Source organism: Salmo salar, chromosome ssa20, assembly GCF_905237065.1.
Source record: "Salmo salar chromosome ssa20, Ssal_v3.1, whole genome shotgun sequence".
Classification (NCBI taxonomy): Eukaryota; Metazoa; Chordata; class Actinopteri; order Salmoniformes; family Salmonidae; genus Salmo; species Salmo salar.
The window spans coordinates 68,159,674-68,296,702 of NC_059461.1; the positions used below are offsets into that span (position 1 = coordinate 68,159,674).

Genomic DNA, 137,029 nt, shown 5'->3' on the forward strand with positions numbered 1-137,029 from the left:
CACACCGGACATGCACACACATACACACTGTGACTGCAAGGCACATCTCCAGACCCATCATGACATATGGCGGCCTCGGGACAAGAATGTTGCTAAACTCCAGCCATGCGATCCAATTACCAACACAGTGAATATTGCCTTCCTTCCGTGCTGCAGTTTGTCAACTGGGCTGAGCTCAGCGACAGCATTCTCAGTAACACCAGGATGCTGTACATATCAGAGGGATTAGGGCTTTTGTGATAAGGACGATTTGGATCTAATTACCTAGACAGGACAGCTTAACAGCAGCCTATGGGCCTGATTGCTCTGCTGCTGAAGAACACATAGGATAGAAATATCACACCGTTTAAAGATGCACTATGCAGAAATTGCTCTGCAATTTCCTGTTTGATAAAATTCTAATAGTTCGCATAATTTCAGTTCATGTGACAAAACAAGCATGTATAAAGAGAATCTTTGTACCATCTAAAACGCTGTAAAATATATTTTCCATAACCAAAAATATTGTATTTTCAACTGTTTGAAGCTGGTGTACAAAACCGAAAGTAAAATATGCAAAAACTAAACTTAAGCACGCGAAGAATAGAAATAGTGCACATAGAACATATCTACCGATTCTTAGACTTGCTTTCAAAGGGAATGACAGATCTGTAACTCACATTTCTATGTGAATTTGGTCAGGTTGCCCAAAATGTTATATATTGCAGCTTTAAGACTCAATAGAACATCAGACTAGCTAAGCAGATCCATTATCATCAATATCATATTAGATTTTCTGGTGATTACATCAAATCAACTAGTTATACAGTATAGGCTTAGCTACAACTGAATAAGTGTATCCATTGTGGGCAGACTGAAAATGCCTTAGGTGGCAACGCTGTAAAAAACTGAATCTACTGATTTGGAAGAGTGTAGGGCTATCACAGTAAGCCTCAGGCCAGTAAGAAAGCACCATATCTAAACACATTACAGCTGAATGCACTTCACTGGTGCTGTACAAGTGGGAGTTACATCCCCAAAGAGCAAGACGAGAGCTGTACGTGTGTCTATCTGTTGGTCTGTGGACCTGTATGGAGTAATGGAAGAGACTATCCAGAGAGACTATCCTGTTACTGTGTATTGGCCCTTTGGGAGGATTCAGGGCCTGAGGGCCTGGGGAAAAAACAGTAGGAGTGTGGCAGCCCTAGCCCCGAACAATGTCTGATAAGGAGCACATCACTACACCCTGCCTGGCCTGGTCTGCCCTGCCTGGCTGTGAAACCTTAACCGCAGTGTTCCAGGCAGGTGCTGTGGTTAAGGTTTCACAGGCAGGGTGTAGTGATGTGATGTGTTCCAAGCACCTGCCTGGAACACTGCTCATGACCCAGACATGGGAAACTCAACGTGATGTTTAACCCAGTTGTGAAGACAAGGATGCACACAGGACACCCAAGTACGGGGTTGGGAGCTTGGTGATTTGTAATCTGCGGACAGCAAGATGTGCCAGATCTTTGACTGAAATTACAGTGAGCACAGCACATGAGCAATACTCTATATCTAAGTATAAGACTCAACCTTTTCCATTTGGTTGTCACGTCCTGACCAGTGAAAGAGGTCATTTGCCATAGTAGAGTGGTCAGGGCGTGGCAGGGGGGTTTGTTTTGTAGGTATTTTGGGTTTTCTGTTTCTATGTGGGTTTGTTCTAGTTATCATTTTCTATGTGTTGGTTTTCATGTTCGGCCGGGTATGGTTTCCAATCAGAGGCAGGTGTCTTTCGTTGTCTCTGATTGGAAGCCATACTTAGGCAGCCTGTTTTTCCTTTGGGGTTGTGGGTAGTTGTTTTCCGTTTTGTCTGAGTACCTTACGGAACTGTTGGCTGTCGTTCTGTTATTTTGTTTAAGTGTTCTCGTGAAATAAAGTAAGAATGAGCACTCAACACACTGCGCCTTGGTCCCCTTTCATCGACCGCTGTGACATTGGTACAAAAAATTAAATGAAAAAGCATCCAAAAAGCCAGCTCCGTCTCATCTCACTTCACTCTCACAAAGAAACATTTCCATGAAAATATAGGCTAGGTCATTTTTCCCAGTAAGCAAAAATCCCCGTGCTCACTTGCCATGAGGGACTATGTGTCCGCTTGCTTTTGAAAATAGATGTAAAATGTGCCAGGCTGCTTTGATCTAGGCGGTGGCTTGAGATAATCAGAGAGAACTGGTGCACTAGATCTCACAGGGATTTCATTTTTTAAAATCATTTTACCAAGGCTCCAATTTGCCTCATCTACTAGCACAGTTTTGATTGTCCTCATTAGGAGGCATGTCAACAGAGAGAGACTAGAGGTGGGAACTGTTCCTTGGGAGAAAGAAAGGCCATTGGCCTACTCCTTAGCCAACTAAAGAAGACGTTGGGAAAACTTGCACTTTGCTGACCTTTTCATTGACGTACCACATTACGGCTGTTTGATAAGCCTGTGGTGTTTAAATCAAAAGCACCATACAGCTAAAATACAATGGGTGTCATCGCTGCCGGCTCACCTGACAGGTACACGCCACCCTGTGCCTTCTGTGAGCCGGATGGCACTGCAATCGCTACTCCTTCCTCCTTCAAGGCATTCAGAATCACCTTTATTCACCAAATACATTTGCATGTACAGGAATTTGACACTGTAAAATGGTGCTGCCACAATAAACAGAATATACAGACATCCAATAAACAAGCAGAATATATAGACACAGAGTACACGATCCACATGCAGCATGTACAAAATGAACACCAGGCTAACAAACTACAGACTACGATATAAACACCAGGCTAACAGACTACAGACTACGATATAAACACCAGGCTAACAAACTACAGACTACGATATAAACACCAGGCTAACAAACTACAGACTACGATATAAACACCAGGCTAACAGACTACGATATAAACACCAGGCTAACAAACTACGATATAAACACCAGGCTAACAAACTACGATATAAACACCAGGCTAACAAACTACGATATAAACACCAGGCTAACAAACTACGATATAAACACCAGGCTAACAAACTACGATATAAACACCAGGCTAACAAACTACGATATAAACACCAGGCTAACAAACTACGATATAAACACCAGGCTAACAAACTGCAGACTATGATATAAACACCAGGCTAACAAACTACAGACTACTATATAAACATCAGGCTAACAAACTAGAGACTACACTAGGGGAGATGGTGGATATGTGTGAGAGATTATCATTCCTATCATTTCCGTTATTGTGTGCGCTTTGGGAACAAGATTTCATCTTTCCAATCAGCCTCCTGCTGTTTCAGAGGGAACTGAGCTGTCTGGAAAGATATCAAAGTGCCATGAATATAAATTGCTCTAGTCTAAATATAGTCATACCTTACACATCAGTCCACATATCAGCAAGCATGCTGGAAAATGTAAATAATGCACACAGTATACTATCATTATATCTTCCATGACTACCTACAATAAGACACAGGAGTAACTAGTAGAGGAAAAGAGGAGAATAATATTAGCACACTATACAACTTATGAAGGCCTAAAACTTAATGGATTACAGCTCCAAAAAGCTTTTAATTATACTGCACATCTTCAGCATCCACACCAGTCATTACATCACCCTTGGCTGCAGTAACTCTTGATTCCACCCATTCTAAATGAGTAGCTGGAATAAAGAAGTCATACATATTCATCCATCTGGATGGGAGCCAGGAGTAGAGTAGTGTTAGATGGCAGAGCCAGATGACTTCTTTATTACTGCTTCTCTATAGCATATAAATCAGCTAGCTGGAAAAGGCCTGTGAAAATGAAACTGCACGACCAAGCAGAGCAGTGGAGAGATAATAGACACACCCACTGGATGGCCACAGTAATGGTGTATCAATGAGTGTATCAATCACACGGTTACATAATAGATTAATATATTAGTTTGATTAAATCTATTACATGCTTTGCAAGAAGAACGATTTCCCTAACACATCTGTATTCAGGCTACCTGATGGGACTTTGATAAATGCAGAAAATCACAAATCAAAATAAACTTTCTTCCACAGCGACAATGTTATTTTCGGGAAGCCTATTTGATTCTGAGTTCAGACATATAATGTTTGTATATGAAAACTATTTCTAAGATGCATACTTTCAGTTGTTCTGAACTAACTTCACTCACGCTAAAGAGGGAGGCTCTCGGCTGGTGCTAGCACATGTGCAAATCAAATACTCCGCTGGAACGCCGATTAAGGTGTTTACATGTCCTAATAATTTGAAGTATTGCTCAGAAAACCTGGTGTTTTAATCGGCGAATGCTTACTTCGATTATGACCTTATGCTGATTAAGATAAGCAGAGTAATGTGTTTATATGACTAATGCCATACTCGGCCTACTGCCATAATTAGTTTAATATAAAATTATTAGTGTGCATATAAACATAGTCAATGTATGGGAAAGGATGATCCATTCTCTCACTGTTGTTATCGCGTACTCCTTCTACCCCAACCTGCCTTATCGCATTTAACTAATCTCATCCAGTTATTTACATTTATTTGACACTCTGTCTTATGGTCAATAGGTCTGTTAAACCAATCAAACAGAATAAAAAAAACGTCAAAGCTTGGAATGCCACAAAAGCAGGCAGAAATCCGCTAGAACTGTAAGCCAAAAGGAGGTCAAGAGGACGACACTCTTTTCATTTAATTTTATAGCCAGAATAACTGCAGAAAGGCTTGCCATTTTTTGTCTGTGGCTACAGTTTAAATTGACATGAAACTCAAATCTTTCCTGTTAATACAGAGAAGAGTACAGAAGCCTGACAACTGACAAGCACTTTCCTACGGTAGCTCTAGCAGTTGTGATGTCCGTCACTGTGCCATGACATGCACAGTCTTCTGTAGTAAAACAATGCCACCATCTCGTCCTGGCAAGGGCAGGTTCAACCTGGTGTTACGGGGACAATTAAACATCCATCTAGTAAATGGGTTATAGTGACAACAGAACTATAGCTCAAGAAGGTCCCCCATGAAACATCACACATCTGGTTACTCATTCATTCTGTATCTGTGCAACACAAATGTCTACGCATGTCTGAGTGAGTATGAATGACAACTGGATGGCCACAGAGAGACCCTATTTTTCAGCAGAAGCTTTTTCTTTAGTATTCCTATTAGGCTGATGCCTTTTAGCACAGTAACACAGGGCTGTGCAATTAGGCTGTGACACAGTTGTCATACATCATTTTTGCTCTGAGAGTCAGCAGACAGACAGACAGACTGGTTGCAGTAGACCTAGAGGTGTGATACGTGGCCACAGAGAGGGAGGGATTCTTAATAGCCAGGTTACCCAGAGACCACCACCCCTGCTAACCACCACTGTCACTCATACTAAACACCATTTAGCAAGCACCCCGACTGCAATTCCAGAGACATACTGTATTACTTCTGATAAAGAAATCTTGCTATACCATGGTGTTATATTATTTTAAAGTTAATTGTTCATCAAGTGCTAAATACGCTATAGTCTGGTACTTAGTACAACTGGATAAGGAGAGGGACCTGAGCGAGTATGGAAATCCCATCCATCTCTGGCCTATCAGTGACTCAACTGCACCTTGGCTTTAGCATGATTAATGTTTTAAAACATCTCCATCGTCTTTGCAACCCCTGTTTATGGCCAGCGTTTACTTTGCAGTGTTATCAAACGTGTATCTAAAGCAGCAGCTACATCATAGGTTCTGTGGTGTTTTATCCATATGAAAACATTTGCAAATAAATCCAGACTTAAAACCCCTCTCCCCACATAAAGTTTACTACGATAACATCCTACATTACAGACAGTGAGGAAGTAATCACAATCTGTATGAAGTAACTAGGGTTGCAAAGCTACTGGTAATTTACCAAAGTTACTGGAATCTTCAGTCATTTTGGTAATTAACAGAAAATCTATGGCAATCTATCGTAACTTTGGTTATTTATACTTGAATATTTTTTATTTTTTTTATTCATATACAGTATTAATTTGTTATAATCTGTGTCCATATTGTCCATGAGTTTCTAATAGATAGACCATATGGTTCAAGAAAATAGCCTAAATAAATGAAGGAAAAAAAATAAAATCTAATCAACAATGGCATTATTTTCAATTATCTTTACAACTTGTCCAACTATTGCCACCAGTTTGACAGCAAAATCCTGACAGCAAATAATATATTGACATAGAAAAATAAATAAAAGTCTGTAAAAAATACATAAAGGCTATTTTCTTCTGAAACCCTCAGATTAAGTTCATCCTTAAAATTTGCCAAGGAGTTCAAATACAATATAGGCCTGGTTACAAGAGATACAAGTGCCATGATGCAGCACACAAGAAGCACACTTGATATGGTTATCATATCCTTAGTGTGAAGGTTAAACTAACCTTTACCTGTCCATCAGTGGAGGCTGCTGAGGGGAGGACGGCTCCTAATAATGGCTGAAACGGAGCGAATGGAAAGGCATCAAACCATGTGTTCCAGTCATTACTACGAGCCCGTCCTCCCCAATTAAGGTGCCACCAACCTCCTGTGCTGTCCATTATTATTATTATTCTTGTAATAATGCATTCTGTAGGCCTACATACTCATACATTTCAATTGACCCAATATAATTAAAACCTTTTCCTGTAGTCAAATGACCTAGTGGCCTCATGGGTGGAATGCTATTACTATTTTTCATAATTTCATAGTCAACAAAAATTATTAAAAACTGCTAAAAATCTGGTGTTTCTAGGTGAAACTGCTTTGTTATATTTCAGTCTTCATGGTCCAAACACACCCAGACAGTCGTGAAGAGTGCACGCCAACACCTTTTCTCACTCAGGAGACTGAAAAGATTTGGCATGGGTCCCCAGAGCCTCAAAAAAGTTCTACACCATCGAGAGCATCCTGACCAGTTGCATCACCGCCTGGTATGGCAACTGCTCGGCATCTGACCATAAGGCCCTACAGAGGATTGTACGTACGGCCCAGTACATCACTGGGGCCAAGCTTCCTGACATCCAGGATCTATATAATAGGCGGTGTCAGAGGAAGGCCCAAAAAAATTGTCAAAGACTCCAGTCACCCAAGTCATAGACTGTTCTCTCAGCGACCGCACGGCAAGCGGTACCGGAACGCCAAGTCTAGGACCAAAAGGCTCCTTAACAGCTTCTACCCCCAAGCCATAAGATGACTTTAGAAGCTTCTGATCATTTCAGTCAATTGGAAGTGTACCTGTGGATGTATTTCAAGGCCTACCTTCAAACTCAGTGCCTCTTTGCTTGACATCATGGGAAAATCAAAAGAAATCAGCCAAGACCTCAGAAAACAAACTGGAGACCTCACAAGTCTGATTCATCCTTGGGAGCAATTTCCAAACCCCTGAAGGTACCACGTTCATCTGTACTAACAATAGTACGCAAGTATAAACACCATGGGACCACTCAGCCGTCATACCGCTCAGGAAGGAGACGCGCTCTGTCTCCTAGAGATGAACGTACTTTGGTGCGAAAAGTGCAAAATCAATCCCAGAACAACAGCAAAGGACCTTGTGAAGATGCTGGAGGAAACAAGTACAAAAGTATCTATATCCACAGTAAAATGAGTCCTATATCGATATAACCTGAAAGGCCGCTCAGCAAGGAAGAAGCCACTGCTCCAAAACCGCCATAAAAAAGCCAGACTATGGTTTGCAACTGCACATGGGGACAAAGATCGTACTTTTTGGAGAAATGTCCTCTGGTCTGATGAAACAAAAATAGAACTGTTTGGCCATAATGACCATAGTTATCTTTGGAGGAAAAAGGGAGAGGCTTGCAAGCCGAATAACACCATCCCAACCGTGAAGCACGGGGGTGGCAGCATCATGTTGTGGGGGTGCTTTGCTGCAGGAGGGACTGGTGCACTTCACAAAATAGATGGCGTCATGAGGAAGGAAAATTATGTGGATATATTGAAGCAACATCTGAAGACATCAGTCAGGAAGTTAAAGCTTGGTCGCAAACGGGTCTTCCAAATGGACAATGACCCCAAGCATACTTCCAAAGTTGTGGCAAAATGGCTTAAGGACAACAGAGTCAAGGTATTGAAGTGGCCATCACAAAGCCCTGACCTCAATCCTATAGAAAATTTGTGGGCAGAACTGAAAAAGCGTGTGTGAGCAATGAGGCCTACAAATCTGACTCATTTACACCAGCTCTGTCAGGAGGCATGGGCCAAAATTACCCCCAACTTATTGTGGGAAGCTTGTGGAAGGCTACCCGAGACATTTGACCCAAGTTAAACAATTTAAAGGCAATGGTACCAAATACTAATTGAGTGTATGTAAACTTCTGACCCACTGGGAATGTGATAAAAGAAATAAAAGCTGAAATAAATCATTCTCTAGTATTATTCTGACATTTCACATTCTTAAAATAAAGTGGTAATCCTAACTGACCTAAGACAGGGCATTTTTACTATGATTAAATGTCAGGAATTGTGAAAAACTGAGTTTAAATGTTTTGGGCTAAGGTGTATGTAAACTTCCGACTTCAACTGTACATGTAAAAATTACCTCGGCTAACCTGTACTCCCGCACATTGACTCGTTACCAGTACCCCCTGTATATAGCCTCGTTAGTGTTATTTTATTGTGTTACTTATTCTTTTTTATAACTTTAGTTTATTCAGTAAATATTTTCTTCATCCTTTCTTGAACTGCATTGCTGGTTAAGGGCTTGTAAGTAAGCATTTCACTGTAAGGTCTACACCTGTGGATTTGGCACATGTGACAAATACAGTTTGATTCGATTTGATGTACATATATAAATTGCAATATTGGGATGCAAACTCAAAAATGTAATACATTTCAATTCTATATCTGACATGGTACAGGTGTCATCTTTTTTTTAAGCCCAAAGTAGATTTGTTTAAAACTACTGAGAAATGCTCTGTGTGACCCTGATTTAGCCCACTGCAGTAAAAGGTTAAGAATAATTTATTGATATTTCTGATTGAAGGAACATATAGTGGAGAGTGGAGTATGTTGAGCCATTGATTACATTCAGTATCACTACGTCAAGGGAAATAGTCTTTCTAACAAAGATACCTACATATTTCAGGATGTTGTGTATCTCTGGAAATAATCATAATTCATAAACATATAACAGTTTTGAAAACATAGCTTGTCCAAAAAAGTGGTATCTTTGCACAGCATACCCCGGTTATGGGGTAAGTTGAGCATTGGCACAGGGTAAGTTGAGCCGCCTTGGGTAAGTGGGTGATGGTGTCCTGTGACAGTGGGAGATGGTGCTGGTAAGTCAAAGTTAAATTCATGGTCTGGGACAGGGATTTTGTTTCGATGTACCAATTCGTAGGCTAGTTCTCTGCATTTGAGGCTACTAAGCCCATGAAACTGGAAGGTGATATTCTTGATATAACGTGATATATGTTTAGCAAGCTCAGACTCCATGTCATCAGATAAGACCTTGTGTGCCTCTGCTACTCTATCATAGGCTCTCTTTCACACAGGTACATTCATTTTCTTTTTTGCCAATTTACCTCTTCAGTGTCATTCAGTAAATGCCTCATCCCTTGCTGCTGTTCGAATGGACTTTTCTTTCTCTCACTTCCTTGGTTGCCCTTTCAACAACCTCAAGGGGGGCTGGATCCCTGCTTGTCTTACATTTTTATACACAAGGCACGATGATATCTGCTCTGTAATAATACAAATGCTCTTATAAATGACACATTGCACAAATACTATGCATATTTTATGCATAAAACAGACTAAATGTAATCATAATTTGTATGGGGTATGGTGGCCATTGGCTCGACTTACCCTAAGGCAAACATTTTGACTATATTAGCCCACACAGATGCAAGGATGAACTTTCATGTTAAGTTTAGGACCTCATAATTATTGTAGCTTATAGAGACCCAAACGGATGTATAAAACAATCTTAAAAGAATCTACAGTACATTGGTTTAGATTCAAACATCCTTCACATGACCCATCAATTTAGACAAGTGTGTCAGGTAAGAATTATCTAATAATTATGAAATATTTATAACCTATTTTTATCTGGACACTATTTTTGATATTGCTACTATGCAAGTAACCACTTCACTGTACTGTTTACACCTTCTGTATCCTGTGCATGTGACAAATAAACAGATTTTATTTGATATAGCTTGTGTTTACCACATTGCCTCACATTGGATAAAAGTAGAGACTCAGCGCAACAAAAAAAAATGGTGTATCATACACTGCAGTTGACGAACAATGGGAAAGTAATTCTGCTTTGAATGTTGATAAACTTGTAACCCCACTTTTGAGAAAATGGCCCTTGAATATTTTGGTACACCTACTGGAGAGCTCTTCTTTGTCTACACCCATTCAACATCGTGCACACTATCTTTAAGCCTTAGCTCCACTCATATTTTTAAGGATTCACATGTGAGGCAATGTGGTAAACACAAGCTATATCAAATAAAATGGATGTTTATTTGACACATGCACATCATACAGAAGGTGTAAACGGTACAGTGAAATGGTTACTTGCATAGTAGCAATATCAAAAACAGTGTCTAGATAAAAATATTTTATAAATATTTCATCATTATTAGATGATTCTTACCTGACACACTTGTCTACATTGATGGGTCATGTGTCGGAAATCCTATAACCACTCCCCCAGCCACATATAGCTAAGTGGATGGGCCACTATTGTGTAGGCATGTACACATGTTCATGAAATACAATAGACGGCCGTAATCACACCCAGACACATCTGGCTAATTTGATGGGTCACGTAATAATCCGTCCGAAGTGGAGTCTTTTGTTTAGACATGTAGCTAGCTAGGTAGATAGCTAGCTAAACAATGAACCGGCATAATCCCAACTCATACTACTACCAATACAAACATTTTCATAGCTGTAGAATGAATCTGCAGGTAGCTAAAGCAAACAAATTCGGTTCAATGTTAGCTAGCTAATATTAGGCAATAACTAGCAATGCAAATGGATTTCTGATTAAAATAATATTACTACACAGATCAATCACGTAACGTTAGCTAGCGAAACAGCAAGCTAATGTTTGGTAACTAACTAACAGTACACTTTAACTTGCAATAAAAACAACTTTCTGACAAAATGTGAAACTTATCAGAAAATGTAGCTAGACTCTTACCCATATACATGGATGAACCCTTAACGGCAGACTGGAAACATTTTATTCTGTTTTGTTTGTAGCTACCGCTTGATTGGCTAGCGTTGTGTCAAGTCACTCCGGTTCACACTGACCGTGGCATGTGCAGAAAGTAGCCCATCACTTTTTCCAACTGATCTGTTGATAGCACCTGCTAAATTTAGGGCATCAATGTTGTTGAGAAAAGTAGCAAATCTTTTGTAGTTCTCGATGGCTAACGTTATATCTTTCAAAAATGGTGCGGTAGTAAGCACTGTCAACACATACTGAACAGCTCACGTTATAGACAGAAGCATTCTACATGGCAGAGCAATCCAAACTCATCTCCCTGCAAGTCCAGCCCATCGATTATCTTAGCAAATCATGACTAGTGGGAAGGTTCCTTACTTTTTCCGTGGCTAAACCAACTAGGCTCATAACTTAACAATTTTACTCATATTTATGTATGGAATAGAAGTTTGTTATCAAGGCATATGAAAGTTAACATGTTCCAGAAGGCATTTCTGCCAAAAAACTCACATAGTGCAATGTAGGCCAAATGCAGCACAACTATGCAACTCTTTCCAATAACTTAAAACACAAAGCCAACCTCAATCTAATATTTAGTTGGAATTTATCACATGTTCGGCTCTTCACTTACAATACCATGCATGTTTGGAAACATCAGGTTTTCAGTGTTCTACAGAATCAAAACTAGACTACCTGTGTTGTTTTCTGTCACTAGAAGGGGAGGTTGTTTTCCCACGTTGATTTTGTCCCTGCTGAAAGAGAGGGAAGGAGATGCTCTTGAACAAACCCTCCCCAGCCGACTCCTCCAGCCTCAGTTGCGGGATGAGGTGTCCTAAGGCCATGATGTTTATCGCAACACATGCGCACTGTGTTTACAAACAGCCTACTGATGACGAGGGCGCACTTCGAGAGACAAGACTACCGCACTATAAGGGACTAATAAAAACGAGTGTTGGTACTCCTGTCGCTTTTATATTGTGGTCTCCCTCCATCCAAGCTCCTTGTCACAGCATCCTATACGCTCTACTCCCCGCTGAAAAGTATAATTGGGACGCTGAGGCGCAGTTGGTGCCACGCGACACACAAAACGCTTCACTGGAGTTGCGCAAGCACGTATTCCAAATGATGAGACAGAATCATTATAGATGACCGCGCGCCACTGTAGAGTGAGAATTCTTTGTTAATGGATCTGATGAGTCCCTGTTTACAAGTCAGTGAACAGTTTCAAATATGTTGATTTTGTTGGAACTTTGAAAATGTAAATGAATGTTTACTTAAACAATTCTTATTTGCTTGACCTGATGCTGTCTGTCACCCCAAACTTGACATAAGGTAGGCTACCACAGACTTTCCTTTATGTTTCGACCTGAGGTTCAGCCAATGACTCTAAATGCTTCTCACCCATTATGTTTGCACCATGTTAATGAACGCGGGATTTGGCTAGAAAACGTACCTCAATCCAGGGATGGAAGATGTCCCTTTACTCCTAATTATCCCATTATCTGAAATGCAAAATCGAGAAGATTGAAACACTGCTAGTTTTTAATTAAACTTGCGTTTTCGTCCTCATGTTAGGCTAGCTAATTCTAAAGCAACGTATTGGATTTCACAACACTTCTGGTACTCATCCCAATCCTACTGTAGGTGTTGAATTTTCATGTAATCCAATTGGCTCCTTTAGGACATTTTTCCAGTGTGTGGGTTGATTGTTTGTCTAGCTCTCAACCATCCTCACCCCTTCTCCCCCCCAAGTAAGAGATTGGCTAAGGCCAGGAGCTGGAGGTGATAGCAATCTGACAGTCCCCATTCACCTCTCCCCTGTATATGAGCTAGCCATGCTGTCTCTTCAGGCCCTGATTGGCTAGCCAGCATGACCCACACTCTCCAAGGGTTAGCTTTGTCCAGTTTGTGAGCATGGGTGGACCAACAGATGTAGGATTTTAATTTGAGTCAGTTTGCAACAGCAGGAAAATAATCCTGCAACAACAGGAAATGTGAATTATTTTGTGGATTATAATAAATGGACTGAAATTTCAAAGTGGAAATTACAAACTTCAGAGGCCATTTTAAACTTCAAATATACTACAAGTTTGCAGGAAAGCTCTCCTGCAACAGCGTGATTAAATGAAGATCCTACATCTGTACATACACCCAGAATCAACCCATGCGTACCCCACATGACATACTGTATGTTGTCTGTCCATATGTCATAGCCTATGGTTAGAAAATAGAAGACTTCTCATACAGAATTCTGTAGACTGTCACTAATAGCGTAATCCTCACAGCTCTGCTGATTTTTGTAGTTTTCCTGAGGAGTCTCAGATCAATTACTTTACTGTGGGCGGATAGCCTGGTCATCACTTGTATTCAATTAGCTCTCCTCCATTGAACTGCATGGAGTCAGCACAGCATCTGCCAAAAACATTTCTTAAGGGCCCAGAATAATTTGATTATGAATCCGCATGGCATGCCAATTTGGCCTAGGCCTACTCTTACTTTTCTGCACTCTGCCACATTAGGATATTTTATTAATTGCTTTAATGTATAATTAGGCCACACAAACAATGTTTTTTTTTACTTTATAGATCTTAATGTAACAAGCGCTCTACTTTTTGTTTAGCATCAATAAGGTTTTGTGAATTAATTAGAATCTCACAGATGAAGCCTAATGCCAATGGCTTAATTAAAGCACATTTATGTTTGACCAATGGCTCCTAAAAGTCCCATGGGCAATCCTTTTGCCCAAAAGAACATCTTGGGAAACAAAACTTTTGTAGCTGGTAAAGATTCCCCAATATTGTGCCGTTCACACACAGGTCAAAAGGAATGTTGGCCACCCAAAGCCAAGGAGAAGGACGAATGAGGAAGAGATAAGGCAGGAACCACCTGGCATAAGGTTATGAAAACTATCCAGAACAAAGTTAGCTGGAGATGCACCATTGATGCCCATTGCTCCACTAAGTAATGATCTTCCTTTTAGCACTATGAGCAGGGCACAATCAAGAAGAATAGTATCAAGGAGTAAATTGTGAGCAATTGAGTGTCTTCAGACTGGAATGTTGTCTGCACAGTTCATTTGGATGAAGGGGGAGCCGGGGACTCTTGATTTAAAAAGGGAATTATAATGCCAAGTGGATGTTAAAAATAGCATCCTATTAACCTCTCTATTTGACTTTATGGCAGCACTGTAATTAGTGTAGTCGTCAGACAGTGAAATGTGCTTGAGATGCGGGTCACAGTGCAATACCCATTATCCACTGAGAATCACTGAGAGAACTGAGAGGCAGACAGACATCGTTAAAAGTCTACGATGTGTGTGTTAAGTTTGACACAACCTTCAGACAAATGTATCAATTGCTCAATAGTCTTCTTTCACCACCTTTTTGGCTTTTATACAGAGCTATAACCCTGGTGAGCGAGGCTTTGTTTCCTATACAGCAGCAGTTACCATTTTAGATGGGAATCAATGGGCAGATGGTTACCAATTGTCCTTTAGGCAGAAAATATTCTGGTCCAGATAGATAAATGACCATGATAGTTGCATGTGGGTTGTCAAAGTATATGTGTGTGCCCAGTGGGTACATACTACATTACTGTAGGCCTATATCATCATGCTCTTATCAATGCCATTCTATTATAAAATTGTACAGGCATTTCATGTTTCGATAAGCCCGGTCATGACTTTTTTCATGTGGCAGGTAATTCATCTGCATGAAATGGTTGGATGGAAACGTGGTTTGTGATAACCATGATACCTCTGGAGGTGGCCATATTATGAACCACCAGAGGGAGTCTCAACCAAAGCTATTCATGCCTTCACTCTTTCCATCCCAATTCCCACCACCACCATACTGTAGTCTAGATAGTAACATGTGGTCATTAATCACCTTGAGGATTTGTGATACTGATCAAGTGGCTCATTTACTTTATTGGCTGATTTCTTGGTTTAAAATGCGCATGGCTGTTATCACTTTAGGGTCCAGCAGCATCATCACAGATGGAGCAGTTTTCACTGAGATCTTCAATCAACACCAGGGGGCACAATTCTATAACTGATGAACAGAAACATTGTCAGTGCTCCAATTATGTACTATGGCAATCTACACTGCTCCAAAAAATAAAGGGAACACTTAAACAACACAATGTAACTCCAAGTCAATCACACTTCTGTGAAATCAAACTGTCCACTTAGGAAGCAGCACTGATTGACAATAAATTGCACATGCTGTTGTGCAAATGGAATAGACAACAGGTGGAAATTATAGGCAATTAGCAAGACACCCCCAATAAAGGAGTGGTTCTGCAGGTGGGGACCACAGACCAGTTCTCAGTTCCTATGCTTCCTGGCTGATGTTTTGGTCACTTTTGAATGCTGGCGGTGCTTTCACTCTAGTGGTAGCATGAGACGGAGTCTACAACCCACACAAGTGGCTCTGGTCGTGCAGCTCATCCAGGATGGCACATCAATGTGAGCTGTGGCAAGAAGGTTTGCTGTGTCTGTCAGCGTAGTGTCCAGAGCATGGAGGCGCTACCAGGAGACAGGCCAGTACATCAGGAGACGTGGAGGAGGCCGTAGGAGGGCAACAACCCAGCAGCAGGACCGCTACCTCAGCCTTTGTGCAAGGAGGAGCAGGAGAAGCACTGCCAGAGCCCTGCAAAATGACCTCCAGCAGGCCACAAATGTGCATGTGTCTGCTCAAACGGTCAGAAACAGACTCCATGAGGGTGGTATGAGGGCCCGACATCCACAGGTGGGGGTTGTGCTTACAGCCCAACACCGTGCAGGACGTTTGGCATTTGCCAGAGAACACCAAGATTGTCAAATTCGCCACTGGTGCCCTGTGCTCTTCACAGATGAAAGCAGGTTCACACTGAGCACGTGACAGACGTGACAGAGTCTGGAGACGCCGTGGAGAACGTTCTGCTGCCTGCAACATCCTCCAGCATGACCGGTTTGGCGGTGGGTCAGTCATGGTGTGGGGTGGCATTTCTTTGGGGGGCCGCACAGCCCTCCATGTGCTCGCCAGAGGTAGCCTGACTGCCATTAGGTACCAAGATGAGATCCTCAGACCCCTTGTGAGACCATATGCTGGTGCGGTTGGCCCTGGGTTCCTCCTAATGCAAGACAATGCTAGACCTCATGTGGCTGGAGTGTGTCAGCAGTTCCTGCAAGAGGATGGCATTGATGCTATGGACTGGCCCGCCCGTTCCCCAGACCTGAATCCAATTGAGCACATCTGGGACATCATGTCTCGCTCCATCCACCAACGCCACGTTGCACCACAGACTGTCCAGGAGTTGGCGGATGCTTTAGTCCAGGTCTGGGAGGAGATCCCTCAGGAGACCATCCGCCACCTCATCAGGAGCATGCCCAGGTGTTGTAGGGAGGTCATACAGGCACGTGGAGGCCACACACACTACTGAGCCTCATTTTGACTTGTTTTAAGGACATTACATCAAAGTTGGATCAGCCTGTAGTGTGGTTTTCCACTTTAATTTTGAGTGTGACTCCAAATCCAGACCTCCATGGGTTGATAAATTGGATTTCCATTGATTATTTTTGTGTGATTTTGTTGTCAGCACATTCAACTATGTAATGAAAAAAGTATTTAATAAGATTATTTCTTTCATTCAGATCTAGGATGTGTTGTTTAAGTGTTCCCTTTATTTTTTTGAGCAGTATACATACATTAACTTTGAAGATTACCACAGGAATAGAAAACACAATGTTACTTTAATGGGTTCTAACATAAATATGATAAATATGAGTCACTGTGTCCTTATCTCGATGACGAATATCTTAATCAGATTTTTTTGCCATGAGAAAATGTAATCAAATCTTATTCAACAGCCAAATAAGGTTGATAACATTTTCCCATGGCAAAATCGAGATAAGGACAAGGACTCATCTTTATCATAGTTATGTTAGAACCCATTAGATTAACATTGTTTTCTATTCCCGTGGTAATCCATTATAGTATTCCACACTAGGACTAGAATCGCCTTTTTCATTTTCAATTACATTTTTCTAAAATGAGAGACATACAATGGTCAGTGCTTGTGCTATTGATTTTCATGGCAGATAATTTGATTTTGATGCTGAAGTGTGTATGTGTACATGTGTCATCACACACTGTTAATCCTGTGGAATCAAAGAGCACAGAGGCATGCAGCAGAGTAGAGAAATGTGATGTTGGCTTGAAAATCTGAATCAATCTGGTTGGATATGTATGAGGGGCTCTGGAATTATGGTAATGTTAAAACAAATAGGATCAGCAACAAGCAGATGTCAGATAACAGAGTCTAATATGTGGTATGTAGCCAAACCAATACCCATTTTATTGCTCTCATATCTACAGTACATTCACTTTATATCTCTTACCATTTACTTGAGTGTCACGTTTGTGTAGGGACGGACCAAGGCGCAGCGTGTGTATCCTTCCACATCTTTATTTCTATGTGAAACGATGCAAGACAGACAAACTATAAACAAAAACAACAAACCATGACGAAGAGGTGCTACATGCATAAACTCAAAATAATCTCCCACAAACACTAGTGGGAAAAACAACTTTAAAATGATCCCCAATTAGAGACAACGATGACCAGCTGCCTCTAACTGGGAATCATACGAAAACCCCTAACCTAGAAAAAAGAACCTAGAACACAACCTAGAAAAGTTAAACTAGACAAAAACCCCAACATAGAAAAAAGAAACTAGAACCAAACATAGAAATAAATAAACTAGACAAAACCCCCCAGTCACGCCCTGACCTACTCTACCATAGAAAAATACGAGCTCTCTATGGTCAGGACGTCCCAGTACCCCCCCCCAAAGGTGCGGACTCCGGCCGCAAAACCTGAAACCAAAAGGGAGGGTTGGGGGGGGATGTCTACTGTTGGTGGCGGCTTTGGTGCAGGATGAAGAACCTTCTCATCCCGCGGATCCTCCTGCATCGGAGGTGGTTCTGGTGCGGGATGAAGAACCCTTTCATCCTGCGAACCCGCCAGCATCGGTGGGTTCGCTGCGGACCGGCACTGGAGACTCCGGGCTGCGGGCCGGCGCTGGAGATTCCGGGCTGCGGGCCAGCGCTGGAGACTCCGGGCCGCGGGCCAGCGCTGGAGACTCCGGACCGGGGGCCGTCTCAGGAGGTTCCGGGTTCCGGACCGGGGCCGTCTCAGGAGGTTCCGGACCGGGGGCCGTCTCAGGAGGTTCCGGACCGTCTCAGGAGGTTCCGGACCGTCGCCGGAAGCTCTGGACCGTCGCCGGAAGCTCTGGACCGTCGCCGGAAGCTCTGGACCGGGGACCGTCGCCGGAAGCTCTGGACCGTCGCCGGAAGCTCTGGACTGGGGACTGTTGCCGGACTGGGCAGGCGCACTGGAGGCCTAGTGCGTGGAGCCGGGACAGGTGGCACCAGACTGGTGACACGCACTTCAGGGCGAGTGCGAGAAGCATTCACAGGACGTACTAGACTGGGGAGGCGCACTGGAGGCCTGATGCGTGGGACCGGTACAGGTGGCACCGGACTAGTGACACGCACCTCAGGGAGAGTGCGAGGAGGAGGCACAGGACATACCTGACTGGGAACACGCACTTCAGGGAGAGTGCGGGGAGCAGGCACAGGACGTATCTGACTGAGGACACGCACTTCAGAGAGAGTGCGGGGAGAGTGCGACGTACTGGGCTGTGGAGGCGCACTGGAGACCTGGTGCGTAGAACCGCTGCAGGATATACTGGACCGTGAAGGCGCACTGGAGGTCTGGAGCGTAGAGCTGGCACAACTCGTCCTGGCTGAATGCTCACTTTAGCCCGGCAAGTGCGGGCCGCTGGCACAGGACCCACTGGGCTGTGAAGGCGCACTGGCGACACAGTGCGTAGAGCTGGTGCAGGATATCCTGGACCGAGGAGACGCACCGGAGACCAGGAGCACTGACAACCTGTCCTGGCTGAATGCTCACTTTAGCCCGGCAAATGCGGGGCGCAGGCACAGTGCGCACCGGGCTATGACTGGTCACATGCTCCCCACGGTAAGCACAGGGAGTTGGCTCAGGTCTCAACCCTGACTCCGCCAATCTCCCCGTGTGCCACCCCAATTTTTTGGGGGAGCTGCCTCTCGGGCTTCCGTCGTTGCCGTGCTAGTTCCTCGTATCATCGCCGTTCCTCTCTCGCTGTCTCCGCCTGCTTCCATGGCAGGGTCTTGTCCCCTGCCATTACCTCCTCCCAGGTCCAGGATGTCCTCCACTCTCTTCTCTCCCGGGCCCAGGATCCCTGCTCCTCCTGGGCCCACTGCTTGGTCCTTTGGTGGTGGGAGATTCTGTCACGTTTGTGTGTAGGAACGGACCAAGGCGCAGCGTGCGTATCATTCCACATCTTTATTTCTATGTGAAACTATGCAAGACAGACAATAAACTATAAACAAAAACAACAAACCGTGACAAAGAGGTGCTACATGCATAAACTCAAAATAATCTCCCACAAACACTAGTGGGAAAAACAACAACTTAAATATGATCCCCAATTAGAGACAACGATGACCAGCTTCCTCTAATTGGGAATCATAAGAAAACCCCAACCTAGAAAAAAGAACCTAGAACACAACATAGAAAATGTAAACTAGACAAAAACCCCAACATAGAAAAAAGAACCTAGAACACAACCTAGAACATTTCAACTAGACAAAAACCCCAACATAGAAAAAAGAAACTAGAACCAAACATAGAAATAAATAAACTAGACAAAACCCCCCAGTCACGCCCTGGCCTACTCAACCATAGAAAAATACGAGCTCTCTATGGTCAGGATGTGACATTGAGGAATATATTCCATAATCACTGTTTGTCGTGATTTGTTAACAGGCATACTTTTGTATGATACCTATGTTCCTTGAAAAAAATATAAAAGTCACCATTTATCTAGACATGTATACTTGTCAACATAGGAAGACATTTTCTGAGGGACAATTCTAAATGTCAGTCAATAAAAGGCTGACAGGCCAATAGATATCTCTGATCTTCCTGCAGTAGGCATAACTGTCACATCCATGGGCCTGGAGAGTAGCACTTAGGGTGAAGCCTCTGCTACTGCCGAGAGAGATCATGAGCCCTATTAGCAACACAGAGAAAGGTGGTCCCTAGCTCTCTCACCTTGAGTCACCAGTATAATACCATTACAATGTCACACACATGAGAGGCAGCTGGTATCGAATGTCAGTTTCACTGCTAGCATTTGCCTTGATTGAAGCAAAAAAAGCCATATAACTTGTCATTGTATATTTTATTTGCAAAGGAAATAGTACTAACTCAGAAGTCGTAAAAATATACATTTTTTACTTGTGATATTTACATGGATTGTTTTTGTCAAACAAACTGTACCGCTTTAAAAAACCAAAGAGAAGCGATTGTGAAGAAGATGACAGATGAGTGAAAAGTAAAGAGGTTTATATTTCCTTTTATCATGCCGTGCTGAGCTGTCTGTCTGACATCCAGACAAGGTCGTTACAGACAAAGCCAAACCCCCCAACCCCCAACCCTCACCCACGATGAGCGCAGCACACAAAAGTGCAAAGTACATGGATTCAGAAGAACCAAAACAGAAAACAAAATAAAGCTTCATAAAACTGTCTGTGATATATATTTACAATAACATGATTTTAGCCAAATACAGGTATACATTTACATCAAAGCAAAGCATTCCCCTCATCTGCTCGATGGCCTTTGACATGCAGCACCCTTAGCGTTCCTCCTTTCTGAGATGTACTTCCACCCCTCCACTTTCAGAATGTCACAACGCATCATGTTCCCGTACCAGAGGCTGGCCAAACACAGTCTGAGCTTCAATCTGTCATGCTGGACTGCTTATCCTAAAAACTGCTAAAGAACACAAACATGGTGGCTACATGAGATTCATATTCATATAATATAATGCAGGATAATCAGAATCATTAATCATTTCACTTACGTTTGAATGCTGATAACATTATAGTGGTGCCACTTTAAGAACCATTTTTTAGTGTGTTGCAAATCTGGGACGGAGAGAAAGCCTAGTTTAAATTCCCGACTGCTCAGACAAAAGCCTATCAGGATTCATTTGGAGAAGTAGGTTTGACAGTCCACAAAGCTGGCACAGATGAGGAGAAGCAATGTGAGGGCTCGTAAACTGGGGAATTTGCCACCTGAGACCTCCAGTTGCTGGAAAGCAAATCAAAAAGCCGGAGGAATTTAAGACAAAGTATCCTATCCTCCACCGGGCTGCTCCTATAGGCAGTGGAGGGAATTTAAATGGAGGAGCCTAGAGCTCTGGCTCGATTTTAATTTTGTTATACGTCCCCACCTCTCCCACTACTCTCTCAGGTTCCCTTGAAAACTGTGTTAGAGCATCTGTTTTTGAGAATGCTAAGACACATAGCACTGTTTGTGTGTGTGTGTGTGTGTGTGTGTGTGTGTGTGTGTGTGTGTGTGTGTGTGTGTGTGTGTGTGTGTGTGTGTGTGTGTGTGTGTGTGTGTGTATTGTCTCCTGGGCTATGCAATGGTTATTTTTGTGCTTCCTTTGATGGGCAGGACCATCAGTCAGTCATAATGCCCCCCGACATTCCCTCCATCAAATTTATTCTAAAGGAACAGAAATAACAAGTCTGACTATTTTGGGTTTCGGTTCACTGTGTACTGTGTGGTGTGTGTGTGTGTATGATGGGAAGCTGTCAATACACAAATAGACCAGTGCATAGCTATATTAAAACACAGCATTACCAGGCAGATAGCATGCGAGCGGCTTCCAGAGGACTTGATGAGTATGAATTATGGACAGGCATTGTCTCGAGACACCACTAGCACTAGCGAAAACAAGATTGCTGCCTGTGAAACTGAATTGATTTCAATAATAGGCATATGCTATACTGTCACAGAAACTAAAATAAACACTGTGTCTGCACTGAAGCCTTATCCATTCAGATAGGATATGCCTGGCTGGTCCCCCTATCCTTCTCCTTTGAATGAGCGGCTAACATGAGAATGGGTGGGTGTGGCCCTGAAGGCCTGTATCGAACTAAAACACATCAGCTTCCCTGGCCCAATATAAACCATCCTGTTCTCTTTGAAAAGGCATTTCTTTCCTCATTGGACGCCTTAACACCACCAGCAACACCACCACCACCTTGTCTATTAAATTAAATGACATCATGTGCGTATATCTACCTGTATGTACAATATAAAACAACACTATGACTACATAATGTACATTACTCCATTGGCATAGATCGTTGTCTCGTTAAGGAGATGTACACTCTCTGCAATGTGATTGGGTTACATATAATCACACGTTTGGCTTACGCCCCTGTAGTTTGGCTGTAGATTCCCAAAGCTGGATCAACACAGATAACTCAAACCACTTGTGCATTCACGATAAGGACAGAGAAAGAAACCGTCAAAGGGGATAGGGATTGCAAAGGCACACTAAATTGCCTACTTGTCCTTTTTTTGTAAACTTTCATTCAAACTACACTGGGTCTGACAGCTGTACAACAAAGGGGATGGCTGATGCCAAAGCCTGGCCAACGTACTGAGCAGCCATAAACACAATGAGACAGTAATTGAGTGCCACTCTGTTGTTGTGGGTCCAAGCAGAGTACCTACCATGGGTGGAACCATGCACACTGTACAATACAAGTCACTAAAGTCATACTCCTTCCTCCATTCCCTCATCCACAGTATTTGGGGGATTAACTTCAAGGTAATGTGTGCCTCTGTACCTATCTTTGACTTCCATTCAGTACCTTACAAAGCAAGCAAATAATCGTAGTGACCATCTTTGTTCAACACACATTCATGGCGTTTTTGACAGGCTTTGGTTTTAGTAACATTGCTAAACAGTGGAGGTAAATAAAATAGTAAAAAAAAAAGCAACGATGACCCATCCTGGGGATTGGTGGCACTTCTTCAGGCTGAGACACAACCATGGGGGGGAGGGGGGGTGCGTCAGTTGAGTGGGTCGAGTCACGGACGTGATCTTCCTGTCCGGGTTGGCGCCCCCCTTGGGTTGTGCCGTGGGGGAGATCTTTATGGGCTATACTCGGCCTTGTCTCAAGATGGTAAGTTGGTGGTTGAAGATATCCCTCTAGTGGTGTGGGGGCTGTGCTTTGGCAAAGTGGGTGGGGTTATATCCTGCCTGTTTGGCCCTGTCCGGGGGTATTGTCGGACGGAGCCACAGTGTCTCCCGACCCCTCCTGTCTCAGCCTCCAGTATTTATGCTGCAGTAGTTTATGTGTCGGGGGCTAGGGTCAGTCTGTTATATCTGGAGTATTTCTCCTGTCTTATCCGGTGTCCTGTGTGAATTTAAGTATGCTCTCTCTAATTCTCTCTCTCTTTTTCTTTCTTTCTTTCTTTCTTTCTTTCTTTCTTTCTTTCTTTCTTTCTTTCTTTCTTTCTTTCTTTCTTTCTTTCTTTCTTTCTTTCTTTCTCTCAGAGGACCTGGGCCCTAGGACCATGCCCCAGGACTACCTGGCCTGATGACTCCTTGCTGTCCCCAGTCCACCTGGTCGTGCTGCTGCTCCAGTTTCAACTGTTCTGCCTGTAGCTATGGAACTCTGACCTGTTCACCGGACGTGCTACCTGTCCCAGACCTGCTGTTTTCAACTCTCTAGAGACAGCAGGAGCGATAGAGATGCTCTGAATGATCGGCTATGAAATGCCAACTGACAGTTACTCCTGAGGTGTTGACCTGTTGCACTCTCGACAACCACTGTTATTATTATTATTTGACCCTGCTGGTCATCTATGAACATTTGAACATCTTGGCCATGTTCTGTTATAATCTCCACCCGGCACAGCCAGAAGAGGACTGGCCACCCCTCATAGCCTGGTTCCTCTCTACGTTTCTTCCTAGGTTCTGGCCTTTCTAGGGAGATTTTCCTAGCCACCGTGCTTCTACACCTGCATTTCTTGCTGTTTGGGGTTTTAGGCTGGGCTTCTGTACAGCACTTAATGACATCAGCTGATGTAAGAAGGGCTTTATAAATCAATTTGATTGATTTATTTGAAACTGTGTGTCACCCTTCACAACCTGTCCAGACATGCCCGGGTGGGGGGAGTAAAATAGAAATAGAAGGGATACTATGCCCCCTTGTCTTAAAGTTATTCTTATCCAGTATATTCAGTCATGTATCTCTATGTACTGTACTTTAACACCTTATTCACCCATATGTTAATTTGCGGAGGAGTTTACATACTATATGGGATGATAACGCCAGTCCTCACACTTTTGCCCCAGCCACAGCCAACACACCTGACTCCAATAATCAACTAATCACGATCTTCAGTTTAGAATGCAATTAGTTTAATCAGCTGTGTTTGCTAGGGATGGGGGAAAAGTGTGACACCACTACAGACCCGGGAGGCCAGAATTGCCGATCCCTGATGTAGAATGTCCACAGAGCTGAGAGAGAGGATGTGGGGGGGAAAATAAAAGTTTCAGCAGAACTCAGGCTACCATGTCAGTGATACATCCTATGAATGTGGCTAAAGTTTCTCCTGTTGAGAAAAGCAGATGAGCTGTTCTCTAAATGGGGTCAGGACCATGGAACATGGTGTGTCTTAGATGTCATGGAGTCCGTAAAGAATCACAGAGCGTCTGCACACAGGAGGCTGCTGAGGGGAGGAAGACTCATAATAATGGCTGGAATGGAGTGAATTGAATAGTATCAAACACAGGGAAAGCATTGGTGTTTCTCAAAATACATACTACCATGCTCTGAGCACGCAAATTGGAGAAGGGGAGGGTCGGACTATGAGTCCAAATCGAAGTATGCGAAATGGAGCACAGAGGGCACTTCTCGAATGAGTCTGTACATATTTGGAAGCATGCATCGATGCAAGCTTCAACAGAAATGATGCAAAGAAATATGATGCAACCATGTAAAAAATAAAACAACATTTCTTGAAATCCATTATTTGAGCTGAATTGAGAGAAAATACACTTCGGAATGAAATGTTGCCTATTCTCATCTCATATGTTGCATGACTACAATATTTTATCTTGATAGGTTAATAAATACATGCTGTGTTATTTTTGGCATGTTTACCTGCCTACGTATCGTAGAATGCAAGCCCATATTAAGTCAATAGGGAAAACTGGTTAGCTACTACTGTTAGCTAGCCAGATAGCCACGAAGAATTGTAAGCTGGCTACCCACAAAGAATTGACATCTACCTTGCATAACATTAGCTTTAGGTCATTTTTGCCTGTTAAACTATGTGGTTAGCTACATTATTACGATTCACATATAGCTAGCTGATAGTTATGAAGTAAAACATTTAATTTGTTTATATCTTGTTTAATCTCTATTGCCATTGTCTTGGCTGGAAGAAGGTTCAGTGAATGGGTAAATCCATAGTAATTTAGTAGGGCTAGCTAGCTAGCCACGAAGAATTGGTAGCTAGCTAACCATGAAAAATGAACATCTACCTTGCATAACATTAGTTTTAGGTCATTTTTGCCTGTTAAACTATGTGGCTAACAAGAGTACAACAATTCACATATATCTAGTTCATAATTATTAGGTAAAACGTTTGTTTTATGTATATCTTGTTGCGTCTATTGTTGCCATTGTCCTGGCTGGAAAAGGTTCAGTGAATGGGGAGATGCAGTGTGAGGTAATACAGTAGGGGGAGTGCGAGTGCTTCTCAAATATGTTTTATGCGTTCTCCACACTCGTCCTCACAAGAACGTACTCGAGAGAACATCACTCGGAGCATGAGAGTGTAGAGCACGGTAGTATGTATATTGAGAAATACCCCATGTGTTTGATGTGTTCGATACCATTCCATTTATTCCATACCAGCTATTTCTATGAGCCCGTCCTCCTCAAATAAGGTGCCACCGGCCGCCTGTGGTTTGGAGGGGTGATCTAACGGTTTCTCTCCTCACAGGGAAAACAGTCTGCTATCTGTCAGAGGGCCAGGGGTGTTTTTGGGTGTGTGGTTTGTAGCGGGAAGCTCCAATGTGTCTGCCTGCTTGGATTGGTGTGGTTGGATGAGTCAGAGACACCACAAGGCCAAAATAAAGAGGCTTGTTCTCTCTCAGTATTTCATGCCCTCATCCCTCCGTCATCTCCATCGGCACCTGGCTCTGACTTTGGATCTCTCTTTTCTCATCCCATCCCTTCTTTCTTCCTTTTTCTCTGCACTCCCGTCCTTTTGATTTGATAAATAAATAAAAGCTCCACTCTGGGTTTCCTTCCACCTCACCGCACACAGCGCTGTGCTCGCTCACTGCTTCCCATGCCTTCAAAGTTGAAAGAAAAGTGTAAAAATAAGTTCTTTAGCCGAGAGACATAAACAGAAAAGTTCTGTCTCGGGTTTTTAGTTTAGTTTTGTTGTTTTTTATTCAGTAGGGGGCAAGCATTTCTTATTTTCCCTTTTTAAGTATGCATTCATTAAAAGTTTTTGGATTTCTATTATATATTATTTTAATTACATCCTTTTACTAGTTGCATTTTGTTGTTTAAAGGAAGAGTTTGTGTCTTTGAAGGGGTGGGGGGAGGGGGTGGGTCGTATACTTCAACACAGCCAGGATGGACTCTCTTCTACTTCCTACACAGTTTGAAAGGCCTTGGTCTGGGCAGGGACCATGAGAGTTGGGGGAGTGGGCCCAGAGATCTGGTTCCTGGAGTTGATGTTGTATTTGGGGGTGCCGGGGGGTTCAGGGATCTTGTTGGGTGGTACCACCGTGGTGTAGGCTGGGGGGGACTGTGGGAAGTCAGGGGGCTGTCCGTTCTCCTTAAGGGCAGCAATGGCTGGGAGGCGAGGGCGGTGCCCGCGGGGGGCGGTGTTGTGCACCATGGACTGTGTTGAGGAGGCCCCGGAGCGGGAGCTGCCAGAGCGGGATGAGGACAGGGAGTTGGGCTTCACCAGCTTGGCCTTGGGAGCCTCTGCATCCTCCCTGTATGGAGACACACAGCAAAAACAAACAAGAGCTACTTAGATTCGGCCAGTCGTGACAATCATAAACTTAGACAAACTCTACGGCCTTTCTGAGGAGAGCCAGTGGAGAAAACCGTCTTATACAATCAGGGAAAAGGGTTTGGTGATGCTCCACTGCACTTGCTGCATTATCATCTTGGTCTGACACAGTGTCTAAATAAATATAGTCTAATTCGTCTGGGTCTAAATCCACCACATTACATTGGCACCACCGTCACCGAGTCCACTTCAGAAAACTACATCACCTAGCCTGCGAGCTCCATCCATTCCCGCCCGCTCAGTGGCTAAAGATGGCATGTAAACAGGAAACACCTCCCCGTAGTCTGCATTATTTACTACACAGTCATCCCCAACCAAGCTGCATTATTCATCTGAACACCGGCAAATAAGCAGCTACACAGCCTCCAAGCTGTGACATTTGTTTTTTGCTGCTGTAACTAGCCGTGCCATTAGCAGCCTGGAGGCCCCAGTTTACTGTAGAGCAACACGGCCTCAATCCACACCTAGGCCCTGCCGCCTTCTAAGGGCTGCTCTGGAAAGGAGAGAAGCTCTGGTCATGGGAGCAGAGAGGTGTGAAAAGAAGGCTCTCGGAAGCCAATCAATACTACGCTTGACAATGAGGGATTTATTACAGAGACACACGCATGTGTACATACACATGCACAGAAGTGGGTACTTTGCTTTAGTATTTTAGTTAGACAGAAAAAGAGCAAAAGAAGAACAAGAAGAAGAACAAGAAGAAAAATAACTGACCTGATCTCGTTGGGTGTCTCCTCCTCCTCATACTTCTTCTTCTCTTTCTTGCGGAAGACGAGCCAGATGATTAGGATGATGAGGAGAACACCAAAGGATACGCCCACCACGGCACCTGCCAGCACGCCCATCCCTCGAACATCTGTGGAACATCACACATCTGTGACATCAGAAGGGCAGAGAAAAACCACCACAAATGCACCTGCACATATAGTATCCATACCGTACTGTGCACACATGCAAATATTGATGCTTCTCACATAAACAATCCCTTTGAAAATAATGGTTTAGTCCCTATAGGTAAATCCTGTAAATTTGTAGATCATAGATTTTGCTGATGTTGTGTGTATTATGTGTTCAGTCCCTTACAAAGCTAGGAATCTAACAAAATGGTATCAAACCATTTCTGTTGCTGTGTTAACTTATAAATCATGTCCCCAACAGTTTACCCTGTTGTGACCCTAAAATTCATGTGCCTTTCTGGAAATCTATTGCTGTGACATTGAAACATGGCTGTTTGGGTGAAGCTGATGACCAATGGCCAATGTTTTAACGGTACCGTCCCCAGTGTTGGTTTACTGAGGCAGAGGGGAGTGGAGGGAGGAGAAAACAATTTTCAGGTGCTGTTGGAAACTACAGTCATTCATCACCATCGTAGCACGGTGTGGTGCGGAGCTGGAGAGCATCTTTCGCTACTCACACTGCATGGTGACCTCGATGATGCAGTTCTCCTCGCCCACGTCATTGCTGGCGGTGCACTTGTAGAAACCTGTACTGTCCTTCGTCAGGTTCCGCAGGGTGACGATCTCTGGATTCTTCAGATCTGTAGGAGAGATATATAGACTGTGATTTAACAACCTGCTCAACCAGGGAAATCCGAAAGGACTGGATAGCCTCAGACAACAACATTGATGTATATGCTGATTCTGTGAGCGAGTTTATTAGCAAGTGCATCGGTGATGTTGTACCCATGGTGACAATTAAAACCTTCCCCAACCAGAAACCGTGGATTGATGGCAGCATTCGCGCAAAACTGAAAGCGCGAACCACTGCTTTCAATCATGGCAAGGCGACTGGAAACATGACCGAATACAAACAGTGTAGCTATTCCCTCCACAAGGTAATCAAACAAGCTAAGCGTCAGTATAGAGACAAAGTAGAGTCACAAATCAACGGCTCAGACATGAGACGTATGTGGTAGGGTCTACAGTCAATCGCAGATTACAAAAAGAAAACCAGCCCCGTCGCGGACACCGCCGACTTTCTCCCAGACAAATTAAAGAACTTCTGTGCTCGCTTTGAGGACAATACAGTGCCACTGACACGGCACTGTCAGTGTAAACGTGTTAACCCTCGCAAGGCTGCCGGCCCAGACGGCAACCCTAGCCGTGTCCTCAGAGCATGCGCAGACCAGCTGGCTGGTGTGTTTACTGACATATTCAATCAATCCCTATCCCAGTATGCTGTTCCCACATGCTTCAAGAGGGCCACCATTGTTCCAGTTCCCAAGAAAGCTAAGGTAACTGAGCTAAACGACTATCGCCCCGTAGCACTCACTTCCGTCATCATGATGAAGTGCTTTGAGAGACTAGTCAAAGATCATATCACCTCCACCCTACCTGACACCCTAGACCCACTCCAATTTGCTTACCGCCCCAATAGGTCCACAGACGACGCAATCGCAATCACACTGCACACTGCCCTAACACATCTGGGCAAGAGGGATACCTATGTAAGAATGCTGTTCATCGATTACAGCTAGGCATTTAACACCATAGTACCCTCCAAACTCATCATTAAGCTCGAGACCCTGGGTCTCGACCCCGCCCTGTGCAGCTGGGTCCTGGACTTTCTGACGGGCCACCCCTAGGTGGTGAGGGTAGGCAACAACATCTCCACCCCGCTGATCCTCAACACTGGGGCCCCACAAGGGTGCGTTCTCAGCCCTCTCCTGTACACCCTGTTCACCCATGACTGTGTGGCCATGCACACCTCCAACTCAATCATCAAGTTAAGTAGGCTTGATAACCAACAACGACGAGATGGCCTACAGGGAGGAGGTGATGGCCCTCGGAGTGTGGTGTCAGGAAAATAACCTCACGCTGAACGTCAACAAAACAAAGGAGATGATCGTGGATTTCAGGAAACAGCAGAGGGAGCAGCCCCCTATCCACATTGAAGGGACAGTAGTGGCGTACACATCACGGACAAACTGAAATGGTCCACCCACACAGACATCGTGGTGAAGAAGTCGCAACAGCGCCTCTTCAACCTCAGGAGGCTGAAGAAATTTGGCTTGTCACCAAAAACACTCTCAAACTTTTACAGATGCACAATTGAGAGCATCTTGTTGGGCTGTATCACCGCCTGGTACGGCAACTGCTCCGCCCACAACTGCAAGGCTCTCCAGAGGGTGGTGCTGTCTGCACAACGCATCACCGGAGGTAAACTACCTGCCCTCCAGGACACCTACACCACCCAGTGTCACAGGAAGGCCAAAAAGATCATCAAGGACAACAACCACCCAAGCCACTGCCTGTTCGCCCCGCTATCATACAGAAGGTGAGGTCAGTACAGGTGCATCAAAGCTGGGACCGAGAGGCTGAAAAACAGCTTCTATCTCAAGGCCAACAGACTGTTAAACAGCCATCACTAACATTGAGTGGCTGCTGCCAACATACTGAATCAATCTCTAGCCACTTTAATAATAAAACATTTGATGTAATAAAGGTACTAGTCACTTTAAACAATGCCACTTTATATAATGTTTACATACCCTACATTACTTATCTCACAGGTATATACTGTACTCGATACCATCTACTGCATCTTGCCTAGGCCGCACGGCCATCACTCATCCATATAATTTATATGTACATATTCTTATTCATTCCTTTACACTTGTGTGTATAAGGTAGTTGTTGTGAAATTGTTAGATTACGTGTTAGATATCACTGCACGGTCAGAACTAGAAGCACAAGCATTTCGCAACACTCGCATTAACATCTGCTAACCATGTGTATGTGACCAATACAATTTGATTTGATTTGTCTGTGGTGCAGTTTGTACATGTATTTACATTACAATGGTTTCATGCACTTCTACAGTTAGCATGACCTTGAAGAGTAATTTGATTAACAGCATGTAGTAAATCTTTGCAGTGATGTACTGCACTTCATATCAAAGTCTACTTAGCTCTGATCCACTCCATTCTATGATAATCTAGTACAGACCAGCAGCAAGAAAAATGCATTGTGAGTCTGTATTTAGGTGAAATTGTATTGATGAGTGTTAAGCCTAGTTAGATTTGACTCAGGTCTGTTTATGGCTAACCATTCCTGTCTGTAATAGCGTGTCAGCTCTGATGTATCACACTTTGTGGGACAGAGCAGGAAATGAACTCGCAAATGTTTATCTTGGCCTCTGAGAGATTGGGTATACTCAGACTCAGAGTGGCTCTGGTGATTGAAGAGGGGCCCGTAGACACTGGGGGAATTTAGGAGGAGTTGAAAGAGTTTGTCTGAGAGAACGATTGAGCTTTACTGGGTTAAGAGTCGTTTAGTCATCCCCGTCACAACAGCCACGTAATATTACTGTTTACCACTACCAATAAATATTGGCCCATGCCGATTTGTTTTATCGCCCAATGAAAACTAATTAGACTGTACAGGTGTTGTTTCATGGAGGTCATTAACTTCTAGGCTTTTGGCATTGGCACGTGCCATGGCTAATGCGAGTTGAGTGGGGAAAATAGGTGGTAAAAATTAAATGTAATGAAGGCGTGTTGTTGTGTGCCTTGGGGATAGATGCATCTAGTATAGGGATCATCAACTAGATTCAGCTGCTGGACAATTTGTTTTGTTGAGCAAATGGTCATGGGTTCGGAACATAATTACTAATAATTTTTAGAACGCAAATTGACCGCAAGAAGCCCAAACAGATATAAAACCTTGCTTACATTTGAATACGATCACATATATCCCTCTATTATGCGTGGGAATACTTTTGGACAAATGTTCTAAATAAATATCACTTGGAGCTGATTTTCTGGTGTTTTACAGTCTTTTATGTCCCCATTTTTTTAAATATATATATATATATATTTTTTTTTTTTTTTACTTGGGGGGCTAAATAAAATCGCCTGCTGGCCAAATTCGGCCACCAGTTGGGGAACCCTAGTCTGGAATGGAGGAAGTTTTCGTGCTGTATTGAATCTCCATTACATTTTGGTGTTTCGGAGGCAGACTGGAATTTAGGTGTTTGGGGATCAAATTTCTTCTGGGAAATACTAGCATCAAAGTAATATACTATGTAATGTCCTCTTTAGGGGACCCGTGTTACACATACACATGTGTACTTGTGGACAATCTACTTACCTCTCAGTGCCAGTAGGGGGAGTTTCCCAACACTCTTTCCCTTATCCAGCACCCTCCCCCAGTTGTATTTGATAGGGTCTGAGCCGTCACTGGATTTGCAGCTCAGTTTAACGTCACTGCCCTCTAACAGCCTGCCGTCCATCCAGCATCGTGGCTTAGAGGGCTTCACTGTAGAAACAACAGAACAGTAGTTACATAACACTACAAATAACACTATTATACAAAAAAGAAAACAGGATGGTACTTAATACAGATAATGATTAATTCATATAATATGCTGTTTAGCCCAGAGTATGACATACTGTAGCAGCATGTGTAAATGTGAATTAATACTAAAAGATTATTGAGTGTAACAATAGCTTGTTTGTTTCTTATGGAAGTCAATGCTGGGATTAAGAGTAGTATTAAAGGCCCAGGCCAAGATCAATAAGTGACTGTGAGTTGGTTTTGAAAGCCTGCAAACAGAGACAGGTCAGGATAGAGTGCTGTGCACCTGAGTTCCTGTGGCCTGGAGGTCACTAGATGGCCAGCCCTGCTCTAAGCTCTATGGCTGCTTCACAGCAGCAGCTGCAGCTCCCTCCATCCCTCAACTCATCCTTCTATCCCTCAACCCATTCCTCCATCTCTTCCTCCTTCCATCCGTCCATCCTTTCCCTCCATCCCTTCCCTTCTAGTCTAACCGGCCTGGTGAACATGCTGCTCACACACTCAGTAAGGGATATAATAAGGGGGCTGAGGAGAGTGCCGGGGATTCTGCAGTTCATCTCACAGCTCTGTCAGGGCCAGTTAGGCTGCTCTCTCTGCAACAGGAGCATCCAGAGCGAGGACACACACACTGACACAGAGGCCCAGGCCCAGACCCAGCCAGCAGCCAGCTCCTCTGCCAACCCATTATCTTAACATCAGGACTGCGAAAGAAAAATGCAAATGTTCGTCTCTCAAAATCGAAAGTGTCACTGCAAAGCTGATGGCAATTTGTAAAAATCTAAGCGTTAACTCAATGAAATGTCTTTATGGAGGAGAGAGAGAAAAGAGAGAAAGGATTAAGAGACTGTTCCATTAAAGAACCAATAACCGCCGGTTGAACTAATCTCCCATGATGTTTTAATAAATTGCATAGTTTCTGACATTGAAAATGATCTCACTTCCCCCATTGGACTACTAGACGGCTTTGTGGTATTGCTGCTCTCCATTTGCCTGTCTGTCCTTCAAAGCTGTTTGTCTATTCAATGATATGCAGAGACACATTTACCACAGAGACAGTTAAAACTAAACCATTTAAAACAGATCCGCCAAGCCTCTGTGTATTGGGGCAATGAAGAAACTAAACAGAACAGAGAATAAAACAACAATGGCGTCTTTGCCTCTACTAAAGCAGCCCAGCTGGCTTTGCCATCATACTTATGAGAGCTGAATTATGGCTCAGAACTCTGTCTGGTGTTTAATAATTAAAAACAGATATAACACATATTAAATTATCATAAAGAGCTTGTCTGCCGTATAATGACAGAAAACTTATTTTCTTATCATGGTAGCAATGTTTAAAGGGGAAGTTCACACATTTTCACTCTTTCTGTGCTTGTAGCTGACCCCCGCCCAAACAGTTTTAAAAAAAGTGTATTTTTTTACTGAGACAATAGTTGTTCACAGTCATCACTTGCAATAGACTACAATGCATTATGAAAATGTGTTTAAAACATGTTCTAAAATGCTCGAAAACACTTCAAACCACCTCATATTACATCAGAATCTCATTCTGGATAATGTCTCTGCACTCAATTTGGGATTGTCTTTCCACCATGCAATAAATCCATGAATGATGCTGTTCACAACAACAACACAAATATGCAAATATGGATTTATGGGACAGTGGAAAACGTTTTCTAAAATTGAGTACAGAGGTGTTATCCAGAATGAGATTCTGATGTAATATTAGGGGGTTTGGAGCATTTTATAACATGCTTAAACACATTTTCATAATGCATTGTAGTCTAAGGCAAGTAATGAGTCAGCAAAATGTGACAATCAATTTTCTCTGTAATGAAACAAAATATGAGAAATGGTTTGGGGTATCAACTACAAGCACAGAAAAAGTGAAAATAAGGCCTCCTGTAAAAATGGGTGAACTTCCGCTTTAACAACTAAATTCTGCATCGTCTGTTTCAAGCTGACGAGGTCAATCCCCAATGTCAGCCATTTCTTGCCTTTACCTCTCACTGTCAACTGCGTTTATTTTCAGCAAACTTAACATGTGTAAATATTTGTATGAACATAACAAGATTCAACAACATACATAAACTGAACAAGTTCCACAGACATGTGACTAACATAAATTGAATAATGTGTCCCTGAACAAAGAGGGGGTCAAAATCAGAAGTAACAGTCAGTATCTGGTGTGGCCACCAGCTGCATTAAGTACTGCAGTGCATCTCCTCCTCATGGACTGCACCAGATTTGCCAGTTCTTGCTTTGAGATGTTACCCCACTCTTCCACCAAGGCACCTGCAAGTTCCTGGACATTTCTGCGGGGAATGGCCCTAGCCCTCACCCTCCGATCCAACAGGTCCCAGCCATGGCAGAACACTGACATTCCTGTCTTGCAGGAAATCACGCACAGAACGAGCAGTATGGCTGATGGCATTGTCATGCTGGAGAGTCATGTCAGGATGAGCCTGCAGGAAGGGTATCACATGAGGGAGGAGGATGTCTTCCCTGTAACGCACAGTGTTGAGATTGCCGGCAATGACAAAAAGCTCAGTCCGATGATGCTGTGACACACCGCCCCAGACCATGACGGACCCTCCACCTCCAAATCGATCCCGCTCCAGAGTACAGGCTTCGGTGTAACGCTCATTCCTTCGACGATAAACGCGAACTCGACCATCACCCCTGGTGAGACAAAACTGCAACTTGTCAGTGAAGAGCACTTTTTGCCAGTCCTGTCTGGTCCAGCGACGGTGGGTTTGTGCCCATAGGCGACGTTGTTGCCGGTGATGTCTGGTGGCGACCTGCCTTACAACAGGCCTACAAGCCCTCAGTCCAGCCTCTCTCAGCCTATTCCGGACAGTCTGAGCACTGATGGAAGGATGGTGCGTTCCTGGTGTAACTCGGGCAGTTGTTGCAGAGGGGTCAAATACTTATTTCCCTCATTAAAATGCAAATCAATTTATAACATTTTCGACATGCGTTTTTCTGGATTTTTTTGTTGTTATTCTGTCTCTCACTGTTCAAATAAACTTAACATTTAAATTATAGACTGATTATTTCTTTGTCAGTGGGCAAACGTACAAAATCAGCAGGTGATCAAATACTTTTTTCCCTCACTGTATATGACATGTTACGTCTACTGTATATGCCTCAACAACCACACATCTCAGAGACCCTCGCAACAGAGAAACAAGGCCAAACAAAAAATCGAAATCGAATCACTCCATCTAAATCAAATTGAATCATTAGATCAGTTAGCATGAGAGAGGAAATGTGCCTGCTAATTCCCTATTGATTAGCGTGTGTGAGAGACAGAGCTGGAGAGCAGACTCACCCAGCACTATGAGGTTAACCTGGCTCCAGTGGTACTTTCCCCCTGTCTTGACCTTGCAGTAGTACTCTCCAGAGTCCGTCAGCTGTAGGTCACTGAGGAGCAGGGAGGCGTCACCCTTTAGGTAGTCCCCTGCGAAAGACAGACGACTGGCCTCGCTGGTCACCTCACTGGTGTACACCTGGCCCCCGAAAAACGTGATGATCTGGGTTGGGGAGAGAGACAATGAGACACACTGAGAGAGCTGTATGCAGAGACATATGTAAAGACATCAGATCTGTATCTGGATTTACACATGCATTGGACACTGCTTGCTCATAAAGACACATACACATACAGTACAGACATGTACCCTCTCTTTGTCTTTTTTCTCTCTCCCTTGTAAACACACACACACACACACTACAACAACACCATCAAACACAGCTGTCACAGCAGCCTATTACTCAGGGCAACTGAGAGCCTGCAGATAGTGACTGCTAAATGCTGGTGCCACAGCACATCAGTGCCACAGGAGCTGGGTTTACCTGCTGTGCTTGCAGGTGACAACTTGCCATTTACAGTACACACACACACACAAACACACACACAAACACGCACACACACACACACAGTCTTGTACAACTAACCTTGTGGGGACTCAAAATGATGTCCTTTTCAAAATTATTTCCCCTAACCCTAACTCTAACCCTTACCCTAACCCTAACCCCAAAACCTAACCCTAACCCTAAATCTAACCCTGAATTTAAACCTAATTCTAACCCTAACACTAATTCTAACCTTAACCCTAAACCCCCACGACATCGCATTTGACCTTTCGGGGATCAAGGTTGGGTAGCTTACTTTCTAAATGTAATTCGCTACAGTTACTAGATACCTGTCTGAAATTGTAATCAGTAATGTAACTTTTTGATTACCCAAACTCAGTAACATTATCTGATTACATTCTGTTACTTTTAGATTACTTTCCCCTTAGGAGGCATTAGAAAAAGACAAAAATATATGTTACCAATTGAACCACATCTATTGCAGGATAAATCAATGTTAAAGTTAACATAGCTGACCCTATAAAATGTTACATTTGACTTTATGGGTTGGTTATGTTGGTTTCTTCTAACCCATCCCTTTCTACTACATTAAATTATATCTTTACATTAACAGACAGTACCAGTCAGTTTGGACACACCTACTCATTCAAGGGGTTTTCCTTATTTTTACTATTTTCTACACTGTAGAATAATAGTGAAGACATCAAAACTATGACATAACACATATGGAATCATGTGGTAACCAAAAAAGTGTTAAACAAATCAAAATATATTTTAGATTTGAGATTCTTCAAAGTAACCACCCTTTGCCTTGATGACAGCTTTGCACATTCTTGGCATTCCTTCAACGAGCTTCACCTGAAATGATTTTCCAAGGAGTTCCCACATATGCTGAGCACCCGTTGGCTGCTTTTCTTTCACTCTGTGGTCCAACTCATCCCAAATCATCTCAATTGGGTTGAGGTCAGGTGATTGTGGAGGGCCAGATCATCTGATGCAGCAATCCATCATGCTCCTTCTTGGTCAAATAGCCCTTACACAGCCTGGAGGTGTGTTTTGGGTCATTGTCCTGTTGAAAAACAAATGATAGACCAACTAAGCGCAAACCAGATGGGATGGCATATCACTGCAGAATGTTGTGGTAGCCATACTGGTTTAGTGTGCCTTGAATTCCAAATAAATCACCGACAGTGTCACCAGCAAAGCACCCCCACACCATCACACCAACTTCTCCGTGCTTCACGGTGGGAACCACACATGCGGAGATCATCCGTTCACCTACTCCACATCTCACAAAGACACGGAGGTTGGAACAAAAAATCTCAAATTTTTACTCATCAGACCGAAGGACAGATTTCCACCCGTCTGATGTCCATTGCTTGTGTTTCTTGGCCCATGCAAGTCTCTTCTTCTTATTGGTGTCCTTTAGTAGTGGTTTCTTTGCAGCAATTCGACCATGAAGGCCTGATTCACGCAGTCTATTCTGAACAGTTGATGTTGAGATGTGTCTGTTACTTGAACTCCGTGAAGCATTTATTTGGGCTGCAATTTCTGATGCTGGTAAGTCTAATGAATGTATTCTCTGCAGCAGAGGTAACTCTGGGTCTTCCTTTCCTGTGGTGGTCCTCATGAGAGTCAGTTTCATCATAGCGCTTGATGGTTTTTGCGACAACACTTGAAGAAACTTTTAAAGTTCTTGACATTTTCAGGATTGACTGACCTTCATGTCTTAAAGTAATGATGGACTGTCATTTCTCTTTGCTTATTTGAGCTGTTCTCGCCATAATATAGACTTGGTCTTTTACCAAATAGGGATATCTTCTGTATACCACCCCTACCTTGTCACAACACAACTGATTGGCTCAAAATAATTAAGAAGGAAAGAAATTCCACAAATTAACTTTTAACAAGGCACACCTGTTAATTAAAATGCATTCCAGGTGACTACCTCATGAAGCTGGTTGAGAGAATTTCCTAGAGTGTGCAAAGCTGTCATCAAGGCAAAAGGTGGCTACTTTGAAGAATCTCAAATCTAAAATACATTTTTATTTGTTTAACACTTTTTTTGGTTACTACATGATTCCATATGTGTTATGTCATAGTTTTGATGTCTTCACTATTATTCTATGATGTAGAAAATAGTAAAAATAAAGAAAAACCCTTGAATAAGTAGGTGTGTCCAAACTTTTGACTGGTAATGTATATAATTTATAAGTCGAAAAATGGATGTAGCAACTACAGATTGCCCCTTTAAGTCTATCAAAAGTGTGCAAGTTTGAGCATATAGATTTAGGCCTATAGATTTCTTTTATCAGCATGTATTAGATTGAGCAATTAAAGCCCTATTTTTAATCAATAGGCTGGGATCTGCACCATGCAGCTGTTGCAAGAGCGCATTTTTCACTGGCTGTCCACTGGTTTCAAAAACAATGATTGATAGGCAGCTTAAACTTCTTGAATTCAACCATTCAACCATACTGTAACAGCTCAAATACACATTTAGATCTGTGAACAGCCATCCATAACAACCACAATCCGTAAAATGCAAATAGCTAAATGAGAGAGCAGCAGTGTGATTTACATCAATGTGCTATGTAGATATCAATAATAAGTGATATCCGTATCGCCGTAGACTACACCACTGCTGTCATCCTTACCTCCAAGTGTTTATTCAAGTTGAATAATCTTTGGATGCCGACAGCAGTTGCACCATTGGAAGACATAGCTTGGCTGTAGCCTACAAAAGCCTATCCCTGCTCTTTTCCCACAATCCATCAAACACATTTGGTGTGTCATCATCGTGGTCTCTGACTTGTGGTCAGACTCGCTCAGGTGAACAAACTTAAACTTGTGCCTTTTTTCAATGCTGATTTGAATGTCATTGAGAAACCGATGAAGTGTCAAAGATTTTTTTTCGCAAATTTATGAATTGAAAAGTAATCCTCGAAGAAGTCATCTAGTTTATCAAAAGTATCTGTAATCTGATGACTATATTATTGCTGGTATTTTTGCTGTAATGTAACGGTTTACAGCTACTAGTTTTTTGTAATCCGTTACTCCCCAACCCTGGTGGGGACTAACAAAATGTCCCCAGTTGGTCAAATTTTTGTTTGTTTCCGTGTCTGTGGAAGGCCTCAGTATATGGGCCTATGGGTGGTTAACACCATTATCATTAGCATACGCATCCCCAGGTTAGCACAAGTGAACCCTGCCCTTGCTCAGGCTTTCTCTCCCCTCTGTGCTCCTGACACATGTAGCCTGTACGCTCGGCAACAGAGGCTAAATGTTGACAAGCTGCTCTTTTCCATTTCAACATGGCCTTTCAGCGGAAATAAAATAATTTGTTATTCATTCCGCCACAGGCACAGTCTCATTCCTAATCAAATTATCAGACATTTGATTTTAATTAATGGTGCCTTCAATGTTATCTCCCTGTTAAATAGTCAATGCAATGTGCCAGCCCCTTCAGAGGAATAATAGTGTTAGACATTTGTTTTCCCTTTTCTTCCTTTCTCTCCCTCCTCCCTTCTCTCCCTTCACTCCCTCCTTCCCTTCTCTCCCTCCTCCCTTCTCTCCCTCCTCCTTCCTCTCCCACCTCCCTTCTCTCCCTACTCCCCTCTTCCCTTCTCCCTTCTTTCCCTACTCTCTTCTTCCCTTCTCTCCCACCTCCCTTCACTCCTTACTCCCTTCTTCCCTTCTCTCCCTTCTCCCTTCTTTCCCTACTCTCTTCTTCCCTTCTCTCCCACCTCCCTTCCCTCCTTACTCCCTTCTTCCCTTCTCCCTTCTTTCCCTACTCTCTTCTTCCCTTCTCTCCCACCTCCCTTCCCTCCTTACTCCCTTCTTCCCTTCTCCCTTCTTTCCCTACTCTCTTCTTCCCTTCTCTCCCTCATCCCTTCCCTCCCTACTCCCTTCTTCCCTTCTCTCCTGCCTCCCTTCTCTCCCTCCTCCCTTCTCTCTCTCCTCCTTTCTCTCCCGCCTCCCTTCTCTCCCTCCTCCCCTTTGTCCTGTCTCCATTTTCTTGTGGAACCAAATCTCTCACTGCTAATCAACAGATCAGTGTGTTAACGAATGACTTCCAAAGAGAGAAGAAACCTCTTTGTTCTGACGAGGCCTGTTGAGATTCCATGGTCTTACTGTTATCAGATACTGCATTTCATTAAGAAAAAACAGGAACAAATCAAAACAGAAACTGATACTCTAACATCTTCTGAGAGCTACAACACAAGTAATTAGATTAGGGCTGTTTTTAGACTCGGGTAAATGATTCAAGGTAGGTGATAGGATGGATCCATTTTTATCCTATTAAGAGCTGGCAGTATTGATGTGGTCTAATTCAATTGTCAGGGACTGGAAGGTCTAGGTATTCTATTTTCACAGCTGGTAGGATGTATAGGCTTTATTTATTAACTGTGTCTCTGGTGGACTTTCAGTCACAGTAATTTGTTTACTACTGTATCTCTGTCGATATTGTAACACTTCAGGGAATCTGAAAAAGGCTATGAACAAAACCCTGAGCAGATTAAATAAATAGAGGAATGAGGAATTGGGAGAGAGTAAGAGTAAACTGTAGGAAGTAGAAAAGGGTTGAGATGGGAAGGAAACAAATTGGAGGAACATTGTGTTGTATAAGTGTGCCTTTGAAAAAGCTATTCAAATTATATCATATTGGTTGCAACAAAGAGATGGGGGGTATAGAGAAAAGGAGAGAGAAGAAAGAGAGAAAGAAGGAAAGAGAGACAATGACAAAGAATGACAGGAGAGAGACAGAGAGAAAGAGAGAAAGAGAGAGAGAGAGAGAGAGAGAGAGAGAGAGAGAGCAGCTTCCTCACCACTCTCTGCTTAGAGTTGGGCTTCTGCAGTAGCCACTCGATGTCGAGCAACTGCGCGTTGGACTGCCAGAACTGATGGTGGCATGGCAGGGTGGCGTTGTCTCCGACAACTCTCTTCATTTCTGTCTGGGCGCCAGCCGTCAGCAAGCTCAGCAGCACTGGAGAGAGAGAGAACAGAGACACTGTCAGACAACTAGAACCAGATACACCGCCAGACAGCAGCCACAGGCAGAATATAGCTGGAGTAAAAAACCTAGTGAGATAGGAAACAGAATCAGAATTACTAGGACATAATACGTAAAAGAAACAGAATCAAACAATAAAAACCATCCAAACCACAATGAGATAAAGACTATAACTAGTCAATATCTCCCAAGCCGCCCTAGCTGTCAGGTTCTTTGCTGTAGGACAGGTTATGGGTTACACTAGGCTCAGTCAGTAGCATACATGGGGCTTGTGACTCGGCCCCTGGCCAGAAGCCAGACTGTTAGGGCCTATTACGCAGCGGGGGCCGCTGGGCTAATTTATTGGAGGATGCTGGACAGCCCCACTGGCTTGAGGGGAATTAGGGAGAGGCGTCGGGGGGATTTGCAGAGGGATGAAGTTTAGGGGGGCCGTAGTGGGGGCCAAGGGGACATACGACTCCCTCCACCTGGTAGACCCGGCACAGGGAAAACAATGCACAGGCTCCACAGCCCCACTGGGCTTACTCTCTCAAACGCAAGAGATATTTTTGGTGCCTCAGCATTAACCTAACTAGCACATTTAATTTAGTCACTGCAGAGAGTGGGCTAAGATCCTGGCTTCAAAGAGCTTTAAATAAAGTTATCCAAATTCTTGTTCGGATGCAGTATGTCCTGGTCATGTAAATATTATATTTTCTCCTTTTCATTACTCAGTGGTATGTTGCTGATTAGGTGCTGAGTGTTTCAATAAATCACTAAATATACAGTGTGGTATACATACTTACACAAACACTGTATGGCCTGTTGCCTAGCCCTGAGTGTGTTATGTCTGGGCTTGAGTGATTCAACAAACAGCGACTCATTGAAAGAATGTCAATGTTCCATGGATCACCTAATGTGGTCAATGCATCAGTCATAGGCACCTTTCTTCTTATTCAGTGGCCACCCTCTCAGGAACAGCACACGTAAGAGCTGTCAGAGCCAATGAGAATGGTCGCTAGTCTGCCCTATAAAACATGTGACTTGGTGTAAGTTTGTGTTAAAGATGGTGCCGATGGAGATGGGTGACATCTTACGAGTCGTAAGCTAGCATTTCATGGTAAAGTCTTCACCAGATGTATTCGGCACATGTGACAAATCAAATTTGATTTGATTTGGTATGGGGAGGAAGGTATCATAACTGTAAACCGCTTATTCAGAATTGGTTGACTGACTCACAGTGATGACATCATTACTCTGTGAACTTTGTGTGCAGCTCTTTAACCTGTTATGGCTAGGGGGCAGTATTTTCACGGCTGGATAAAAAACGTACCCGATTTAATCTGGTTACTACTCCTGCCCAGTAACTAGAATATGCATATAATTATTGGCTTTGGATAGAAAACACTCCAAAGTTTCTAAAACTGTTTGAATGGTGTCTGTGAGTATAACAGAACTCAAATGGCAGGTCAAAACCTGAGAGATTCCTTTACAGGAAGTGGCCTGTCTGACCATTTCTTGAACTTCTTTGCCATCTCTATCTTTTACAAAGGATCTCTGCTCTAACGTGACACTTCCTACGTCTTCCATGGGCGCTCAGAGCCCGGGAAAAACCTGAATGTCGTCATCCCAGCCCCAGGCTGAAACACATTATCGCCTTTCTCAAGTGGCCGATCAAGGGACTGTAGGCTTAGGCGCGTGCCCTGGCCGCCCCCGTCTTTGTGATTTTTCCTCTGTTTGCCGAAAAGGAGATTCCCGGTCGGAATATTATCGCTTTTTTACGAGATAAATTGCATAAAAATTGATTTTAAACAGCGGTTGACATGCTTCGAAGTACGGTAATGGAATATTTAGAATTTTTTTGTCACGAATTGCGCCATGTGCACGACCCTGATTTACCATTTCGGATAGTTTCTGGAACGCACGAACAAAACGCCGCTATTCGGATATAACGATGGATTATTTGGGACCAAACCAACATTTGTTATTGAAGTAGCAGTCCTGGGAGTGCATTCTGACGAAGACAACAAAGGTAATAACATTTTTGTTAAAGTAAATCTGATTTTGGTGAAGGCTAAACTTGCCGGGTGTCTAAATAGCTAGCCCGTGATGGCTGGGCTATGTACTTAGAATATTGCAAAATGTGCTTTCACCAAAAAGCTATTTTAAAATCGGACATATCGAGTGCATAGAGGAGTTCTGTATCTATAATTCTTAAAATAATTGTTATGCTTTTTGTGAACGTTTATCGTGAGTAATTTAGTAAATTGTTAGTAAATTCCCCGGAAGTTTGCGGGGGGTATGCTAGTTCTGAACGTCACATGCTAATGTAAAAAGCTGTTTTTTGATATAAATATGAACTTGATTGAACAAAACATGCATGTATTGTATAACATAATGTCCTAGGTGTGTCATCTGATGAAGATCATCAAAGGTTAGTGCTGCATTTAGCTGTCTTCTGGGTTTTTGTGACATTATATGCTAGCTTGAAAAATGGGTGTCTGATTATTTCTGGCTGGGTACTCTGCTGACATAATCTAATGTTTTGCTTTCGCTGTAAAGCCTTTTTGAAATCGGACAGTGTGGTTAGATAAAGGAGAGTCTTGTCTTTAACCTGTTAGGGCTAGGGGGCAGCATTTGCACGTCTGGATAAAAAAAATGTACCCGATTTAATCTGGTTACTAATCCTACCCAGTAACTAGAATATGCATATACTTATTATATATGGATAGAAAACACTCTAAAGTTTCTAAAACTGTTTGAATGGTGTCTGTGAGTATAACAGAACTCATTTGGCAGGCAAAACCATGAGACATTTTCTGACAGGAAGTGGATACCTGATGTGTTGTATTGACTTTAAACCTATCCCATTGAAAAACACAGGGGCTGAGGAATATTTTGGCACTTCCTATTGCTTCCACTAGATGTCACCAGCCTTTACAAAGTGTTTTGAGTCTTCTGGAGGGAGATCTGACCGAACAAGAGCCATGGAACGATGATGTCCCATTAGACACCTGGCGCGCGAGTTCATGTTGGGTACCCTCGTTCCAATACGTTATAAAAGAGTATGCATTCGTCCACCTTGAATATTATTCATGTTCTGGTTAAAAAGGCCCTAATGATTTATGCTATACAACGTTTGACATGTTTGAACGAACGGAAATATATTTTTTCCCCTCGTTCATGACGAGAAGTCCGGCTGGCTTAGATCATGTGCTAACAAGACGGAGATTTTTGGACATAAATGATGAGCTTTTTTGAACAAAACTACATTCGTTATGGACCTGTGATACCTGGAAGTGACATCTGATGAAGAGAATCAAAGGTAATGGATTATTTACATAGTATTTTCGATTTTAGATCTCCCCAACATGACGTCTAGTCTGTATCGCAACGCGTATTTTTCTGGGCGCAGTGCTCAGATATTTGCAAAGTGTGATTTCCCAGTAAGGTTATTTTTAAATCTGGCAAGTTGATTGCGTTCAAGAGATGTAAATCTATAATTCTTTAAATGACAATATAATATTTTACCAATGTTTTCTAATTTTAATTATTTAATTTGTGACGCTGACTTGACTGCCGGTTATTGGAGGGAAACGATTTCCTCAACATCAATGCCATAGTAAAACGCTGTTTTTGGATATAAATATGAACTTGATAGAACTAAAAATGCATGCATTGTCTAACATAATGTCCTAGGAGTGTCATCTGATGGAGATTGTAAAAGGTTAGTGCATCATTTTAGCTGGTTTTATGGTTTTGGTGACCCTGTCTTTGACTTGACAAAACATTACACACAACTCTTGTAAATGTACTGTCCTAACATACTCTAAATTTATGCTTTCGCCGTAAAACCTTTTTGAAATCGTAAAACGTGGTTAGATTAAGGAGATGTTTATCTTTCAAATGGTGTAAAATAGTTGTATTTTTGAAAAATTTGAATTTTGACATTTATTTGGATTCAAATTTGCCGCTCTTGAAATGCACCTGCTGTTGATGGAGTGCACCACGGGTGGCACGCTAGCGTCCCACCTAGCCCATAGAGGTTAAAATGCTGTGAAATAGTCATATGTTTGAAAAATTGAAGTTTTTGTATTTTTGAGGAATTTGTAATTCGCGCCACGCCTATCATTGGATATTGGAGCAGGTGTTCCGCTAGCGGAACGTCTAGATGTAAGAGGTTAAGTTTCCTTCACTTCACATTTCCCTGCTGCAATAACCCTGGGCTCCACGCCAATCACTCACATCCATCTGAGTCACCACTTAGACACAACCCCAGATGCCCTCACTGACTAGCACCCAGCAACACAGGAGAGGAAGCCATATTACAGTACAGCAGGGCCCTTAGTCCGCTGAATACGACCCTGTTGACAGGACACATTACTGAGGTCCTCCTACTGCTCTTGCTCTCCCCTGCTCTGCTCAAATCACTACTCAGCAGAAAAAAGGGCCACCTCTTCCCAGCCAAGGAGCTCCCAGCACCACTGAAGGTATCCCTGTTCATAACTTTTTAATGCAGCATTTGCAGAGCCATTCATCTTGTGGGCTCCCCGCAGATATTACTTTGGATGGAAGTCATGGAGGGAAGCCTAGGAGAGAAGGATCCAGCCAGCACAGAGGACACTGGGTATCCTCTCAGCATAGCTCCTAATCACTTTAAGGAGGAGGAGGAAGGAGAAGGTTGGCTGGAGTGTGTGTGTGTGCGAGAGAGTGTGAGTGTTGGGGCCCGGTGATGGTCCGTTGGGAGCCCAGTGCCCGCTGCTAGACAAGGCCTGTTTAAGCCGTGCTGTCTAATCAGTGCCTCCACACTCGTCACCCCAGGGCTGAACTCCCTGCTCTGTGTGCTGGGCCTGATAACAGCTAGTAGGCTCACCTCTCCACCGCCAGCCCGCCCACGCCTCCCTGCTTCCTCTCTTTGACAGAGGACTCACAGGCAGGGGAGAGTATTGCATTTGAGCGATACAAGTAGGGCTAGTTATCAAAGGGGGTATATGGAAGTTTGTGTGTTGTATGTGCAATTAACTGTGCTGTATATCGCTCACTCCTTTTGCCAACTCTCAACGACCTTCCAACAAGCACAATGAGCCAATAAAGACTGTTTGGGTTTGGAAGTAGGCTTCACTTCATCATCTGTCAATAGATTTACCACATATGAAATTATCTAACTTTCAGCCAATAACATGACAAACATTTCAATGTCTTTATAGTGACATTACAGTCAGCTTTTACATCCACAGTTTATGGTCTTGGAGAGGGGATTTTGTGCTGTGGAATGGATAACATAGTGGTCCAAAATAAGCCTGCCTTGAAATCTATTTGCACTCAAATTTGGATTGGCCTCATTCACAGTGTGCACAGCTGTGGCAGTGTGGACCGATGGGAACCAGCATTTGTGAGATGCCCAGTATGCGGCATACCAGGGTGTCACAGCAGACTATGGTGACTCTGTATAGGAACATCAGGTAGTCTGTAGTTTTATGACATTGGCTTTCAATGGTTTTAATATAGTGGGATATTTCAGCATACTTTAATTGAGTTAATTAATTCAACCATTTAAAAAAACAAGCACACATAAAACTTGAAGAAGTCATACATGCACATCAGTAAAATCATCGAGGATAACACACAATAAAGTCAGGAACTTATTTCCACTGTGGTCCTCTTGAGGCAAGAGACAGAGTATGGCAGCAAGATAATAAAGCATAAAAACAAAGAAGAACAACATCTATCTCATCATTGCAGTTACATCGCAGGGTAAATTCATATGGGCACAGAAGACATCAAACAGTTTTTTTCTTTATTTTTAAGGCATTCAACCCTGAGGCTCCAGTATACTAGACAGTACCTTTCCCAGCATTACTCCTGAACTTGTATAAGCACAAATTAGCAACACCTGATCTGGTGCTGTGGTTTTGTACATCCCTAACATGGGGAAAGTAATCAGTCAGATATCTGGGTGCAGAACCATAAATACACCTGGAAACCAGACTCAGTCTAATCTGGGACACCCTCAACAGGCAGCCAGTTGAGTTCCTGAAAGCAGCTCCTGCCTATGTGAGTATGTGGACTCACCTTCAATACTACCCTGATCAGCTCATTCTGGGCAATCTGGAGCTTCCCCTTCAGAAGATTAGACAAGACCCCAAACCAGGAAGTATTTGCATAGTCAAAATGGAATTGAATTAGGTCTGTGGCTAGCACTCTCATGGAGTCCTTATCAAGCTGCTTGGACTTTCTAGCCAAAAACTTGGTCCCGGAATTAACCTTCCCTAGCACTTTATTGGACATGCTCCCCCCCAGGAGGAAGGAGTACCATTCCACAAAGATTTCTCTCATCAATCTCTTTCCTGATGAAGTCAGTCAAGTAAAGTATCAGTGGAGTATGTTTCTCTAAATCCCGACTGAAAATCATACATTAGACTTAGTTTGACATATTCATACATTTGTTCATGTACAACTCTCTCCGGGATCTTTGATGTTGTAATGAGGATAGATATTGGCCTACAATTCCCAGGGTCAGACTTTATCCCCTTCTTATACAGAGGTATAACTTTAGCTTTTTTCATGTCCTTGGTAAAGATGCCTTGTTCAAGAGAGAGATTAACGATATGCGTAATGCAAGGGGCAATTTGCTCAGCAGAATCTCTAAGAAACCTTGCTGGAATATTATCCAGGCCTGTGGCGTTGGCACATTTAAGCTCTGCTAGCATAATTGCTACTTTGACAGTTGCTACCTTTGCAAAATAACTCGGCATAATACTGTTTGACTTGGTCGTTTCCATACAAACTAGAACTGGTGGGCAGTTTGCTAACCAGCTTTCTGGCAACAGAAGCAAAACAATTGTTGAATTACTATGCATACTTGTGACATAGTAAATAGTCTAAGACATTACCTACAGTCAGGCATGACAAAACTCGAAACATGTTCCATCACGAGCAGACCTTGGTTCAAATACTATTTCAAATATCTCAAATACTTTCACATACATTCAAAGTAACTATTCAAATATATTTAAAAAGACAAGTCACACTGGGCACACACTGGTTGAATCAACATTATTTCCACATAATTTCAATGAAATTACGTTGAACCAATGTGGATTAGATGTTGAATTGATATCTTTGCCCAGTGGGGTGGTTGAATATTTTAATATATTTGAAAATCCACTTGGAATGTATCTTACGGTATTTTCAAATACTTATTTCAAATACTATATTCAAATTCCTGGGTTAATTGCATGGGAGTATATTTGAGTCAATGTACTTGAAATACAATACTATTTGGTTTTTACAAATAACCATTCAAGTACTCAAATACAAGTACTTGTTTTGGGCTGTGTATTTGAAAATAGTCAAATACACAAAAAAGTATTTTAAATACCAGATACTCTAATACACATGTATTTGAACCCATGTCTGATCACGAGGCCTCTATTCATTCACGTCTTCTTGACATTCCATAGGGCCCTGGGAAATGCCATGTTAAGGAGGCCATCTAAACTGAGAGCTGTAAGTCAAAGGGGTATTTCGCGATAAGGTAACTATGTTAACAACTTCTGACTCCGACTAGACACCCCCCCCCCCTCATTTCCTCTACTCTCTGGACTGTGATCAACGCGGCAGCACATTGTCATTTTTGATGGAGCTCGGTTTTTACTGAAGCAAAGAAAAGAGCTAAAGAAAGACAGAGAGAGACAGAGGGAGACAGAGAGACAAAGAGACAGAAACAGAGAGAGACAGAGAAACAGAGAGAGACAGAGAGACAGAGAGACAGGGAGACAGAGAGAGTGAGAGACAGAGAGAGAAACAGAGAGACAGAGAAACAGAGAGAGAAATGTGAGAGAGAGATTGAGAGACAGAGAAACAGAGAGAGAAACAGAGAGAGAAATGAGAGAGAGTGAGAGACAGAGAAACAGAGAGAGAAACAGAGAAAGAAATGAGAGCGAGAGAGTGAGAGACAGAGAAACAGAGAGCGACAGAGAGACAGAGAAACAGAGAGACAGGGAGACAGAGAGAGTGAGAGACAGAGATAGAAACAGAGAGAGAAATGAGAGAGAGAGTGAGAGACAGAGAGAGAAACAGAGAGACAGAGAAACAGAGAGAGAAATGAGAGAGAGAGTGAGAGACAGAGAAACAGAGAGAGAAACAGAGAGAGAAATGAGAGAGAGAGAGTGAGAGAGACAAAGAGAGAAACAGAAAGAGAGAGTGAGAGAGAGAGAGAAACAGAGAGACAGAGAAACAGAGAGAGAAACAGAGAGAGAAATGAGAGAGAGAGAGTGAGAGACAGAGAGAGAAACAGAGAGAGAGAAACAGAGAGAGAAATGAGAGAGAGTGAGAGACAGAGAGAGACAGAGAGACAGAGAAACAGAGAAACAGAGAGACAGGGAGACAGAGAGAGTGAGAGACAGAGAGAAACAGAGAGAGAAACAGAGAGAGAAACAGAGAGAGAAATGAGAGAGAGAGAGTGAGAGACAGAGAGAGAAACAGAGAGACAGAGAAACAGAGAGAGAAATGAGTGAGAGAGAGAGAGACAGAGAGACAGAGAAACAGAGAAACAGAGAGACAGAGAGACAGGGAGACAGAGAGAGTGAGAGGCAGAGAGAGAAACAGAGAGACCGAGAAACAGAGAGAGAAACAGAGAGAGAAATGAGAGAGAGAGTGAGAGACAGAGAGAGAAACAGAGAGACAGAGAGAGAAATGAGAGAGAGAGAGAGAGAGAGAGTGAGAGACAGAGAGACAGAGAGAGAAATGAGAGAGAGAGAGTGAGAGACAGAGCGAATGAGGGAGAGCTAGGGCAACTGTAGTGGAGGATCCAATTTCTATAAAAATGCCCTAGGGGGAGTTGTGCTCCAGTAAATCCACCTCCCCACAGAACGGTACAATCTTATTATAGAGCAGCCAGTGGGATGCAGGCAGGCAGCGGCCCCAGATCTTTCACATTTACCAAAGTCAAGCTCCACATCCCATCAGCACATTGGCTTGGTTCGGGCCTCAGCACCGCTAAAGCTCCTGACCTCTGGCTCTGAAGACTGAAGAGATCAGTGGAGGAAAAAGAAGAGAGGGAAAAGAGAGGAAAAGGCCACAATGAACTTTAATCTCACCTTAGCTATAGGAACAAGCAGTGAGGAAAAGTAGAGGATGCAGAACTAACTCCTTAGAGTCCTTTAGAGTATATGTATTTGTCTTTGTAATAAGAGTGCATCTGTGTGTGAGAGTGAACAGTATCTGTGTGCTGCATGCTTTATGTGAACATATGCTGTCTCAGAAATGCGCTTCCATACTCCTCTATCTGCATAATGGAAAAACAAGGCTATCTCATGTTGACGGTAAATCAATGCCTCTGTGCAGACATGTGAATTAGAGTATAGCAGTCGTGGGGCATATGGAGTTTCAAATTGCATAGGACTTACCAGCTGCTCCACACAAGGTATGGGTCCAGACAGGGAGAGAGGTCTGCAGCATTCATCTCTCAGCACTGCCACTCTATACTAAACGTTTTAGCTTGCGCCACTGACAGGCTCCTCTGGCAGGAGGAGAGAACAGAGGGAGCGGACGGGGAGAACTACTCAGAGAACACTGGGCTGGGACATAGAGAAAAGCCTCCCAGGTTACCAGGTGCACTGTATTTGGCTTTTCTCTTTGTTCTGACCAATATGTATGAAATGCATCAGAAGTGACTGCTGACATACAGCAGGTTTTAGTTGAGCTGGAGAAACATTCAGATGATGGAAAACAGTGAAATATTCAGAGGTCACAGCCAGAGGTGCAGCTTGGTGTTTTAGAAAGATCAATGAAATGAACACTGCATCACAGTGGGTTTGTTGACCTCCTGTTGCTGTGGCTATACAAATGGTAAATACAGCATATTGGTGCTTTCTTCACAGGGAAACAGAGTTATCACAGAGATGGGCACAGTGGGAGGTAAAGCATATGCTCTCTCTTTTACTGCCATCTCTGAGGTTTCCAGCGAGACGGAAGGCATGAAACACTGAAATCCTCTCACATCTCTGATGGCTCCCCAGACAAGAGCCATGCTCTGAGACGGTAGTACGAACTGACAGGCTACAAAAACAACCCTTGTCAGAGCTCTCAAAGAGACTCCTTTATTTATACAGGCTCTTATACAGGCTCTTTTTAATTAGTTCTTCTGAAGGGGGTAAATCTTTTTAAACGCTCCCAGAGATCACGCCCAAACATTAAATCGCACGTGTCGCGGGCACTCCCTAACTCTTGGTCCAAGTCATGAATATTTTCCTCCTGTGGAATCAAAGAGGGCTGTGTTTTCTCTGACTGCAGGCTGCTTTTTGGAGGGATAAAGTACCCATAATCCTTCCCTGCATTGCGCTCGGTGACCAACACCCCTTCTGCTGACATGGAACTTTTCTCCATGCCACTTGCAGCACTATTAAAGATCAGGGCCACTTCAAGCTTGAAAGGAAACATTTTTAAAATGAGGGCCCTGTCGTGTCCGCACTCGTCTGCAATGATGGATTCCTAAGAGCCTGGCTAGAGCAGGCGAGTGCAAAGAAGGAATGGAATCACTTTCAGGATAATCCGTTGGACCTGGAAGAGAGGAACAGGTAAAGGGAGAGGGCCTACGGGAAATACGGAATGGGAGATGAAATTCCACTAAGGTCTGAAGAATGTAGGACACTGTGGTACGTTTTCACCTCAAGCTTGCTTGTTGCCTTCAGTAGCATCTATTTCAGGGGCTCGTCATCTATGTCACATCAAGCGAAAAATGGACGCCATCCCACTGACAGAATCCCAAAATAGATGCTAAATTGGTTTCATGCCGAGGGCTTTTAATTCCCCAAAAGTTTTCGATAAACTCTCTCAGCAAAAAAAAGCTAATTACAACTTTTCCCAAAGGAACGCCAAGTCACTAAAACCTGCTTACATCTTCCAAACCCTACATCTGTTGGAATCATACTGTATGCACGGGTGTTATCCAAGATCCTATGGATGTTCCATCAGCCGCTTAGCCGTTAGCGTTAGCTTAAACGACAAGGGCTCCAGAGTGTACCACATGTGGTACTCGAGACGTTCCAGTAAGCAGCCACCGCCGCCCCACTTCCTCCTTCCTCCCTTTATCTTTATGTGGCTCAGTAAAACCACAGCTCCAACATATGACAGAGTGGAAAGAGAGGCACAGCACTTAAAAGGGCCCAAACACAAAGACACCACTGAAAGTCATTGGTTGAGTTTTAATTCAAACCCAATTCATCATTTGGAATGGATGTTCTCCGTTTACATTTTAATTATGCCAATGCATTGTAAGAGACTCCAGGCTCCCTCGCAGGATAATCGCTGGAGTCTGTATGGTGTTCAACCATTTAAGGGGTTATTTTCAGGTTGAAATAACACCATGTAAAGGACCTCCCATTTCCATGAGGTATTCTAAATAAACAAGCCCCCCAAATATCAAATGGTCTGGCCTGCGCAAGATAACATGCGTCAGCTGCATTGTGGGGCTTGGAGAAAGACCCTCTGCACTGCTGTGGCAATATATCCTCCGCACATCTGGCCGCTCCAAAATAACCCAGCATGTGTGTGCATTCGCTTTGCTACACATGACCAGAGTGTCTACATACAGTATGTGCTTAGCTCTCTCTTCCCAGGACAGAAAATGATAGAAAGAGAGAGAGGTGTAGACTTACTCTTCAAAAAAATTTGACTAATGTGCTGTGTGTGTTTGCTTCACATGTGGTTGTGGTGTGGGCCTTATAAAGGCACATCCCCCCCGGAACACACACACACAGAGAGACAGAGAGACACGCACACACACACGCCCCTGCACAAACTTTACTTGCCTCCAATGCCCCACCCCCACCGAGTACAGTGCAGAGTATCCATATTTCATGGACAGGGGACTGAAATCCTTGACACGGTAAGACATTTCCAGACAGGCTAGAATAGACCACTTTTTGCTGTTTCCATAGAAACATTAGAAAACTTTGCTGAAAATCATTTGCCCAGTGAGGTGGTTGTGTAAACAACCACCTCACTGTGTGTGTAAACAGTAAGTGAGGATGGAAAACAATGGCAATAATTGAAAGACTCAGCAATTTGTGATATTCAAAGAAAACAATTCTATATCCTGTTGAGAAATCACATTTATTTTCATACAAACTATATGAATTTACCTCTATTAGGAAAACATTTATTTTTATCAAGCACTTGGAAAGTTTCTCCAAGAATTCAGCAAAACTATTGTTTTCTGAGCCTGGTCTATGTTTCGTTTTGAGTGGCATTAAGATATTTTTCTTGGCAAACAGAAAGGTTATTTTCCAGGATTGTGTAAACAGAAAGGAAATATTAATAGCAGAGGACTTATACTGTAACAGTTAGCTGGAGAAGAAACAAGAAACGATACCTAGAAAAAGAAAAACAGTCATACATTTGCCTCCATGGGGTTCAGGCTCGGCTTGACCCTGCCATCAAAACAGATGGTGCAGTCAACTTGGAAGCTGGCCTTATGAATTAAAGCACTGTTTAAGAATGCCTCGCCTGCTGCTGATAAACAGGAGCTGTCATGTTGGGTATTGGTGTGATAGAAACTAAATTATGCTATGGACAGACAGATAGAGAAGCACTGAGACCAAACATAATTGCCACAGTACCCATATCAATAACCTTTTTGTATACTACTTCACCTGGCACAACAGGCACCTGTGTGCAAGTCTCTCCATTATCCAGGACACAAAATGGACAATGTTTATTTCCCTGTTATTTATGAATCTAATCTCCATTTGTGGCTGGCTGCTGGTGAACTCCACTCACATTGTCGGTGCTGCCTGGACTTGTGCATTGACCTCCGAAGATCAATACTTAATACGCTACGGTGCTGCCAAGTCCATTTAGCTGCAATCTGCAATTTTTTATGTCCATTAGGTGGAAAATAGAGCTGACTAGGTGGATGACCAAGAAGTGGAATGCATGGTGGTTGCCCAGTTGCTCTGTGGTGATGGAAGCTCTTTTTCAGCGTACTGTACGACCAATAAAAAACATCAAATGCTGTCTGCCTTAAGTATTGTGCCATAAACTTTTATTAAATGCAATTCAATACTTCGATGATGATGTTTTAAAGGAGTCTCTCTAACTCCTTTTACAAGTAAGACAATAAAACACATGAGTGTATACAAAAGATAGTGGTGGTACGTGAAAACAGGGCTGTTTGAAAACAACCTCAAAGCCTGGACTATATTTAGAGCTGTACTAAATTAAGGCTTTAGATGGTGTAACACGGCCTGGGTTTGGACATGCTAATGCTAAAGCATGGCTTTAGATGGTGTAAAACGGCCTGGGTTTGGACATGCTAACGCTAAAGCATGGCTTTAGATGGTGTAAAACGGCCTGGGTTTGGACATGCTAACGCTAAAGCATGGCTTTAGATGGTGTAAAACGGCCTGGGTTTGGACATGCTAACACTAAAGCATGGCTTTAGATGGTGTAAAACGGCCTGGGTTTGGACATGCTAACGCTAAAGCATGGCTTTAGATTGTGTAAAACGGCCTGGGTTTGGACATGCTAACGCTAAAACATGACTTTAGATGGTGTAAAACAGCCTGGGTTTGGACATGCTACATTTTGTGGCCTGAACATGCTGCTGGGCCTCTGGATACTTTCCTGGTCCCTCTCCTCTCAACACACATTTAATTCCATTAGTTTGTCCACTGCCACTGTTTGTCACTGTCGAAGCCCTTGAGTTCACCCAGGGTTGGATGGAGCGTATCTGAGCAAAGGCACTGAAGAGCTGGGCTGTTGTCCATGGAAGAATAGGATCTGAACAACAACAGAACAGAGTGAGTTCCATGTTGTACATTTAACAAGTTAATTGAAAACAGATGGGACACTAACTCCCTCCCCTTCATCTGAGTCTGCTAGCTCGCCAGCATCAGTAACATATTCGCGCTGTCTCCAGAATTATGGTATGCATCTGATTCATCATTTTACTTGATCGACTAAGCAGAACATAACAAATACAGGACACATGAAACCAGGAGTGGATACAGGATGCTGCTGTTGCTGCATGGGAGTGGAGTCACCCTATCCATCCTGTCTGATGACTGGGAAGGGCACGTCGAGGGACCCATCTCCATTTTTCTAACTTGATGACTAATAATCAGAATAATTTGAGTGCTCTTCTCGACCATTGATGGCCTGATAAATCCTACCATGGCATACCTATACGAGCTTTCCTCCACGTGATGAGTTTGCTGCATGAGTTTGCTACACAACTTGATAAATTATTAGACTGTATTAGTGATTTAAATACTTGGATGGCTCACAACTTTCTCCAGCTAAATCAAGACAAGATTGAGGTACTTATTGTTTTAGCCAAAGCACAGAGAAATAATCTGCCGGGATATTTTAATTCACGGGCAATAAATCTAAAAAACACCAAGTAAAAAACCTAGGTGCTATTTTAGATTTTGAACTCAATTTTGAATTGCACATGTAACCAAAATAGCTTTTTACCGCCTGAGGAACATTGCCAAGGTGCGGCCGTTTCTCTCTCAGGCAGATACAGAGAGACTCATTCAGGCTTTTATTACAAGCAGCCTTGAGTCACGCTTGACTACTGTAATGTTCTCCTGTCTGGTCTACCCAAGAAAGCCATTGGTCAACTGCAAAACATACAGAATGCTGCAGCACGGCAGTGGAGGCTGGTGGAGGAGCTATAGGAGGACGGGCTCATTGTAATGGCTGGAATGGTATAAATGGAACAGAGTCAAACGTGATTTCCATATCTTTGATGTGTATGATACCGTTCCATTTATTCCATTCCAATCATTACAATGAGCCCGTCCTCCTATAGCTCCTCCCACCAGCCACCACTGTATCACAGGTACTGACCAAGACAGAGAGCACACATTACACTAGTGTTAAGGTCTCTGCACTGGCTGCCTGTGAGTTTTATAATTAATTTTAAGATTCTTCTATTGTTTTTTTTATTAATCCATGATTGTGCACCCCAATACGTCAGACATGCTTTTAAGTTATGTACCCAGTAGGTCCCTCAGGTCCTCTGGAACTTGCCTTTTAACTATCCCAAAGCCTAGGACCAAGAGGCATGGGGAGGCAGATTTGAGTTACTATGCCCACAGCCTCTGGAATAGCCTGTCAGAAAACCTGAGGGGGGCCGAAACTGTGGACATATTTAAAAGAGATCTTAAAACACAACTTTTTAGCTTTGCTTTTCCTTAGGGTGCTTTTTAATCTTTCAGTTTTTATTGTTAATCTTGAGTTTTTATCTTCTTATGTTGGTTGTGTAGTAAATATAGTAAACATGACCTTTTTCAAGGTCAGTCTCGCAAAAAGACGCATTCTTGCGTTCTCATTACCCGCTATTCAAAGTGCTCTGAACAAATTAAAGGAATCGTTCACAAACATTGGCACATTCTGAAATATGATGATAGTCTCGTTAATGTGTTTTCTGATCTTCCCCTGGTCGTATTCTCGCGGGGAAGAAATCTCAGAGACCAATTGGTACACTCTGATTTACCACCCCAAGATATTCCTGAACAACGTCTATTTGCGCCCATACTGGATGGATATTACAAGTGTAATGGCTGTGCTCAATGCAATGGCACTTATAAATGTAGATCCTTCAAACACCCCCAAACAGGGAAATCTATCCCAATTAAAGGTGTTATTACGTGTTCCACTAAGGCAGTTATTTATCTTAGAACTTGTCCTTGTGGTAAAAATTATGTGGGTAAAACAAAGCGTGAATTAAAAGTACGTATCTCAGAGCATCGTAGCACCATTAGGTGCAAAAACTTAACTTACCCAGTTGCGGCCCACTTTTTGGAAGCAAACCATCCGATTTCGTCTCTGCGTTATATTGGTATCGAACATGTCACCCTCCCGAGGAGAGGGGGTGACCTTGATAATTTATTGTTGAAACGAGAGGCTGCCTGGATCTTTAATTTAAAGACCCTTGCTCCCTTCGGTCTCAACATAGACTTTGATCTGAAGCCATTCTTGTGATAATTGTGATTTTGCCATTGTAATTGTTTGTTAGATACATTTTAGACTACAAATGCTATGATCGTATGCTATCCATTTGTTTGTCTTTTTGTATGTTCTTTGTATGCCATTTTTTTAAATATTTGAGTTAACCAATGATATTAGGCCATACTTGGCCATGATTACAAACACCTGTGTGTCTCTTGACACTATATAAATGACTCATCTCGCAGTGTTTGATGATACCCTGATGAAGACAGCTTCGCTGTCGAAACGTTGGTGATTAAATTTTTGCATCTGAGCTCTTAGAGTGTGCGGCTTTCCTTTATTTTCTTGTGTAGTAAATATACCCGTTTTTATTTTCATTGTTTTTCATTGTTTTTTCCTGTGAAGCACATTGTGTTGCATTCCATGTCTGAAATGTGCTATAGAAATAAAGCTTGATTTGATTTGATCTCCCCTGAGGTGAAGAGGTGCAGTGGCAGCTTTCACGGCTTGTGAAATGTGTTGATTTGTGAGGTATCTGACAAAGACAAAGTGCTCCTGTGGCTGTGGTGGGCAAACAGGAGCCAGAGCTTCCAGGAAAGGTCTCATTTATGCTCAGAGGATCACTAATGGCCCAGGTTACCATCTGTGCTTCTGGCTACTCAGGTCCAATGGAGCAGACTGACAGTGAGTGCCTGCTAGACACACATACACACACTCTGTCTCATGAGTACACAGAGCACACAATCACTCACATATAAAGTACAGGCATCTCTTTACTTACTAAATGCTGGCATAAGAAAACAATGCAGCATTTCAGTAGGCCTAATATACAGTGAGGGAAAAAGTATTTGATCCCCTACTGATTTTGTACATTTGCCCACTGACAAAGAAATTATCAGTCTATAATTTTAATGGTAGGTTTATTTGAACAGTGAGAGACAGAATAACAACAACAAAAAATCCAGAAAAACGCATGTCAAAAATGTTATAAATTGATTTGCATTTTAATGAGGGAAATAAGTATTTGACCCCCTCTCAATCAGAAAGATTTCTGGCTCCCAGGTGTCTTTTACACAGGTAACGAGCTGAGATTAGGCACACACTCTTAAAGGGAGTGCTCCTAATCTCAGCTTGTTACCTGTATAAAAGACACCTGTCCACAGAAGCAATCAATCAATCAGATTCCAAACTCTCCACCATGGCCATGACCAAAGAGCTCTCCAAGGATGTCAGGGACAAGATTGTAGACCTACACAAGGCTGGAATGGGCTACAAGACCATCGCCAAGCAGCTTGGTGAGAAGGTGACTACAGTTGGTGCGATTATTCGCAAATGGAAGAAACACAAAAGAACTGTCAATCTCCCTCGGCCTGGGGCCCCATGCAAGATCTCACCTCGTGGAGTTGCAATGATCATGACAATGGTGAGGAATCAGCCCAGAACTACACGGGAGGATCTTGTCAATGATCTCAAGGCAGCTGGGACCATAGTCACCAAGAAAACAATTGGTAACACACTACGCCGTGAAGGACTGAAATCCTGCAGCGCCCGCAAGGTCCCCCTGCTCAAGAAAGCACATATACATGTCCGTCTGAAGTTTGCCAATGAACATCTGAATGATTCAGAGGACAACTGGGTGAAAGTGTTGTGGTCAGATGAGACCAAAATGGAGCTCTTTGGCATCAACTCAACTCTCCGTGTTTGGAGGAGGAGGAATGTTGTCTATGACCCCAAGAACACCATCCCCTCCGTCAAACATGGAGGTGGAAACATTATGCTTTGGGGGTGTTTTTCTGCTAAGGGGACATGACAACTTCACCGCATCAAAGGAACGATGGATGGGGCCATGTACCGTCAAATCTTGGGTGAGAACCTCCTTCCCTCAGCCAGGGCATTGAAAATGGGTTGTGGATGGGTATTCCAGCATGACAATGACCCAAAACACACGGCCAAGGCAACAAAGGAGTGGCTCAAGAAGAAGCACATTAACCTGTTGGGGCTAGGGGGCAGTATTTGCACGGCCGGATAAAAAACGTACCCGATTTAATCTGGTTACTACTCCTGCCCAGTAACTAGAATATGCATATAATTATTGGCTTCGGATAGAAAACACCCTAAAGTTTCTAAAACTGTTTGAATGGTGTCTGTGAGTATAACAGAACTCATTTGGCAGGCCAAAACCTGAGAAGATTCCTTACAGGAAGTGGCCTGTCTGACCATTTCTTGCCCTCCTTGATCATCTCTAACAAATACAGGGGATCTCTGGCATGACGTGACACTTCCTACGGCTCCCATGGGCTCTCAGAAGGCAGGAAAAAGCTGAACGATGTAATTCCATCCCCAGGCTGAAACACATTAGCGCGTTTGGCAAGTGCTCTATCAGAGGGCCATTAGACTGAGGCTCGTGCATGAGGGGATAGCATGCTTTTACTTTCACTCTCTTTGTAATAAAAAACTATTTCCCGGTCGGAGTATTATCGCTTTTTTACGAGAAAAATGGCATAAAAATTGATTTTAAACAGCGGTTGACATGCTTCGAAGTACGATAATGGAATATTTAGAATTTTTTGGTCACGAAATGTGCCATGCTCGTCACCCTTATTTACCCTTTCGGATAGTGTCTTGAACGCACGAACAAAACGCCGCTATTTGGATATAACAATGGATTATTTGGGACCAAACCAACATTTGTTATTGAAGTAGAAGTCCTGGGAGTGCATTCTGATGGAGAACAGCAAAGGTAATAACATTTTTCTTATAGTAAATCTGACTTTGGTGAGTGCTAAACTTGCTGGGTGTCTAAATAGCTAGCCCTGTGATGCCGGGCTATCTACTTAGAATATTGCAAAATGTGCTTTCACCAAAAAGCTATTTTAAAATCGGACATATCGAGTGCATAGAGGAGTTCTGTATCTATAATTCTTAAAATAATTGTTATGTTTTTTGTGAACGTTTATCGTGAGTAATTTAGTAAATTCACCGGCAGTGTTCGGTCGGAATGCTAGTCACATGCTAGTCACATGCTAATGTAAAAAGCTGTTTTTTTATATAAATATGAACTTGATTGAACAAAACATGCATGTATTGTATAACATAATGTCCTAGGGTTGTCATCTGATGAAGATCATCAAAGGTTAGTGCTGCATTTAGCTGTGGTTTGGGTTTATGTGACATTATATGCTAGCTTGAAAAATGGGTGTCTGATTATTTCTGGCTGGGTACTCTGCTGACATAATCTAATGTTTTCCTTTCGTTGTAAAGCCTTTTTGAAATCGGACAGTGTGGTTAGATTAACGAGAGTCTTGTCTTTAAAATGGTGTAAAATAGTCATATGTTTGAAAAATTGAAGTTTTTGCATTTTTGAGGTATTTGAATGTCGCGCTACGGGATTACACTAGCTGTTGAGTAGGTGGGCGTCCCACCTAGCCCATAGAGGTTAACCTCTATGGGCTAGGCGGGACGAATTCGTCCCACCTACGTAACAGCCAGTCTAATCCAGTGGCGCGATTTTTGAATCGTTTGAAATACTATTACTTCAATTTCTCAAACATATGACTATTTTACAGCTATTTAAAGACAAGACTCTCGTTTATCTAACCACACTGTCCGATTTCAAAAAGGCTTTACAACGAAAGCAAAACATTAGATTATGTCAGGAGAGTGCCCAGCCAGAAATAATCAGACACCCATTTTTCAAGCTAGCATATAATGTCACCAAAAACCCAAACCACAGCAAAATGCAGCACTAACCTTTTATGATCTTCATCAGATGACACACCTAGGACATTATGTTATACAATACATGCATGTCTGTTCAATCAAGTTCATATTTATATCAAAAAACAGCTTTTTACATTAGCATGTGACGTTCAGAAAAAAGCATACCCCCGCAAACTTCCAGGGAATTTACTAACAGTTTGCTAAATTACTCACGATAAACGTTCACAAAAAGCATAACAATTATTTTAAGAATTATAGATACATTACTCCTCTATGCACTCGATATGTCCGATTTTAAAATAGCTTTTCGGATGAAGCACATTTTGCAATATTCTAAGTACATAGCCCAGCCATCACGGCTAGCTATTTAGACACCCGGCAAGATTAGCCTTCACCATAATAACATTTCCTATAAGAAAAATGTTCTTACCTTTCCTGTTCTTCGTCAGAATGCACTCCCAGGACTTCTACTTCAATAACAAATGTAGGTTTGGTCCCAAATAATCCATAGTTATATCCAAATAGCGTCGTTTTGTTCGATGCGTTCTAGACACTATACGAATGGTAATCCACGGTCGTGCGCATGGCGCATGGCGTGACAAAAAATGTCTAAATATTCCATTACCGTACTTCGAAGCATGTCAACCGCTGTTTAAAACCAATTTTTATGCCATTTATCTCGTAGAAAAGCGATAATATTCCGACCGGGAATCTGCAATAAACTAAACAGCCGAATTAAAATACTCCACGGGGGCTAATCGCGCACGCGCCTCATTCCATTGTCACCTAATGGGACACTTGGATAAGGTGATAATCTGTTTCAGCCTGAGGCTGCCTCGTCAACCTTCATGATTTTCCCGGGTCCTGAGAGCCTATTGGAGCCCTGGGAATTGTCACGTTACAGCTAAGATCCTTACTCTTCAATAAACAGATGCAAGACGCACGACTCCTTGTCAAACAGGCCACTTCCTGCATGAAACCTTGTCAGGTTTTTGCCTGCCATAGGAGTTCTGTTATACTCACAGACACCATTCAAACAGTTTTAGAAACTTTAGGGTGTTTTCTATCCAAACCTGAACAATAATATGCATATTCTAGCTTCTGAGTTGGTGTAGGAGGCAGTTAAAAATGGGCACATATTTTTTCAAAAATTCTCAATACTGCCCCCTAGCCCAAACAGGTTAAGGTCCTGGAGTGGCCTAGCCAGTCTCCAAACCTTAATCCCATAGAAGATCTGTGGAGGGAGCTGAAGGTTCGAGTTTCCAAACGTCAGCCTCGAAACCTTAACAATTTGGAGAAGATCTGCAAAGAGGAGTGAGACAAAATCCCTCCTGAGATGTGTGCAAACCTGGTGGCCAACTACAAGAAACGTCTGGCCTCTGTGATTGCCAACAAGGGTTTTGCCACCAAGTACTAAGTCATGTTTTGCAGTGGGGTCAAATACTTATTTCCCTCATTAAAATGCAAATCAATTTATAACATTTTTGACATGCGTTTTTCTGGATTTTTTTGTTGTTATTCTGTCTCTCACTGTTCAAATAAACCTACCATTAAAATGATAGACTGATCATTTCTTTGTCAGTGGGCAAACGTACAAAATCAGCAGGGGATCAAATACTTTTTTCCCTCACTGTACATAGCAGCCTATCAATAGTAAACTATTTATAATCTTTACTGTACTTTGTCCACTTGTAATGTGCTATATACTAGATATCCATTAAAATAACGCATGTGACGCAACCAGGCATCTTACAGCACCAGTTAACAACATGCCTAAAAAGCCCTTTAGAAATGGAGCACCAGGAAAGGCCAAAAACCTTCTCCCATCACTGGGGGTCAGCAGCAAAGCAGAGCAGAGGTCCCCATGCATCCATATGTGGCAGAAGCTTCACAGCTCTCACACACTCCCCCAATAAATAAGGCTGGCCTTTGGGCTGCTCAGCCCATTCAGTCTCAGTGCGGGTTGGCCCCTCCCAGCCCGTCAGGCAGATAAGGAATTCCCACGCGGCCACATCCGAGGGAGGAGAGGAGATTGAAACCAGATGAATGGGACTTTGGTGCAGCAGGCTCGCCAGGCCCATATTTCACTCCCCAAAGCCTGATTAAACGAGATGCGGAGCTCGTTGGGCCAAGGCTGAGAGCTCAGTGCTCAGAGCAGGGCGTGGGCTCAATGCGACAACAGGGTAAAGGGCAGACCTGCAGTCTCTCTGATTTGTCGCCGTAGTCTCAGGAGTTCTTTCCAGACACATCAAGAATGCACTCCGAATTTCCTTCAGACAAAATAATTGATCGACCCTGATTCAGACTTTTCAGTTAAATGGGAGCATTGATGAATGTAATGAAATTAGATTCTGCCTAAAAGGGGTTACGTTGTGTTTTTGTGTGAAATAAAGTCGCGCAATACAGTAAAGTAAGCCATGGGGTGGAAAGTGACAACCGACAGTGGCAAAGAAAATGAGCGCAAACTGCAACATTATGGGAGAAAGCGAGGAGTAGAAACATCCCTGTCTAATCCAGGAGTTTATATGGATCATGTATTTTTTTTCACCTTTATTTAACCAGGTAGGCAAGTTGAGAACAAGTTCTCATTTACAATTGCGACCTGGCCAAGATAAAGCAAAGCAGTTTGACACATACAACAACACAGAGTTACACATGGAGTAAAACAAACATACAGCCAATAATACAGTAGAAAAATAAGTCTATATACAATGTGAGCAAATGAGGTGAGATAAGGGAGGTAAAGGCAAAAAAAGGCCATGGTGGCGAAGTGCATACAATATAGCAAGTAAAACACTGGAATGGTAGATTTGCAGTGGAAGAAAGTGCAAAGTACAAATTGAAATAATGGGGTGCAAAGGAGCAAAATAAATAAATAAATAAATACAGTAGGGGAAGAGGTAGTTGTTTGGGCTAAATTATAGATGGGCTATGTACAGGTGCAGTAATCTGTGAGCTGCTCTGACAGCTGGTGCTTAAAGCTAGTGAGGGAGATAAGTGTTTCCAGTTTCAGAGATTTTTGTAGTTCGTTCCAGTCATTGGCAGCAGAGAACTGGAAGGAGAGGCGGCCGAAGGAGGAATTGGCTCTGTGGGTGACCAGTGAGATATACCTGCCGGAGCGCGTGCTACAGGTGGGTGCTGCTATGGTGACCAGCGAGCTGAGATAAGGGGGGACTTTACCTAGCAAGGTCTTGTAGATGACCTGGAGCCAGTGGGTTTGGTGACGAGTATGAAGCGAGGGCCAGCCAACGAGAGAGTACAGGCATCCTCTACTGACGGGAAGAGGTCAATATCCTTCCAGGATACCCGGGCCAGGTCGATTAGAAAGGCCTGCTCGCTGAAGTGTTTCAGGGAGCGTTTGACAGTGATGTGACAGTGATGTGAAAAGAGTGAAAAAAAGAGTGAAAAAAGAGTGAAAAAAACTGACACAGATCCACAATTGCTGGAGTTACTAATTATACCTTAGAATTTATAATTGCATAGTTGAGTTATTAAAATGACACATTAATACCCCTGTCTGCAACTACTGTCTGTGTAACATGGATGTAAGACCTGTAAGTTCAATTAAATGCAATCAATATACGTTAACTCAAGCCTTTCCCTCAAATTTGAATGTTTTACAGCAATGTGGTATAAAGTTCATGTTCCAGTTGTCCAGGACATGAGATGTGCTCAACACAGAGAACTTGAGCAACTTGGATGGAGGGTGTTTGACTGTGGTTTAGTGGTCTGGGGAAGAAAGAGAAAAAACAAACAAACTGCACAAGGCTTGTTTTTCCAGCTTGGAGGTGATTTTCTGTTGGCCAGCGGAGGACTCTGCTAAACATGCCACGTGTCCCTGTTTCTCTGTCTCACCCAGTTCATGTGTTCAGACTGTGTGTGTGTGTGTGTGTGTGTGTGTGAGTATGAGTGTGAGTGTGTGCGTGTTCAGGGCAGAAGGTGTGTGTGAGTGATTAAGGGTCTTCTTTCATTGGTTGTTCACAATGGCCCTCCTGAGCCAGGCAATGTAGCATACTATTTTCCAGACACTGCTCCAGGATCCATCCCTGTTCCCTCTGACATGGAGCTGGTTGGCCACACTCACAACCCAACGCCAAACACACTCCATATCCCCATGACATTTCAGCTATGTTTCTGCTGAAAGAATTGTGGCTGCTTCGCTGGCTGCTGCCCTGGACTAGGATCGAGTAAAGAAAGACCTAATTTAATTGATACGTAATGTTTAATCTGTGTTTGCTTGGCCAACAAGAGGTTAATCTCATTACCCTGGGCTAAATGGCATGCTTGGGCATCCTCTCTAACGAGACTAACATTTTACAGTTAGTTAATTAAGAGAGCCATTAAAAAGACACTGGACCTACTGGACATATATGTAAAACGTTCCGGAGACAGTTCAGCCGGTATAGAGCAAACCACTTAGATGACAAAATACCCAGCACTGCAAACACAAACAATAACAATAGCAGAACAATGGGGTAGACCTGGCACAGGACAGGCTAGTTCTGTGGTTGAACATGTGCTCCTAGTGATGCAGTGTGAGTTTAGTTAGTTGTGGTTTACCTGCTGTGAGTCCCCTATTAAACTTAGCCAGCCTTGACACAATACACATGCAGGCTAAGCTTATTATTCTCCTCCTCCTAATCAACTGGCTCCCTTCATGTGGCAGGGAGGGAGCTGCTGCTGCTATCCACTCCTCTCCTGCCCTCTGGGTCTTCCCCTGTCCCTATTGGCTTCCTCATCTATCTGTGTGAATCATCAGCCAGGCCCGAGCCTCCATGACTTGATCCCCTATGACATCACCACAGGAAAGCAACACAAAGGAACACAGCCTCCCTACCCACTCTCACTCTCTCCTTCTCCCTCTCTCTCCTTCTCCTCTATCTCTCTCTAATTTCAAATGGGTATCAATTATGATTAATTCAGAGGACTGTAGATATTCATTTAGCATTTGGCAAAAGCTTACAGTTTTGCTTTCAGAGACTGAATTTAGAGTCTTTCTCCCTCTTCTCTTTCATCAAGCCTGGTCTTCCCCCTCTCCTCCCTCTCTTGGTATGTTATATAAATTCATACCTCCCATTCCTTCATTTAAATACAGCCACACAGCCCTAGATGAGTGCTTAAGTAGTGTGGCAGCTAAACTAGAATCAACACAGGACCCTTTTAGCCATGAAAAAGCGTACCCTGGAGGTCTGAATAAATGGATTTATTTTAGGCAACAGAATGTAGAACCTTATATAAGGCCAGACATGCTAAGTGTTTTGTCTCTTATGCATCAACCCTTAGGGTCATTTCTTCTTCTTAATTAAAAAGTGAGCAAGGAGCAGAGGAGGGATAGCTACTGTTGAGGCGGGTGGAGTGTGTTGTATTTCTTGTTGTATTTCTTCTCAAAGTTTTCGGTATGATCCTCACTCTGCCGTGGAGTCTGCGGTTCTGCTGATGCAGGGACTTTGTCTCAAGATTAATGAAAGACGTTTGGCTCTTTGGCGTTTGGATCCTACACAGAGGTTAAGAACAGCCTCACTATGCGCCACACTATACAGAACGTTCTGCTCACTCAGTGAAGCAATTCTTTCTCTCCTCCTCTCCCATTTTTACCCTCCTAACAAATAAATAAAAAGTGGATCTCAGATGTATTTGAAAATGACTACTTTTTCTCTGTCCCCAGCTGACAAATCGGATTTCAAGAAGGAAAATGAAAACCATTACCCCAAATAATACCGTTAACATGTTTTTGAAGGGCAGCAACCACGTTAGAATAGAATATTATCTGTTCTAAAAGGGACAAATGACTGCTGATCTGGGACTGTATGTCCTTCATGTTTCTGTGAGCTGACTTGAGTTCAAGGGGCAGGAGTTGATTTATATGCCATTTATATGCCGCCCTGCGCCATGCAGCATCACACACATATCTAGACTCAAGTACTCCATAAAACATAAAAACAACATGGCATCCATTTTATATAATTCTGCATTTAACCATGTCCGTGCCAGATAAGCCCTATCCCACAGCAGAAGACTGTGGGCTTTGCTTTCTGGGTGTGATGAGTACATCATGGTGTCATGACTTCACAACACAGTGAACCGGTGAGAGCCTGATCCCATCATCATCTGGTTATATAAAACATCACAGAGAATAGGTACTAAAGCCTATAAAACAAAGATTTGGCATCTGTCATTGTCCAACGTACCTTTCAAAGACGATTATGTCAAACAGTGAACTGCAGCATCCTCCTATTCAGAACTAGAGTGAGTTCAGACAAAGTGAGGCTGTATAAAGAGACTTTGTCATGCTGTCTGTCTGACTGCCATCCACCCATCCCAGTCTAAGAGGCACTGTATCAATAGTGGTGGTACACTTCACTCTCAGGCTACTCCCTTTGTGTGGAACATGACCATCTCAAACCAGATTCACCATCCCTGTCTGGCTTCTTTGCTGCATTGGGGGTGATGCAGGTAGGGTAGGGTGGAGGGTTCTGGGGGAAAGAGGGTGAGGGAATGTTTTCAGGAGCCTGCAGTGAGACGTTCGTTCTTTCTTCAATTCATCCCAACCCACATCCTTCAACCCGTTTCTGCCTCCAAACCTTCTCCACCCACCCCTTTTGCCTTGATGTTGACAAGCCCACAGTGCACACACAGAACACACACTACAACACAAACTGCATGGCGACTGTTCGGTGGAGGGGAATAATGCACTTGCCATGCATGGATGAGCCAATGCCAGGGCAATAACAACATTCTCCCAGGCATCCAATAAACAAGAACTGATTCAATCAGCTTCGGTTCTGGCCCAGATGCCATGCAGTGGCCCGGTCCGTGTCTTCAGCTGGAGCAGCTAGCCAGCGTATCTGAGTAGAGGACAGCCGGGCGGTGATGGGGTAAGCAGGATCTGTTTCAGACCGGCCTGCTCTGCTCCAGGCTTATTTATCCCACCATGGTCAATCACACAGGCTCTGGACGCAATTTATATTCCCAATCGTCGGGCAGATTAGTCCAGTCTAATCTGGTCAACTCATAGAAAAAAACCTTCAACATGTTTCTCACTCTAATATTTCTATTAGCCCCACCTGCATTCCAGTGATGTGATGCGACACAAGTTGCTCTGCGTGAGAGACTCCTCTAATAGGGGGTGGAGGGGAGGTCAGGCAGGTGCAGGACTTCATTCTGTCTGAGATGTGTGCCTGGTTCTTAATGCAGACATACAGTAGTTGGGGAGGTTCAGGGTGGGACTGCATGCTGATTATGGGTCTGGTGTTGATGAGAGGGAGAAATGCCCTGTATGATTTAATGAGCAGTGGATATTTGCCTGGAGTAGGGTTTTAGGAGGGTGCACACACACACGTACGCTCACACGCACGCATACACAAATATACACACACACACATGAGTACGGAGGCAACTGGAGCTGTAAGGCTACCCTTAGCGAAGTGCTACAGACTCCATAGCGCAACCTTCATGCCACAATGTCCTTCCTCCCCCAGATGTCCTTCATGACAAGCTAGGTTCCCTGTCACTCAAACACAAAGGGGACGGATATCTAGATGAATGTGGATGAGAAAGAGAAAAAGAGAAAGAGAGAGAGAGAGAGAGAGAGAGAGAGAGAGAGAGAGAGAGAGAGAGAGAGAGAGAGAGAGAGAGAGAGAGAGAGAGAGAGAGAGAGACTCGCCTGCTCGGTATATCAAACCATACTGAATAATAATCGCTGCTGAGGTAAGCACAAGAGACCATCCCTCCCTTTCACTTTATGAAAAGCAGCTTAATTGCCAAAAGCATGGAATAAAAATGTCTAATGACATTTGAAGGGCTTCATATTGAGACCGGGTCCCCAGCAGCGGATTTGTATGCTGTAGAAGTGCTCCTGGCCAGTAGGTACAAGCGTGCCTGTGTGCTCGCCGGCTGATCAGCAGAGTAATGTCACTGGGTTTTTACCAGAAATTAATCTTAATGTCACTCCGTCTCCCACGCTTGAATGTCACTGCCTTTTAATTGGCCCAGTAAAATGGCAGTGTTGTTTGTGACTGGGAGCGACGGATGGGAAGGGACAAATGAGGTGACAGTGGTTTCAGAGACTTGTTCCATGATGGGGGAATCAGAGCCAAAACCTGACAGGTTTTGTCCACGAGCCATTTTGCAATTGGGCTGATTCTCTGGTGCATTGTTTCACTGCTTCCAAAGCAACATTAGGTTATACTGTGTGGATGAATAAACAAAAATAAATCAGAATATTCTACTCCAAAGTACATATCAGGGTTGGGTTTCAGAAAGTAAACTGAAATCCCAATTTTCCTCAATGCATTTCAATGATTTGAAACGATTGAATTGAAATGGAATTGACCCCAATGATATATCGTTATCAGGGATTGGAACTGGTTCAGGGAACAGAACCAAAAACTGGAAAATAACGGCATTTTTCAAGGAACAGAATCAGAACCACGAACGAAAGTGATCTATACTGTTCCGGATCAGAACCGTTATTTTAAAAGCATGGGAACCGGTTAAAAAGGTTAATTACGTTCCGGGAATTTTTTTCCAGTCCCCCAAAAAATTCTACAAAGTGCCTATGCAAAGCCTCTGTCATTCAGAAACGTATTCCAGTGTCTGCCTGCCTGCCATGGAAAATCTTTGCCTATGCGTGTGTAGGCAACCCGCCCCTTTCCTTCCAAAGCATAGTCTAGTAGCCTAATGACGTTATAAGCGTGATTCAGAAATTAGGGAGTGAGATTTTTCTTTAGAGAAGAATGGATTAACCTTTTGATGCTAGTTAAGGACACTATAGTTATCACATTTGACATTGGATTTATTAAAATGTATATTTTAATTCTGGTGCCAGTATGCCCACACAAGCTTGTTAGCTAGCTAGCTGGTCCAATGCACATTCTGAAGTTCAAAGACATTCAAAGTTCCTTCATAGAAACCGCTCTTCCGTAGGTATAGTTCCGTGGGCTTAATTCAGATAATGCAAACAACAAGTTGCCCAGCGCTTCAAGCCAAGCCTTGTTCTCCACCCTCTCTCGCTCTCTCCCCACCCACAACATTTCAGTCGCATCTTGCGTCCTACACTCGTCTGTCCAATGCATGTAAATAGCTATCCGCTCCATAACAAGCTGTTCTATCTGAAATAATTTAATGTTAAGCTAATTGTAAACAAAATGACAATTTCAGAGGTTTAAAAAGGAATGGAAAGGAACGATATAATTCATCACTTGTTTTTTGTTAGAACTGGTTCAGAATTTTATTATGCTCGTCGGAATAGTGGAACGGAACAAAAAAATAATGGTTCTCTTCAGAACGAAATGATTGGAAAATAATTCTGGTTCCAACCGGGTTTTCTAATGATCAATTAGCCTTTTAAAATGATAAACTTGGATTAGCTAACACAACGTGCCATTGGAACACAGGAGTGATGGTTGCTGATAATGGGCCTCTGTACGCCTATGTAGATATTCCATAAAAAATCTGCCGTTTCCAGCTACAATAGTCATTTACAACATTGACAATGTCTACACTGTATTTCGGATGAATTTGATGTTATTTTAATGGACAAAAAAAATAGTTTTTCTTTAAAAAATAAGGACATTTCGAAGTGACCCCAAACTTTTGAACAGTAGTGAACATCAAGTATAGTACAACACTATTCCTTGCTATGATTCGGCCTTATCTAGTGTATATGCTCTGCGTACATTCTGACACTTCACTGGCTACACTGTCCAACAGGAGGTTCCAGTTCAGCGTTCAATAAGACTCCAGTCTCCACTGTGGCTCCGGGGAGTCATAACAGGCTCATTTTAAATGAATGAAGAGAGCTATATCTACTGCTACATACAGTTACGTTATGCACATCACAACTGACATACTTTAATGGAGGGCGTTTAGAACTATTTTTAACTAGTCATGGGAATTATGGTCAAGCCTATTGATTTATGCACAAAGTAAAATATTATGAAAGCATTGGGAATTGACGTGTGACCAGCTTGAGGGTTTTGTCCATTAATGACTATGTAAATTAAGCTGTTAAACAAACCACACATAACATGAGGAAAATTAAATGGAAATGGTGGATTGTGGCTGGAGTTATATATGCATACTGTATGTAAATGAATGACAGCAGGGGCTATGCTTGTGTAATGATGTCACAGGGCTGATGAGTCATGTATCAGCATTATGGCAGCCAAACTGTGTACTGTCATGGAGACTGACCTTATGCACATGTTGAAGCCTAAATCTGGGATATAGTCCTGTAAACAATGTCAGTTGTATGCACATGTTGAAGCCTAAATCTGGGATATAGTCCTGTAAACAATGTCAGTTTTATGCACATGTTGAAGCCTAAATCTGGGATATAGTCCTGTAAACAATGTCAGTTTTATGCACATGTTGAAGCCTAAATCTGCCTGGTCTGTGTGTGCTAACTGAGTTAGCACACTCAGACCAGATTTCTAAAACAGTTCTTTATCCAAACCTCCTGCCTATCTACCAACCGTCTATGCCTGTGTAAACTGTTGTCTGTCTGCCAACCTCTTTCTTGCTGCCCCTGACATGGCGTAATTCATACCGTATGAATTGCTGGTTGTGATTCAGGGGTAAAAAACAACCACTAAAAGAGCCCTCATCCTACAGACTGGAGGCTTTTTCCATACTGTGCTCGCGGTATACATTTTAGCCCAAGCCAAACCCACCGGGAAAATAATGCATGTTCCATCTGTCATATCCACTGCAGTGCACACCCCCCATCCCACCCCAATCCATCATTCCTGACGATGTCTGGGAGCTCTCTCTCCTTGCTATAGGAGTGTGTAGTGAGAGAGCAGCAGGCTCGGTGGGATAGGAGCAGTGCTGTGAGCCATGGTAGGTGAGACTGCAGGAGGCCTCTCCCACTGTGCCTTGGATAGGCCTTCACTCTGCAACCACACTCCATATGACTCCCACATTTCTGCACCCACCCTTCTCTCCATCTTCTTGTTTGTTGCGGTAATCTCTACCGCGCCCCTGACTACTTCTTCCCTTCCTCTCCCTCTCTCCCCCTCCTACCTCTCTCTCCCCTGTCTCATTAGCTGACATGCACAGAGGTGTCCCTCAGAGAGGGCCAGATGAAAGCCACAGAGTACAGTGACCTTCACTTCACAGCAGGGCCACTATCAGTGACAATCCTTCAGCTGCAGTGACACAGTGTGTATACACACACAAGCACACACACACACACAGGCAGAGAGGCAGGCATACACACACACACACACACACACACACACACACACACACACACACACACACACACACACACACACACACACACACACACACACACACACACACACACACACACACACACAAACTAGTGCACACACAGACAGACACACAAACCATACATCAAATTCTCACGATACCAAAACACTCATCATCGCCAATCCTAGACACCACTCTGCCAGGGGTGACACCAAATCCTAACAGTTAGTATCTGGATGACGTATCAACAGAGAGGTGTATTTTCTGGGTGATTTAAATATTGACTGGCTTTCATCAAGATGCCCACTCAAGAAATATCTTTCAACTGTTACCAGTGCCTGCAACCTGGTTGCAACCTACCAGGGTAGTTACAGTACAAACAGCACAGGAATGAAGTCATCAACATGTATTGATCACATCTCTACTAATGCTGCAGAAATATACTTTAAAGCCAGAATCCAAATCTATCGGATGCAGTGATCACAATATAGTTGGCATATCTAGGAAAACCAAAGTTCCAAAGGCTGGTGTCACGCCCTGACCTTAGAGAGTCTGTTTTATTCTCTATTTGGTTAGGTCAGGGTGTGACTTGGGTGGGCAAATCTATGTTTCTTTTTCTTTGTTGGCCTAGTATGGTTCCTAATCAGAGGCAGCTGTTTATCGTTGTCTCTGATTGGGGATCATACTTAGGCAGCCCTTTTTCCCACCTGAGATTGTGGGATCTTGTTTTTGCATTGTGCTGTCTAGCCCTGCAGAATGTTACGTTCGGTTTTGTATTTTGTTGTTTTGTTGGTGTTCATCTAATAAAGAAAGATGTACGCTTACCACGCTGCGTCTTGGTCTCCTCATTCGATGAGCGTAACAGCTGGGCCTAATATAGTGTATAAGAGGTCATACAATAAGTTTTGTAGTAATTCCTATGTTGTTGATGTAAAGAATATTTCTTGGTCTGTGGTGTGTAATGAGGAACAACCAAACGTCGCACTTGACACATTTATGAAATTGCTTATTTCAATTACTAATAAGCATGCACCCATTAAGAAAATTACTGTAAAACTGTTAAATCCCCTTGGATTGATGAGGAATTTAAAAATTCCTAAAACCAGATGGCTCATTCATCACAAAACCCACTGATATTGCCAATTACTTTAATGATTTTTTCATTGGCAAGATTAGCAAACTTAAGCATGACATGCCAGCAATAAACGCTGACACTACACATCCACGTATAACTGATCAAATTATGAAAGACAATCATTGTAATTTAGAATTCCATAAAGTGAGTGTGGAAGAAGTGAAAAAGTATTGTTGTCTATCAACAGTGACGAGCCTCCGGGGTCTGACAACTTGGATGGAAAATTACTGAGGATAATAGCGGATGATATTGCCATATCCTATTTGCCATATCTTCAATCTAAGCCTACTAGAAAGTGTGTGCCATCAGGCCTGGAGGAAAGCAAAAGTAATTCCGCTACCCAAGAATGGTAAAGCCCCCTTTACTGGCTCAAATAGCTGACAAATCAGCCTGTTACCAACCCTCAGTAAACCTTTGGAAAAAATTGTGTTTGACCAGATACAGTGCTATTTTACTGTAAACAGACTTTCAGCATGCTTATAGGGAAGGACATTCAACAAGCACAGCACTTACACAAATGACTGATGATTGGCTGAGAGAAATTGATGATAAAAAGATTGTGGGATCTGTTTTGTTAGATTTCAGTGCGGCTTTTGACATTTTTGGGCATTTGTCTCTGCCCCTTACGTTTCTCAGTCTTTACTAATGACATTCCACTGTCTATGTATGCGGATGACTCAACACTATACACGTCAGCTACTACAGCGGGTGAAATCACTGCAACACTTAACAAAGAGTTGCAATTAGTTTCAGAATGGGTGGCAAGGAATAAATTTGTCCTAAATATTTTAAAAACTAAAAGCATTGTATTTGGGACAAATCATTTACTAAACCCTAAACCACAACTAAATCTTGTAATAAATAATGTGGAAATTGAGCAAGTTGAGGTGACTAAACTGCTTGGAGTAACCCTGGATTGTAAACAGTCATGGTCAAAACATATTGATACAACAGTAGCTAAGATGGGGAGAAGTCTGTCCATAATAAAGCGCTGCTCTGCCTTTTTAACAACACTATCAACAAGGCAGGTTTTGTCACCCTAGTTTTGTCACACCTTGACTACTTTTCAGTCATGTGGTCAGGTGCCACAAAGAGGGACCTTGGAAAATTACAATTGGCTCAGAACAGGGCAGCATGGCTGGCCCTTGGGTGTACACGGAAAGCTAACATTAATAATATGCATGTAGATCTCTCCTGGCTCAAAGTGGAGGAGAGATTGACTTCATCAATACTTGTTTTTGTAAGAAGTGTTGACATGCTGAATGCCCCGAGCTGTCTGTTTAAATTACTAGCACACAGCTCAGACACCAATGCATAGCCCACAAGACATACCACCAAAGGTCTCTTCACAATCCCCATGTCAATAACAGATTATGCGAGGCACACAGTACTACATAGAGCCATGGCTACAGTACATGGACTCTATTCCACATCAGGTAACTGATGCAAGCAGTAGAATCAGATTTAAAAAACATATAAAAATACACCTTATGGATCAGTGGGGACTGTGAAGAGACACACACACATAGGCACAGACACAGATACACATGATAAGACATGCACTCTACACACATGTACACATGGATTTTGTATTGCAGATATGTGGTAATAGTGTAGTGGCCTGAGGGAACACACTTAATGTGTTGTGAAAAGGGTCATGTAGTATTTTAAATTGTATATAACTGCCTTAATGTTTCTGGACCCCAGGAAGAGTAGCTGCTGCCTTGTCAGAAACTAATGGGGATCCTTAATAAATACAAATACACCTCCAGAAGTGGAGAGCAGCAGCAGCCATCTTGGTCCTCGGCTCAACCCCCCACAAGGCAGTAATGCGATGCGGTGGGGGAGTTTAGAGCCTCCTGTGTTGCGCATCCTTGGCCTGTGGCAGTAAGTACAGAGCATCGTGTTTTAATCAGCCTGACATGGGTGCTCCCCGTCAAGCTAACAGGCCCTCCTTCATTATTTCAGCAGGGGGCTTGGTCACATGGGTCCATAGGGTCAGGTGGAGAGACCATCCGGTTGACCCCTTCAGAGGGTTATCAGGAGGATATTTCCTTAGCCAAGCCAGCCCATAAACATAGGATGAGCTATCTGAGGCCGAGAGACTCAGTAATCTTGGGATATGGGGGTGTGATGGATGGAGACAGTAGACATTGGCCCTTTTCCCTCATTGATCAGGGACTCTCAATCACATGATGATCTGTGAGGCCTCAGCTCATCCATGGTCTGCTCTCCAAATTAAATGGGACCAAGGCAATCAGGACCACTGGAAAACACACTTGGGGTGATAATTATAATCACAGAGCAACTGAATGTCATTATAATAAATTATCAGGAAGAGACGTAATCAAAACAATGATTGCTAATTGGTGTAATTAGCTAGCTAACATCTTTGCTGTCATTACATTCAGCGAAGCTTGTTTACTGTACTAAACATGTAGAAAAAAAGCACCATTTAGACTAACTGGTGTTGCTTTCTTTTCAGACGACTGCTTTATTTTTCAGAGTGCTCTGCTGTAAAGAGCAGTCTGTGGTGAGAAGGAGAGGAGGAGTGAAAGAGTTCAGTAATGTAATCAGTGTTTGGTCGCTCTGGCATCTTACTGCTGACTGCACTGCTGGGGCTGAGAGTACTGTAGGACTGAGGCTGAGGATGGCGTGGCGTCCACACTGTATCATGCCAAGGAGAAAACAGTCTGTGTCGTGCCAAGCTTTTTCACATCTGGGAGCAGGGACCCGCCTATGCCTTGCACGTCCGTGGACATCTGGCGTCCAACCCGCACTATGAAACCAGATCCCAAGAACCCAGGCATCCCGTTTACTGTAACCAGACAGTCACCGGGATTGGTGGATGCAGACTCACAAACTAATTCCCCACCCTATAACACCAGAACAGGGTGGCTCTGTGAAGGCTTTATTGCTAACCCTGTCCATGGAACAGACCAAAGAATGTGAAAAAAAATATCATGGTAGAAAATAGAAATGTTCACTGGAGCCAAATGTTGTTCTGAATGAGTCTTTTATGAGGTTCAGTTCATGTGAATAATAACAAATAAAGATCTATTCATTTATGACTACAAGTGGCGTATTACGCTGAACAAAAATGTAAACGCAACATGTATAGTGTTGGTCCCATGTTTAATGAGCTGGGAGAAAAAAAATCCCAGAAATATTCCGTAAACACAAAAAGCGTATTTCTCTCTAATTTTGTGCACAAATCTGTTTACATCCCTGTTAGTGAGCATTTCTCAGTTGCCAAGATAATCCATCCACCTGACAGGTGTGGCATATCAAGAAGCTGATTAATCAGCATGATCATAACACAGGTGCACCTTGTGCTAGGGACAATAAAAGGCCACTTTAAAATGTGCAGTTTTGTCACACAACACAATGCCACAGATGTCTCAAGTTTTGAGGGAGCATTTCCAGATATTCTAATGTTAATTTCTCTATGTCAGTAGAGATGTAGAGATGTCACTCTTGCTGCTGGTGATTCTATGATCCACCTCTATGCAGACGACACCATTCTGTATACATCAGGCCCTTCCTTGGACACTGTGTTAACAAACCTCCAAACAAGCTTCAATGCCATACAACACTCCTTCTGTGGTCTCCAACTGCTCTTAAATGCTAGTAAAACTAAATGCAAGCTTTTCAACCGATCGCTGCCTGCACCTGCCCGCCCGCCTAGCATTACTACTCTGGACGGTTCTGACTTAGAATATGTGGACAACTACAAATACCTAGGTGTCTGGTTAGACTGTAAACTCTCCTTCCAGACACACATTAAGCATTTCCAATCCAAAATTAAATCTAGAATCGGCTTCCTATTTTGCAACAAAGCCTCCTTCACTCATGCTGCCAAACATACCCTCGTAAAACTGACTATCCTACGATCCTTGACTTCAGCGATGTCATTTACAAAATAGCCAACACTCTACTCAGCAAATTGGGTGTGGTCTATCACAGTGCCATCCGTTTTGTCACCAAAGCCCCATATACTACCCACCACTGTGATCTGCATGCTCTCGTTGGCTGGCCCTCGCTACATATTCGTCGCCAAACCCACTGGTTCAAGGGCATCTATAAGTCTTTGCTAGGTAAAGCCCCGCCTTATCTCAGCTCACTGGTCACCATAGCAACAGCCACCCGTAGCACGCGCTCCAGCAGGTATATTTCACTGGTCATCCCCAAAGCCAACTGTCACGCCCTGACCATAGAGAGCCTTTTATTCTCTATGTTGGTTAGGTCGGGGTGTGACTAGGGTTGGTAATCTAGGTTGTTTTATTTTTATGTTGGCCTGGTATGGTTCCCAATCAGAGGCAGCCGTTTATCGTTGTCTCTGATTGGGGATCATATTTAGGCAGCCATTTCCCCACTGTGTTTTGTGGGATCTTGTTGTTTTGTTTTTGTGTAGTTGCCTGTGAGCACTCCAGTACGTCACGTTTCGGTTGTTCTTTATTGTTATTTTTGTGCGGTTCACTTCTAATAAAATGTTGAACCGATTTCACGCTGCGCTTTGGTCTGAATGTTCTTACGATGATCGTGACACCAACACCTACTTTGGCTTTCCTTCCAGTTCTCTGCTGCCAATGACTGGAACGAATTGCAAAAATCACTGAAGCTGGAGACATATCTCCCTAGCTAACTTTAAGCATCAACTGTCAGAGCAGCTTAACAATCACTGTACCTGTATACAGCCCATCTGTAAATAGCACAACTATCTCATCCCCATATTGCTATTTATTTTTTTGCTCTTTTGCACCCCAGTATCTCTACTTGCACATCATCATCTGCACATCTATCACTCCAGTGTTAATGCTAAATTGTAATTATTTCGCCACCATGGTCTATTTATTGCCTTACCTCCCTAATCTTACTACATTTGCACACACTGTACATATATTTTTATATTGTGTTATTGACTGTACGTTTGCTTATCCCATGTGTAACTGTAACGTTCGTCGTCGGGTGATGAGGAAGAGGACCAAAGCGCAGCTGGGAGCGAACACATGTTTATTCTTAACACTGAAATAAACACGTACACAAAACCAAGAAAATGCCGATACGTTAACTGCTCAAAACAAAGAGACAACACCCCACAAACAGCGTGAGGGAAAAAGGAACTTAAATGTGATCCCAATCAGAGACAACTAGCGACAGCTGTCTCTGATTGGGAATCGACAGAACCCAACATAGAAATACACCACATAGAGCTCACACAAGGCTATAACGCAAACATAGAAAACAAACCAAGGAAAAATACCCAACATGACACACCTTGACCAAAATACCCGAGTTCACCTGGTCAGGGCGTGACAGCAAGTCAGTTAAGAACAAATTCTTATTTATGATGACATCCAACCAGGGAACAGTGGGTTAACTGCCTTGTTCAGGGGTAGAACAACAGATTTTTACCTTGTCAGCTCCAGGATTCAATCCAGAAACCTTTCGCTTACTGGCCCAACACTCTAACCACAAGGCTACCTGCTGCCCCAGGGGTTGATCCATTTTTTGTAAGAAAAAATAAAGTCTGAAATTACAAACTTTAGAAGTCTTTTTTTTTTTTTGCATTTCCTGCTTTCCAGGAAAATTCGCATTAACAAAAGAGTGATCAAAATGAAGATCCTACATCTATACTTAACAGCCCTAAATGGATTAACTGTTAAGATGCATTGTCTGCCTGCCCATTTCTTTGTGTTAGTTCACTGTTAACAGCCTGGGTGACCTCATTCAGTCTGTCTTATTCAAATTCCCTTTGATCCTCACTCGTACTAACCATCTCAGGTACATCAGGGATGGCTGGGAGTTTGAGTTCCTAAAGTACACAATTAGTGAGCTAGTGAGAAATTCCAACCCCTGAGGGATTATTTAAAAGTAGCTTTTTTTCTGATGATGTGTTCCAGAGCTGTTCAGCTATAGGTCTGGTGACACCATTTTTATATTCCTTTTTCTTTACCTTCAAATAACTCACCAAGCAGCCAGACTGTCTCAGTCCTCCTCTAGACTGCATGATCAGTGTCTGCTTGGAAACCTACCTGCCCATTCAAATGATCTCCTTGGAGCTTGGGCGCAATGATCCATTTGAGCAGGAGACACTCCCCTATTACTCTGAAATTGAACTTGGCACACCTCAGCCAGTCCTGATGGCCACAGGCAGGGCAGGCCTCCTCTCAATGTTACAGTAAATTGCTTTTAAGAGTGTTAATCTGCGCTAAATGAGTCAATCTGGGCACTTGAGCTGTTTCACCTGCTTTCCAATCATTTACAGCCCTTATTTGGTTTAGTCTCTATTTACAAAAGAGATTGTCACAATGCGCTGTAAGGTTTGCCAGGGAAAATTCAAGGAGGCAGACGAATAGATCAAATAGCATTTCTCCTGATTCAGGCTAATAAGAAAAATACTCTGCATCAGAGCATCAGGATTTCAGGGACTGAGAGAACATTGATAGTCTATAGGACACTTTTTTTTAATTTAACCTTTTTTTAACTAGGCAAAGTCAGTTAAGAACAAATTCTTATTTTACAATGACGGCCTACCTTGGCCAAACCCTCCCCTAACCCGGACGACGCTGGGCCAATTGTGCACCGCCCTATGTGACTGCCAATCACAGCCCGGGATCAGCCCGGGATACAGCCCGGGATCAAACCAGTGTCTGTAGTGACGCCTCTAGCACAGAGACGCATTGCCTTAGACCGCTACGCCACTCGGGACCCTAATAACTAATAGAGAAAGGCTCCCACACTGTTTTATGATGTTTCATCCTATCCTGTTCTCTGGAGGAAAGGGAGGGAGAGGGGTTGAAGCTGGCTCAGCCTGAGGTGAGTGCTAAGTGCTCTGTCACTGTTTCATGAGGACAGGAGGAGATCAACTGAGGCTCCAAACAGAGTTAGAATCTTCACTCTCATCTGAGAGGACCATACACCTCCTCCATCTCTCTCTCATTCCCTCTCTTTTTATCTCTCCATCTGTCTTTCTAGCTCTCTCTCTCTCTCTTAATTAATAATTTTCTCTCTAGCTCTCTCTAGCTCTTTCTCTAGCTCTTTCTCTAGTAGGAAGTATTATTATAGTGTACCAAGAAATACTGTTATTATTCCTGTAAGTGTAATTCCTGTTATTATGAAACCAGTGTCATAAATAATATAATGAAGATATGCATTTGCATATGTACATAAACTCAGCAAAAAAAGAAACGTCCTCTCACTGTCAACTAACCACCTCATATTACATCAGAATCTCATTCTGGATAATGTCTTTGCACTCAATTTGGGATTGTCTTTCCACCATGCAATAAATCCATGTTTGAATGATGCTGTTCACAACAACAACAACAAAAATATGCAAATATGGATTTATGGGACAGTGGAAAACGTTTTCTAAAATTGAGTACAGAGGTGTTATCCAGAATGAGATTCTGATGTAATATTAGGGGGTTTGGAGCATTTTATAACATGCTTAAACACATTTTCATAATGCATTGTAGTCTAAGGCAAGTAATGAGTCAGCAAAATGTGACAATCAATTTTCTCTGTAACGAAAAAACAAAATATGAGAAATGGTTTGGGGTATCAACTACAAGCACAGAAAAAGTGAAAATAAGGCCTCCTGTAAAATGGGTGAACTTCCGCTTTAACAACTAAATTCTGCATCGTCTGTTTCAAGCTGACGAGGTCAATCCCCAATGTCAGCCATTTCTAGACATAAACTCAGCAAAAAAAGAAATGGCCTCTCACTGTCAACTGCTTTTATTTTCAGCAAACTTAACATGTATAAATATTTGTATGAACATAACAAGATTCAACAACTGAGACATGAACTGAACAAGTTCCACAGACATGTGACTAACAGAAATTGAATAATGTGTCCCTGAACAAAGAGGGGTGGGGGGTGGGGGGGTCAAAATCAAAAGTAGCAGTCAGTATCTGGTGTGGCCACCAGCTGCATTAAGCACTGCAGTGCATCTCCTCCTCATGGACTGCACCAGATTTGCCAGTTCTTGCTGTGAGATGTTACCCAACTCTTCCACCAAGGCACCTGCAAGTTCCCGGTCATTTCTGGGGGGAATGGCCCTAGCCCTCACCCTCCAATCCAACAGCTCCCAGACGTGCTCAATGGGATGGAGATCCGGGCTTTTCACTGGCCATGGCAGAACACTGACATTCCTGTCTTGCAAGAAATCATGCACAGAACGAGCAGTATGGCTGATGGCATTGTCATGCTGGAGAGTCATGTCAGGATGAGCCTGCAGGAAGGGTACCACATGAGGGAGTAGGATGTCTTCCCTGTAACGCACAGTGTTGAGATTGCCTGCAATGATGGCGGATTTGCGTTTATCGTCGAAGGAATGAGCGTTACACCGAGTCCTGTCTGGTCCAGCGATGGTGGGTTTGTGCCCATAGGCGACATTGTTGCCGGTGATGTCTGGTGAGGACCTGCCTTACAACAGGCCTACAAGCCCTCAGTTCAGCCTCTCTCAGCCTATTGCGGACAGTCTGAGCACTGATGGAGGGATTGTGCATTCCTGGTGTAACTCAGGCAGTTGTTGTTGCCATCCTGTACCTGTCCCGCAGGTGTGATGTTCAGATGTACCGATCCTGTGCAGGTGTTGTTACACGTGGTCTACCACTGTGAGGACGATCAGCTGTCCATCCTGTCTCTCTATAGCGCTGTCTTAGGCGTCTCACAGTACGGACATGGCAATTTATTGCCCTGGCCACATCTGCAATCCTCATGCCTCCTTGCAGCATGCCTAAGGCACATTCATGCAGATGAGAAGGGACCCTGGGCATCTTTCTTTTGGTGTTTTTCAGAGTCATTAGAAAGGCCTCTTTAGTGTCCTAAGTTTTCAGAACTGTGATCTTAATTGCCTACCGTCTGTAAGCTGTTAGTGTCTTAACGACCATTCCACAGGTGCATGCATGTTCATTAATTGTTTATGGTTCATTGAGCAAGCATGGGAAACAGTGTTTAAACCCTTTACAATGGATTTTTACAAATGATCTTTGAAAGACAGGGTCCTGAAAAATGGACGTTTATATGTTTGTGAATCAACTCAAATTAGCTTCTCTGTCACATTCTGATGAGTTGCTCTCTGTTTCTGGTCATTATAACGATGGCTTGGTACATGAGGAAGCCCCATTAGAAGAAGAGGGAGGGAGGGAGGGAGGGAGGGAGGGAGGGAGGGAGGGAGGGAGGGAGGGAGGGAGGGAGGGAGGGAGGGAGGGAGGGAGGGAGGGAATAAAACGGTCAATTGTCAATTTGTGTGACCAGACCAAAAGGATCTCTCTCTCAGTCTAAATAATAGACTTCTAAAAACCATGTCTGACAGTCTTCGGTTTTCTATGCTATGGTGTAGAGTGGCAAGTATCATAGTGGTTAGAGCACTGGTTTTGAAAGGTCACTAGTTTGAAGACCATACACCTCCTCTATATCTAGCTCTCTCTAGCTCTTTCTCTAGTAGGACGTATTATTATAGTGTACCAAGAAATCAGCTAAGTTCAATTCCTGTTATTATGAAACCAATGTCATAAATAATGTCATGAAGACATAGTCAACAAGAGAGCATGTGAGATGCAAGAAGTGTACTAAATAAAGTGTTGTGCAGTTGGCGATGACAGTTTACATTTAGTCTTCTTGAGGCCTCATATTCTGACACCAATGCTCCAGTTCATCTGCAAATCAAATCAAATCAAATTGTATTTGTCACATACACATGGTTAGCAGATGTTAATGCGAGTGTAGCGAAATGCTTGTATAGCTGCTATAGCTGCTATTTGCTAATCACAACAAGCTGTTTGAAACACTGAACATGAAGTAAATGAGTGTCTCCATACAATCTACAGTGTCTCTCCCAGTGTGAATCCTCTGGCTGGTAATCAACAGTTCACACTGTTGGATGTTCCCAGTGCTTTCCATAACAGGTCTGTCTGTCTGTCTGTCTGTCTGTCTGTCTGTCTGTCTGTCTGTCTGTCTGTCTGTCTTACTCAGCTCAAACTATTTTTATCTATCCTCTGTGACAGCTGAAATTATATGTGAATCCCTATGAGCTCCAAATACTGGAGTTACTTTGAAACAATTGTGACAATTACAACTAAACTGAACAAGAATCTACATTTTACATGCAACAATTACAAATATTTTACTGAGTTACAGTTCTTATAAGGAAATCAATGAATTAAAATAAATTCATTAGGCCCTAATCTATGACTGGGAAGCCATGGGTGGGCCTGGGAGGGCATAAGCCCACCTACTGAGGAGCCAGGCCTAGTCAATCGGAATGAGTTTTTTCATTACAGACATAAATACTTCTCAGCACTGCCTCAGACGATCCCGCAGGTGAAGAAGCTAGATGTGGAGGACCTGGGCTGGCGTGGTTACACGTGGTCTGCGGTTGTGAGCCCGCAGACAACGTTTAAAAAAAATATATATTTCACCTTTATTTAACCTAGTTTACTTTTGACCCCCTTTTTTCTCCCCAATTGGCAGTAGTTACAGTCATGTCTCATCGCTGCAACTCCAATACGGACTCGGAATCTCTGGTGGCACAGCTAGCACTGCAATACAGTGCCTTAGACCACTGCGCCACGCAGGAGCAGGTGCCCTAGTTGTGAACAAGTTCTTATTTACAACTGCGACCTGGCCAAGATAAAGCAAAGCAGTGCGACAAAAACAACAACACAGAGTTACTGTCACGCCCTGACCAGGTGAACTCGGGTATTTTGGTCAGGGTGTGTCATGTTGGGTATTTTTCCTTGGTTTGTTTTCTATGTTTGCGTTATAGCCTTGTGTGAGCTCTCTGTGGTTTATTTCTATGTTGGGTTCTGTCGATTCCCAATCAGAGACAGCTGTCGCTAGTTGTCTCTGATTGGGATCACATTTAAGTTCCTTTTTCCCTCACGCTGTTTGTGGGGTGTTGTCTCTTTGTTTTGAGCAGTTAACGTATCGGCATTTTCTTGGTTTTGTGTACGTGTTTATTTCAGTGTTAAGAATAAACATGTGTTCGCTCCCAGCTGCGTTTTGGTCCGCTTCCTCATCACCCGACGACGATCGTTACACTTGCCTAAATTTAAAAAAACATCTATTAATTATAATCCACATAATAATTCAGATGTCCTGTTGCTGCAGGATTATTTTCCTGCTGTTGCAAACTGGCTCAAATGAAGATCCTACATCTGTAGCATTTCATTAGCACATACATCCCAGTATAGCGCACAGCGATCACCCGGAGTCTACGAAAGGGTGCTCTGAACTACATCTCCCCAAAAGGCAACATTTGGCTGGTGCCATGAGAACTAAAGTGATAAGCATCATCTCTCTCTCCCACACTAGACAGTTCCCTCTCTATCTCTTCATCATTACAAATGGTCCTTCAGAAAATAATAAAGTGGGGGAATGGCATGTAATTAAGTTGTTGCTGGCGTCTACCTTTTCCTAATGAAATGCTAGGCAATAACTAATTTAGGACTTAATTATGACGGATGTGACCGTGGGATTTGTTAAACCCCAGCGAGAGAGAAAGAGTGTTAATGAGTGCGGGAAAATAACTTCCCCGCTAAAGAGTAATCTAAAGGATGTGGATCATGAAGTATTTAGATTGGGTATGCTGAGGGTTGCAAAATTCCGGGAACAATCAATCAATTCCCTGGTTTTCACAAAATCCCAGTTGGAGGATTCCCGGAATCAGGAGGGAATAAGCAAGAAATCAGAAATCCACCAACCAGGATTTCTGGAAGACCAAGGAATTCACTTCCTTAATTTCTTTTTTTTCCCCCAAATGAGCTGGAGTCAACTAGAGTTCAGAGGATTGAGCTTGTTTAGTGAGTTCCATTCTGCGGTTGAAACTGACAGGAGGAAACCCTGGGTGGTGGAGAAGAAGTGAGAAAGAAATACATGGAGAAAGGGAATGAACTTCTGCAGTCTACGTGATACCCCCAGTGCGATAACTGTGCTTTACACAATCTCCAGAGGCAGGGCAGAAAACAAAGCATCTCGGCAGTCAGTCGAGGATATGTGAGATTGAGAACAACAGAGAAGAAAGAAAGAGAAAGGGCTTTTAATGGCGAACTCTAGTGGAGGCTGCTGAGGGGAGGACAGCTCAAAATAATGGCTGGAATGGAGTCGATGAAATGGCATCAAACACATCAAAGACGTGGTTGATGTGGTTGATACCACTCCATTGACTCCATTTTGACTCCATTCCAGCCATTATTATGAGCCGTCCTCCCCTCAGCAGCCTCCACTGGTGAACTCTCCCTGATACAGCCAGCAACTAGCCTTCCTCTCACACCACATCCGAATCAAACACACTCATACGGCACCACCGATGGAATCCAAAAGACCTGCAACACTATAATCAAGAGGACAACACGTGGCAAGAGAAGAACCATAACATAGCAAAACCCCCATGTCAGTGAGAGAAGACTGACTGACATGGTTTTTAGATGTCTACTGTTTAGGGCACCCTCAGCAGGTCAGTAGAATCCAGAAACATCAGGTTGTCAGGCAATTTACACAGAACCAGACATTAGGTGTTGCCCCCCTGATGATTATGAGCTTGACTTAATTTTTTTAATTTAACTAAGCAAGTCAGTTAAGAACTAATTCTTATTTACAATAACAGCCTAGGAACAGTGGGTTAAATGCCTTGTTCAGGGGCAGAATGACAGATTTTGACCTTGTCAGCTCAGGAATTCGATCTAGCAACCTTTCGGTTACTGGCCCAACACTCTAACCGCTAGGCTACCTGCTTCCCCGAAAGTCTCTTTTTCTCTCTGCTTTCTCTCTCTGCTTTCTCTCTCTGTTTCTGTCTGTCTGTCTGTCTGTCTGTCTGTCTGTCTGTCTGTCTGTCTGTCTGTCTGTCTGTCTGTCTGTCTGTCTGTCTGTCTGTCTGTGTCCGTCCGTCCGTCTGTCTGTCTGTCTGTCTGTCTCTCTCTCTCTCCCTGCATGCATGACACAGATAGCTTTGAATATATTCATTTAAAATCCACTGGGTCGCTATAACTAGGAAACACAGGAGAAGGGATGCAGATAATGCAGACAGATAACAGAATATTTTTTAGCCCGGGCCTCATTTATGCACCACTATCATTTTGATGTCTTTGTACTGGAACATTGTTTCCTAGATTGGAAAATGAGGTAAATCAGATTCACTAAACAAGTGGATTAACTTAATCACTCCTCCGCTTTGACAATGACCTTCGCTTCTCAACCATAATAGGGATTAGGGGAAATCGAGGACATATGCCATGCAGCAGAGAAAGACTTGAGTTTTCCAGTGACAGAATTATTGAAATGTAATATTCAAAATTCCTTCACGGTGACAGGCTACAGTAGGATAAGATGCAATACAGTACAGTACAAACCCACTCAGTTATGTCAGGAAAAAGAGCAAGATACTTGTACACATCAAAAGCCTCAGCTTTCAGCTTACACTGCATTTAAAGGAATCCACTTTCACTGAAAACAAAAGTATGCGGCATCCACAACAGCTACAGAAGCGGGAACAGCAACATTGTTATCTGCAGTGGGATGTCCATTATGGCTACCGTTGGTGTATTCAAGAACTCACATCCTTTGTAAACTGAATCGCATAATATTTCTTAGGGCCCATACTATTGATTCATACGAAGGAAGGAAGTCAGTTGAAGTTATTCCTGGGGCCGTATGAAAGACAATACTGCCATGGGTCCTGTTCAATAGTACATTCAACTGAGAGGGGTCACACAATTAATAACATGCGTACACATTTATCCTCACTTCAATGAAACCTGAGGTCACTGGACCGGGAGCTCAATGCAAATGGAGGAATGAGATCAGTGATAAAGACAATGAATGACCATGGATTTCTGGTTACAAGGGAACAATCAATCGCCATGCACAAGCATCTTCTAAATGAACCATGCTGTTGGAGATAGATCTGTCCGTTTCAAAACAAAATAGCAGAACAGAGAGGAACATGCTGACTTGGGACAGTGAAGGACATTGTCTCTCTCTGTTGACGCGTGTGTCACTTCAGTAGGGGCTGGGATTGGTGTGCTATTGTTTTATGTCAGCTGGATGGGGATAGGGTATACGTTACTGTAAAATAGTCTGATTGGGGACTGGTTACTGTGTGTGCATGTGTGTGTCAATGTATGTGTGTCCGTCAGTATGTGTGTATGTGCGTCAGTATGTATGTGTGTATGTGTCTGTGTACGTGTGTGCGTGTGTGTGAGGCGGGATGGGGGTAGGGATGATGAGGGACTGTAAATAACTACAGCCACAGGGCAGTGGCTTCCCTTCCCTTGTCCACCGACCAACACCTTAACCCCATATACGTCCCATTCAGAAATGCAGGAGATGGATGATAGGAGTGTGATGTGCTCAGAAAAGTCAGTAGGACACTGTAACAGACCCAACACCACTCTCCATAAAGCCTGAGACCAGGCAGTGTTCACTCCCTTCCTCCTATACACACACATCTCTCCATCTTCCTCGTCTCTCCTTTCCCTCTCTCCCGGGGACGAGTGAATTGTATATTCATTACCCAGCATGTCACCTGACCTTGACAACTATCTATCTCTCTCTCCCAGTACAGCAGCTTCTGATGGAAGTCATGTTCTCTCCCACACACACAGAGAGAGATGGAGAATAAACACAGAGATACACACAGAATACAAACATACAAACACGCACACATGTATGCATGAATGCACGCAAGCACACGCGCACACACGTAAACACACACACACATATACACACACACACTGAGGTTGGGGAGGGACTGGCAAGCTACTGAGTCACGAAGCAGCAGTCAGTCGACAGGCAGCACGGCGCTCACATTGTCCCCTCAGAGGCGAGCATAAACAGATTGATTGGATAGCTCATGCTGACTCACCCGTTACATTTGCAAGCAGGGGGGCGAGGGGGAGACAAGGGGGGATGTGCCGTGTTCATAAACAACCCTAATCCTGTCCTCCCTCCTCAGCCTTTCCCAGTCAGGCCCAAGGTTATCTGAGGGAGTTGCTCACCTGAAGCGGTGTCTAAACGGAGGACAGCCCACCTGAAGCGGTGTCTAAATGGCAGACAAAGGAGACCCTCACACATCTCTGATTAGCAATCTGTCCCGGCGGACATGCAGCCACAAAGAAGAGACTGAGAACCAGACCCACTGAGACTGAGGGATTATTAATGTGGTGTCTGAGGCGGTTCTGGTGGTGCTGGAGCCGGAGTGTGTGGGCTGCGGCGTTTGTTGTGTACTCTACATTTTTCTGGTCGAAAATGAGCCCAATGTCACCGTGACAGCGCCGCACTCCTCTGAGGGCACCATAGGCCAAGGGGAAACATGATGGATGAGTCCTGCTGCCTCCCTCCACTGTGGCCCAGCGTGCACACGCACGCATGCATAGACACCCACCCACACACACACACACACACACACACACACACACACACGCACACACGCACACACACAGCAGAGAGCACAGCACAGGCCTCATTATGACAGCCCTCATCATTGCCACAAGATCAATGAAGGATCCTCCCTGCCTCTCTCTCTCCTTCTCTCCCTTCCTCCCCCTCTCTTGCTCTCTTTTTTCTCTCTCAAGTGCTGTTTCTCCCTCTCCATCTTGCTTACTATCCCAGACTCCCTCCTTCTGTTTCTGTCTCTCTATATTTCTCTCAATGGTTCTCTCTCTCTTCCTATAGCACTCCTACTCTGTCCTCCAGTGTCTCCCTACAGAGCATTCCTTTACCAAGCAATAGCCTCCAATATGTTCCTGCAGCCAACCCAACCCAACCCAACCCAACTCAACCCCTCGTCCACCCCAGACCCAACCCCACTTCAGAGCAGAATTTATAAGCTGCATCTGGTGAGCAGGATGCACATGGTTGAGTGGTCATCCATCACACCCTGCAGTGGCTACATGTCCATCATGCTCTACCCGTACATAGCCCGTACCCTTAACCATCACACCCTGCAGTGGCTACATGTCCATGATGCTCTACCCGTATATAGTCCGTAGCCTTAACCATCACACCCTGCACTGGCTACATGTCCATGATGCTCTACCCGTACATAGCCCGTACCCTTAACCATCACACCCTGCAGTGGCTACATGTCCATGATGCTCTACCCGTATATAGTCCGTACCCTTAACCATCACACCCTGCACTGGCTACATGTCCATGATGCTCTACCCGTATATAGCCCGTACCCTTAACCATCACACCCTGCACTGGCTACATGTCCATGATGCTCTACCCGTACATAGCCCGTACCTTTAACCATCACACCCTGCAGTGGCTACATGTCCATCATGCTCTTCCCGTACATAGCCCGTACCTTTAACCATCACACCCTGCAGTGGCTACATGTCCATCATGCTCTACCCGTACATAGCCCGTACCCTTAACCATCACACCCTGCAGTGGCTACATGTCCATGATGCTCTACCCGTACATAGCCCGTACCCTTAACCATCACACCCTGCAGTGGCTACATGTCCATGATGCTCTACCCGTACATAGCCCGTACCCTTAACCATCACACCCTGCAGTGGCTACATGTCCATCATGCTCTACCCGTACATAGCCCGTACCCTTAACCATCACACCCTGCAGTGGCTACATGTCCATGATGCTCTACCCGTACATAGCTGGTTCCATTACTCAGAGAGTGGTAAAGGACAGTAAAAACAGTTTGTTAAAAGATGAGGGAGGGGTGAGGCGTGAAACAAAAACAATACAGGTGGAAAGAAATGGCAGTGTCCCATAAATTGATGGACTATGGCTCTGCGTGTGTAGTGTTTCTGTTGCTGCACAACACACAGAGATACTGGCTATGATGACTTGTAGTCAAACCAAGACTGAGAGTATGTGGTGGCTACACTCTAAACATTAAGATGAATGGTCTGGTAGGGTCAGCTGAGTGAAACATCATTCATCCTTCAGTTCCATTCAAACGACACAGTGGGAGACTATAACACAAAAGACATTTGGGATGTATAAAAATGCATCATTGCTTATTTCTTCCTAATCCAATTAGAATAGGTCAGTGAAAAGAATGATACATGTACGGGAAACATACTGTATTACTTTAACAGATCTCAATACTGTGCTGCTGAAAGATCTAAGGTAAAATAATGGTGGCTTTCAAAACCCATGTAGCCAAGCCATTGGCCAGGCATGCTAATGCATTCCAATGATAATGCATGGCGTGATACATCAAAATGTCTGCCCTGAAGACAGGATGTGTTAACTGCCCCACCACCTCCTGCACAAATGTCCTGTGAAATCAATTGCAGGAGGTGTTTAGCTTGGTGGGAGGATGGCCTGAAGGAGAGGATGGGAGATAGAAGGAGAGCGACATACTAGTGAGGTAACTGGGTCATACTGATAGTACAGTGCTAGAATCAACCCTCTTCATTAAGCACTGATGCACCCTCATACTGTATGGCTTCTCCTCGGAGGTAATGGAGACCAGGCAACAACCTCATTACAAAATGGCGCTAACCAGTCAATCGATGAATAGGCAGGGGTATACCGGAGCTATTGACATGCCTTCAGATAAAGCGTGCCCAAGACAATCCAATCACCAGTGCAGTTACCGTGGGCTATTGGTGAACACTCGTTAGCTAGCCTCCTGGAACACACAACCCAGCGCAGCTCCAGCCATAAGCAGAGTGCCACTGCCTGCAACATCAGATAGCATTGCTTTGGGATGTGAGTCCTCAGGGTGCACACTCAATACATTTCCTCTAACAAGGGAAGTAAGAAACCACTGTCTCATCCTGCCATGCTATGTGGATTGAATATTGAATAAGGAGCCATTTCTCCAGTCCTGTAAGCAGTGCATTTGGAGGAAAGGATTACGTCTGCAAGGGAGGGAACTATTTATCCTTCAGCATGCTGCTGTGCTGTCAAGCACGTCTCCTGCTGGATCTGGTGTCACTCTGCTCGGCCAATAACAGAGCAGAAGCGTTCGGCCATTGCTCACAGGGCACTTTCGTAAGGTCTTGTCAGTTTACCCTCCAGGTGACCTGTACCTGATACCCCCCAATCCAGCTGCCTCACAGGCGCCAATCGCTCACAGGAGTGATTTCTAGCTATTGATCCGCTCACGTGATCTGCAGATGGATCTTGACACACAATATGTCACCCTTTAGTGGGTTTGTTCTCAAAACTGGAGTGGATGTGGAAACCCTAAACAAAGGGACTGCCACTTGATATACTTGTTATACTTTTCTCATCAAAACGGGATCAATTGAACATGTTGTTTTATACATGTATATCAATCTACTTTCTACCATCTACTTTCTACAACGGGTTGGTCAAAACAAGCATTGTGATTGGTTGAGATGCATCGTAAGCCAAACTAAAAAAAATGTTTTGCACGGATAAGCCTATGACGCAAAAATGGGCATGTTGTTCCATCTGAGAAATACATGAGCATCCAGTGTCCCATCAGCTCAGTCAGCCAATGAATTAACTTGATCTCCACTGTAAAAACCATCTACATTTTAGTCATTTAGCAGACGCTCTTATCCAGAGCGACTTACAGTAGTGAATGCATACATTTTATTCTCCATACTGGTTCCCCGTGGGAAACAAACCCACAACCCTGGTGTTGCTAACGCCATGCTCTACCAACTGAGCCACACGGGACCACCATTATTTTCCTTTGCTTCTAGCCTTACATTTGGTTTGCAACAACGGGGGTTTGTACAAACATTGCTGTCTGTCTCTTGAAATTTGCAACATTGCTTCAATATTGAAATTCGAAGTCCACTGTCATATTGAGAATGAACGTGTCAGGACGAGATGGAAATCTTTTCTCAGCCAGTCGGAATCATGAATCAGCATAATCAGCATTTTTATGGATACTCTATATACAATGAAAAATCAATTGAAAAACAAGTCAAATGAAATGCAGCTAGTTTTCTATTATTCTAGCTGCACGGTTTGACATGACTGTGTTAGCCGTAGTTGGATAGCTAGCAAGCAAGGGATAAGAGTGTTGCCAGACAGCATGGCAACGGAACATTTAGAATGAACAACTGGGTTGCGTCCATAGATATAGAACAAAAAGACTTAACGATTGGGTCACGTCTCTGGCAACCTAACTTATAGAATGTGTTGGGACTAGGCCTATATTTTCATTGAGAGATAAAATAGTAGCCTATGAATACATTGATCAAAATAATGTTTTTTATTTCATTGGTAACCCATTGGAGAAAAGCAATTTTACACTCGAGGTTGTGCAAAACTACTTTTTTAGCATGGCTGTGCTGAGCTACTGTACTCCGCTCTGCCTTGTACCTACATCCGCAGCACAGCCATGCAAAAAAAAAAAGTCATTTAGCACACCCTCTCATGTACAATTGCTTTAGTATATGCATGAGGCCATTCCTGTACACCCACACAAACACTCTCATTACAAATCACATATGGATCGCTTCTCAAATGTTTCTGATCAATCATTAGCCAACTGGCCCTGAAAGAGGAGACTTCAGAGACTTCAAGCAAATCTGCCAGGACGTCTCCTGTCTCTCTCTCTCTGCACTGTGCGGTGCAGTATACCTTTCCAGCGCTAATGAGCAGCAGTCTGCCTTCTCCGCAGAGTGAGACGTTTTCTTTCATGCCGTTTGTCAGGCAACACCAGTGATTCATTACCAGAGAAGAAGAAAGTAATCTGACGGTTAAGCCAGCTATTTGAAGACAGAAAACGATGTCCAGTAATCCCTTTCTGAGCAGCCGTAAGCCTTGCCATTATCACTGCCTTTAAACACATTAACTTAGGCTCTAATTCTGTACATGACACAGCAGCAATAAGCTATAGAGGAGGGAAAAGCATGCTAACTGATGTCACTATAATTTAATTGGGCAAGAGGAGGAATGCGGAGTATCAATTTTAAACAATCAACATTAGCCTGGGATAAGCAAAACATCCTTGAGGTGAATGAATTTACATGTTTTAACAGACATCCCCATAACACACTAGGAAGATGCAATCTAAAGAAACACATGATCCACACGTACACATGCACACACACACGCACATACTGTACACATACACGCACGCACATACAACACACTAACACACAGGATTATCTAGTAATGAGTGAGCAGGTGAAGGAGAGGTGGGCCTTGTTTTATTTATGAGCGTCATGTGGGAGGGAGGTAAAGTAGAAACAAGCACCCTCGCACCACACCACCTCCAGCTGCAGTAGGATCCCTCCATCCACACCGCTGCAGCCCAAAGTCCCCTCCCTGAGGAGGAGCTTTTGGTGGCATGAATAACTCATGGACTAAAGGAAACATGTTAAATACTCCACTAACGGCTGAGGCGCCAGGACAGGAAAACGCTGCTGCTGCACCATGTTATAATCAGGTCAGGTTCACTGAAATACAGCAGTAGGGTAGCAGTCAACACTGAAGCAACACTATAAGACCATGTACTGTTTCATGTCCCATCGCCAAACAGGAAGCGCACAAGCATCAATCATGGATAACGTGATTCTATGAAGCTACTAGCTGGACACCAAAGGCTTCAATGCGGCCTGACCCTGCTTGTGATCTGAAGCGATGAGTGAGGGTCATATTGAAGAGGGAGGGCCACAGAAGAAGGGAGGAGGGGAAGGGGGATGGATGGGGAGTGAATCCCACCAAACAGGCCTGCATGTGCCTTCTGTTTGCAGCCAGGGGGCATGAGACGCTTGGTGTTTTCTGAGACTGCAGATGACTTCTCGGCCCTACCACGGCAGGTTAGACTTAATTGCCTGATTAGCAAAGGGGTTAGTGACGAGTCGGCTCTTCCACATTGTTCAATGCCAAGAGGAAAGGCTAGTAGGGTACATAGTATCTTCTCCTCTACACTTTTGGACAAAAGGGTTATTCAGCTATCCCCATAGGAGAACCCTTTTGGGTTACAGGTAGAACCCTTCTGGGTTCCATGTAGAATAGGGCAGTTACGGTGACCGTATTACCGCCACGAGTCATGAAGGCAGTCAATTCCACGTGACCGATTAGTCACGGTAATTAGGCTTCTCCAAGCTCTGATGCTGCTGCTGATCATTAGTACCCTACCAAACTTGCTAACTGCCTGGTACTCAGCACTCTATTGTCCCTCTAATCACTCTGACATCAATGCAAAAGCATTCGAAAATCTAATCAAACACTTCATGAGAGCCCATGAGCTCATGTTGCACAACATTTCTATGCAAAGGCTATACAATTGCGGGAGAAAACAGAGTGATGGCTGCTAATGAAAAAATAGGAGGATCCTATCAGCCTTCTATAGGCTAGCCCTAGTATATTTATTTCTCAACTTTCCTAATAGTAAGCACATGGCTTATATTTACAACAAGAGTATAGCCTACATGGCTGGCATGAAAATAAACCACAGGAAAAGTGTCCTCCATTCGCTATTTAAGTGCATAGATGACATGTATTTTTTCCTGTTGCCCCTGTTTCGATACAGGTGCATGATAATAGTCAATTCTAAATCAAAACAATAGTCACATATATATTATTTAGTATATGTAAAGACAAGATTAAATCAAGAATAGTCTGATGGGTGACAATATTAGCCGATCACTTGTGGATTATATACTGCTCAAAAAAATAAAGGGAACACTTAAACAACACATCCTAGATCTGAAGGAAATAAATAATCTTATTAAATACTTTTTTCTTTACATAGTTGAATGTACTGACAACAAAATCACACAAAAATAATCAATGGAAATCCAATTTATCAACCCATGGAGGTCTGGATTTGGAGTCACACTCAAAATGAAAGTGGAAAACCACACTACAGGCTGATCCAACTTTGATGTAATGTCCTTAAAACAAGTCAAAATGAGGCTCAGTAGTGTGTGTGGCCTCCACGTGCCTGTATGACCTCCTTACAACGCCTGGGCATGCTCCTGCTGAGGTGGCGGATGGTCTCCTGAGGGATCTCCTCCCAGACCTGGACTAAAGCATCCGCCAACTCCTGGACAGTCTGTAGTGCAACGTGGTGTTGGTGGATGGAGCGAGACATGATGTCCCAGATGTGCTCAATTGGATTCAGGTCTGGGGAACGGGCGGGCCAGTCCATAGCATCAATGCCTTCCTCTTGCAGGAACTGCTGACACATTCCAGCCACATGAGGTCTAGCATTGTCTTGCATTAGGAGGAACCCAGGGCCAACCGCACCAGCATATGGTCTCACAAGGGGTCTGAGGATCTCATCTCGGTACCTAATGGCAGTCAGGCTACCTCTGGCGAGCACATGGAGGGCTGTGCGGCCCCCCAAAGAAATGCCACCCCACACCATGACTGACCCACCGCCAAACCGGTCATGCTGGAGAATGTTGCAGGCAGCAGAACGTTCTCCACGGCGTCTCCAGACTCTGTCACGTCTGTCACATGTGCTCAGTGTGAACCTGCTTTCATCTGTGAAGAGCACAGGGCGCCAGTGGCAAATTTGCCAATCTTGGTGTTCTCTGGCAAATGCCAAACGTCCTGCACGCTGTTGGGCTGTAAGCACAACCCCCACCTGTGGACATCGGGCCCTCATACCACCCTCATGGAGTCTGTTTCTGACCGTTTGAGCAGACACATGCACATTTGTGGCCTACTGGAGGCCATTTTGCAGGGCTCTGGCAGTGCTCCTCCTGCTCCTCCTTGCACAAAGGCGGAGGTAGCGGTCCTGCTGCTGGGTTGTTGCCCTCCTACGACCTCCTCCACGTCTCCTGATGTACTGGCCTGTCTCCTGGTAGCGCCTCCATGCTCTGGACACTACGCTGACAGACACAGCAAACCTTCTTGCCACAGCTCGCACTGATGTGCCATCCTGGATGAGCTGCACTACCTGAGCCACTTGTGTGGGTTATAGACGCCGTCTCATGCTACCACTAGAGTGAAAGCACCACCAGCATTCAAAAGTGACCAAAACATCAGCCAGGAAGCATAGGAACTGAGAAGTGGTCTGTGGTCCCCACCTGCAGAACCACTCCTTTATTGGGGGTGTCTTGCTAATTGCCTATAATTTCCACCTGTTGTCTATTCCATTTGCACAACAGCATGTGAAATTTATTGTCAATCAGTGTTGCTTCCTAAGTGGACAGTTTGATTTCACAGAAGTGTGATTGACTTGGAGTTACATTGGGTTGTTTAAGTGTTCCCTTTATTTTTTTGAGCAGTGTATATTATCACTTATAAATGATGCCGAGCATAAGAAACAATGTCTTTTTTAAAATACTTTTTCGAATCATAGTCGCACACCTTATGTAGCCTAGCCCATAGGCCTATATGTTTTAATAAGGTTTGTATCACAACTAAAGTGGCCAAATAACTTCTTAAAATTAAGCACATTAATCCGCTGTCACAAAATAAGTTGTACTCATCCTTGAAAATGTCGTACTGGAGAGAAGAGGACCAAGGCGCAGCGAGACTGTGAATACTCATACTTTAATAGACTCCAGTAAGGCATCCACAGGAAAACAATAACACGACAATAACAGTCTGACTAGGCACACGGCTAAGCACAGAACAATTCCCCACAACCCCAAAGACAAACACACACACCTATATAGGACTTCCAATCAAAGGCAACTATACACACCTGCCTTCAATTGGAAGTCCCAATCATCCACCCAACATTTAACCAACACAAACATGCCACGTCCTGACCCCAAAACTAAAACACTAGCTCCATCTGCTGGTCAGGACGTGACAGTACCCCCCCCTGAAGGTGCAGACCCCGGAATGCACCTACCAACAAAAAAACCCAACACAAAACCCATAAACAATAACCCTAAAACAATAAGGGAGGGAAGGGAGGGTGGCTGCCGTCACCGACGGCACTGTGCTACACCCTCCCTCCCCAACCCACCTATCCTGGAGGTGGCTCAGGTGCAGGGCGTGGACCTTGCTCCACCGTCGGCGTAGCCCACTTCGGTGGCGCTGCTAGCTGCGCCGGGCAGATGGGCCACTTGGGCTGACCCTGGCAGACGGACCACTCGGGCTGGGCCCGGGGGACAGGAGGGCCCCTCGGGCTGGGCCGGGGGACAGGAGGGCCCCTCGGGCTGGGCCGGGGGACAGGAGGGCCCCTCGGGCTGGGTCGGGGGACAGGAGGGCCCCTCGGGCTGGGACGGTCGGGACAGGAGGGCCACTCGGGCTGGGACGGTCGGGACAGGAGGGCCACTCGGGCTGGGACGGTCGGGACAGGAGGGCCACTCGGGCTGGGACGGTCGGGACAGGAGGGCCACTCGGGCTGGGACGGTCGGGACAGGAGGGCCACTCGGGCTGGGCCGGGGGACAGGAGGGCCCCTCGGGCTGGGACGGGGGACAGGAGGGCCCCTCGGGCTGGGACGGTCGGGACAGGAGGGCCACTCGGGCTGGGACGGTCGGGACAGGAGGGCCACTCGGGCTGGGACGGTCGGGACAGGAGGGCCACTCGGGCTGGGACGGTCGGGACAGGAGGGCCACTCGGGCTGGGACGGTCGGGACAGGAGGGCCACTCGGGCTGGGACGGTCGGGACAGGAGGGCCACTCGGGCTGGGACGGTCGGGGCAGTAGGGCCACTCGGGCTGGGACGGTCGGGGCAGTCCGGCCACTCCGGCAGGTCGGGGCAGTCCGGCCACTCCGGCAGGTCGGGGCAGTCCGGCCACTCCGGCAGGTCGGGGCAGTCCGGCCACTCCGGCAGGTCGGGGCAGTCCGGCCACTCCGGCAGGTCGGGGCAGTCCGGCCACTCCGGCAGGTCGGGGCAGTCCGGCCACTCCGGCAGGTCGGGGCAGTCCGGCCACTCCGGCAGGTCGGGGCAGTCCGGCCTCTCCGGCAGGTCGGGGCAGTCTGGCCACTCCGGCAGGTCGGGGCAGTCTGGCCACTCCGGCAGGTCGGGGCAGTCTGGCCACTCTGGCAGTTCAGCGCAGTCTGGCCACTCCGGCAGGTCGGGGCAGTCTGGCCACTCTGGCAGTTCAGCGCAGTCTGGCCACTCCGGCAGTTCAGCGCAGTCTGGCCACTCCGGCAGTTCAGCGCAGTCTGACCTCTCTGGCGACTGTTGACTGGCGGGCAGCTCTGACGACTGTTGACTGGCGGGCAGCTCTGGTGACGACTGTTGACTGGCGGGCAGCTCTGGTGACGACTGTTGACTGGCGGGCAGCTCTGGTGACGACTGTTGACTGGCGGGCAGCTCTGGTGACGACTGTTGACTGGCGGGCAGCTCTGGTGACGACTGTTGACTGGCGGGCAGCTCTGGTGACGACTGTTGACTGGCGGGCAGCTCTGGTGACGACTGTTGACTGGCGGGCAGCTCTGGTGACGACTGTTGACTGGCGGGCAGCTCTGGTGACGACTGTTGACTGGCGGGCAGCTCTGGTGACGACTGTTGACTGGCGGGCAGCTCTGGTGACGACTGTTGACTGGCGGGCAGCTCTGGTGACGACTGTTGACTGGCGGGCAGCTCTGGTGACGACTGTTGACTGGCGGGCAGCTCTTGCCCCGTCAAACAGCCCTTGTGCCCCCCCTAAAAAATTATTGGGGGTGCCTCTCGGTCTCCCTTACCTCGCCAGCCTTCTTCCGCTGCTTGGTCCTTTGTTGGTGGGGAATTCTGTCATAAAATAAGTTGTACTCATCCTTGAAAATGTCGTACTGGAGAGAAGAGGACCAAGGCGCAGCGAGACTGTGAATACTCATACTTTAATAGACTCCAGTAAGGCATCCACAGGAAAACAATAACACGACAATAACAGTCTGACTAGGCACACGGCTAAGCACAGAAAAATTCCCCACAACCCCAAAGACAAACACACACACCTATATAGGACTTCCAATCAAAGGCGACTATACACACCTGCATTCAATTGGAAGTCCCAATCATCCACCCAACATTTAACCAACACAAACATGCCACGTCCTGACCCCAAAACTAAAACACTAGCTCCATCTGCTGGTCAGGACATGACATCCGCTTTACAGTGTAGAGCCTAACTGGCATATATAAGCTGCGTGTGATTTTGGGGAAGATAATTTTCACAATATAATGCATCTTTATAAATAATGCATTATATGCATAATTGCATTTGCGGTCACTTTTGATCATGTTTTTTTCCGCTAATAGAACATTCACACTTATAGCCTACTACCATGTACGCATTGCTGTGCTTCTAATGTGAAGAAATAGCATAATAGTTTTAAGCTAAACGTTCTGATCTGTTGCGTCAGCCACATTGCATAAAAAAGGATATTTGATGCTAGTGGTTGTATTAATTTGGGATCTATCACATCCCACAACTGTCCCAGACTATGTTTGGAATATTTATTTATTGCACTGAATAGGTCAACTTTTGTACTATGGGGATAGTACATTTACATTTTAGACATTTAGCAGACACTCTTATCCAGAGCAACTTACAGTAGTGAATGCATACATTTCATACATTTTTTTACAGTACTTCCCATCGCTGTACTTTTTGAGCATGGACTAGTCTAGAATACACAGTCATCATTGCCAACTTTAATTATTTTAAGAGCATGATTTTGCAAACGTTGCAATTCCTCCTCCACAGCAACTCTGGAACCCAGACGGCAAATCATGCCAAATGCTAACACCCCAGATTTCCCTTTCTGAAATGACACAGACAATAAAATGATGTGTACTGTTAAAGACCTCACATTTAATATAAAAAAGACAAGCCGTGTCCGTCATGTTTTATTTGCTCCCAACTGAACCTTTGCTCCGAAATGAACAAATATTTGAAAAGGAAAATCTCATTCAGAAGCAAACTGTCCAGCACCAGCATGGGATACATTAAATGTGACAAAAACACAAAACCATGACAAGCATTTTAAACACAGTCCTAAGCCCAGTGTCTTCTCTGGTGGCGTAGTGAGCTACAGTTAGGCTGGATGAGGACCAAGGTAAAGAATCAAGGAGAGACACAGGAGGGGCAGAAGATGACTAAACAATGGAGTGAAAATGGTAGCATCTGCAGGAAATGTAAGTAGGAGCTTGGTCCATCCGGGAACAGGGGAGTAGATGGCATTAATTTCCCACTCCCCAGTGTACTGGAAGCCTCCTCAGACGCAGGAGCGCAACCGTACCATGAGCCCCACGATCCCAGGGCGTGTGTGTGTGTGTGTGTGTGTGTGTGTGTGTGTGTGTGTGTGTGTGTGTGTGTGTGTGTGTGTGTGTGTGTGTGTGTGTGTGTGTGTGTGTGTGTGTGTGTGTGTGTGTGTGTGTGTGTGTGTGTGTCTGAGAGAAAGAGTGTGAATGTGTGTGTATTTCAGGCATGCAGAATAACAACCCCACATTACACTTTTATCAGAGCACAGGTCGTGGTGCTGCTGCCATCTCAGTCATGGGAAAACATTATGTGCCCTCTTTGGAAAGGCAATATCTGAAGCCTGTAAATGTAATGCTCGTAGGTGTCTGGGCTGTATATTACATTGCTATTGCTGCACGGCACTATGCTACATGGTGGATAACATCAAACCATAGAGCTACACATCTGCATGGGCAGTATAGCGGAAAGGCTCCATTTCATCAACAAGTCAAGTCTAACGACTCGTAAAAGTAAAGGTGGTGATGCCATCTGTTCTGGAACAGTTTCACAGGAAGGGAGAAAAAAATTGCTTTTTCAGCAGGGAGGGCAATCTACTGTACACTCACCATGATCTAACTCTAAGCCATGGGTGCCAAACACATTCCATTATTTGTAAAAAATACAAACAAAAATACAAAAACCAAATTGAAACTGTGTAGTTTCTTTATTGTGTCCAGCTCGTTAATATTCACCGAAATGAAAGCTAGACAGTCAGGGAGCATCAGAAATTTAAAAAACGATGGATAGAGGACAATTTTTTACTAATTCTGTCGGCGAGGAAATATAACCAATTTTAAGCGCGCCCCTCCGGAATTCGTTAAAGACCAAATGAGGCCCCCGGGGCAAAATGAGTTTGACACCCCTGGCCTAAGCACCTGAATAAGTGACTTAATCTCCTATGCAAACATAAACTTCTTCCATTGAGTGCATCTCGCCTCTCAGTGTCTAAAGGTTGAGCCACTGTTAGTGTGACACACTGCAGGCTAGTGTAATCAGCAGCATTACACACTTAATTGCAGGCAGCCTAGCGATTGATCAGCGATATCCAGTTTACAATGTTTTTGCTGTGGTATGAACAGCCAAATGCCTGGCATTGTCGCTTGATAATTATACCATCCATCATGACTCCTCTAGTACAAGATAAAAGCAAGCCACTACCGTGGGACCTAAATATTGCATTCTACAGTTAGTTGTACTGAATAGCAATAAAAGATCTGCAGTCGTGATGACCAATGCATTTATCCTTAGTTATAAATTAATCAGCATCAGTATACGTGTTTATCATATAAAGCCAGTTTCATGATTCTAATAAAATAATTGCAACCTATCTGAATTACAGGACGTTATGTATTGATCAATTAATTACAGACATAAAACAAAAGTATTGAACCATGAACAAACTTCAGATTTTAAAACCCCTCCAAATCAAATAGGGACAAATAGGAACTCAGGTAAGAAGACAAATGGTCCTCAAGGTGTTGTTGCTACATGCAGGTTACCCATTCCTTCTTCCTTACTTTTAAATCCACTAATAAATGGTCACCAAATTCCCCCTGCAAACACCATCCATCTTTGGATCTTTTCCGGATGGAGTGGTGACGACCAATGGGGGTGAAGATTAATGCAAGAAGAACAGGAGGCTGATTACTGGCACTTACGCTTGGGGGAGAGCAGCAAGAGGGAAATGGAGTGAGACAATGGAGCACGCGGGTTCAGAACACCTAATGGAGTGGCCTGCTAGCAGAGCTAATAGACTGTTTCAAATTGAAAGGAACAGCGGGCGTCTAAATAGTCAGATGAGGAACATTTCCCCCGTTCACTCAGTTGGCTCCCATTCCACAAAAAGAGAGAGAGAAAAAACAACAGGGTTGCCATTGCCTTGTGAAATATGCTTTTGCATCATGGGCTGATATTTAAAAAAAATCTGTAATCAATTTCTGTAATTAAATTACTTCTTAACGTCATATGTGGGAGAAGAAGTCAATCCTTCGTTAGGGTTGTTACGGTGATCGTATTACCGCCACACCGGCGTTCACGGGTCATAACGGTAGTCAAATTCCACGTGACCGATTAGTCAGGGTAATTAGGCATCTCCAAGCTCTGATGCTGCTGATGGTCGTTAGTAACCTACCAAACTTGCTAACTGTCTGGTATTCAGCACTCTATTGTCCCTCTAATCACTCTGACATCAATGCAAATGTAATCCAAAATCGAATCAAACTCTTCATGAGAGCCCATGAGCTCATGTTGCGCAACATTAGGCTGTGCAATTGCGTGAGTGATGGCCTCTATTAAAAAGAGAATTATCCCATCAGCGTTCTATAGGCTAAGCCTACTATATTTATTTCTCAACTTTCCTAGTATTAAGCACATTGCTTCTCGTTACAACAGACTGGAATGAAAATGAACCACTGGAATAGCGTCCTCCATTCGCTATTTAAGTGCATAGATGACATGTCTTTCCCCTGCCCCTGTTTCGATACAGGTGCTTGATAATGGTCCACTATAAATCAAAACAAATTTCACACATATATTATTTAGTATATGCAAAGACAAGATTAAATCAAGAATAGTCTGATGGGTGACAATATTAGCACTTAAATAGCGAAGAAAAACTTGTCCCGCGGCTGAATCTAGCTGATAATCCCTATCATAGAGTGCTTTATAGTGAGAACCTATTCCTCTGAAAGCAATATTCCCAAAAGATTCAGATCTTCAGTCATATCAAGCATTTTGAACATCAAAGCCTCTATTTGGACATAATAATCAATTAGTCCCTACAGAATTTTTTGGGGCAAAATCAACAATTCCCTGCATATTATGCAAGGGCTTGCACATTTGACGAATAACATAAAACAGTCAAATCACAACTCATCATCTCAGCCTTGCAGCGTGATCACCTCAGCTCAAGCTAATGGTCGTTCAGGTGACAGGGGGCTAGAGCATTTGACACAGAGGAAACGCTTACTACAGCCTCTGAGAAAAAGAAGGTTTGGCCAATTTCAGTCATGGAACGAACATACAGAATGACAATTCCATTCTTTTCAATGGAGGCAAACCACATCTAAAATACATTGTTAAGCATTTGTTATTCTTTTCGTGTCATTGATGTAAGCAGTATGCTAAGCTGCTTGAAATTGAAAGATACCTTTGGTACAGGGATTTTTTTGGGGGGTTGAAGCTATTTAATTTCCTGTACTCGCGTCGGATCACTCAGCCTCTCTGAAAACAGATATACCTAGTTTCCAAAGAGAGAACACAGATCAAAAGCATGTTCTGCTCAGAGTAGACAAGCGTGCCAGCCGTATTCTGGGCTGCCAGTTTTCACTTAGGCAGAGCATGCTTGAGAGAAGCAAAACAGAGCAGTGAGCTTGGAATGATAGCATCCCAACAATGAATGATGATAATGGAATCATTTTAAATGGTTTCAAAAGAAGTGTTGATTTTGATCAATCTCTATTCACTTGACCCATACACTAGGTATCAATTGACCCATACACTAGGTATCAATTGACCCATACACTAGGTATCAATTGACCCATACACTAGGTATCAATTGACCCATACACTAGGTATCAATTGACCCATACACTAGGTATCAATTGACCCATACACTAGGTATCAATTGAAAGATGTGGTTAAAGTTCAACAGTGTCAAGCACTGATGTGCAACAATATCATAGCAGGGGATCTGAAACACCACAATCAGTCAATAGTAAATATCATTATACTCTTGGGTAAAGTATATCTATTTTTTACAATATTGGTAAACATTTTACAAATAGGGAGGTTCAGGATCCCCGTAAGACATAATAGTAAAATGGAGGGATGTATTGCAAAAGGAAATAGCAAAATTGCATTATCTCTGGACATCAGAGGGTTGGAGTTAAGATCAGAATGAATGGTGGATTGGCCACTGTGGGTGAATTTACAGAAAGACGAAATTAGAAATATATGTACAATTATTTAAGTAGATGTACTGTACATGTAAGAGAAAATAACTACAAGTAGCAGTAGAAGTATTGTTGTCCATTAGTTTATTCCAATCAGGGTAGGGATTGTAGGGTAGAGGGAAAAAATATAGAGAAAAAATATTGAAAAAATAGGGATTAGAAATTATGCAAACAATTAAATTGATAGAACCCACAATCTATCCGCAATTTAAAAATATCATACCAGAACTTTAGTGAGGTGAATCACCGCAAGGCAGCACCATGCCCTTTGTAGTTCAGGGCAGAAAGCATCAGTATTTGTCTTGTTCACCCTCAGATCTCTGCATCCAATCAGAGACCCTCATCAAACTGTTTATGTTCACTAGCGGCAAAGCTTTTCTGAAAAGAAGCAATAATTGTCCTTGCTCCATTGACGTTCATGGTTATTTACTGCAAATAGTGCAGAAATCCAAACCTTTGCTCGTAAATGACCATGGCGGAAGAGATTAGAGAAAGCCGCAGGGCACTCTTATGTTTGAACCGCATTTATGAACCGAAAATGGAAGGTCTGCAATGCTTGATAGATAACATAGAAAGAAGAGCTTGGTATTCAAGAATGAACGTAGCCTACTGTACTATACATGTGGCTTGAGTTAACTTAAATCTGACCCTCTCCAGAACATCTGTCAAAAGTTAGCCGTAAAGTGAAATAGGCAGTTCCTGTTCATGTGTTCCAAAAATAATCTGGAAGTCATTTTGTCAGTGAAGGTTAAAAAGCGGCTGAGATTTATAGGGCAGAAAACAACACAAACCCAGTACTGATTTTTATTTAACTAGGCAAGTCACTTAAGAACAAACTCAAGAAACAGTGGGTTAACTGCCTTCTTCAGGGGGAGAACAACAGATTTTTACCTTGTCAGCTCAGGGATTTGATCTAGCAAACTTCTGGTTATTGGCCCAATGCTCTAACCACTAGGCTACCTGCCACCCTCTACCCACAAAGTTACCTGTCCAGACGTTTGTGGCCCATGTCAATGCTATGTCATATTTCCAATGAAGACATACTGTATATTGAGTCAGACCTTTTGAAAAAACATTGATCAATGGTGAAATTGATGTCCAACATCAATGTAGTGTATTGATGCAAATTAGATGGTGAGAGACACTAGGAGTTAAAATAGGCAGGATTTAGAAAAAGAGAGCGGAAATCTGTCATGCTGAAATGTACAATTTCATCCCACCAGAATGACCTTTACTTGTACTGAGGATGTCTTTGACTGTAAAAAAAATACACACAGTGGATATGTTCCACAGAGAGAGCAAGAACAGGTATAAAACAGGCACTATTTCACCTAAAGTCGCTCTCATTCAAAACACAGAAGTAGGACCTGGATTCAATCAGATCAAGCGCTAACCAACGTTAACCAGAGTTGGCAGGATCTACATAGCTGATGTTTTGATGATGTTGGAGGTGTAACTGGGGTATGAGCTGACAAATCGTGGAGCGGCTGCTCTTGTGTGTCACAAACCACTCCCTTCCTTATTATCCCTACTGCATTAGAAGTTCAAAATGGCGCCTATAAATTAATTTGAGTGTTTGAACTTGTAAAGCGGCTGCATGAACTTCTAGTCGGGTGTGGTTTCATTGCATCCAATGGCAGTGATCCGCAATAACCTTAACTGGCCTTAACCCACAGAGCTGCTTGTGGATTTGACAGCTCTAACAAAGTTCCACCTCTGACACTGTCAAAACAAACACTATGCGGATGTCGGCTAAAGCGGATCTGATTGAATTGGGCCCTAGCCTTGCTCTGGACGGAAAAACCTTCCTAAAAGCACCTCAATTAATGAAACAATGTTCTTTCAGCAGAAAAAAATGAAAAGCGTATTAGCCAGAAAAAAGGCCAAAGGAATCAAGTAACACATAACTCATCTAGAAAAACTGCAAGAAAAGCTAATCAGTGTTTGTTAGCAATATGGGTGTATAGTTCTAGTAGTGACAAACCTTTGTGCTCTTTCATCTTCTCATTAGGCTGATCATTAGATGTGTGCTCACATGTCTTCTAAAAGGTTCTTCCATCCTTTGTGTATCTCTGCAGCCAAGAGCTTGAAATATTTGGATTCACTATTATTTAATGTTTTGCCAAAGGAAAACAAAGCCTTGGAGGTAAATCATATCTGTTCTCTCTTTGCTCTTGATGCCAAAGGTGCAAGTCATTCATAGTGTGCTTTCTGTTTGTATTACGGCGACTTCCAACAGGATTAATAAGTCAAACAATCAAGATCATTTCCTCCCTCAAACACCACAAGAATGTCCAAAGCACTGTCCAGCCAAGAGTCCAGGCCAAGCGTGTTAAATACCATGTGATTTTTGTCCCACAAATTCAAAACTGCCAAGTGAAACCCAACCCTACAAACCAAAACAACCTCCAAGTAGAAAATGTAGGCTTTATGGAAAATGTATGTCAAGTCATGTTGATGAAAATCAGTATCTAGGGCTGAAGCATTTCAGATTGTGCAATGTAAAGAAATGTAAAGGTAATTTCCGATTGAGCCGACATATGCAGCGGGAATGCAGTCTCTGCTAATTATCTTTAAATTTCAATTATGCTGTAACGCTGAACTTCTGCGATACGCATTAGATGGTGGCAGAGAAGAAGGCTGATGTTTTACGTGTTCCTATCCAATTGTGTTTTTTTTGTTTGTTTCTTTGCATTGTTTATAACTTATTTTTTACTTATTTTGTACATAATGTTGCTGCTACCGTCTCCTATGACAGAAAATAACTTCTGGACATCAGAACTGCGATTACTCATCACGAACTGGCAGAATCCTTTTTTTCCTTTAACGCGTCCGACGAGCCCGACGTGAATGACATACTGCTTTCCCGGGAACAGGCCCAGATCCCATCATTTGCGTGAAGAGAAGACGGAGGAAATGGGGCCGGAGGGCGGGCTGCCTTCTGAGAATTCGTAGGCAATCGAATAAACCCCCACTGCCTTCCATTCTGCTAGCAAACGAACAATCCTTGGAAAATAAAATCGATGACCTACGCGGAAGATTAAACTACCAACCGGACATTCAAAACTGTAATATCTTATGCTTCACGAAGTCGTGGCTGAATGACGACATTATAAACACACAGCTGGCTGGTTATACGCTGTATCGGCAGGAAAGAACAGCGGCGTCTGGTAAGACAAGGGGCGGCGGACTATGTATTATTGTAAATAACAGCTTGTGCACGATATCTAAGAAAGTCTATAGGTTTTGCTCGCCCGAGTTAGAGTATCTCATGATAAGCTGTAGACCACACTATCCACCTCTAGTTTTCATCTGTATTTTTCGTAGCTGTTTACATACAACCACAGACTGATGCCACCACAGACTGATGCTGGCACTAAAACCGCACTCATTGAGCTGTATTGGGCCATAAGCAAACAGAAAAACGCTCACCCAGAGGTGGTGCTCCTAGTGGCCGGGGACTTGAATGCAGGGAAACTTAAATCGGTCTTACCAAAATTTCTATCAGCATGTTAAAGGTGCAACCAGAGGGAAAAAAACTCTGGACCACCATTACTCCACACACAGAGACGCATACAAAGCTCTCCCTCGCCTTGCATTTGGCAAATCTGACCATAATTCTATCCTCCTGATTACTGCTTACAAGCAAAAATTAAAGCAGGAAGCACCAGTGACTCGATCAATAAAAAGTGGTCAGATGAAGCAGATGCTAAGCTACAGGACTTTTTTGCTAGCACAGACTGGAATATGTTCCGGAATTCCTCTGATTGCATTGAGGAGTACACCACATCAGTCATTGGCTTCATCAATAAGTGCATCGATGATGATGTCCCCACAATGACTGCAGCTCAGTTGGTAGAGCATGGTGTTTGCAACGCCAGGGTTGTGGGTTCGATTCCCACGGGGAGCCAGTATGGGGAAAAAAATTAAATATGAAATGAAATGTATGCATTCACTATTTTAAGTCGCTCTGGATAAGAGCGTCTGCTAAATGACTAAAATGTACAGTGGTTCCTCCTTTAAAAATGGCGAGTTTACGCCACGGGACTTAGAGGTAATTTGTGGTTTAGAATGGTACCCTGCGTCACCACTTCATTGCTCCAGACCAGCGCAAGGAGCAGTTAGAGCACTGATTATGCTTTTGGGTCCTACTTTGTCTCTAACTGACAATGAATGGGCAACATAAACCTAAATAGAAACTGATAATTGTGCACGACTTCAGTATTACTTACTAAAACTGTTGTTACACTGTCTTATTTTTCTCTTACTGTAGTACTATAGCCCACTCCCGACCAATCACTTTGTACAGCGCCTGGGTGGCGCAATCGTCTAAGACACTGCATAGCAGTGCAAGCTGTGTTGCTGCAGATGCTGTTTCAAGACACATGACTGGGAGACTCATGAGTTATCTGCAAGTTTTTGGCTTTTCTCCCTCTAAAAACAGAAATAAATAATTATAAATAACAAACAGGCTTTATTTACAAATTAGTAACAATGTCTCACCCCATGTTCAGCAATTACATTTTTCTCGCTCATTTTACGTTATTGGAAAATAAAATAATCTGTAAAATATTGTTATTTTCTAAACAAAGCGATTATTCTTATTATTAATTTAGAATGATATACACGCCCATTGGATATTCTCACAGATATATTATTAACCCTGTTATTAGCAGGACAATATATATTGGTCATGGCTCCGGAGTGGCGCACAATGGGACTGTCTTGCAGTCTTCAGCTGTATCCACTGAAAGCGCGCAAGGTTCAAGGCATGAGGGCAGGGGGCACGGGATGGGCCGCAGAGCTGCGCACAGAAGACCGACCTAGCCATGGGGAAGGGAGGAGCAGGAAGGGGTTCTGCACGTTCAAACTCAAACAATGTAACTAATAATGGCATCTTCATGCTTTCATTAATAAAATAATGACAAAAATACTCTTTCAACTTTACGATGTTTATTTAGTTATGGATCCATAACAAATTACTATGAGAATAAATATCACTGAATTACAGAAATATCCTCCAATCTTCCAATCCTTTATATGTAATTATTGGCGGAGAGTCACGTCATATTTTTCGATATACTGTAGGCCTACCGTAGGCGACATGAGTCTCACTAATGTTGAGTAATGTGCTTTTAAAAGTGGCGCAAGTCTTATTTATTTAAAGAGCATATTGAAGTTAGAGGCAATAGGATTTGAAGCAAAAGCCTACAACTATTTTAGCACCGCTCTGAGACAAGCATGGGGACTGGTCTAGATAAATCATTGAGATTTTTATTTTCACTTAATCTCCACTTGGGCATTGGTTAGACTAGAATTAGAGTGCAGAAATATTGTGCTCTTAGTGTAACCTTTATTTAACTAGGCAAGTCAGTTAAGAACAAATTCTTATTTACAAGGACAGCCTATTCCTTCCTCCCCGTCAGGGAATTGAACCCCAGTCTCCCGCGTGCCCTACGGGCACTACATGGGGATTCAGTACTGTACTCCCGACATCACGTTGTACAGCGCCATATTTTCCCTTCCATCCCAACAGAAACCCAGAGGGTTTTCGTTATTCTTGGAATAGAAAGACCATAATATTAATCAAATTAATTAAGCAAGTACCAGTCAAAAGTTTGGACACACCTACTCATTCCAGGGTTTTTCTTTATTTTTAATATTTCCTACATTGTACCACAACTATGAAATAACACATATGGAATCAATTAACAACAAATTCTTAAGTTACAAGGACAGCCTACTTCTTCCTCCCCGTTGGGAAATTGAACCCCGCTTGCCCGCATTCTCTAGTACAGCCATTATTGAAGGCTATCAAATGCTTCTCAAAGATGCTCTTTGGTGGTCAAACTAGCACTAACTAGCATTAATGGTACCAGTGGTTCACACTTAAATAACGTGCCATAGAATTCTGCGGCACCATTGCAAACTGTGCCGCAGTACGCTGCAACTTTTAAAGGAGAAACCACTGTACGTACATACCCAAACCAGAAGCCGTGGATTACAGGCAACATCCGCACTGAGCTAAAGGCTAGAGCTGCCGCTTTCAAGGAGAGGGACTCTAACCCGGAAGCTTATCAGAAATCCCGCTATGCCGTCAATACAGGACTAAGATCAAATCGTACTACACCGGCTCTGGCGCTAGTCATTACAGACTACAAAGGGAAGCACAGCCGAGAGCTTCCCAGTGACACGAGCCTACCAGACGAGATAAACTACTTCTATGCTCGCTTCAAGGAAAATAACACTGAAACATGCATGAGAGCACCAGCCGATGTGAGTAAGACCATAAAACAGGTCAACATTCACAAGGCCGCAGGGCCAGACGGATTACCAAGACGCGTACTGCAAGCATGCGCTGACCAACTGGCAAGCGTCTTCACTGACATTTTCAACCTCTCCATGTCCGAGTCTGTAATACCAACATGTTTTTATAAGCAGACCACCATTGTCCCTGTGCCCAAGAACACTAAGGTAACCTGCCTAAATTACTATCGACCCGCAGCACTCATGTCTGTAGCCATGAAGTGCTTTGAAAGGCTGGTCATGGCTCACATCAACACCATTATCCCAGAAACCCTAGACCCACTCTGATTTGCATACCACCCTAACAGATCCACAGATGATGCAATCTCTATTGCACTCCACACTGCCCTTTCCCACCTGGACAAAAGGAGCATCTATGTGAGAATGCTATTCATTGACTACAGCTCAAAATTCAACACCATAGTGCCCTCAAAGCTCATCAATAAGCTAAGGACACTGGGACTAAAGACCTCCCTTTGCAACTGGATCCTGGACTTCCTGACGGACCGTTCGCAGGTGGTAAGGGTAGGTAACAATACATCCGCCACACTGATCCTCAACACAGGGGTCCCTCAGGGGTGCGTGTTCAGTTACCTAATGCACGGCCAAGTACGACTCCAGCACCATCATTAAGGTTGCCGATGACACAACAGTGGTAGGCTTGATCACCAACAACGACGAGACAGCCTATAGAGAGGAGGTCAGAGACCTGGCTGTGTGGTGCCAGGACAACAACCTCTCCCTCAACGTGATCAAGACAAAGGAGATTATTGTGGACTACAGGAAAAAGAGAACCGAGCACGCCCCCATTCTCATCAACAGGGCTGTAGTGGAGCAGGTTGAGAGCTTCAAGTTCCTTGGTGTCCACATCACCAACAAACTAACACGGTCCAAGCACATCAAGGCAGTCGTGAAGAGGGCATGACAAAGCCTATTCCCCCTCAGATTCTCAAAAGGTTCTACAGTAAATGTTGTGGATCTTAATGTTTTTCCTCATAATCCTGGACTATCGGACCACCATTTTATTATGTGTGCAATCGCAACAAATAATCTGCTGAGACCCCAACCAAGGATCATCAAAAGCCATGTTATTCCAACTAAACTACCGGATGTGTACCAAACTCACTAAAAGTGGCAGTAATAAAGCTTCTCTTGAAAAAGCCAAAACGTGACCCAGAAAATATAAAAAACTATTGGCCTATATCGAATCTCCCATTCCTCTCAGAAATGTTTGAAAAGCTGTTGCGCAGCAACTCACTGCCTTCCTGAAGACCAACAATGTATATAAAACACTTCAGTCTTGTTTTAGACCCAATCACAGCACTGAGACTGCACTTGTGAAGGTGCTAAATGACCTTTTAATGGCGTCAGATCGAGGCTCTCCATCTGTCCTCGTGCTCCTAGACCTTAGTGCTGTTTTTGATACTATCGATCACCACATTCTTTTGAAGAGATTGGAACCCAAATTGGTCTACACGGACACGGACAGGGTCTGGTCTGGTTTAGATCTTATCTGTCGGAAAGATATCAGTTTGTCTCTGTAGATGGTTTGTCCTCTGACAAATCAACTGTAAATTTCGGTGTTCCTCAAGGCTCCGTTTTTGGACCACTATTGTTTTCACTATATATTTTACCTCTTGGTGATATCATTCGGAAACATAATGTTAACTTTCACTGCTATGCGGACGACACACAGCTGTACATTTCGTTGAAACATGGTGAAGCCCCAAAATTCCCCTCCCTGGAAGCCTGTGTTTCAGACATAAGGAAATGGATGGCAGCAAATGTTCTACTTTTAGAACATCTCAAAACAGAGATGCTAGTTCTAGGTGCCAAGAAACAAAGAGATCTTCTGTTGAATCTGACAATTAATCTTGATGGTTGTACAGTTGTCTCAAATAAAACTGTGAAGGACCTCAGCGTTACTCTGGACCCTGATCTCGCTTTTGATGAACATATCAAGAATATTTCAAGGATAGCTTTTTTCCATCTACGTAACATTGCAAAAATCAGAAACTGTCTGTCCAAAAATGATACAGAAAAATGTATCCATGCTTTTGTCACTTATAGGTTAGACTACTGCAATTCTCTACTTTCCGGCTACCCGGATAAAGCACTAAATAAACTTCAGCTAGTGCTAAACACGGCTGCTAGAATCTTGACTAGAACCAAAAAATATGATCATATTACTCCAATGCTATCCTCTCTACACTGGCTTCCTGTTAAGGCTAGGGCTGATTTGATTGTTTTACTGTTAACCTGTTGGGGCTAGGGGGCAGTATTTTCATGGCCGGATAAAAAATGTACCAGATTTAAACTGGTTACTACTCTTGCCCAGAAACGAGAATATGCATATAACTAGTAGATTTGGATAGAAAACACTCTAAAGTTTCTAAAACTGTTTGAATGGTGTCTGTGAGTGTAACAGAACTCATATGGCAGGCCAAAACCTGAGAAGATTCCATGCAGGAAGTGCCCTGTCTGACAATTTGTTGTCATTCTGTTGCATCTCTATCAACATTACAGCATCTGTGCTGTTACGTGACACTTTCTAAGGCTTCCATTGGCTCTCTAAAGCGTTCAGAAAGCGGAATGACGTGTCTCCTGTCTCTGGGCAAAGTACAGCAGCAGAGTTTGTAAGTCGCCTGCCTGGGGACAGTGAGACTGAGATAATCATTCACGAGACTTCTCCATTTTTTTCTTTCAGTCTTTGAATGAATACAACATTGTCCGGTTGGAATATTATCACTATTTTACGAGAAAAATAGCATAAAAATTGATTTTAAACAGCGTTTGACATGCTTCTAAGTACGGTAATGGAATATTTTGACATTTTTTGTCACGAAATGCGCTCGCGCGTCACCCTTTGGATACTGACCTGAACGCACAAACAAAACGGAGGTATTTGGATAGAACTATGGATTATTTGGAACCAAAACAACATTTGTTGTTGAAGTAGAAGTCCTGGGAGTGCATTCTGACGAAGAACAGCAAAGGTAATCAAATTTTTCTAATAGTAATTCTGAGTTTAGGTTGCCCCAAACTTGGTGGGTGTCAAATTAGCTAGCCTGTGATGGCCGAGCTATGTACTCAGAATATTGCAAATTGTGCTTTCGCCGAAAAGCTATTTTAAAATCTGACTTAGCGTTTGCATAAAGGAGTTCTGTATCTATAATTCTTATAATAATTGTTATGTATTTTGTCAACGTTTATCATGAGTAATTTAATAAATTCACTGGAAGTTTTCGGTTCTGAACATCACATGCTAATGTAAAAAGTTGGTTTTTGATATAAATATGAACTTGATTGAACAAAACATGCATGTATTGTATAACATAATGTCCTAGGAGTGTCATCTGATGAAGATCATCAAAGGTTAGTGCTGCATTTAGCTGTGGTTTTGGTTTTTGTGACATATATGCTTGCTTTGAAAATGGCTGTGTGATTATTTTTGGCAGGGTACTCTCCTGACATAATCTAATGTTTTGCTTTCGCTATAAAGCCTTTTTAAAATCGGACAATGTGGTTAGATTAACGAGAGTCTTATCTTTAAAATGGTGGAAAATAGTCATATGTTTGAGAAATTGAAGTTATAGCATTTTTGAGGTATTTGTATTTCGCGCCACGCGATTCCACTGGCTGTTGACTAGGGTGGGACGCTAACGTCCCACTGGCCCAGAGAGGTTAACCTACAAAGCATTTCATGGGCTTGTTCCTAACTATCTTTCCGAATTGCTCCTGCCGAACATTCCTACATGTGCGCTACGGTCACAAGACGCAGGCCTCCTTACTGTCCCTAGAATTTCTACGCAAACAGCTGGAGGCAGAGCTTTCTCCTATAGAGCTCCATTTTTATGGAATGGTCTGCCTATCCATGTGAGAGATGCAGACTCTGTCTCGACCTTTAAGTCTTTATTGAAGACTCATCTCTTCAGTAGGTCCAATGACTGAGTGTAGTCTGGCCCAGGCTTGTGAAGGTGAACGGAAAGGCACTGGAGCAACGAACCACCCTTGCTGTCTCTGCCTGGCCGGTTCCCCTCTCTCCACTGGGATTCTCTGCCTCAAACCCTATTACAGGGGCTGAGTCACTGGCTTACTGGTGTTCTTCCATGCCGTGCCTAGGAGGGGTGCGTCACTTGAGTGGGTTGAGTCACTGATGTGATCTTCTTGTCCGGGTTGCCCCCCCCCCCCTTGGGTTCGTGCCATGGGGGAGATCTTCGTGGGCTATACTCGGCCTTGTCTCAGGATAGTAAGTTGGTGGTTGAAAATATCCCTCTAGTGGTGTGGGGGCTGTGCTTTGGTAAAGTGGGTGGGGTTATATAATGCCTGTTTGGCCCTGTCAGGGGGTATCATCGGACGGGGCCACAGTGTCTCCCAACTCCTCCTGTCTCAGCCTCCAGTATTTATGCTGCAATAGTTTATGTGTCGTGGGGCTAGGGTCAGTCTGTGTCCAGTGTGAATTTAAGTATGCTCTTTCTAATTCTCTCCCTCTCTTTTCTCTCTATTGCTTTTTCTTTCTTTTGTTTCTTTCTTTTTCTTTTTTTTTCTTTCTTTCTTTCTTTCTTTCTTTCTTTCTTTCTCTCTCTCTGAGGACCTGAGCCCTAGGACCATGCCTCAGGACTACCTGGCCTGATGACTCCTTGCTGTCCCCAGTCCACCTGGTCATGCTGCTGCTCCAGTTTCAACTGTTCTGCCTGGGGCTATGGAACCCTGACCTGTTCACTGGACGTGCTACCTTGTCCCAGACCTGCTGTTTTCAACTCTCTAGAGACAGCAAGAGTGGCAGAGATACTCTGAATGATCAGCTATGAAAAGCCTACTGACATTTACTCCTGAGGTGCTGACCTGTTACTGTGATTATTGTTATTTGACCATGCTACTTGTTACATTTATTTCTTCTTCTTCTTCTTCTTTCTTTCTTTTTTACCTGCATTGTTGGTTAGGGGCTCGTAAGTAAGCATTTCACTGTAAGGTCTACACCTGTTGTATTCGGCGCATGTGACTAATAACATCTAATTTGATTGAATACAGCTGTCACGACTTCTACCGAAGTCGATCCCTCTCCTTGTTCGGGCGGTGTTCGTCGGTCGACGTCGCCGGTCTTCTAGCCATCGCCGATCCATTTTTCCATTGTTTTTGTCTTGTTTTCCCACACACCTGGTTTTCATTTCCCTCATTATGTGTTGTTTATTTAACCCTCTGTTCCCCCCATGTCTTTGTGTGGTATTGTTATTTTGTAAGTGCTTGTGCACATTTGTTTGACTGGTGCACGTCGGGTTATTGTGCCCATATTTTTTATTTCGTATGCCGGAGGTTTTTACTATTAAACTGCTCCGGCTGTTACCAAGTTCTGCTCTCCTGCGTCTGACTTCCCTGCCACCAGTTACGCACCCCTTACAACAGCCCCTAGTCGATGAATACTGACTAAGTATGCAATAACTAGAACTACAGCCTTAATGCGTTCTATGGTCATCTGATTTTTTTTAAATGGCTGTGTGTTTGTATTAGTGTGAGATGGGGGGGGTTAGTATGTGTGGGAGTGTGATTCAGGAGCAAACACATCGAGATGTCACTTCATAACCTCTGGCTCTGGAGGCTCCTGTCATCTCCACATTTGAGAGATCCTTTGTCCACCCCTGGAGACTTGCTAAATATAGAACGGGAACAGAAACCCGTTTTAAACCTAGTATCTATCTCCATACATAGCGGATCAGATGAACAATGATTAGACTTGAGGATGTAACTCAAATAGTGCAGCATAGATGCAAGACTGCTAAATATCATAGCGCATAAGCTCCATTTGAAATGAGGGCGTTTGTGGGTTGGAAATGAATAACTCCAACGGAAAGGCTACTCATTTTTTCCCATTACATTTCTGTCAAGTGAATTACAATCTGTTATTACTTCATGGACAGTCATTTAACATTTTCCATTCAATACCATATTTTGCTGAGGGAAGGACAGGCAGGCAATCCATCATTAAGCTCCACTACTTTGGTTTGGTTACTCTGGTTCTACTTCCAGCAGTTTTAAGGGCTTTAGCACATTATTTGACCTTCTACTATTCTGTTCATTTTGTGATGTATGCCTTGATAAAGGCAGTTGAGGTTTTCCGTGGTGTTTAATTGTGGTACTTATCTATAAAGGGAACACTGGATATTACATCTCCCACAGATATTAAATTAAGAATGTCTCAGGACTTCCAAGGCCAAAGACAAATTAAAAGCAAATGAACCCTATTAATGAGTATTGATCATTCCATAATAGAATAAGCTCTTCTCTCTTAGCTCAGCCTCTGTGTTGATCTGTTCATAATTATAAGGGAAATGTCCTTCAACCTGGTTTGCCATTATGAAAGACCGCACAGAGGGATATGTAACCAATACATGTATGCCATCTGAAGATCACATCAGCACTACACTAATCTGCCAAATACAAACAATAATACACTACATGAACAAAAGTATGTGGACACCTGCTTGTCGAATATCTCATTCCAAAATAATGGAGTTGGTCCCTCTTTTCTGCTATAACAGAAGGCTTTCCACTAGATTTTGGAACATTGTAGTGGGGACTTTCTTCCATTTAGCCACAAGAGCATAAGTGAGGTCGGGCACTGATTTTGGGTGATTAGGCATGGCCTGCAATCTAATTCATTGCAGTCTAATTCCAATTCATCCCAAAGGTGTTTGATGGGGTTGAGGTTAGGGCTCTGTACAGGCCAGTTAAGTTCTTCCACACTGATCTCGACAAACCATTTCTGTATGCATCTCGCTTTGTGCGCGGGGGCATTGTCATGCTGAAACAGGAAAGGGCCTTCTACAAACTGTTGCCACAAAGTTGGAAGCACAGAATCATCTAGAAAGTCATTGTATGCTGTAGCGTTAAGATTTCCCTTCCCTGGAACTAAGGGGCCTGAACCATGAAAAATAGCTTTCCACTGCTCCGGTAATGCTCTGGAGCATTACACCACTCCAGCCAATGCATGGCATTGAGCATGGTGATCTTAGGCTTGTCTGAGGCTGCTCAGCCATGGAAACCCATTTCATGAAGCTCCCGACGAACAGTTCTTGTGCTGACGTTGCTTCCAGAGGCAGTTTGGCACTCGGTAGTGAGTGTTGCAAACGAGGACAGATGATTTTTACACACTACGTGCTTCAGTATTCGGCAGTCCCATTCTGTGAGCTTGTGTGGCCTACCTCTTTGCAGCTGAGCCGTTGTTGCTCCTAGATGTTTCCATTTCACAATAACAGCACTTACATTTGACCGGGGAAGCTCTAGCAGGGCAGAAATGTTACGAACTGAATTGTTGGAAAGCTGGCATCCTGTGATGGTGCCATGTTGAAAGTCACGGAGCTCTTCAGTAAGGCCATTCTACTGCCAATGTCCGTCTATTGAGATTGCATGGTTATGTGCTCGATTGTATACACCTGTCAGCAACGGGGGTGGCTGAAATAGCCGAATCCACTAATATGAAGGGGTGTCCACATACTTTTGTATATATAGTGTACCAATTCCATCATACTCAACATCACCACCACCAAAACCACCACACCATCATCATCATCACCATCATCATCATCATCCTCACCACCACCATCATCACCACCACCACCATCATCATCATCATAATCATCATCCTCACCACCATCTTCACCATCATCACCACCACCACCATCATCGCCATCATCACCATAACCATCATCAACACCATCGTCATCATCACTGTCATCACCACCACCACCACCACCACCATCATCATCACCATCATCACCATCATCACCACCAGCTAACAAAATGAATAGCTGATAATACAGTTCACTAAAGCTATTATTGCATGTCTAGACTGTCAGCCCAGTGATCCCCAGCCTATAGGCTATAGAAAATGAACACAGTGGTTATATGATGATCCTCATTATCCCAGTGACAGAGGGTATTAAAGTGCTATGGCGTGTCCCATCCTCAGTCCAACTTTTTAAGTCGGTCAATGGACGGCAACCCACATCATTTGTCTGCCTCACTCATACGCCTATCCTTGCAGGGCAGGCTACTGAGACCTCATTCAGGCATAGCTACTGTACTTTGAACATGTAAAGCTCTAGCTATGGTATTTCCTGAATTGTTAGAAACCTCACAGTGCAATTTAGACATTGTGAGGTTACTGCAAGAATTGTGGACCTTGCATTGAATTTGGACAAAAGAAGACTTTAGGGCCCAATTTAACATCCAAATATATTACCAGAGGTCATGCATTTAATGTGCTATTGCAAATAAAAAACACAGTATATTACAGGTCTAAGTTTGCTGGACACATTAGGCTTCACACAGAAGGCTATAGCCAACAAACTGTCAATAGACATAACAATTGTTCTGGAATGCACCATCACAACGATGGACGGAATTGTTGGAATTTAACCAAAGGAGACAAGCCCGAGAATATTCATCGTTTGCTTTGCACCACTCTTACGAGCTCTGACCCCGACACACGCGGGCATGCGATATCCAGCTTCCTCATTCCTCTTAAGGGCACCTGCCGAGCCGCTCGCTCACCACCGGCCGTGATCTATTAGAAATATCTATGTTTGCCAATCGGTGTCACAGCACATTAGTTTGTGATTCGGATTATATGTGGCCTGCCCTGTCTTTGTGCTTTCTGATAAGAAGCATTTGTGTTTAATCTGTCATTAACAGACAATGAATAGCCTAGAATACACTCAGCCAGTCTTTGTCCAGCACCAGTCAAGTGAATGCCTGTAGTGTAGCCTTTGTTGAGTGATCATTAACCCAGCTTTCAATTCACATTCACAAATCACACTGTGGGTTTCTTTTTTTAAACGAAGTGAACTTTTTTTCTTAACACTAATTCTTCACTTAAATTAGCCTACTTATCGCAAGTCTCATCTCATTCACTTTTTATTTTACATTACAAAATGGCTAATTTGTCAAAGTGATCTAGGCTATTCAAAAAGAACGTGAGATAAAAAGTATGAATAGTTTATATTACATCATTGGTAGGCTAATTTCGATATAATTCTGGATAAAATTACGCACAATAGAGCGCTGTTAGCTATGGTACATTTTTGTGAACAATACAAATGTATATAACTTCTCGATATAAATCATAATAATTCATAACAAAAACCCGATTACATACTTTATCGTCACATTGATACTCTCCTATTAAATAACTAAATATTTGCGATTGGAAACTCACTTACCCAGAAACAAAGACCAAAATGTTGCAGACATCACGGCACCCGACACGACTGGAAATCCCATGAAACGAAGCTGGAAACAATGCGCTCCGGCTGCCTTAAAATTCATGTGGGTGACCCAAGTGTACAGTCACAACGAAGTAGCACATCAGAAATAGGAGAGATACATTAAATATAATCTACAATGAGCAGGGAACCAAGGACATCATATTTGAACACTCGAAATGTCAATGCATCCCTTCACTAAGGAATGCAGCTCTATATTATCGTAATTGCATCAGCCTGGCGTCAAATCAAAGTTCCCGTTATTTCTGTCTCGTCCGGGAAGCGTGCGTTCCTCAGGTTCCCTCTGTCTCCGTGGCTCTGAGCGGCCTTTTCCTATACCGTTGTCCCCTGCACTAGAACGTGAGGGGCAGAATCTGGATAGGTGGATGTTGCTGCATGCTGGACGGGGACCTCTAGAGTCTGAAGTGCTCACATCGCCTCGTATGACCACAAAGGCATCTTGGGCTGGTCTGACTGTGAGGTAGGCTACTTGATGGCCACTTCCTTAGCAGTGCAAAAAAAGGTTAACAATGTTTCCCCCTACAGATGTCTGCATGAAAATGTTTATGTAATAGGCTACTATTTTTCAGTGCTTTAAAGAAAATGTTAATGTTCTTGCATTATTTTTACAACAGTGTATACTGTATCTTATCTGGAGAACCAATGGAATAAGTTGGGAGACAGCGCAGTGAAAAAGTAACACATGTTGGGAAAGATTGAAATGGAAAATAATTGAGTGGAATTCCTTATTTTTTTCAAAATATACAGTACAAGCAAAAAGTTTTGACACACCTACTCATTCAAGAGTTTTTACTATTGTCTACATTGTAGAATAATAGTGAAGACATCAAAACTAATAAATAACACATATGGAATCATGTAGTAACCAAAAAAGTGTTAAACAAATCAAAATATATGTTTTATTTTATATTCTTCAAAGTAGCCACCCTTTTCCTTGATGACAACTTTGAACACTTTTGGCATTCTCTCAACCAGCTTCATGAGGTAGTCACCTGGAATGCATTTCAATTAATAAGTGTGCATTGTTAATTTCTTTCCTTCTTATTGCATTTGAGCCAATCAGTTGTGTTGTGACAAGATAGGGGTGGTATACAGAGGATAGCCCTATTTGGTAAAATACCACGTCCCTATTATGGCAAGAACAGCTCAAATGAGCAAAGAGAAATGACAGTCCATCATTACTTTAAGACATGAAGGTCAGTAAATCCAGAAAATTTCAAGAACTTTGAAAGTTTCTTCAAGAGCAGTCGCAAAAACCATCAGGCGTTATGATGAAACTGGCACTCATGAGGATCGCCGCAGGAAAGGAAGACCCAGAGTTACCTTTGCTGCAGAGGATAAATTCGTTACAGTTAACTGCACCTCAGATTGTAGCCCAAATAAATGCTTCACAGAGTTCAAGTAACAGACAGATCTCAACATCAACTGTTCAGAGGAGACTGCGTGAATCAGGCCTTTGTGGTTGAATTGCTGCAAAGAAACCACTACCAAAGAACACCAATAATAAGAAGAGACTTGCTTGGGCCAAGAAACACGAGCAAAGGACATTAGACCAGTGAAAATCTGTCCTTTGGTCTGATGAGTCCAAATTTGAGATTTTTTGTTCCAACCACCGTGTCTTTGTGAGATGCAGAGAAGGTGAATGGATGATCTCCGCATGTGAGTCCCACTGTGAAACATGGAGGAGGAGGTGTGATGGTGTGGGGGTGCTTTGCTGGTGACACTGTCAGTGATTTATTTGGAATTCAAGGCACACTTAACCTGTTAGGGCTAGGGGGCAGTATTGACAAGGCCGGATAAAAAACGTACCCGAATTAATCTGGTTACTACTCCTGCCCAGTAACTAGAATATGCATATAATTATTGGCTTTGGATAGAAAACACCCTAAAGTTTCTAAAACTGTTTGAATGGTGTCTGTGAGTATAACAGAACTCATATGGCAGGCCAAAACCTGAGAAGATTCCATGCAGGAAGTGGCCTGTCTGACAAGTTGTGTTTCATCTTGGCTCTTTTTATTGAAGACTGAGGATCTTTGCTATAACGTGACACTTCCTACGGCTCCCATAGGCTCTCAGAGCCCGGGAAAAAGCTGAACGATATCGAGGCAGGCTCTGGCTGAAACACATTATCGCTTTTGGCAAGTGGCCGATCAGAGTACTATGGGCTTAGGCTCGTGCCCGAGTCGACCCCATGCTTTATTTTCTTTCGTCTGTTTACCTAAACGCAGATTCCCGGTCGGAATATTATCGCTTTTTTTATGAGAAAAATGGCATAAAAATTGATTTTAAACAGCGGTTGACATGCTTCGAAGTACGGTAATGGAATATTTAGACATTTTTTGTCACGAATTGCGCCATGCTCGTCACCCTTATTTACCCTTTCGGATAGTGTCTTGAACGCACGAACAAAACGCCGCTATTTGGATATAACAATGGATTATTTTGAACCAAACCAACATTTGTTATTGAAGTAGAAGTCCTGGGAGTGCATTCTGACGAAGACAGCAAAGGTAATAACATTTTTCTTATAGTAAATCTGACTTTTGTGAGTGCTAAACTTGCTGGGTGTCTAAATAGCTAGCCCTGTGATGCCGGGCTATCTACTGAGAATATTGCAAAATGTGCTTTCACCGAAAAGCTATTTTAAAATCGGACATATCGAGTGCATAGAGGAGTTCTGTATCTATAATTCTTAAAATAATTGTTATGCTTTTTGTGAACGTTTATCGTGAGTAATTTAGTAAATTCACCGGCAGTGTTCGGTGGGAATGCTAGTCACATGCTAGTCACATGCTAATGTAAAAAGCTGTTTTTTGATATAAATATGAACTTGATTGAACAAAACATGCATGTATTGTATAACATAATGTCCTAGGGTTGTCATCTGATGAAGATCATCAAAGGTTAGTGCTACATTTAGCTGTGGTTTGGGTTTATGTGACATTATATGCTAGCTTGAAAAATGGGTGTCTGATTATTTCTGGCTGGGTACTCTGCTGACATAATCTAATGTTTTGCTTTCGTTGTAAAGCCTTTTTGAAATCGGACAGTGTGGTTAGATTAACGAGAGTCTTGTCTTTAAAATGGTGTAAAATAGTCATATGTTTGAAAAATTGAAGTTTTTGCATTTTTGAGGAATTTGAATAACGCGCCACGGGATTACACTGGCTGTTGAGTAGGTGGGACGCTAGCCCATAGAGGTTAACCAGCATAGCTACCACAGTATTCTGCAGCGATATGCCATCCCATCTGGTTTGTGCTTAGTAGGACTATCATTTGTTTTTCAACAGGACAAAGACCCAGAACACACCTCCAGGCTGTGTTAAGGCTATTTGACCAAGAAGGAGAGTGATGGAGTGCTGCATCAGATGACCTGGCCTCCACAATCACCCGACCTCAACCCAATTGAGATGGTTTGGGATGAGTTGGACCGCAGAGTGAAGGAAAAGCAGCCAGCAAGTACTCAGAATATGTTGGAACTCCTTCAAGACTGTTGGAAAAGTGTTACAGGTGAAGCTGGTTTGAGAGAATGCCAAGAGTGTGCCAAGTTGTCATCAAGGCAAAGGGTGGCTACTTTGAAGAATCTCAAATCTAAAATATATTTTGATTTGTTTAGAAAGAAAATTGGTTACTACATGATTCCATATGTGTTATTTCATATTTTTGATGTCTTCACTATTATTCTACAATGTTGAAAATAGTAAAAATAAAGAAAAACCCTTGAATGAGTAGGCGTGTTCAAACGTTTGACTGGTACTGTATATTAAATGTACTGTATATTTGCATTTATAAACAATTACAACAAATGTCACTACTCAACACAACACAAGATACTTTAACATAAGGTAAATTCACCAATTTGTAAGTGGCTCTGGATAAGAGCGTCTGCAAATGACGTAAATGTAAATGTAAACATTCTGACGTTTTTCTGTCTACATATCTATTGGCTTATAGTGTCCATTATCCCTGAGGCATAGTTCACATCCAGATAATATTTATGTAACCATTCATGGTTTCCCTGGATGTAGAATGTATGACTGTGCATCCAGTGAGGTAAATAAACAAAGGAGCAAAGTGTCCCATTGAGATTAATCCCCTTTTCTCTCTCTGAACAATCTATTTAAATAACACACAGGTCTGGGGTCTCCAGTGGCCACCAGGCCAGTCCTCCACTCCAATCCCCTAACTGCTGATTCTCTCTGAAGTGTCTCTCTGAGCACAAGACCCCCATTCATTTCCATCACAATATCTAGATAGCTTGAAACAATGCCCCTTCCCCTTCATCTACATCAAGCCAATGTGACAGGAGAGGTATGAAGAAGTGCTTTTCTTTGTCTCACTCTGTCCATGTGCTATAGCATGTGCAGTTTTGTCAGTTTTGTCATATTTTAAACAAACTGATACGGTTTTTGTATTCATAAATGTGTCCTATTTAGATATAATTCGAATCCCTGAGCCAACTAGGTGAAATATCTGTCAATGTGCCCTTAAGCAATGCACTTAACCCTAATTGCTCCTGTAATAGTAAAATGTAATGCAGTTAGATGAAACATTGCGAGGTAGATACTAATAGTCATGCAGCAGGTCATCCATCACAAATGGGGAGCAGACCTCGATATGGAAGCAAACTTGTCTATGTTTGGTGGCTTAGCCTTAGTGCATGATATAGCACCCTAATGCAGATGGTCTCGCAGATGGCTGATATTTATACAGGCCCTGAAAACTCACTAGTGTGGAAACAGGTCCTTGTCAACACTGATTGGTGAGCTAGCGTTACAATGTGCCACATTCTGTCCTTGCGTTCATTCCCCCAGAGCCGGTATTGTATGAGGCATAACTTTTGGCATTAGGATTCCATTTGTGGGAACAGACCCCCTTTAAAAATTATGATGGTGATGTGTTGGGACTCTTTTTATTTTACCGCATGAAAATGTAATCTCCATAAGTGCAAGGTCCATGATTTTTTAAAAAGCTTCAGACACAACATGGCTTCCGTTTTAGTTCCGAGCACTCCTAACTTATGTGCTGCAGTGGATTTTCAATTCAAATATAACAAGCAATGAGCTGCAGCTCGAACCTCAGGAACGTACCTGTCGAGTGTTCCCTGGTCGCTCTTACACCGTATTTCCGTGGTCGTGACATCACACAGAGGTGTAAGCATTTTCTTGACAAGCTGACGCATCACAGATGTGCATAAGCTCTGTAGACATACTTAGAAGGATTCTTGAGTAACAATATGGACTGAAAATCTCTTTTGTTGGTCTCTATTTTTAGGCACCGATGGGATCCTTCACCGTCAGTGTTTCACGGCTCATAGATCTTTTATAATTTAATGAGGGAGAAGGTGGCCCTGGGAGATTTATGGTCAGCATCCCGAGTCAGCATTGGCCACTCGGCCTATTGAGCCATGTTGAATGTTCGTTTATAGCACAGTAAAGCACATTCCCTCCTGTGTACTAGAACACTGCCAGGCCTTTAGTGATGCTCACATCCACATGCAGGCAGCATATTTTAATCCAATCACATGAATGTATTCTCTTCCAAAAGGTCCTTTGTTTCTGCCTCTCTCACCATGATGTAGTCATGGCAAGAGGAAAAGTGATTGTTCAGATGCATGTTCATTGCTCCACAATTACTGCTAGGTAGGGTTAGTGAATGTTTGTTACTCTCTCTCTCTCTCTCTCTCTCTCTCTCTCTCTCTTCCTCTCTCTTTTTCTCGTTCTCGCTCTCTGTCTCTCTGTCATTTGTTATTCCCATATCTTATTTGGGGAGCAGTGCACACTCCTTGCAGTTAAAGGACCAATGACTTCAAAAGCAGATTCTGAGTCTGCTTTTCAATTTATTCATGAAGCTTTCATCATGGTAGAGAATCAGAGAGGGAGCGAAAATCAGAACATGTTTATCATGCACTGATTAAAGACAAGGGAAATGACTGAATCAGAATCAAGAGCCAAACGTGGAACCAATGTTTTGTTTTGCATTCGTAAGCTGCTTGAATGGATCAAAAGGGGTCAGTCAGAAGATTATTGTCAAAAAGTCTGAATATGATCACTGTTTATGATGAATCTCATGGTTGTATTCTTTGAGAGGTAAAATATACCACTGTGTCAGAGGCTGGTGGGAGGAGCTATAGGAGGACAGGCGCATTGTAATGGCTGGAATGGAATAAATGGAACAGTATCAAGCACATCAAACATATAATGGAAACCAAGTTTGACTCCATTCTATTAATTCCATTCCAGCCATTACAATGAGCCAGTCTTCCTAAAGCTCCTCCCACCAGCCTCCTCTGCACTGGGTGGTATAATGCATGGTGCATTCAAGGTAAACAGATCAATCTCTTTTCAACATAATTTCCACTACATTGCACACAACATTAGGTGTTGTTTTCCCCAACATTGCTTGGTATTTTCAGCACCACTAGGCGCAGGAAAATGCAATCTCTTATAGCCAGAAAGCATAACTTAATGAAAAATATTCATAATTACTAAAATAAAGACATTTAGCCTAATTTGATTGTTTTTTTGTTTTTACCTTTGTGTGGATGTTTGTGTGTGCAAAAAGACCTCGCAAAGGTTTTGTGTGATACTGCTTATACTAACTCTGCATTTTTTTAACATTTTACATTTAACCTTTATTTAACTAGGCAAGTCAGTTAAGAACAAATTCTTATTTACAATGACGACCTACCTGGGGAACGGATTGTTTGGTTAACACTGAGTGTATGAAACATTAAGGACACCTGCTCTTTCCATGACATAGACTGACCAGGTGAATCCAGGTGAAAGCTAAGATCCTTTATTGATGTCACTTGTTAAATCCACTTCAATCAGTGTACAGTAGATGAAGGGGGGTTAAAGACAGGTTAAAGAAGGATTTTTTTAAGCAGTGAGAGAATTGAGACATGGATTGTGTATCTGTGCCATTTAGAGGGTGAATGGGCAAGAGTTAAGTGCCTTTGAACGGGGTATGGTAGTACGTGCCAGGCACACCGGTTTGTGTCAAGAATTGCAATGCTGCTGGGTTTTTCACGTTCAACAGTTTCCCATGTGTATCAAGAATTGTATACCACCCAAAGGACATCCAGCCAACTTGACACAACTGTGGGAGTCATTGGAGTCAACATAGGCCAGCATCCCTGTGGAACGCTTTCGACACCTTGTAGAGTCCCATGCCCTGATGAATTGAGGCTGTTGTGATGGCAAAAGCGGGGGTTGCAACTCAATATTAGGAAGTGGTCCTTAATTTTTTGTGAACCATTCGTTCAGAGATATCGACTGATATACTGCAAACTATGTTACTATGTTAGCATAGCCGGTTTACGACACTAAGAAATGCAAATGGGTGCTTATGAATTCTCGCCTGGCTCAGTATCCCCTCTCCACTCCCCAAAGAGCCACTGTTGTTTTTTGTTGTTTTTAATTTCATCTCTATTCCACAGGGGCAGCCTCTTTTGACAGGAGGAAGTTTATCCCAAAGAGAAACTGTACCAGATTGCAACCCCGTCCCATACCCTTCCCCCTGCAAAAGTGGTTAATGGGAAAAGAGAAAACAATCTTTATGTATCTATTAAGACATTTGAGGATCCTCAGCCACCGATTGGGATACTTTCTTGAACTCCATGAATTAGCTGATTAGCCTGGGATTTAAACCCACTTTGAATGCATTCCTTGGCATTGATTCCATTGCATTTTAAGGCCTATTCATGTGAATGCTGGTCATGTATGATGATGTGGATCCCAGGAAGAGTAGCTGATGTCATGCCACATCTCCACTCCTTCTCCAATCCCACCACCCCTCCCTTGATGAAATGTTCCCTATCTAGGGAATGGGGAGTGAGGGATGTGAGGCTTTCCGAGGCGCACGCCACAGCTAGGAGAGCCATTGTAAATCAACAGGCGCTTTATCCAAGATGGCGTAGCAGTGCAGACGTGTTTGTCGTTGTCCCGTGTGGATTTAGGTTTTTCTGTCTTTTTTTTGGTATATTTTTCAATATATTTCAATCTCTTTTTCCATTTTTAAATTAAATATACCTTCCGGCAACCCGCCTCACCCAATGTGATACGGATCTGCTTTTGTTTTAGACCTTATAGCTAGAACTGCCATCAGAAGATAGCCATCAGCTGCTAACCAGCTAATTAGATACTAGCTATTTAGTCATTGTTAGCCACTGCTAGCGGCCTTTACCTTTAGCTCAGACACCAGCCACTTTTAGCCTGGATAATACCCGTCTGCACAGCGCGATATCAACCCTGAGCATACCGGACTGCTTTTCTCCACTACATCACCAGATTCCTGCCGTAAGATCTGGACCATTACTCCAGATCATTGCACCTAGCTAGCTGCTACCGAGTGGCCCAGCCCCGAAGATAGCCTTGAGCCAGGCCCATCTTCCGGCCTACTCAGTGGACCCTATGATCCCTCGGCTACACAGCTGATGCCTCCCGGACTCTTCACTAACACGATTAGAAGCCACTACATCACCGGATTCTTGTCGTAAGCTCTGGACCTTTGCATCGGATCATCGCAGCTAGCTAGCTGCTACCGAGTGGCTATAGTGGCTAACGCCCTTGTCCCGAAACTAGCTCCAGTTAGCCTCAAGCCAGGCGCATCTCCCGGCTAGCAAACAACATGACTCCAGCTACAATACCTCTTTTGCCAATTGGCCTGGACCCTTTGTTGACACGGAGCCCCGCCGATCCATCACGACTGGTCTGCCGACGTAATTCCGTCTGATGTGTCCTCAACCGGCCATTGCCGGACGTTGGTGAAGACACTTCTGCTAGCCCCGGCCTGCTAACTTTACGAACGCCGTGTCTCCCGCTTGCTAGTGGTGTAACGACTACCTAACGGCTTCCCTGTTTCATCTATTGCTGTTCACTGGACCCAATGATCACCTGGCTACATAGCTGATGCCTGCTGGGCTGTTCATTAATCATGGTACTCCATTTTGTTTATTTTGTTTATCTGTCGGCCCCAGCCTCGAACTCAGGCCCTGTGTGTAGTTAACTGACCTTCTCTGCCCATTCATCGCCATTTTACCTGTTGTTGTTGTCTGAGCTGATTAGCTGTTGTTGTCTTACCCGTTGTTGTCTTAGCTAGCTCTCCCAATCAACACCTGTGATTGCTTTATGCCTCGCTTTATGTCTCTCTAATGTCAATATGCCTTGTATACTGTTGTTTAGGGTAGTTATCATTGTTTTATTTTACTGCGGAGCCCCTAGCCCCACTCAACATGCCTCAGATACCTGTCTTATCATCGCTCAATGCCTAGGTCTACCTCCACTGTACCCGCACCCTACCATACCTCTGTCTGTACATTATGCCCTGAATCTATTCTACCACACCCAGAAATCTGCTCCTTTTATTCTCTGTCCCCAATGCACTAGATGACCAGTTTGGATAGCCTTTAGCCGTACCCTCATCCTACTCCTCCTCTGTTCCTCGGGTAATGTAGAGGTTAACCCAGGCCCTGTGTGTCACCAGGCGCTGTCATTTGTTGACTGCTGTAACCGTAAAAGCCTTGGTTTCATGCATGTTCACATCAGAAGCCTCCTCTCTAAGTTTGTTTTACTGATTGCTTTAGCACACTCCAGCAACCCTGATGTCCTTGCCGTGTCTGAATCCTGGCTTAGGAAGGCCACCAAAAATTCTCAGATTTCCATCCCCAACTACAACATTTTCAGTCAAGATAGAACTGCCAAAGGGGGAGGAGTTGCAATCTACTGCAGAGATAGCCTGCAAAGTTCTGTCATACTTTTCAGGTCAATGCCCAAACAGTTCGAGCTTCTAATTAAAAAAATGAATCTCTCCAGAAATAAGTCTCTCACTGTTGCCGCCTGTTATAGACCCCCCTCGGCTCCTAGCTGTGCCCTGGACACCATATGTGAATTGATTGCCCCCATCTATCTTCAGAGTTCGTTCCGTTAGGTGACCTAAACTGGGATATGTTTAACACCCCAGCCGTCCTACAATCTAAGCTAGATGCCCTCAATCTCACACAAATTATCAAGGAACCCACCAGGTACAACCCTAAATCCGAAAACATGGGCACCCTCATAGATATTATCCTGACCAACTTGCCCTCCAAATACACCTCTGCTGTTTTCAGTCAGGATCTCAGTGATCACTGCCGCATTGCCTGCATCCTTTATGGGTCAATGTCGCTCTTGCTGCTGGTGAGTCTCTGATCTACCTCTACACAGACGACACCATTCTTTATACATCTCGCCCTTCTTTGGACACCGTGTTAACAAACCTCCAAAACGAGCTTCAATGCCATACAATACTCCTTCAGTGGCCTCCAACTGCTCTTAAACGCTAGTAAAACTAAATGCATGCTCTTCAATCGATCGCTGCCCGCACCCGCCCACCCGACTAGCATCACTACTCTGGATAGTTCTGACTTAGAATATGTGGACAACTACAAATACCTAGGTGTCTGGCTAGACTGTAAACTCTCCTTCCAGACTCATATTAAACATCTCCGATCCAGAATTAAATCTAGAATCGGCTTCCTATTTCGCAACAAAGCCCCCTTCACTCACACTGCCAAACATATCCCCGTAAAACTGACTATCCTACCGATCCTCGACTTCAGCGATGTCATTTACAAAATAGCCTCCAACACTCTACTCAGCAAACTCGACGCAGTCTATCACCGTGCCATCCCCATATACCACCCACCACTGTGACCTGTATGCTCTCATCGGCTGGCCCTCGCTAGATATTCGTCGCCAGTCCCACTGGCTCCAGGTCATCTATAAGTCTTTGCTAGATAAAGCTCCGCCTTATCTCAGCTCACTGGTCACCATAACAACACCCACCCGTAGCACGCGCTCCAGCAGGTATGTCACACTGGTCATCCCCAAAGCTAACACCTGCTTTGACCGCCTTTCCTTCCAGTTCTCTGCTGCCAATGACTGGAACGAATTGCAAAAATCACTGAAGTTAGAGACTTATATTTCCCGCACTAACTTTAAGCATCAGCTATCTGAGCAGCTTACCGATCGCTGCCGCTGTACACAGCCCATCTGTAAATAGCCCATCTGTAAATAGCCCATCCAACTACCTACCTCATCCCCATATTGTTTTTCTTTACTTTTTTTGCTCTTTTGCACACCAGTATTTCTACTTGCACATCATCATCTGCACATCTGTCACTCCAGTGTTAATTTGCTAAATTGTAATTACTTCGCTACTATGACCTATTTATTGCCTTACCTCCTTACTCCATTTGCACACACTGTATATAGATTTTTCTATTGTGTTATTGACTGTACTTTTGTTTATCCCATGTGTAACTCTGTGTTGTTGTTTTTTGTCACACTGCTTTGCTTTATCTTGGCCAGGTCACAGTTGTAAATGAGATCTTGTTTTCAACTGGCCTACCTGGTTAAATAAAGGTTAAATAAAAAATAAAACATTGAATTGCATCATATGTCAGGTGGGGGGGAACACATCAGTTCTCCACAGGTAGGGGACCTAACTCTGCTGCTGATAAATAGAACTGGTTTGTTCACCACAGCACTAAGCCTGGTAAAGGTGGAAAGTCCCTTTGATGTCTGTTATGTGACTCCCCTACCCCTATATTGTAGGTCTATAGGCTAACAGTGTCCATTGGGTCATGGTGGGTGAGATAACATTTTTTACAGAATTACTTCTACAGTGCATTCGGAAAGTATTCAGACCCCTTCCCTTTTTCCACATTTTGTTACGTTGCAGCCTTATTCTAAAATGGATTAAACAAAAAAAATCCTCATCAGTCTACACAGAATACCCCATAATGACAAAAAAACTGATTTTTAAAAATACAAAACGGAAATATCTTATTTACATAAGTATTCAAACCCTTTGCTATGAGGCTCGAAATGGAGCTCAGATGCATCCTGTTTCCATTGATCATCCTTGAGATGTTTCTGCAAGTTGATTGGAGTCCACCTGTGGTAAATTCAATTGATTGGACATGATTTGGAAAGGCACACACCTGTATATGTAAGGTCCCACTGTTGACAGTGCATGTCAGAACAAAAACCAAGCCATGAGGTCGAAGGAATGATTCGTAGAGTTCTAAGACAGGAATGTGTTGAGGCACAGATCTGGGGAAGGGTATAAAAAGATTCTGCAGCATTGAAGGTCCCCAAGAATACAGTGCCTCCATCATTTTTAAATGGACAATGTTTGGAACCACCAAGACTCTTGGTAGCGCTGGACTCCCGGCCAAACTGAGCAATTGGGGGAGAAGGGCCTTGGTCAGAGAGGTGACCAAGAACCCGATGGTCACTCTGACAGAGCTCCAGAGTTCCTCTGTGGAGATGGGAGAATCTTCCAGAAGGACAACCATCTCTGCAGCGCTCCACCAATCAGGCCTTTATGGCAGAATGAAGACACACCTCAGTAAAATACACGACAGTCCAGTTGGAGTTTGCCAAAGGGCACCTAAAGGACTCTCAGACCATGAGAAACAAGATTCTGGTCTGATGGGACCAAGATTGAGGTCTTTGGCTTGAATGCCTAGCATCACATCTCGAAGAAACCTGGCACCATCCCCACGGGGAAGCATGGTGGTGGCAGCATCATGCTGTCAGGATGTTTTTCAGCGGCAGGGACTTGAAGACTAGTCAGGATCGCGGGAAAGATGAACGGCGCAAAGTACAGAGAAAACCTGCTCCAGAGCTCTCAGGACCTCAGACTGTGGCGAACTCAGACTGGAGAGACCTGAAAATAGCTGTGCAGCGACGCTCCCCATCCAACCTGACAGAGCTTGAGAAGATCTGCAGAGGAAATGGGAGAAACTCCCCAAATACAGGTGTGCCAAGCTTGTAGAGTCATATGCAAGAAGACTCAAGGCTGTAATCGCTGCCAAAGGTGATTCAACAAAGTACTGAGTAAAGGGTCTGAATACTTATGTTAATGTAATATTTCCGTTTTTTATATTTAATACATTTGCAAAAAAAAAAAAAACTTGTTTTTGCTTTGCCATTATGGGGTAATGTTTGTAGATTGATGAGGGAAAAAAACAATTTAATCAATTTTAGACTAAGGCTGTCCCGTCCTGACCAGTAAAAGGGGTTGTTTGTTATTGTAGTTTGGTCAGGGCGTGGCAGGGGGTGTTTGTTTTGTGTGTTTCGGGGTTTTTGGTGTATGTTCTATATTTTCTATTTCTATATGTTTATCTGGTTTTTCTATTTCTATGTTGGAACGACCTCCAATTAGAGGAAGCTGGTTGTCGTTGCCTCTAATTGGAGGCCATATTTAAGTGGGTTTATTTTCTCTTGTGTTTGTGGGTGGTTGATTCCTGTTTAGTCTGTGCACCTTACGGGACTGTTTTCGTCGTTTGTTTTGTGTAAGTGTTTTGTTTTCCTTTGAATAAAAGAACATGTTCAATATACCCGCTGCAGTTTGGTCTACTCCATACGATGAATGTTACAGAACCACACACCAAGAAAGGACCAAGCAGCGGAGGAAGGAGCAACAGAGGAGCTATTTGGAGTCGTGGACATGGGAGGAGATACTAGATGGTAAAGGACCATGGCACCAGGCTGGGGAGTACAAGCATCCGAAGGAGGAGCTGGAGGCAGCTAAGGCAGAACAACAGAGGTATGAGGCATTATATCCTCCATTTCAGGAGGAGAGGAGGCAGCCCCCAACATTTTTTTGGGGGGCACACGGGTAGTTTGGCTGGGCCAAGGGTTAGCCCTGAGCCAACTCCCCGTGTTTATTATGGGGAGTGTTTGGCGTTGAGAGCACCGTGCTATGCGGAAGTGTGCACGGTCTCGCCCATCCGCACGCACAGTCCGGTACGGTTGATACCAGCTCCCCGCAAGTGCCGTGCTAGAGTGGGCATCCAGCCAGGGAGAAGTGCGCCGGCACAGCACATCTGGCCACCAGTGCGTCTCCTAGGCCCAGGCTACCCTGCGCCTGCTCTACGCACGGCAGCCATCATGCCTCAGCACAGCCCAGTTCGCCCTGTGCCAGCACTCCGCCCGTGCAGGGCTACAGTTACAATCCAGCCAGGACGGGTTGTACAGGCTTTGCGCTCCAGACCTCCAGTGCGTATTCAAGATCCAGTGTATCCTGTTCCTGCTCCTCGCACTAGCCCTGTGGTGCGTGTTACTGTTCTGGTGCCTCCAAAGCCAGCCCCACGCATCAGGCCTCTAGTGCGCCTGCCCAGTCCAGTACGTCCTGTTCCTGCTCCTCGCACTAGCCCTGAGGTGCATGTCCATAGTCTGGCGCCTCCAAAGCCAGCCCCACGCATCAGGCCTACAGTGCGCAGTCCCCGTCCAGAACTTCCGGCGACAGTTCCCCGTCCAGAACTTCCGGCGAGAGTGCCCCGTCCAGTGCTTCCGGCGACGTCCTACAGTCCGGAACCGACAGAAACGGCCACAGTCCGGAACCGGCAGAGACGGCCCACAGTCCGGAACCTGCAGAGACGGCCCACAGTCCGGAACCTGCAGAGACGGCCCACAGTCCGGAACCTGCAGAGACGGCCCACAGTCCGGAACCTGCAGAGACGGCCCACAGTCCGGAACCTGCAGAGACGGCCCACAGTCCGGAGCCTGCAGAGACGGCCCACAGCCCTGAGCCTGCAGAGATGGCCCACAGCCCTGAGCCTGCAGAGACGTTCCTCAGCCCTGAGCCTGCAGAGACGTTCCTCAGCCCTGAGCCTGCAGAGACGTTCCTCAGCCCTGAGCCTCCAGAGACGTTCCTCAGCCCTGAGTCTCCAGAGACGTTCCTCAGCCCTGAGCCTGCCGAGACGTTCCTCAGCCCTGAATCTCCAGAGACGTTCCTCAGCCCTGAGTCTCCAGAGACGTTCCTCAGCCCTGAGTCTCCAGAGACGTTCCTCAGCCCTGAGTCTCCAGAGACGCTCCTCAGCCCGAGGTCTCCAGAGACGCACCTCAGCCCGAGGTCTCCAGAGACGCACCTCAGCCCGAGGTCTCCAGAGACGCACCTCAGCCCGAGGTCTCCAGAGACGCACCTCAGCCCGAGGTCTCCAGCGACGCACCTCAGCCCGAGGTCTCCAGCGACGCATCTTAGCCCAGAGCCTTCAGCAGTGGTCTACAGCCATGAGCCTTCAACGGGGGTGGGCAGGTTAGAAGGGGGACTAAGGCCGGAGCCTGAGCCACCTCCGTAGTTGGAGGATTAGGGAGGGGGGGTGTAGCACGGGAGCCGTCGGTGTCGGTGGCCACCCTCCCTTCCCTCCCTTTAAGTTTGGGGTTATATTTTGTGGGGTTTTTGTGTTTCGGTGCATCCGGGGTCTGCACCTTTGTGGGGGGGTACTGTCACGTCCTGACCAGTAAAAGGGGTTGTTTGTTATTGTAGTTTGGTCAGGGCGTGGCAGGGGGTGTTTGTTTTGTGTGTTTCGGGGTTTTTGGTGTATGTTCTATATTTTCTATTTCTATGTGTTTATCTGGTTTTTCTATTTCTATGTTGGAACGACCTCCAATTAGAGGAAGCTGGTTGTCGTTGCCTCTAATTGGAGGCCATATTTAAGTGGGTTTATTTTCTCTTGTGTTTGTGGGTGGTTGATTCCTGTTTAGTCTGTGCACCTGACGGGACTGTTTTCGTCGTTTGTTTTGTGTAAGTGTTTTGTTTTCCTTTGAATAAAAGAACATGTTCAATATAGCCGCTGCAGTTTGGTCTACTCCATACGACGAACGTTACAAAGGATGTAACGTAACAAATTTCGGAAAATGTCAAGGGGTCTGAGTACTTTCCGAATGTACTGTATATATGCTCCAGATGCTCTTGTTTAAATGTATGGGTATACAGTAGATGGAGATGAGGAGAGCAGTTTAATGTTCATGGGAAATCCTTCTTAAGGCACTGTCACTTGATTAAGGCAGAGTTTGGAGATAACACAAGACATCACCCAAGGTCAACTCAATAATTGCAAGAGTGGAACAAATTATGTTATCATCTGTCCCTTGCTAAATTGGCAAAACCACTGCGTTTTTTATTGGAAGGGATGAAGAGGCGTTTTCGTCATTAAAAGCAAACATAATCTACCATATGAAGGACATTTACGGTTATTACTCTTAAGTAAACCTCCACATTCCAATACAGAGTCAATGCCTGTCACAGTATAAAAAATAGACACACAGAGCCGAAGGATAAATGTACCGTACATTTTTGGAACGATCAAAAAAAAGAAAAGATATGGGATTACGATGGTAACGCTTTGGGGCCAAATAACCTTCCAAATCAGAAAATAAAAAAATAATTTTCAACAAGGGAGAATTTATTTGTCAGAGAAAATTCCTTGCCTCTAGCTGCAAACTAATCTAAAGTCCCGGCTATTTTCCAGAGCAACTATGGACTGAGGCGTAATTGACGCAGTGTCCGGCCAAGCAAGATCATTTCTTTGACAAGCCCCTACCAAAGAAGAATGACAAGACATGAAAAATGTAGCACAAAGATGATACCCTTTATCCTGACAATGTAACACTGTAACCTAGAAAATCCTGCATGCAGGGATTCTTTTTTTATATGGATGATCATATGCTTTCCTTCACATGTTCCTTAATGCACTCTAATACAAAGGCTATATCTCCATGCCTCAGTGAGCCTGGTTTACTCTAAAATATCAGCAGAGCTCTAAAAATAGACTCTGTTCTCATCAGAGGTTAAAGGAGCCATGGATTTCTCTGTGCTGTGACATTGTCTCTTGGAATGTAGCTATTGGACAATTATACGCATTGGCTTTTAGATAAATACCAAAGGTTGCTTGGCTCTAGTTTCCTCCCCCCAGTCAAAGCTGTGAGGCGTATGTGTTAGCACTGTTTAACATTGTCCACGGGTGTCTGTAAATCATGCTGGGGGCACAGCAGACATCCACATGCAACTACCATCCAGGCATTTAAAAAAATCAATCAATTGATCCTTTCATTCATGAAGTCACCAAACCTCCTGGTTTTGTCCCCCTCTCTCCGCTGTATCCCCAAGGCCCAGCAGGCCTAACATTACACAAACTGTTTAAGGTGGGTCTTATTCAAAGAC

General features: G+C 43.6%; 1 protein-coding gene across 1 annotated transcript; it reads right to left on the bottom strand.

Moving 5' to 3' along the window:
• Positions 1-23,979: 23,979 nt before the first annotated feature.
• LOC106581102 (CXADR-like membrane protein) lies at positions 23,980-120,489 on the bottom strand. The gene is made up of 7 exons (XM_045703857.1): positions 119,969-120,489; positions 41,227-41,384; positions 35,853-36,054; positions 32,312-32,479; positions 28,636-28,758; positions 27,936-28,077; positions 23,980-27,141 (listed from the first exon to the last, which is right to left on the bottom strand). The coding sequence occupies exons 1-7, from the start codon at positions 120,072-120,074 to the stop codon at positions 26,793-26,795; spliced, it is 1,248 nt and encodes a 415-aa protein (XP_045559813.1). The 5' UTR covers positions 120,075-120,489; the 3' UTR covers positions 23,980-26,792.
• Positions 120,490-137,029: the final 16,540 nt, after the last annotated feature.

Excerpts from the sequence above, each read along its gene's own strand:
- LOC106581102 (XM_045703857.1), bottom strand. The coding sequence starts at position 120,074 with ATGAATTTTAAGGCAGCCGGAGCGCATTGTTTCCAGCTTCGTTTCATG. Across the intron at positions 41,385-119,968 it reads ATTTTGGTCTTTGTTTCTGG|TGCTGCTGAGCTTGCTGACG; the intron begins GTAAGTGAGTTT and ends CTCTCTCTCCAG. Across the intron at positions 28,759-32,311 it reads CCCCCTACTGGCACTGAGAG|ATCTGAAGAATCCAGAGATC; the intron begins GTAAGTAGATTG and ends TCTCTCCTACAG.